The 127,131-nt window shown below is 41.4% G+C and overlaps 1 protein-coding gene across 2 annotated transcripts; it reads right to left on the bottom strand.

Moving 5' to 3' along the window:
- Positions 1–24,092: 24,092 nt before the first annotated feature.
- Positions 24,093–100,433, bottom strand: LOC112236354 (transient receptor potential cation channel subfamily A member 1-like). 2 transcript variants are annotated; one of them, XM_042298693.1, is made up of 28 exons: positions 100,352–100,433; positions 93,205–93,353; positions 83,566–83,728; positions 82,162–82,337; positions 80,266–80,373; positions 79,731–79,839; positions 78,205–78,350; positions 71,987–72,123; positions 66,602–66,650; positions 66,134–66,233; positions 65,741–65,841; positions 53,640–53,809; positions 48,533–48,697; positions 41,266–41,380; positions 40,441–40,607; positions 39,696–39,786; positions 39,220–39,279; positions 38,836–38,934; positions 38,450–38,520; positions 34,992–35,151; positions 33,715–33,804; positions 33,107–33,276; positions 32,829–32,958; positions 30,689–30,871; positions 29,185–29,253; positions 28,776–28,877; positions 26,393–26,508; positions 24,093–24,895 (listed from the first exon to the last, which is right to left on the bottom strand). In XM_042298693.1, the coding sequence occupies exons 2-28, from the start codon at positions 93,331–93,333 to the stop codon at positions 24,694–24,696; spliced, it is 3,378 nt and encodes a 1,125-aa protein (XP_042154627.1). In that variant the 5' UTR covers positions 93,334–93,353; positions 100,352–100,433; the 3' UTR covers positions 24,093–24,693. The 2 variants fall into 2 exon arrangements, with proteins under 2 accessions (XP_042154627.1, XP_042154628.1); XM_042298694.1 differs by lacking the exon at positions 24,093–24,895 and adding an exon at positions 24,906–25,036.
- Between the last annotated feature and the right edge of the window lie 26,698 nt (positions 100,434–127,131).

Here is a 127,131-nt window from a genome sequence, read left to right as displayed (position 1 = left end):
GGAACTTAGAAACATCAAAGAGCGTTCCGTTGGGAACTTTAGGAACATCACAGAGCGTTCCGTTGGGAACTTAGAAACATCACAGAGCGTTCCGTTGGGAACTTAGAAACATCACAGAGCGTTCCGTTGGGAACTTTAGGAACATCACAGAGCGTTCCGTTGGGAACTTTAGGAACATCACAGAGCGTTCCGTTGGGAACTTTAGGAACATCACAGAGCGTTCCATTTGGGAACTTTAGGAACATCACAGAGCGTTCCATTTGGGAACTTTAGGAACATCACAGAGCGTTCCATTTGGGAACTTTAGGAACATCACAGAGCGTTCCATTTGGGAACTTTAGGAACATCACAGAGCGTTCCATTTGGGAACTTTAGGAACATCACAGAGCGTTCCATTTGGGAACTTTAGGAACATCACAGAGCGTTCCATTTGGGAACTTTAGGAACATCACAGAGCGTTCCATTTGGGAACTTTAGGAACATCACAGAGCGTTCCATTTGGGAACTTTATGAACATCACAGAGTGTTCCGTTGGGAACTTAGGGACATCACAGAGTGTTCCGTTGGGAACTTAGGAACATCACAGAGCGTTCCATTTGGGAACTTTAGGAACATCACAGAGCGTTCCGTTGGGAACTTAGGGACATCACAGAGTGTTCCGTTGGGAACTTAGGGACATCACAGAGTGTTCTGTTGGGAACTTAGGAACATCACAGAGCGTTCCATTTGGGAACTTTAGGAACATCACAGAGCGTTCCGTTGGGAACTTAGGAACATCACAGAGTGTTCCGTTGGGAACTTAGGAACATCACAGAGCGTTCCGTTGGGAACTTAGGAACATCACAGAGTGTTCCGTTGGGAACTTAGGAACATCACAGAGCGTTCCGTTGGGAACTTAGGAACATCACAGAGTGTTCCGTTGGGAACTTAGGAACATCACAGAGCGTTCCGTTGGGAACTTAGGAACATCACAGAGTGTTCCGTTGGGAACTTAGGAACATCACAGAGCGTTCCGTTGGGAACTTAGGGACATCACAGAGTGTTCCGTTGGGAACTTAGGGACATCACAGAGCGTTCCGTTGGGAACTTAGGAACATCACAGAGCGTTCCATTTGGGAACTTTAGAAACATCACAGAGCGTTCCGTTGGGAACTTTAGGAACATCACAGAGCGTTCCGTTGGGAACTTTAGGAACATCACAGAGCGTTCCAGTGTTAGTATAACTACAGTGTTAGTGTAACTACAGTGTTAGTATAACTACAGTGTTAGTATAACTACAGTGTTAGTGTAACTACAGTGTTAGTATAACTACAGTGTTAGTATAACTACAGTGTTAGTGTAACTACAGTGTTAGTATAACTACAGTGTTAGTGTAACTACAGTGTTAGTATAACTACAGTGTTAGTGTAACTACAGTGTTAGTATAACTACAGTGTTAGTGTAACTACAGTGTTAGTATAACTACAGTGTTAGTGTAACTACAGTGTTAGTATAACTACAGTGTTAGTATAACTACAGTGTTAGTATAACTACAGTGTTAGTGTAACTACAGTGTTAGTGTAACTACAGTGTTAGTATAACTACAGTGTTAGTATAACTACAGTGTTAGTATAACTACAGTGTTAGGATACAGTGTTAGTATAACTACAGTGTTAGTGTAACTACAGTGTTAGTGTAACTACAGTGTTAGTATAACTACAGTGTTAGTGTAACTACAGTGTTAGTATAACTACAGTGTTAGTATAACTACAGTGTTAGTATAACTACAGTGTTAGTGTAACTACAGTGTTAGTATAACTACAGTGTTAGTGTAACTACAGTGTTAGTATAACTACAGTGTTAGTGTAACTACAGTGTTAGTATAACTACAGTGTTAGTATAACTACAGTGTTAGTATAACTACAGTGTTAGTGTAACTACAGTGTTAGTGTAACTACAGTGTTAGTATAACTACAGTGTTAGTATAACTACAGTGTTAGTATAATTACAGTGTTAGTATACAGTGTTAGTATAACTACAGTGTTAGTGTAACTACAGTGTTAGTGTAACTACAGTGTTAGTATAACTACAGTGTTAGTGTAACTACAGTGTTAGTATAACTACAGTGTTAGTATAACTACAGTGTTAGTATAACTACAGTGTTAGTGTAACTACAGTGTTAGTGTAACTACAGTGTTAGTATAACTACAGTGTTAGTATAACTACAGTGTTAGTATAACTACAGTGTTAGTATACAGTGTTAGTATAACTACAGTGTTAGTATAACTACAGTGTTAGTGTAACTACAGTGTTGGTATAACTACAGTGTTAGGATCCAGTGTTAGTATAACTACAGTGTTAGTATACAGTGTTAGTATAACTACAGTGTTAGTATATAGCGGTGTTAGTGTAACTACAGTGTAAGTATATAGTGGTGTTAGTATAACTACAGTGTTAGTATACAGTGTTAGTGTAACTACAGTGTTAGTATAACTACAGTGTTAGTATAACTACAGTGTTAGTATAACTACAGTGTTAGTGTAACTACAGTGTTAGTGTAACTATAGTGTTAGTATAACTACAGTGTTAGTATACAGTGGTGTTAGTATAACTACAGTGTTAGTATAACTACAGTGTTAGTATACAGTGGTGTTAGTATAACTACAGTGTTAGAATATAGTGGTGTTAGTATAACTACAGTGTTAGTATAACTACAGTGTTAGTATAACTACAGTGTTAGTATAACTACAGTGTTAGTGTAACTACAGTGTTAGTGTAACTACAGTGTTAGTATAACTACAGTGTTAGTGTAACTACAGTGTTAGTGTAACTACAGTGTTAGTATAACTACAGTGCTAGTATAACTACAGTGTTAGGATACAGTGTTAGTATAACTACAGTGTTAGTATACAGTGTTAGTATAACTACAGTGTTAGTATATAGTGGTGTTAGTGTAACTACAGTGTTAGTGTAACTACATTGTTAGTGTAACTACAGTGTTAGTATAACTACAGTGTTAGTATATAGTGGTGTTAGTGTAACTACAGTGTTAGTGTCACTACAGTGTTAGTATAACTACAGTGTAGGTTTAACTACAGTGTTAGGATACAGTGTTAGTATAACTACAGTGTTAGTGTAACTACAGTGTTAGTATAACTACAGTGTTAGTATAACTACAGTGTTAGGATACAGTGTTAGTATAACTACAGTGTTAGTGTAACTACAGTGTTAGTGTAACTACAGTGTTAGTATAACTACAGTGTTAGTGTAACTACAGTGTTAGTATAACTACAGTGTTAGTATAACTACAGTGTTAGGATACAGTGTTAGTATAACTACAGTGTTAGTATAACTACAGTGTTAGTGTAACTACAGTGTTAGTGTAACTACAGTGTTAGTATAACTACAGTGTTAGTATATAGTGGTGTTAGTGTAACTACAGTGTTAGTATAACTACAGTGTTAGGATACAGTGTTAGTATAACTACAGTGTTAGAATATAGTGGTGTTAGTATAACTACAGTGTTAGTATACAGTGGTGTTAGTATAAATACAGTGTTAGGATACAGTGTTAGTATAACTACAGTGTTAGTATATAGTGGTGTTAGTGTAACTACAGTGTTAGTGTAACTATAGTGTTAGTATAACTACAGTGTTAGTATACAGTGGTGTTAGTATAACTACAGTGTTAGGATACAGTGTTAGTATAACTACAGTGTTAGTGTAACTACAGTGTTAGTGTAACTATAGTGTTAGTATAACTACAGTGTTAGTACACAGTGGTGTTAGTATAAATACAGTGTTAGGATACAGTGTTAGTGTAACTACAGTGTTAGTGTAACTACAGTGTTAGTATAACTACAGTGTTAGTATAACTACAGTGTTAGTGTAACTACAGTGTTAGTATAACTACAGTGTTAGTATAACTACAGTGTTAGTATAATTACAGTGTTAGTATACAGTGTTAGTATAACTACAGTGTTAGTATATAGTGGTGTTAGTGTAACTACAGTGTTAGTATATAGTGGTGTTAGTATAACTACAGTGTTAGTATAACTACAGTGTTAGGATACAGTGTTAGTATAATTACAGTGTTAGTATACAGCGTTAGTATAACTACAGTGTTAGTATATAGTGGTGTTAGTGTAACTACAGTGTTAGTATATAGTGGTGTAAGTATAACTACAGTGTTAGTGTAACTACAGTGTTAGTGTAACTACAGTGTTAGTGTAACTATAGTGTTAGTATAACTACAGTGTTAGTATACAGTGGTGTTAGTATAACTACAGTGTTAGTATAACTACAGTGTTAGTATACAGTGGTGTTAGTATAACTACAGTGTTAGAATATAGTGGTGTTAGTATAACTACAGTGTTAGAATATAGTGGTGTTAGTATAACTACAGTGTTAGTATAACTACAATGTTAGTATAACTACAGTGTTAGTGTAACTACAGTGTTAGTATAACTACAGTGTTAGTGTAACTACAGTGTTAGTGTAACTACAGTGTTAGTATAACTACAGTGTTAGTATACTGTGTTAGTATAACTACAGTGTTAGTATATAGTGGTGTTAGTGTAACTACAGTGTTAGTGTAACTACATTGTTAGTGTAACTACAGTGTTAGTGTAACTACAGTTTTAGTATAACTACAGTGTTAGTATAAATACAGTGTTAGGATACAGTGTTAGTGTAACTACAGTGTTAGTATAACTACAGTGTTAGTATAACTACAGTGTTAGTGTAACTACAGTGTTAGTGTAACTACAGTGTTAGGATACAGTGTTAGTATAACTACAGTGTTAGTGTAACTACAGTGTTAGTGTAACTATAGTGTTAGTATAACTACAGTGTTAGTACACAGTGGTGTTAGTATAAATACAGTGTTAGGATACAGTGTTAGTGTAACTACAGTGTTAGTGTAACTACAGTGTTAGTATAACTACAGTGTTAGTATAACTACAGTGTTAGGATACAGTGTTAGTATAATTACAGTGTTAGTATACAGTGTTAGTATAACTACAGTGTTAGTATATAGTGGTGTTAGTGTAACTACAGTGTTAGTATATAGTGGTGTTAGTATAACTACAGTGTTAGTATAACTACAGTGTTAGTGTAACTACAGTGTTAGTGTAACTACAATGTTAGTGTAACTACAGTGTTAGTATACAGTGGTGTTAGTATAACTACAGTGTTAGTGTAACTACAGTGTTAGTATACAGTGGTGTTAGTATAACTACAGTGTTAGTATAACTACAGTGTTAGTATAACTACAGTGTTAGTGTAACTACAATGTTAGTGTAACTACAGTGTTAGTATACAGTGGTGTTAGTATAACTACAGTGTTAGTGTAACTACAGTATTAGTATAACTACAATGTTAGTATAACTACAGTGTTAGTGTAACTACAGTGTTAGTATAACTGCAGTGTTAGTGTAACTACAGTGTTAGTGTAACTACAGTGTTAGTATAACTACAGTGTTAGTGTAACTACAGTGTTAGTGTAACTACAGTGTTAGTATAACTACAGTGTTAGTATAACTACAGTGTTAGTGTAACTACAGTGTTAGTATAACTACAGTGTTAGTGTAACTACAGTGTTAGTATAACTACAGTGTTAGTGTAACTACAGTATTAGTATATAGTGGTGTTAGTGTAACTACAGTGTTAGTATATAGGGGTGTTAGTGTAACTACAGTGTTAGTGTAACTACAGTTTTAGTATAACTACAGTGTTAGTATAAATACAGTGTTAGGATACAGTGTTAGTGTAACTACAGTGTTAGTATAAATACAGTGTTAGTATAACTACAGTGTTAGTGTAACTACAGTGTTAGTATAACTACAGTGTTAGTATAACTACAGCGTTAGGATACAGTGTTAGTATAACTACAGTGTTAGTATACAGTGTTAGTATAACTACAGTGTTAGTATATAGTGGTGTTAGTATAACTACAGTGTTAGTATAACTACAGTGTTAGTATAACTACAGTGTTAGTGTAACTACAGTGTTAGTATAACTACAGTGTTAGTATAACTACAGTGTTAGTGTAACTACAGTGTTAGTATAACTACATTGTTAGTATAACTACAGTGTTAGTGTAACTACAGTGTTAGTGTAACTACAGTGTTAGTATAACTACAGTGTTAGTGTAACTACAGTGTTAGTATAACTACAGTGTTAGTATATAGTGGTGTTAGTATAACTACAGTGTTAGTATATAGTGGTGTTAGTGTAACTACAGTGTTAGTACACAGTGGTGTTAGTGTAACTACAGTTTTAGGATACAGTGTTTGTATAACTACAGTGTTAGTGTAACTACAGTGTTAGTGTAACTACAGTGTTAGTGTAACTACAGTGTTAGTGTATCTACAGTGTTAGTGTAACTACAGTGTTTGTATACAGTGATGTTAGTATAACTACAGTGTTAGTGTAACTACAGTGTTAGTATAACTACAGTGTTAGTATAACTACAGTGTTAGTATATAGTGGTGTTAGTATAACTGTAGTGTTAGTGTAACTACAGTGTTAGTATACAGTGGTGTTAGTGTAACTACAGTGTTAGTGTAACTACAGTGTTAGTGTAACTACAGTGTTAGTGTAACTACAGTGTTAGTGTAACTACAGTGTTAGTATAACTACAGTGTTAGTATAACTACAGTGTTAGTATATAGTGGTGTTAGTGTAACTATAGTGTTAGTGTAACTAGTGTTAGTATACAGTGGTGTTAGTGTAACTACAGTGTTAGTGTAACTACAGTGTTAGTGTAACTACAGTGTTAGTGTATCTACAGTGTTAGTGTAACTACAGTGTTTGTATACAGTGATGTTAGTATAACTACAGTGTTAGTGTAACTACAGTGTTAGTATAACTACAGTGTTAGTATAACTACAGTGTTAGTATATAGTGGTGTTAGTATAACTGTAGTGTTAGTGTAACTAGTGTTAGTATACAGTGGTGTTAGTGTAACTACAGTGTTAGTGTAACTACAGTGTTAGTATAACTACAGTGTTAGTATATAGTGGTGTTAGTATAACTGTAGTGTTAGTGTAACTACAGTGTTAGTATACAGTGGTGTTAGTGTAACTACAGTGTTAGTGTAACTACAGTGTTAGTGTAACTACAGTGTTACTGTAACTACAGTGTTAGTGTAACTATAGTGTTAGTGTAATTACAGTGTTAGTATACAGTGGTGTTAGTGTAACTACAGTGTTAGTATATAGTGTTAGCGTAACTACAGTGTTAGTGTAACTACAGTGTTAGTATAACTACAGTGTCAGTGTAACTACAGTGTTAGTATAACTACAGTGTTAGTATACAGTGGTGTTAGTGTAACTACAGTGTTAGTGTAATTACAGTGTTAGTATAACTACAGTGTTAGTGTAACTACAGTGTTAGTATATAGTTTGGTTAGTTTAACTACAGTGTTAGTGTAACTACAGTGTTAGTGTAACTGCAGTGTTAGTATAACTACAGTGTTAGTATAGCTACAGTGTTAGTGTAACTACAGTGTTAGTATATAGTGGTGTTAGTGTAACTACAGTGTTAGTGTAACTACAGTGTTAGTATAACTACAGTTTTAGTGTAACTACAGTGTTAGTGTAACTACAGTGTTAGTGTAACTACAGTGTTAGTGTAACTATAGTGTTAGTATAACTACAGTGTTAGTATAACTACAGTGTTAGTATAACTACAGTGTTAGTGTAACTACAGTGTTAGTATACAGTGGTGTTAGTAAAACTACAGTGTTAGAATATAGTGGTGTTAGTGTAACTACAGTGTAGTGTAACTACAGTGTTAGTATTTAGTGGTGTTAGTGTAACTACAGTGTTAGTATAACTACAGTGTTAGTGTAACTACAGTGTTAGTGTAACTACAGTGTTAGTATATAGTGTTAGTGTAACTACAGTGTTAGTGTAACTACAGTGTTAGTGTAACTACAGTGTTAGTATACAGTGTTAGTATAACTGCAGTGTTAGTGTAACTACAGTGTTAGTGTAACTACAGTGTTACTGTAACTATAGTGTTAGTGTATCTACAGTGTTAGTATAACTACAGTGTTAGTATAACTACAGTGTTAGTATAACTACAGTGTTAGTGTAACTACAGTGTTTGTATACAGTGATGTTAGTGTGACTACAGTGTTAGTATAACTACAGTGTTAGTATCACCATTTGTTTAGAGTTTGCAAAATTCTGTGTTTTTTCAGCTCTGTTCCTACACTTTAGGCCTATATACAGTCATGGTGTCCTTTTCCCTCCAAGGGCCACCGCACATATTCATCCATGACATCAATGAGAGGGTATATGTTTCCTGCTCTCTCTCTCCCACTCCGATTTCTATTTCTCACATTTCCCTCTGTCTCAGTGGTCAGGAATGTTCCCTAATCCAGGACTATTCCCATTACTTCCGTTAATCCCATTTATTCTCTGACCATTTTCCACATGAAAACTTCCGGAATATATTGTTCGTCCAGCTCACCCTTGAATTTCCATCAAGTTCTGGATTCTGGACCGTTACTCATAAAGCCTGATCTAGGATCTGTTTAGTCTTTTAGATTGTAAAGAAACAGATTAGGCTACATGGACAGGGAGGATCTGATCCTACTCTCTGACTCTTCATGAATACGGGCCGTTTATCCTATTCTGGACCTGCCCGGGCTGAGTTGAGAATGTAGAGTTGTGGGTTTCTATTCCCTTCGCGGAATAGCTGCATTCTGAATCCTGAACATAGGTGCCATTAACTGTAATTCTCCATCATACTGCTATACATCTAGCTAGACATAGTGACATGTGGATAGGGGTTGTTATAATTCTCTATCATATATACAGCATTCTCTATCATACTGCTATACATCTAGCTAGACATAGTAACAGGTGAATAAGGGTTGTTGTAATTCTCCATCATACTGATATACATCTAGCTAGACATATTGACAGGTCAATAGGGGTTGTACACTGTAAGATTTCTAAAACTGACCCTATGTCTGTATCTCATGTTGTGATTCTCTGCATCTAACTCTAGTCATACAGGAGTAATATTACCTGTTCTCCATCCCATAGCAAACACAGCTGATTTAAAGGTGCAATAAGTAGAAATCGCTCTGCCATTTCCTGCTTGTTACAATTTTTTATAGCCTAATTTCAGTTTATGTGGCAAAACAAGCAACAATCATTGCACCATCTAAACCACTGTGAAGTATATTTTCCATAACCAAACATATTGTATTTTCAGCGGTTAGAGGCTGGTGTACAAAACCGGAAAGTAAAAGACTCAAAAACAAAGCTTAAGAGAGAGAGAGGGAGGCATAGAAACTGCACACATACTGTAGAACAGATCTACTAATTATTACTCTTTCGTTCAATGAGAATGACAGATCTATAACTTACATTTCTATGTGAATTGAAGATCATGATTAGTTAGTTATTAATAATTGGAGTCAGGTGTGTTTAGCTGGGGCTGGGGGTAAATGTGGCACTAATCAGGCCCCTGAGGAAGCTGCCCATCCCTGCTATACATAGTGAAACATGAATGGGTTAATGTTTTTTTGGGGGGGGTAAAAATACCTGACCCTATGTCTGTATATCATGGTGAAATATTGACTTCCTCTGTCCTTGGTAGATCGTCTGTCCGACAGGACATCCATCCACTGGGTTAGGGATTCAACAGACTGACTCAGCCAGGGAAGTGCAAGCTAAGGGGATTTCATGTTTTATAATAGGATTTATGTATCATCTGATTCACTATCATATATATTTGTTTTTAAATAGCATGAAAAGGTATTGGCTACAAGGAGAATGTTTCAGGCCAAGTGCGACTTTGGTAACCTATACCCTTTAGGAGAAAGGGTTCCAAAAGGGTTCTTTGGCGGAACCGCTAGGATAACACTTTTTGGTTCCAGGTAGAACCCTTTCTGGTTCTCGGTAGAACCCTTTGGTTCCAGGTACAACCCTTTCTGGTTCTAGGAAGAACCCTTTCTGGTTCTAGGTAGAACCCTTTCTGGTTCTAGGAAGAACCCTTTCTGGTTCTAGGTAGAACCCTTTTGCATTCCATGTAGAACCCCCTATGGAAAGCGTTCTACCTGGACCCAACATTTTTTATTTAAAAGGTTCTCCAATGGAGGGGACAGCCAAAGAACCCTTTTAGGTTGTAGTTACACTCTAACCACTAGGCTACCTGCCTCCTCTACACTCTAACCACTAGACTACCTGCCTCCTCTACACTCTAACCACTAGGCTACCTGCCACCTCTACACTCTAACCACTAGGCTACCTGCCACCTCCACACTCTAACCACTAGGCTACCTGCCACCTCTACACTCTAACCACTAGGCTACCTGCCACCTCTACACTCTAAACACTAGGCTACCCTGCCACCTCTACACTCTAACCACTAGACTACCCTGCCACCTCTACACTCTAACCACTAGGCTACCTGCCACCTCTACATTCTAACCACTAGGCTACCTGCCACCTCTACACTGTAACCACTAGGCTACCTGCCACCTCTACACTCTAACCACCAGGCTACCCTGCCACCTCCACACTCTAACCACTAGGCTGCCTGCCACCTCTACACTCTAACCACTAGGCTACCTGCCACCTCTACACTCTAACCACTAGGCTACCTGCCACCTCTACACTCTAATCACTAGGCTACCTGCCTCCTCTACACTCTAACCACTAGGCTACCCTGCCACCTCTACACTCTAACCACTAGGCTACCTGCCACCTCCACACTCTAACCACTAGGCTACCCTGCACTCCTTTTGACCAGGCTCCATTTGGGATGCCAGCCAGAGAGTGAAGTCACAAGGCTATCTGAAACCAGGGGGATGCATTTATCATTTCTTTCTCTATTTAGTCAAGTTAAAAAAAAAAATCTAATGAATCCCTCAAATACGTTCCCAAAACCATCAGGATAATGGATGACTGCATGCGTATTGTTTTGGGAATCCCGGCTTGAAGGGGACATTTTAACATTTGTCCATCAACAATGGTCTCTCAGAGGTTGTGACCTCTCTATCGAAGCCCTTTTCGTGCATCTCAAATTACCTACAAAGTGCACCACTTTTCACCAGAACCCTATCGATCGTAGGGTAGTTGTAAAACAGAATAGGGTGACATTTGGGACACAGCCCCCAGTCCGTACATACAGTAGTGTGGCTGATAGATGGAGGAGACAGGTGCTATTCCCAGGCTATGACATCAGCTGTGGTCATTTTGTGTTTTCTTCCCCAACCGACTCTTGGGTTTCCATGGTCACCGAGGTGGTTTCACAGCTGCAGAACGAATGATGTGTGACAACAGCTAAATGCACAGCCCTAAGAGAGAATGGAGAGCTTCTTCAAATGTCATCGCCATGGAATCAGTGCGCAGGATATCTGCAACTCATTTGAACAGAGTCGTCCTGTATTAGAGACAAGATTTAAATGGTTTAAGTTGTCAATTTTAAGATGCAGGTATTACACTTTCACCAAACTATTTTTGGTGTAGTTTTAAATGGTTTAGTAGTCAAAATTCCCAGGTTTCCAAGCGATCCCAGTTTGAGGACTCACTCTGTGTTTAAGGATCAGGTTGGTTCGAGGGGGACTGACAAAGAGCCACGCAGATGTTGAGCATTTCCCACTGTAGAGGGAAATATTTTCATGATGAAAACTCATTACAATTGCCAAAGACACATCTTCATTTATTTGCCTACTTTGTGTGTGAACCACTTTTGGTTTTTGGGGGTATGTGAGTGTGAGAATCCGATATAATTCCCGAGCTTTGACACAGTTGTTGAGTGCTACTACTCTCTCACACACTTCAGAGCCAGGCTGGGTAAGAGCCAGGGGGTGTGGGCTGGTGTAGCGAAAGGCTAGCCTGTTAGCATGTTGGGTTAAGAGTGGACCTGGGTGAGCGCCAGAGGGTGTGGGCTGGTGTAGCGAAAGGCTAGTCTGATAGCACAGTGGTTATAGAGTAGGGCTTGGTAAATGGGGTGTACAGTAGGATGATGTAGCTAAAGGCTAGTCTGTTAGCACAGTGGATATAGAGTAGGGCTTGGTAAAGGGGGTGTACAGTAGGATGATGTAGCAAAAGGCTAGTCTGTTAGCAGAGTGGATATAGAGTAGGGCTTGGTAAAGGGGGTGTACAGTAGGATGATGTAGCAAAAGGCTAGTCTGTTAGCACAGTGGATATAGAGTAGGGCTTGGTAAATGGGGTGTACAGTAGGATAGTGTGGCTAAAGGCTAGTCTGATAGCACAGTGGTTATAGAGTAGGGCTTGGTAAATGGGGTGTACAGTAGGATGATGTAGCTAAAGGCTAGTCTGATAGCACAGTGGATATAGAGTAGGGCTTGGTAAAGGGGGTGTACAGTAGGATAGTGTAGCGAAAGGCTAGTCTGTTAGCACAGTGGATATAGAGTAGGGCTTGGTAAAGGGGGTGTACAGTAGGATGATGTAGCAAAAGGCTAGTCTGTTAGCAGAGTGGATATAGAGTAGGGCTTGGTAAAGGGGGTGTACAGTAGGATAGTGTAGCGAAAGGCTAGTCTGTTAGCACAGTGGATATAGAGTAGGGCTTGGTAAATGGGGTGTACAGTAGGATAGTGTGGCTAAAGGCTAGTCTGATAGCACAGTGGATATAGAGTAGGGCTTGGTAAATGGGGTGTACAGTAGGATAGTGTGGCTAAAGGCTAGTCTGATAGCACAGTGGATATAGAGTAGGTCTTGGTAAATGGGGTGTACAGTAGGATAGTGTGGCTAAAGGCTTGTCTGTTAGCACAGTGGATATAGAGTAGGGCTTGGTAAATGGGGTGTACAGTAGGATAGTGTGGCTAAAGGCTTGTCTGATAGCACAGTGGATATAGAGTAGGGCTTGGTAAATGGGGTGTACAGTAGGATAGTGTGGCTAAAGGCTATTCTGATAGCACAGTGGATATAGAGTAGGGCTTGGTAAATGGGGTGTACAGTAGGATAGTGTGGCTAAAGGCTAGTCTGATAGCACAGTGGATATAGAGTAGGGCTTGGTAAATGGGGTGTACAGTAGGATAGTGTGGCTAAAGGCTAGTCTGATAGCACAGTGGATATAGAGTAGGGCTTGGTAAATGGGGTGTACAGTAGGATAGTGTGGCTAAAGGCTAGTCTGATCTCAGACAGATTTGGGCTCTTGACTGTACAAGGTTTTTCTATTTTCCTCTCTCTTCTTTTTCATATCCCTCGCTTCAAAAGAAAGTGTTGAGAGGTTCCCTCACACACACACACAGAGAGAGAGAGGGAGAGAGAGATACTCTTCTCAGGAGTTATTGTAAATGTGTTCCTGATGTGGTTAGTGTGGATCGGTTTTAAGGCTGCTGTGGTTAGTGTAGATCGGGTTGAAGACTGCTGTGGTTAGTGTAGATCGGGTTGAAGACTGCTGTGGTTAGTATGGATCGGTTTTAAGGCTGCTGTGGTTAGTGTAGATCGGGTTGAAGACTGCTGTGGTTAGTATAGAGCGGTTTTAATGCTGCTGTGGTTAGTGTGGATCGGTTTTAATGCTGCTGTGGTTAGTGTAGATCGGGTTGAAGACTGCTGTGGTTAGTGTGGATCGGGTTGAAGACCGCTGTGGTTAGTATAGAGCGGTTTTAATGCTGCTGTGCTTAGTGTGGATCGGTTTTAAGGCTGCTGTGGTTAGTGTAGATCGGGTTGAAGACTGCTGTGGTTAGTGTGGATCGGTTTTAATGCTGCTGTGGTTAGTGTAGATCGGGTTGAAGACTGCTGTGGTTAGTGTGGATCGGGTTGAAGACTGCTGTGGTTAGTGTAGATCGGGTTGAAGACTGCTGTGGTTAGTATAGATCGGGTTGAAGACTGCTGTGGTTAGTGTAGATCGGGTTGAAGACTGCTGTGGTTAGTATGGATCGGTTTTAAGGCTGCTGTGGTTAGTGTAGATCGGGTTGAAGACTGCTGTGGTTAGTATAGATCGGGTTTAAGGCTGCTGTGGTTAGTGTAGATCGGGTTGAAGACTGCTGTGGTTAGTGTAGATCGGGTTGAAGACTGCTGTGGTTAGTATAGATCGGGTTGAAGACTGCTGTGGTTAGTGTAGATCGGGTTGAAGACTGCTGTGGTTAGTATGGATCGGTTTTAAGGCTGCTGTGGTTAGTATGGATCGGTTATAAGCCTGCTGTGGTTAGTGTGGATCGGTTTTAAGGCTGCTGTGGTTAGTATGGATCGGGTTGAAGACTGCTGTTGTAACGGTTTTCTAGTGGTGATGAAGGAGAGTCGGACCAAACTGCAGCGTGTCGATTGAGATTCATGTTTAATCAAATAAAGAAACACGAACACTACACGAAACAATAAACGTAATCGAAACCGAAACAGCCTATCTAGTGCAAACTAACCGAGAGTACACATAGGACACTAAGGACAATCACCCACGACAAACTCAAAGAATATGGCTGCCTAAATATGGTTCCCAATCAGAGACAACGATAAGCACCTGCCTCTGATTGAGAACCATTCCAGACAGCCATAGACTTTGCTAGATAACCCACTAAGCTACAATCCCAATACCACCACCAAAACCCCAAGACAAACACACCACAATTACAAAAACCCCATGCCACACCCTGGCCTGACCAAATACATAAAGATAAACACAAAATACTTTGACCAGGGCGTGACAGAACCCCCTAAGGTGCGGACTCCCGAACGCACAACCTAAACCTGTAGGGGAGGGTCTGGGTGGGCATCTGTCCGCGGTGGCGGCTCTGGTGCTGGACGTGGACCCCACTCCATAATTGTCTTAGTCCACCTCCTTAGTGTCCCTTGAGTGGCGACCCTCGCCGCTAACCTTGGCCTAGGAAACCTAACAACGGGCCCCACTGGACTGAGGTAGCTCGGGACCGAGGGGAAGCTCAGGAGTGAGAGGAAGCTCAGGAGTGAGAGGAAGCTCAGGAGTGAGAGGAAGCTCAGGAGTGAGAGGAAGCTCAGGAGTGAGAGGAAGCTCAGGCAGGTTGATGGATCTACCAGATCCTGGCTGGCTGGTGGTTCCGGCAGATCCTGGCTGACTGGCAGTTCTGGCAGATCCCGGCTGACTGGCGGATCTGGAAGAGTCTGATTGACTGGCAGATCTGGAAGAGTCTGATTGACTGGCAGATCTGGAAGAGTCTGGTTGACTGGCAGATCTGGAAGAGTCTGGTTGACTGGCAGATCTGGAAGAGTCTGGTTGACTGGCAGATCTGGAAGAGTCTGGTTGACTGGCAGATCTGGAAGAGTCTGGTTGACTGGCAGATCTGGAAGAGTCTGGTTGACTGGCAGATCTGGAAGAGTCTGGCTGACTGGCAGATCTGGAAGAGTCTGGCTGACTGGCATATCTGGAAGAGTCTGGCTGACTGGCAGATCTGGAAGAGTCTGGCTGACTGGCAGATCTGGAAGAGTCTGGCTGACTGGCAGATCTGGCGGCGCTGGGCAGCCTGGCGGCGCTGGGCAGACTGGCGACACTGGGCAGACTGGCGACGCTGGGCAGACTGGCGACGCTGGGCAGACTGGCGACGCTGGGCAGCCTGGCGACGCTGGGCAGACTGGCGACGCTGGGCAGACTGGCGATGCTGGGCAGACTGGCGATGCTGGGCAGACTGGTGGCGCTGAGCAGACTGGCGACGCTGGGCAGACTGGCGGTGCTGGGCAGACTGGCGGTGCTGGGCAGACTGGCGATGCTGGGCAGACTGACGGCGCTGGGCAGACTGGTGACGCTGGGCAGACGGGGGGCACTGGCGGCGCTGGGCAGACTGGCGGCACTAGCTGCTCCATATAGGCTGACAGCTCTGGCGGCTTCTTACAGACTGACAGCTCTGGCGGCTCCGTGCTGACTGGCTGCTCCTTGCAGCCTGGCAGCTCCTTGCAGACTGACAGCTCCGTGCAGACTGACAGCTCCTTGCAGACTGACAGCTCCTTGCAGACTGACAGCTCCTTGCAGACTGGCTGCTCCATGCAGACTGGCTGCTCTATGCAGACTGACATCTCTGGCTGCTTCATGCAGACTGACAGCTCTGGCTGCTCCATGTAGGCTGACAGCTCTGGCGGCTCCGTGCAGACTGGCAGCTCCTTACAGACTGGCAGCTCCTTGCAGACTGGTAGCTCCGTGCAGACTGACAGCTCCGTGCAGACTGGCAGCTCCGTGCAGACTGACAGCTCCTTGCAGACTGACAGCTCCTTGCAGACTGGCTGCTCCATGCAGACTGGCTGCTCTATGCAGACTGACATCTCTGGCTGCTTCATGCAGACTGACAGCTCTGGCTGCTCCATGTAGGCTGACAGCTCTGGCGGCTTCTTACAGACTGGCAGCTCTGGCGGCTCCGTGCAGACTGGCAGCTCCTTACAGACTGGCAGCTCCGTGCAGACTGGCAGCTCCGTGCAGACTGGCAGCTCCGTGCAGACTGACAGCTCCGTGCAGACCGACAGCTCCTTGCAGACCGGCAGCTCCGTGCAGACCGGCAGCTCCGTGCAGACCGGCAGCTCCGTGCAGACCGGCAGCTCCGTGCAGACCGACAGCTCCGTGCAGACCGACAGCTCCGTGCAGACTGGCAGCTCCTTACAGACTGGCAGCTCCTTACAGACTGGCTGCGCTGAACAGGCGGGAGACTCCGGCCGCGCAGGAGAGGAGAAAGGCTCTGGCTGCGCTGAACAGGCGGGAGACTCCAGCAGCGCTGTAGAGGAGAAAGGCTCCGGCAGCGCTGAACAGGTGGGACGCACTGTAGGCCTGATGCGTGGTGCTGGCACTGGTATGCCGTGCATGCTATGCCAAGCCCACACCTTTCTTTCTACTCTGTCCAATACATCCTCCACACTCTCAGACTCAGCACTCTGCTTCGCCGACAGCTCCAATTCCATCCATGGCTCTGCCCAGGGTCCTTGTCCGTCAAGGATCTCCTCCCAAGTCCATTTATCCAAAGAGTGCAGCCTCTCCCAATGCTGCTGCTGCCTCTGTTGCTTCTCCTGCTGCTGCCTTTGCTCCTGCTGCTGCCTTTGCTGCTCCTGCTGTTGCTCCTGCTGCACCTGTCGCTTCTCCTGCTGCTGCTGTTGCTGCTGCCTCTGTTTACCACGCAGCTTGGTCCTTGGTTGGTGGGTGATTCTGTAACGGTTTTCTAGTGGTGATGAAGGAGAGTCGGACCAAACTGCAGCGTGTCGATTGAGATTCATGTTTAATCAAATAAAGAAACACGAACACTACACAAAACAATAAACGTAATCGAACCCGAAACAGCCTATCTAGTGCAAACTAACCGAGAGTACACATAGGACACTAAGGACAATCACCCACGACAAACTCAAAGAATATGGCTGCCTAAATATGGTTCCCAATCAGAGACAACGATAAGCACCTGCCTCTGATTGAGAACCATTCCAGACAGCCATAGACTTTGCTAGATAACCCACTAAGCTACAATCCCAATACCACCACCAAAACCCCAAGACAAACACACCACAATTACAAAAACCCCATGCCACACCCTGGCCTGACCAAATACATAAAGATAAACACAAAATACTTTGACCAGGGCGTGACAGCTGTGGTTAGTGTAGATCGGGTTGAAGACTGCTGTGGTTAGTGTGGATCGGTTTTAAGGCTGCTGTGGTTAGTATAGAGCGGTTTTAATGCTGCTGTGGTTAGTGTAGATCGGGTTGAAGGCTGCTGTGGTTAGTGTAGATCAGTTTTAAGGCTGCTGTGGTTAGTATAGAGCGGTTTTAAGGCTGCTGTGGTTAGTGTAGAGCGGTTTTAAGGCTGCTCGGTTAGTATAGAGCGGTTTTAAGGCTGCTGTGGTTAGTATGGATCGGGTTGAAGACTGCTGTGGTTAGTGTAGATCGGGTTGAAGACTGCTGTGGTTAGTATGGATCGGGTTGAAGACTGCTGTGGTTAGTATGGATCGGGTTGAAGACTGCTGTGGTTAGTATGGATCGGGTTGAAGACTGCTGTGGTTAGTATAGATCGGGTTGAAGACTGCTGTGGTTAGTATGGATCGGGTTGAAGACTGCTGTGGTTAGTATAGATCGGGTTGAAGACTGCTGTGGTTAGTATGGATCGGGTTGAATACTGCTGTGGTTAGTGTAGATCGGGTTGAAGACTGCTGTGGTTAGTGTAGATCGGGTTGAAGACTGCTGTGGTTAGTATAGATTGGGTTGAAGACTGCTGTGGTTAGTATAGATCGGGTTGAAGACTGCTGTGGTTAGTGTAGATCGGGTTGAAGACTGCTGTGGTTAGTGTAGATAGGGTTGAAGACTGCTGTGGTTAGTGTAGATCGGGTTGAAGACTGCTGTGGTTAGTATGGATCGGGTTGAAGACTGCTGTGGTTAGTATGGATCGGGTTGAAGACTGCTGTGGTTAGTATGGATCGGGTTGAAGACTGCTGTGGTTAGTGTAGATCGGGTTGAAGACTGCTGTGGTTAGTATGGATCGGGTTGAAGACTGCTGTGGTTAGTGTAGATCGGGTTGAAGACTGCTGTGGTTAGTATGGATCGGCTTTAAGGTCCTTCCTCTTTCCATCTGCCCAGAGAAGGCTCATCAGTGCATCAGTCACACAGGACTGCAGACTTCTTCCTATATCTTCCTCATGGGTTTCCCCCTATGTCATTATTTTTATTTATTTATTTATTATTTATTTATTTAACTAGGCAAGTCAGTTTAGAACAAATTCTTATTTTCAATGACGGCCTTGGAACAGTGGGTTAACTGCCTGTTCAGGGGCAGAACGACAGATTTGTACCTTGTCAGCTCGGGGATTTGAACTTGCAACCTTTCGGTTACTAATCAAATCAAATCAAATCAAATGTATTTATATAGCCCTTCGTACATCAGCTGATATCTCAAAGTGCTGTACAGAAACCCAGCCTAAAACCCCAAACAGCAAGCAATGCAGGTGTAGAAGCACGGTGGCTAGGAAAAACTCCCTAGAAAGGCCAAAACCTAGGAAGAAACCTAGAGAGGAACCAGGCTATGTGGGGTGGCCAGTCCTCTTCTGGCTGTGCCGGGTGGAGATTATAACAGAACATGGCCAAGATGTTCAAATGTTCATAAATGACCAGCATGGTCGAATAATAATAAGGCAGAACAGTTGAAACTGGAGCAGCAGCACAGTCAGGTGGAAGTTGAAACTGGAGCAGCAGCATGGCCAGGTGTACTGGGGACAGCAAGGAGTCATCATGTCAGGTAGTCCTGGGGCATGGTCCTAGGGCTCAGGTCAGTTGAAACTGGAACAGCAGCATGGCCTAGGTGGACTGGGGACAGCAAGGAGTCATCATGTCAGGTAGTCCTGGGGCATGGTCCTAGGGCTCAGGTCCTCCGAGAGAGAGAAAGAAAGAGAGGAGGAGAGAATTAGAGAATGCACACTTAGATTCACACAGGACACCGAATAGGACAGGAGAAGTACTCCAGATATAACAAACTGACCCCAGCCCCCCGACACATAAACTACTGCAGCATACATACTGGAGGCTGAGACAGGAGGGGTCAGGAGACACTGTGGCCCCATCCGAGGACACCCCGGACAGGGCCAAACAGGAAGGATATAACCCCACCCACTTTGCCAAAGCACAGCCCCCACACCACTAGAGGGATATCTTCAACCACCAACTTACCATCCTGAGACAAGGCTGAGTATAGCCCACAAAGATCTCCGCCACGGCACAACCCAAGGGGGGGCGCCAACCCAGACAGGATGACCACAACAGTGAATCAACCCACTCAGGTGACGCACCCCCTCCAGGGACGGCATGAGAGAGCCCCAGTAAGCCAGTGACTCAGCCCCTGTAATAGGGTTAGAGGCAGAGAATCCCAGTGGAAAGAGGGGAACCGGCCAGGCAGAGACAGCAAGGGCGGTTCGTTGCTCCAGAGCCTTTCCGTTCACCTTCCCACTCCTGGGCCAGACTACACTCAATCATATGACCCACTGAAGAGATGAGTCTTCAGTAAAGACTTAAAGGTTGAGACCGAGTTTGCGTCTCTGACATGGGTAGGCAGACTGTTCCATAAAAATGGAGCTCTATAGGAGAAAGCCCTGCCTCCAGCTGTTTGCTTAGAAATTCTAGGGACAATTAGGAGGCCTGCGTCTTGTGACCGTAGCGTACGTGTAGGTATGTACGGCAGGACCAAATCAGAGAGATAGGTAGGAGCAAGCCCATGTAATGCTTTGTAGGTTAGCAGTAAAACCTTGAAATCAGCCCTTGCTTTGACAGGAAGCCAGTGTAGAGAGGCTAGCACTGGAGTAATATGATCAGATTTTTTGGTTCTAGTCAGGATTCTAGCAGCCGTATTTAGCACTAACTGAAGTTTATTTAGTGCTTTATCCGGGTAGGTTACTAGTCCATAAAGGAGAGTTTGCAGTAGTTGTCAACATACTCTAAGTCAGAACCGTCCAGAGTAGTGATGCTGGACGGGCAGGCAGGTGCGGGCAGCGATCGGTTGAAGAGCACACATTTAGGTTTACTTGCATTTAAGAGCAGATGGAGGCCACGGAAGGAGAGTTGTAAGGCATTGAAGCTCATCTGGAGGGTTGTTAACACAGTGTCCAAAGAAGAACCAGAAGTATACAGAATGGTGTCGTCTGCGTAGAGGTGGATCAGAGACTCACCAGCAGCAGGAGCGACATCATTGATGTAAACAGAGAAGAGAGTCGGCCCGAGAATTTAACCCTGTGGCACCCCTATAGAGACTGCGAGAGGTCCGGACAACAGGCCCTCCGATTTGACATACTGAACTCTATCGGAGAAGTAGTTGGTGAACCAAGCGAGGCAATCATTTGAGGCTGTTGAGTCTGCCAATAAGAATGTTGTGATTGACAGAGTTGAAAGCCTTGGCCAGGTCGATGAATACGGCTCCACAGTAATGTCTCTTATCGATGGTGGTTATGATATTGTCGTGTCTTTACTATCATTAAATTGAAGACTTTTTATCAAAGATTCTCTGTAATTAGTATTACGCGATCAAACTGATTAATCATGCAACTGTAATTAACTATGAAGTCGGGGCACCAAGGAAAATATTCAGGTTACAAAGTTATCATTTCCTAAAATAACTTTTCAGATATTTTTATATCTGATCCATAGTCTTCTGATTAATGATTTATTTACTTTACCTCACGTTAGTCTCATTCCAAACATTGTAAATTGTTGGTTATCTGCACGAACCTAGTCTTTACTATGAGTCATCCATACATCAATTGTCTTAAATCATTTGTTTATTACTAACTAAGTAATTCACATAAATGCATAAACAAAACAACAAAATATGGTTACAAGAAATTATAGGAGAATGTGCCCTAGTGGGCTAAACCGGCATGGCGGCTTGTTAGACAAAAGGGAAGTGGGGGTCAACTAAGAAGTCACTACAGAGTTGATAGTTATAACAATTGAAATGCTAATCCTTTACACATGAACGCTCACTCATTCGGGAACAATTGCAATCAATATATTTATTTAAACTCAGTGTGTCGTCTTGATCGCTGTTGAAAAGTTTGTTTCTTTTGTAGAATTGTCCGTCTCTATCTCTCTGTCGAGGTTATAGTGGATAGTTCAGAGTGACATTCATTCATGTTTTTGTAGAATGGATGTTTCGGGCAGGTGTCGTTCTTCGCGTTCAATGATAGCGAATTCCTAGCTGCAGACTAGTAATTAATATCAAAGACTTGTTCTTATTCTGTAGGTATCGATAGTCTAAGAGTTTAACCACGTGGTATGGTTAAAAGATTCAGCAATGGTTTGTAACCTTTGTTCTCCCGTGATTGAGAGAAACATGGTCCACTGAGAATTTCTCAAAGTTGGGTTTTATTCGGAATTGCAGAAAAGGGTCTGTCCCAGGATGCCTGACCCTAACTGGGCTCATGGGCGGTCCTCTGATTTAGTTCAACTCAAATGGGAATTGAGTTTCCTTCATTAAACAGTCCAAAATCACATTACACAATATTACAAACAGTATCATACTAACTCATTCATCTTATACAACAATTAGATGTAAACCTCATATCTGAGGCTATTATATAAACAGCGTTATGGTAATATGGCCGCACCGTCTCACATGAGCTTCCCCAAGTTGTAAAAAACAGACCAGTTCGTAGCTGGATTCTACGTTGTTCGGACCTCAAGTTCTGTGAGGTGGAAAAAAATCATTTGTTATCTATGAAACTTCACTCTATCTCTATACTGTGTGGCCATGAGGAGATCCTCAGGAATTTACGACCTCTCTGACCACAGCAGCCTAGTTGAAGGAGGAAAGGGGGAGGCAGGGAGAGGGGGATGGGGCTTGCTGTACCCAAAGAGGGCAACGTCATGACAATATCGTTTAGGACCTTGAGGGTGGCTGAAGTGCACCCATGACCAGCTCTGAAACCAGATTGCATAGTGCAGAAGGTACGGTGAAATTCGAAATGGTCGGTAATCTGTTTGTTAACTTGGCTTTCAAAGACCTTAGAAAGGCAGGGTAGATTAGATATAGGTCTGTAACAGTTTGAGTCTATCGTGTCTCCCCCTTTGAAGAAGGGGAAGACCGCAGCAGCATTCCAATCTATGGGAATCTTAGACAATACGAAAGAGAGGTTAAACAGGCTAGTGATAGGGATTGCAACAATTTCGGCAGATACTTTTAGAAAGAGAGGGTCCAGATTGTCTAGCCCGGCTGATTTGTAGGGGTCCAGATTTTGCAGCTCTTTCAGAACATCAGCTATCTGGATTTGGGTGAAGGAGAAGTGGTAGAGGTTTGGGCGAGTTGCTGTGGGGAGCGCAGGGCTGTTAACCGGGATAGGGGTAGCCAGGTGGAAAGCATGGCCAGCCGTAGAACAATGCTTATTAAAATTCTCAATTATTGTGGATTTATCGGTAGTGACAGTGTTTCCTAGCCTCAGAGCAGTGGGCAGCTGGGAGGAGGTGCTCTTATTCTCCATGGACTTTACAGTGTCCCAGAACTTTTCCAGGTATCCTCTACTGACGGGATGAGGTCAATGTCATTCCAGGATACCCCGGCCAGGTCGATTAGAAAGGCCTGTTTGCTGAAGTGTTTTAGGGAGCGTTTGACAGTGATGAGGGGTGGTCGTTTGACAGCAGACCCATTACGGATGCAGGCAATGAGGCAGTGATCGTTGAGATCTTGGTTGAAAACAGCAGAGGTGTATTTGGAGGGCAAGTTAGTTAGAATTTTATCTATGAGGGTGCCTGTGTTTACGGATTTGGGGTTGTACCTGGTAGGTTCATAGATCATTTGCGTGAGATTGAGGGCATCAAGTTTAGATTGTAGTATGGCTGGGGTGTTAACTGGCATGTCCCAGTTTAGGTCACCTAGCAGCTCGAGCTCAGAAGATGGGGGTCAATCAGTTCACATGTGGTGTCCAGGGCACAGCTGGGGGCAGAGTGTGGTCTATAGCAAGCGGCAACAGTGAGAGACTTGTTTCTGGAAAGTTGAATGTTTAGAAGTAGAAGCTTGAATTGTTTTGGTAGAGACCTGGATAGTAAGATAGAACTCTGCCGGCTATCTCTGCAGTAGATTGCAACACCGCCCACTTTGGAAGTTCTATCTTGGTGGAAAATGTTATAGTTAGGAATGGAAATTTCAGGGTTTTTGGCGGTTTTCCTAAGCCAGGATTCAGACATGGCTAAGACATCTGGGTTGGCAGAGTGTGCTAAAGGAGTGAATAAAACAAATTTAGGGAGTAGGCTTCTAATATTAACATGCATGAAACCAAGGCTTTTACAGTTACAGAAGTCAACAAATGAGAGGGCTTAGGGAGTGGGAGTGGAGCTAGGCACTGCAGGTCCTGGATTAAACTCTACATCACCAGAGGAACAGAAGAGAAGTAGGATAAGGGTACGGCTAAAGAACTGGCCGTCTAGCACGTTTGGGAACAGAGAGTAAAAGGAGCAGGTTTCTTGGCACGATAGCATAGATTCAAGGCATAATGTACAGACAAAGGTATGGTAGGAAGAGAGTACATTGGAGGTAAACCTAGGCATTGAGTAATGTAGAGAGAATTATAGTCTCTAGAGACATTTAAACCAGGTGATGTTATCGCATATGTGGGAGGTGGAACAACATGGCATATTAAGGTATATTGAGCAGGGCTAGAGGCTCTACAGTGAAATAAGACAGTAATCACTAACCAGGACAGTAATGGACAAGGCATATTGATATTAGGGAGAGGCATGAGCACAATGTATGGGACGATTTGACCATTTTTAATGGTTCCATCCAAAATACAACCATTCAGTTCCAGTATGTTTCAGACAGGTTATAAGATAAAATATACATACACTATTCAAATAATTTCAATCACATGCAATTATTATTACGTGCACACAATAATCTATGAACACATTGAGAAATACAAGTATAGTGGTTGCAGAGAGAGAGAGAGAGAGAGAGAGAGATCCATAATTAACCAATCAAAAGTACATCAGAAATAGTATCCCCAATGATGAAGTCATTCATGCTAATCATAGTATCCTACAGTAAATTTTGAAAACAATATCAGTTCAAGTATTGTATATATAAAAATGAGAATGTTCTATATTTTAAATATTCTTATCATATTGTTGATGGTCATAAATGAGGATTTACAATTCTGGTCTTTCCTAAAAATGTCCCTGGTTTTCACAAATCCTGGTTGGAGGTTTCTGGATCTCCTGTTAATTCCCTTCTGATCTCAGGGATCTTCCACCCAGGATTCCTGGAAAACCGACAAAATGGAATTTTGCAAACCCTAGTCACCAGTAAATTGAAGGACTCAAACGTTCTTGCGCTCGAGGACCTTCATCAGCGGGATCCAGTTGGAGCCCTTGGCTTGGCCCCAGTTTGACCTCCGCCTGTAACCTTTGACCTCTGTGGGCCCGTCATGTTCGTCTGCCTCCGATGTGATCTCCATCTTCTGGATCATCAGCTTCATCAGGTCGTGCTGCTTCTCCAGCACACTGGATATCTCCTTCAGTCTGTATGGGATTATATAGAGATATACACACTGGATATCTCCTTCAGTCTGTATGGGATTATATAGAGATATACACACTGGATATCTCCTTCAGTCTGTATGGGATTATATAGAGATATACACACTGGATATCTCCTTCAGTCTGGAAAATATAGAAACATGTTTGGTTTTATCAGTCTGACTGGCTTCTCAATGTTTCCGCTTAGTTACAGTAGGGAGGATCTCCTTGTTGCTCTGCTTAGTTACAGTAGGGAGGATTTCCTTGTTGCTCTGCTTAGTTACAGTAGGGATGCTCTCCCTGTTGCTCTGCTTAGTTACAGTAGGGAGGATCTCCTTCTTGCTCTGCTTAGTTACAGTAGGGAGGCTCTCCCTGTTGCTCTGCTTAGTTACAGTAGGGAGGCTTTCCCTGTTGCTCTGCTTAGTTACAGTAGGGAGGCTCTCCCTATTGCTCTGCTTAGTTACAGTAGGGAGGCTCTCCCTATTGCTCTGCTTAGTTACAGTAGGGAGGCTTTCCCTGTTGCTCTGCTTAGTTACAGTAGGGAGGATCTCCTTGTTGCTCTGCTTAGTTACAGTAGGGAGGATCTCCTTGTTGCTCTGCTTAGTTACAGTAGGGAGGATCTCCTTGTTGCTCTGCTTAGTTACAGTAGGGAGGATCTCCTTGTTGCTCTGCTTAGTTACAGTAGGGAGGATCTCCTTGTTGCTCTGCTTAGTTACAGTAGGGAGGCTTTCCCTGTTGCTCTGCTTAGTTACAGTAGGGAGGCTTTCCCTGTTGCTCTGCTTAGTTACAGTAGGGAGGCTCTCCTTGTTGCTCTGCTTAGTTACAGTAGGGAGGCTCTCCTTGTTGCTCTGCTTAGTTACAGTAGGGAGGCTTTCCTTGTTGCTCTGCTTAGTTACAGTAGGGAGGATCTCCTTGTTGCTCTGCTTAGTTACAGTAGGGAGGCTTTCCCTGTTGCTCTGCTTAGTTACAGTAGGGAGGCTTTCCCTGTTGCTCTGCTTAGTTACAGTAGGGAGGATCTCCTTGTTGCTCTGCTTAGTTACAGTAGGGAGGCTTTCCCTGTTGCTCTGCTTAGTTACAGTAGGGAGGCTTTCCCTGTTGCTCTGCTTAGTTACAGTAGGGAGGCTCTCCCTGTTGCTCTGCTTAGTTACAGTAGGGAGGATCTCCTTGTTGCTCTGCTTAGTTACAGTAGGGAGGCTCTCCCTGTTGCTCTGCTTACTCTTAGTGTTAAGAGCATATATGCACTTAGTATGTTACTGTTGAGCACTTTCTTACAATTTGAGTTGCTTTTAAAAACGGGCAGAATTTAAAAAGCAACATTTGGTCAAATCTCCCTGTGCTGCGTCTCTAGTCTATCTAACAGAGTGGCACTGGTTTTTACATAAGACCACTAGAGGCAGCTCACGCACCATTTAAAACACTCCAGATCCCTGATTGTGTGTGTGTGTGTGTGTGTGTGTGTGTGTGTGTGTGTGTGTGTGTGTGTGTGTGTGTGTGACACACCTGTACTTCTGTCTGCGTAGTTCAGCCTCGACAGAGGTTGAATTTGATGAGTTGGTCATTAGACGAGTCTGCACTTCGTTTGCTTCTCCCTGACTCCAGAAATGTAGTATTGAGGCCTTTTGAAAGAAAGAACAAAGAACCATTGATTTCTCCAAACCACAGTAAGTCCTATATACACACTATATACAGTATACTGTGTATATACTGTTTATATGTGTGTATAATACACTGCTCAAAAAAATAAAGGGAACACTAAAATAACACATCCTAGATCTGAATGAATGAAATATTCTTATTAAATACTTTTTTCTTTACATAGTTGAATGTGCTGACAACAAAATCACACAAAAATTATCAATGGAAATCAAATGTATCAACCCATGGAGGTCTGGATTTGGAGTCACACTCAAAATTAAAGTGGAAAACCACACTACAGGCTGATCCAACTTTGATGTAATGTCCTTAAAAGAAGTCAAAATGAGGCTCAGTAGTGTGTGTGGCCTCCACGTGCCTGTATGACCTCCCTACAACGCCTGGGCATGCTCCTGATGAGGTGGCAGATGGTTTCCTGAGGGATCTCCTCCCAGACCTGGAAAAAAGCATCCGCCAACTCCTGGACAGTCTGTGGTGCAACGTGGCGTTGGTGGATGGAGCGAGACATGATGTCCCAGATGTGCTCAATTGGATTCATGTCTGGGGAACGGGCGGGCCAGTCCATAGCATCAATGCCTTCCTCTTCCTCTTGCAGGAACTGCTGAAACACTCCAGCCACATGAGGTCTAGCATTGTCTTGCATTAGGAGGAACCCAGGGCCAACCTCACCAGCATATGGTCTCACAAGGGGTCTGAGGAGCTCATCTCGGTACCTAATGGCAGTCAGGCTACCTCTGGCGAGCACATGGAGGCTGTGCGCCCCCCCAAAGAAATGCCACCCCACACCATGACCGACCCACCGCCAAACCGGTCATGCTGGAGGATGTTGCAGGCAGCAGAACGTTCTCCACGGTGTCTCCAGACTGTCACGTCTGTCACATGTGCTCAGTGTGAACCTGCTTTCATCTGTGAAGAGCACAGGGCGCCAGTGGTGAATTTGCCAATCTTGGTGTTCTCTGGCAAATGCCAAACGCCCTGCACGGTGTTGGGCTGTAAGCACAACCCCCACCTGTGGATGTCGGGCCCTCATACCACCCTCATGGAGTCTGTTTCTTACCGTTTGAGCAGACACATGCACATTTGTGGCCTGCTGAAGGTCATTTTGCAGGGCTCCGGCAGTGCTCTTGCACAAAGGCGGAGGTAGCGTTCCTGCTGCTGGGTTGTTGCCCTCCTACGGCCTCCTCCATGACTCCTGATGTACTGGCCTGTCTCCTTGTAGCACCTCCATGCTCTGGACACTACGCTGACAGACACAGCAAACCTTCTTGCCACAGCTCGCAATGATGTGGCATCCTGGCTGAGCTGCACTACCTGAGCCACTTGTGTGGGTTGTAGACTCTGTCTCATGCTACCACTAGAGTGAAAGCACCGGCAGCATTCAAAAGTGACCAAAACATCAGCCAGGAAGCATAGGAACTGAGAAGTGGTCTGTGGTCACCACCTGCAGAACCACTCCTTTATTGGGGGGTGTCTTGCTAATTGCCTATAATTTCCACCTATTGTCTATTCCATTTGCACAACAGCATGTGAAATTGATTGTCAATCAGTGTTGCTTCCTAAGTGGACAGTTTGATTTCACAGAAGTGTGATTGACTTGGAGTTACATTGTGTTGTTTAAGTGTTCCCTTTATTTTTTGGAGCAGTTTATATATACATATTTATCAACCTCTTTCTCTATATTGACTTAGACACCAATCGAGATTAATCTACATATCATTCACCTATTGTGGGATGGTAGAAGGTGAAGACTGTTTCATTTTCCCCCCAGTAGGATGGTAGAAGGTGAAGACTGTTTCATTTTCCCCCCAGTAGGATGGTAGAAGGTGAAGACTGTTTCATTTTCCCTAGCAGGATGGTAGAAGGTGAAGACTGTTTCATTTTCCCCAGTAGGATGGTAGAAGGTGAAGACTGTTTCATTTTCCCCAGTAGGATGATAGGTGACCGATGTTTTCGCGAATGTTTTCTTTCGTACGAGTGTAAAGACGCATTGAAAACACAGGGAGCACTGATTTATTCACCTCAAATGGTGATCAGCTTGTTTTGTGTCTTTCTTACCATCACATCAGTGGAACGCACCAGGTAGAGGGTTGCAAAATTACGGTAACTTGACCAAAATTCTGGTTGAAGGATTCTGGATCTCCTGCTTATTCCTGATTCATGGAATTTCTTAATCGGTATTTTTGGAAAACCTGGGAATTAGAGATATATTACCGACAGGAGCCATACCCACCTTGGAGCACTTGCGGTTGGGGTAGATGGTGAAGAATGACTGGTCCACTCTCTTCAACAACCAGTATGGCATCTTTTCCTCCAGATTGGTGTGGAGCTCGATCTGACATGGAAATAAATCAATGCCTTCAGTCAACAAAATCAGCAAGTATGGCATTTTGTTATATTGAGGACTTTAAGAAATGTTTCGGGAATAGTTGTAGGTCTATGATTGGGTACAGTATGATGAGGAAGGGATGTTGACCCAATCAGAACAACTTTACAATACACTTCAGTGACAAATGTCTAAAGGAATTTTCTAAATTGAGGACTTTGAGGAAATATGCAACACACTAAACAAGAATCCATTAGATGTTATGTATGGTGTCTGTAATTTTATCTTAACAAAAGGATGAGTGTCAGCTACACACCTGCATGGCTATTCTCTTCAGACCTGCGGTTCTCTTTACCTCAGCGATGTCTCCGACTGCCAAACCGATCTACAACACGTAGGTCAGCATTTTTAGTCATGAATGTTGTTCTGGAGGCAACTCTGCAGAGTGGTCACTAGCTGGCACAGCCACAAAGTCATACAAACCTTAACTTTAACCACACTGCACACCCTAATGCCTAACCTTAACCTTAAATGATTACAAAAAAGCTATTTTATTAACATTTGTTTACATTTTTACATTATAGACAATTTTGACTTTGCAGCTGGCCCACCTAGTCGAAATAGCTCAGTTTTGCCTCCAAGACAAGACACATCACAATAAACCTTCCTACAGCACTATCAGGTTCGAAGGTAAGACCCAATTGCAGACTATGTCGAAGTAACAATGTATCATGACACAATGCGAGACCCAGATGCAGACACAGGAGGCAGATGGTTGGAGTCTTACAATGTTTAATAATCCAAAAGGAATAGGCAAGAGAATGATCATGGACAGGTTAAAGGTCAAAACCAGATCAGAGTCCAGGAGGTACAGAGTGGCAGACAGGCTCGTGGTCAGGGCCGGCAGAATGGTCAGGCAGGCGGGTACAAAGTCCAGAAACAGGCAAGGGTCAAAACCAGTAGGACTTGAAAAAGGAGAATAGCAAAAAGCAGGAGAACGGGGAAAAGAACGCTGGTTTACTTGGAAAACATACAAGATGAACTGGAACAGAGAGACAGGAAACACAGGGATAAATACACTGGCACAGAGAGACAGGAAACACAGGGATAAATACACTGGGGATAATAAGCGACACCTGGAGGGGGTGGAGACAATCACAAGGAGCAGGTGAAACAGATCAGTGCGTGACACAATGTTTATTACAGCAACAGGGTCAGGCAAACCACAGGTCAAGGCAGGCAGGGGTCGATAATCCAGAGTAGTGGTGAGAAGGTACAGGACAGCAGGTAGGCTCAGGAAAGGCATGAATGGTCAAAACCGGGAAAAACACGAACATTATGCAAGACAGGAGCAGGGGTGAAAACCGCTGGTAGGTTTGAAGAACAAAACGAACTGGCAACAGACAAACAGGAAACACAAGTATAAATACACTGGGGATAATGGGGAAGATGGGTGACACCTGGAGGGCGGGGGTGGAGACAATCACAAGGACAGGTGAAACAGATCAAGACGTGACATACACACTCAAATAAGAACCATCTTTCCTGCCTCATCTCCTTCCATTCATCAACACAGATCTAAGGTAAGGAGACAAGAAGAGGAAGCCATTTTGGACAGTTGAGATGGACCAGGGGTGTCAAGGTATATTCTATGGAGGGGCCGTGTGTGTGCTGTTTTTAAAATGATTTTCTTTCAATTTGTGTCTAATTAAGACCTAGATAACCAGGTGAGGGGAGTTCCAATCATGTACAAGGGAGGAGTGAAAACCCTCAGAGATTCGTCCCTCCAGTGACACGCTTTAGATCATGGACATGCTTACCATCATGTTCATCAGCAGGATCGGCATTAGGATGACAAACACCACAAACATATAGAAAGTGAGGAAGGGAAATGGAAGTTTGTTGTCTAGGTATATGTCCAGAATGTTGCTTTGGTAATTCAGTTCTCCAACCATCATCACAAAGATCTGGACCCCAGACAGGTCCAGTCGCTCAAACTCTTTCTGAAACAACAAAAGAGAGAAAGAGAAATGGGATGACATGAACATGGCAGAGGACTTAAAACATAAGCAGATCTTAGTTCCATCTCAGATATCTTTGTTGATTTTTTGAAATGACAAATTACCTATGTAGGCCTTATGAAGGGTTTATGAAGGCGTCATTAGGCCTTATAGGGCATCTGCACTTCCTGATTTGGCCTTGTTTTTCATCAATGCTCATTAAGAAATGCTAGCAGCCATGACTGAAGGCAAACAAGAGTTGTCTTGGGGGTGTGGTTTGATATGGGGGTTTCTTGGGTGTGTCTTTGCCATTCAATCACAACGAAGAGCAGTAGTAGGTACAGCGAGGTAAACTAAACTAGCTTTTCTATGGAGAGAATGAAGTTTTGAAGTTGAGGACTTCTCCCCTCCTGACTGACCTGCCACCTCAAGATGGTCAGTTCTATGTGTAAGCTAAAGCCTGTACGGACCTTGTGTTTAGCCAAGCTGACAGCAGCTAGCTAGCATAGCTTGGTGATAGCTGCAGCTGGCTATACTATGATAACGCAGCACTCCGGGCCAAGGGCACAACGGCCACTGGCCACAAAAGGCATGGATTTTTTTAGGGTGCATTACGGCCACACAAATGGGATGAATGGGATGCCGCCGTGAAATTCTGTCAAATTGTGAATGAGAGACTGATGTTGTGTGTGCAGCCCGGGCAAAAAAAACTAACCAGAGCTCATGCCTTTCAAGCAACTGTTTTCAAATTATCATCAGAGTCGCATCATGGAGCCTTACAATGTATTAAAAATCAAAACATACAGCCCAACGTTTGTAAAACAACTAAAGTTACATAAATAACTCTACATTAAGCATATAGGAGGACCTATGTTTTTGTTAACCACTCAACACATAATAGCCTTATATGCGCACTTCCTCAAATCGTTTGTAGGAAATAACCTTTCTACTTTATAACTTTGGGACCGGTGTCCCTTCCACGGGACAGCTAACGTAGGCTAATGCGATTAGCATGAGGTTATAAGTAACAAGAACATTTCCCAGGACATAGACATGTCTGATATTTGCATAAAGCTTAAATTATTGTTAATCAAATTGCATTGGCCAATTTACAGTAGCTATTACAGTGAAATAATACCATGCCATTGTTTGAGGAGAGTGCACACTTTTGAACAAGAAAAGTTATTAATAAACAAATTAGGCACATTTGAGCAGTCCTAAAACAGCATTTTGAACAGAAATGCAATGGTTCATTGGATCAGTCTGAAACTTTGCACATACTCTGCTGCCATCTAGTGGCCAAAATCTAAATTGCAACTCAACTGGGCTGGAAAAATACATTATGGCCTTTCTCTTGCATTTCAAAGATGATGGTACAAAAGAACGGTTGTTTTTTTTCTTTGTATTATCTTTTACCAGATCTAATGTGATATATTCAACTACATTCTTTTCATATGGTCATAAACTTCAAAGTGTTTCCTTTCAAATGGTACCAAGAATATGCATCTCCTTGCTTCAGGGCCTGAGCTACAGGCAGTTAGATTTGGGTTTGTCATTTTAGAAGAAAATTGAAAAAAAGGGGGGAATCCTTTTATTCAGCTTTGTTCAATTGTTTTTTTTCATACTTTAAAATAATGCCTAGGAATTATAAGCAAATCTTGTCTGCTAAATGAATTAGTGTAGCCCACAGCCATTTGGCATAAGTTTGGGATGTCTCTTCTCACCTGAATGAGCACGAGGGCATGGAAGACCAAGGACCACTGTTTGTAATGTCTCTTCTCACCTGATTGAGCATGAGGGCATGGAAGACCAAGGACCACTGTTTGTGATGCCTCTTCTCACCTGATTGAGCATGAGGGCATGGAAGACCAAGGACCACTGTTTGTGATGCCCCTTCTCACCTGATTGAGCATGAGGGCATGGAAGACCAAGGACCACTGTTTGTGATGCCCCTTCTCACCTGATTGAGCATGAGGGCATGGAAGACCAAGGCAAACGCCAGCATCAGAAAGAAGAAAAGCAGTAGGATTTTCCACAATGTCTTCGCAATCTCGTTAAACATCACCACGTAAATCCCAAAGTGCTCAAACCTGGCAAGAGGAAACACAGGAAGGATTTGAATAACATTTGATATGTGCGCTACTTACAATATTTAAAAAAACTAAGTAAAATAGTTTTTTTATTGTCAGTCTACACCAGAGGAATGTCAGCTACATTGTTAAGACAGTTGGTAAAAACCTTTGCAGATAGAAGAGGAAGCTAATCCAGGATTGAAAGACTGCCATCGCCCCAGCCTGCCAGTACCAAGACCCCTCAACGTTGAAATTCAGGGGGATGACGAAGAGAAGAGAGAAGATGGCCACGGTCCAGTCCTGATAGTTAAAGGGATCCTTGAAGTAAGTCAAACGCTATTGAGAGAAAACAAGAGAATGTCAGGTACACGTCTGAAACTCTACATTTTCAGAATGAGCCTTCAATTGACTTTATTGCAAGACAAACAAAACTTTACCTAACTTAAGTGAGAATTCAAATGATGAAGCCTATTGAAAATATATTTTTGGGGGATGCTGTATTAGCCCAATTGATCACACATGGAAGAACTGATAATATATCACTGTTTAACCAACGGGTTTCTTTATAAAAGCGTTATAACTCTCAACAATAAATAGTTACAGGCAGTAACTGGCAGCAGTCACCAGTAACCTGTATCGTTAAAGTTGTAAAGTTCCTATTTTGGCACATTTGTACTGTGATAACACGTTTAAATAAGAGACTCCCCCCCCCTCTCTGATCCATCACGAGTGACTTGTCTGTATGTCTGCCTGGAGACGTTACTGAAGGTCTACCTGGTGGTACATCTGCGTCACTTCCTTCCCCATGGAATAAATGTTCATCACCAGCACCATCACCATGCAGCTGGACAGGAAGGAACCTTGCTGTGGGTCAAAGGTCGTCAGATTTAAAGGAGAAGTTTACCCAAAATCACATAAACTTCCAAGTGATTCCATGTATTGCAACTAGTTCAGTGGTGTTTGCCCTCTCCCCCCCTCTCTCCCTGGATTGCAGGACGACGGGTCATGTGACACATTATTGGAAGAAGACCCCGCTCTGCTCTGTTGTCAGTGAATACCCGGTTCACAAATCAGCAAACTGTGGACAGATTCATTGTTTTATCGAAAGCGTACGGCCAAATCAACTGCACTTCCCCTTGCTCTGCAAGAGCCACGGCTTTTGTGTAGCGATAGGTAACGATGCTTCGTGGGTGACTGTTGTTGATGTGTGCAGAGGGTCCCTGGTTGTACTTTATACAGGAAATCAAGGGAAGAAGCCCCCAAAATGTAACCGTTTTCCGGTAAAAGATACATAGAGATGCAAAAAGATTAGTTAGTAGCAATTAGAAATAGCAAATACGATGTACAAACCACTGCAGACAACATTACATTGCTGCGTTGTGTGTAGTACGCTCTTCAGCGACGATGTGTATGAACTAACTCTCTGCTGCGGCAGTCAGCTACATTAAATAACAATATAAAATAAACATTCCAAATGCCGCCCTATTCCCTATATAGTGCACTACTTAGAGACAGTTGTAATGTACTGTATGAATCAATTCAATAACCTGCAACTTTGACTATACTTTCTATAGCAGCATTTCCCAAACGTGGTCCTGGGGTGCACATTTTTTTTTTTTCCCTAGTCTTGATGATGAGGTGGTTAGGCTATTTGAATCAGAAGTGTTGTGCTCGGGAAAACATCAAAATGTGCGACCCTTTGGGTCCCAGGGACCAAGTTTGAGAACCTTGCCTATAGCAATGTGTTGTTTATATAGCGTATACTAGCGAATGCATAAAATGCAAATCACTTCCATTCAACTGCTTGACCACTAGACCTATACTACGGCACGGTGTGAGGATCATGTCATTTTTATTCCCACTAGTAAATTGATACTAGCCAATCCATGATGGCAAGGTCTCACCCCCCATGCACTCGTTTTCTTTTGTTTGTTAATAACACAAAGCACCTGCTCCTTTCATTACAATTTCTCCTAACACACACACCATTACAGCCGAGCCCACAGCACCTGGCATTTGACAGCCATGCAGCCAGTATTAGTGTACAGTACCTCTCTGAAGGAAATGGGTGACATGGTGACAGCTGTGGTGTTGTCAGGGCCGGTGTAGTCCAGGCTGGGTCTCAGGCTCACTATGAGGTGGGTGAGAGGAAGCAGACCCAGCAGGTACACGAACAGGTTCAGAAGGTGGGCAGCGCTCCCGTAGGCCACCCTGGAGTTAGGAAATAGAAGAATCATAAAAGCCTAGGGTCGAAATCAGTGTACTGTTTAGCAGGGGTTGGAACCGGTTCAGGGAACAGAACCGAAAACTGGAACAAAATTCAAGGAACAGAAACGGAATCTGGAACGAAAGTGTACTGTTCTGGAACAGAAATGTTATTTTTAAAGGCTTTTGAACCGGTCAACAACATTATTATGATTATAAATTTTTTAATCCCCAATTTCGTGGTATCCAATTGTTGTAGTAGCTACTATCTTGTCTCATCGCTACAACTCCCGTACGGGCTCGGGAGGGGCAAAGGTTGAAAGTCATGTGTCCTTCGATACACAATCCAACCAAGACGCACTGCTTCTTAACACAGCGCGCATCCAACCAGGAAGCCAGCCGAACCAATGTGTCGGAGGAAACACTGTGCACCTGGCCACCTTGGTTAGTGCACACTGCGCCCAGCCCGCCACAGGAGTCGCTGGTGCGCGATGAGACAAGGACACCCCTACCGACCAAGCCCTCCCTAACCCGGGCGACGCTAGGCCAATTGTGCGTCGCCCCACGGACCTCCCAGTCACGGCCGGTTACGACAGAGCCTGGGTGCGAACCCAGGGACTCTGATGGCACAGCTGGCGCTGCAGTACAGCGCCCTTAACCACTGCGCCACCCGGGAGGCCCGTCAACAACATTATTTAATGCTACCGAGTTTGTGCTGCTACCTTGTTGTCTTGATAACGTGTTGTTGTCATGTTATGTTTCTACCATGCTGTGTTGTTGTCTTAGGTCTCTCTTTGTGTAGTTTTGTGGTGTCTCTTGCCGTGATGCAAGTTTTGTCCTACATTTTTATTTTTTATTTAGTCATTGTAAATAACAATTTGTTTAAATGAAGGTTAAATACAAATAAAGTCAAACGTTCCAGGCAGTTTTTTCTACTGCAACAAAGCAAAGCCAGTGTCTGCCTGCAAGTTAAACATCTTTGCCAGTGTGTGTGAGCCCCTCCCCCTCTGAAGCATAGGCTACTGTAGCCCCTCCCCCTCTGAAGCATAGGCTACTGTAGCCCATCCCCCTCTTAAGCATAGGCTACTGTAGCCCCTCCCCCTCTGAAGCATAGGCTACTGTAGCCCCTCCCCTCTGAAGCATAGGCTACTGTAGCCCCTCCCCTCTGAAGCATAGGCTACTGTAGCCCCTCCCCTCTGAAGCATAGGCTACTGTAGCCCCTCCCCTCTGAAGCATAGGCTACTGTAGCCCCTCCCCTCTGAAGCATAGGCTACTGTAGCCCCTCCTCCCTCTGAAGCATAGACTACATTAGCCCCTCCCCCTCTGAAGCATAGACTACTGTAGCCCCCCTCTGAAGCATAGACTACTGTAGCCCCTCCCTCCTCTGAAGCGTAGACTACTGTAGCCCCTCCCCCTCTGAAGCGTAGACTACTGTAGCCCCTCCCCTTCCGAAGCGTAGACTACTGTAGCCCCTCCCCCTCTGAAGCGTAGACTACTGTAGCCCCTCCCTCCTCGGAAGCGTAGACTACTGTAGCCCCTCCCCCTCTGAAGCGTAGACTACTGTAGCCCCTCCCTCCTCTGAAGCGTAGACTACTGTAGCCCCTCCCTCCTCTGAAGCGTAGACTACTGTAGCCCCTCCCCTCTGAAGCATAGGCTACTGTAGCCCCTCCCCCTCTGAAGCGTAGACTACTATAGCCCCCTCTGAAGCGTAGACTACTGTAGCCCCTCCTCCCTCTGAAGCATAGACTACTGTAGCCCCTCCCCCTCTGAAGCATAGGCTACTGTAGCCCCCCTCTGAAGCATAGACTACTGTATCCCCTTCCTCCTCTGAAGCGTAGACTACTGTAGCCCCTCCCCCTCTGAAGCGTAGACTACTGTAGCCCCTCCTCCCTCTGAAGCATAGACTACTGTAGCCCCTCCCCCTCTGAAGCGTAGACTACTGTAGCCCCTCCCCCTCTGAAGCGTAGACTACTGTAGCCCCTCCCTCCTCTGAAGCGTAGACTACTGTAGCCCCTCCCCCTCTGAAGCGTAGACTACTGTAGCCCCCCTCTGAAGCGTAGACTACTGTAGCCCCTCCCTCCTCTGAAGCGTAGACTACTGTAGCCCCTCCCTCCTCTGAAGCGTAGACTACTGTAACCCCTCCCCCTCTGAAGCGTAGGCTACTGTAGCCCCTCCCCCTCTGAAGCGTAGGCTACTGTAGCCCCTCCCTCCTCTGAAGCGTAGACTACTGTAACCCCTCCCCCTCTGAAGCGTAGGCTACTGTAGCCCCGCCCCCTCTGAAGCGTAGGCTACTGTAACCCCTCCCCCTCTGAAGCGTAGACTACTGTAGCCCCTCCCCCCTCTGAAGCGTAGGCTACTGTAACCCCTCCCCCTCTGAAGCGTAGGCTACTGTAACCCCTCCCCCCCTCTGAAGCGTAGACTACTGTAGCCCCTCCCTCCTCTGAAGCGTAGGCTACTGTAGCCCCTCCCTCCTCTGAAGCGTAGACTACTGTAACCCCTCCCCCCCTCTGAAGCGTAGGCTACTGTACTGACATTAGAATTGTGATTCAGAAGATGGGGAGAGATTTTTTATTAGCTAGAGAAGAATGGATTAGCATCTTCAATGCTAGTTAAGGATACTATATGCCTAGTTTATTAACTACAAAAAGGTGAGATGTGTTTTTAATTCTGGTGCCGCTCTGCACACACAAGCTTGTTAGCTAGCTAGCTCAAAGGACATTCAAAGTTCCTCCTTACAAGCCACTCCTCCTAGATATAATTCTGTGGACCTAATTCAGATAATGCATGTCATAACAAGGTGCCCAGCGCTTCAAGCCTCCCCGTCATTCCAATCTCGCTCTCATCTTGCACCATAGGCTACAATTGTTTGTCCATCAGACATGTTAACAACTAGCTTACCTGCTCGATCCGCACTGATTGGTGAAGTAGTTTAATGGGCTAAATTTTTAAAAAACAAACATGATTTTACAGGTTAAAAAGGACTGATATAAACTTTTTTGGTGGTTCGAACCGGTTCAGAACTTTATGTTGCTGGCCTGAACAGTGGAAAGAAACTTAACAAATTATGGTTCTGTTTAAAATGAAGCGATTGTGAAATAATTTCGGTTCAACCCTTTGCTATACAGAATAGGGTCCTAGGGTAGCCTAGTGGTTAGAGCGTTGGACTAGTAACCTGACAAGGTACAAATCTGTCGTTCTGCCCCTGAACAGGCAGTTAACCCACTGTCATTGAAAATAAGAATTTGTTCTTAACTGACATGCCTAGTTAAATAAAGGTTAAAAAAAAATTACTCTCAATACTGACCACTTCATCTCCAGGTATTTCTTGCAGACGGGGTGTGAGAGGAGCTCTATGCGGTTGTATTTCACCATGGCCTGAGAGAGAGAATAAAAGGTTGGTGAGTATTTGGATCATTGTATGTTATAATAATCTCTCTCTTAATAAAACATTTAACTCTAGCACACTGGTGATCTTGATGCTTCCAACAGCTAATGGATCTTTTGTACACCAACGTTTCTGTCCCAATAGACCTTCACCAGGCTGTTTTACAGGTGAAACCCTGTTCTCGTTAGAACTCTCGCTGCCACAGGAGCTCACTGTTCTGAACAGTACAGGTTTGCTTTTACACTAAATCTACAATAGAAGCTGAGGTTAAAAAAAATTGTCTAATGTACTTGTAGTGTTCTTACATTCAGAGTGGCCAGAGGCTGGATCTTCAGGCCTTTGTCTGCCTTTGCATGCTTCGTCAGTGCTATTGGAGCCTGAAGCCACTGGAAATTGTAGTCGATCTACACAAAAGAAAGAAAACAACATTTAAAATTGTAAGAAACGTTCAGATTTGTATTTATTTTTTAACTGAAATCGTACAGTAGGGTTGCAAAATTCCAGGATCTAACCCCAAATTGTTCAGGTTTTCCATGAAATTCTGGGAGATTTCTGGAATCTAGAGGGAATACGCAGTGAAATAGGGAATCCTCCAACCAAAATTTCTGTAAAACCAGGGATTTTTTGTGTAAAAGTGTACTGTCATTTTGCATCCCTAGCATTAAGTGCATATGGTAGAATATACTCACATGGTAGTCAGGACTTCTGGTATCGTCGTCTGATTCTCTAATGCAGCGATCCAGAAGGTACTGAACAGGTACAGGGAGATGAGGTGAAATCACCTGGTTAACCTCCTGGTTAAACTAATGGTCACTTGGGATTTTCCTCCACGTTTATGTATTTGTAACAGTCAATGCACAAGCATATTATCATTAAACCTTATTTTATCAACTAAGTTGACTGAAAACTTGAACTTCTAGTTTTCAGCAATGACATGGGTGATATAATATATTTGTTCTCAGGACACCCATTTAAATCAAATCAAATGTTATTTTGTAAAATACAGTAGGCTACATGTTACTCTCATTTCTCAATATATTTCTTCCTTCAAAATCAAATCAAATCAAATTTGATTTGATTTGATTCCTTCACCGACTTTAAAAAAAAGTTGAGGCTCAAACGTATCCTCACTAACCCCTATTTTACCAAGAAAGTTGGAGCAAACCTTGCAAGACTCTGGCAGCAAGTCAACCAGGTCCAACACTGGACAACGATGGCCAGCATCACGTTTGAACATACTCAGGATGTGAGTACATCTGTAAAACACAAACAACAAACACATACACATGAACATGTCTTTATCTGGAAGGGCCAAAGTCTGTGATCCTCTCCTTGTGATTGGACCAGGAGAAACCCATGGCAGAGAAAGGATAAGGACCACTAGACTAGGGTTGTAAAATCCCAAGTCTGTGATCCTCTCCTTGTGATTGGACCAGGAGAAACCCATGACAGAGAAAGGATAAGGACCACTAGACTAGGGTTGTAAAATCCCAAGTCTGTGATCCTCTCCTTGTGATTGGACCACTAGACTAGGGTTGTAAAATCCCAAGTCTGTGATCCTCTCCTTGTGATTGGACCAGGAGACTAGGGTTGTAAAATCCCAATAACATTCCCAAAATCTGCAGATTTTCCAAATATCCCGTTCAGAGGACTGTGGATTTCCTTCTTATTCCCTATTAATTCCAGGAAATTTCCAGCTAGGATTTTTTTTTTTTACCTGGGAATTGTGGTTAAATCACCAGAATTTCGCAACCCTAAGCCCACTAGAATAACCCATTGGTCCCCTAACACTGCTCAGTGCACCGTGGCTGCCCCCTGTTCCAACCTCTGTCTTTTTGAAAGGGGGTCAGGTACAAAGTAGAAGAATGTCCGTGGACTGGATCAATAAAGTATTAGTTTTCTGGACTGACCTGTCACTGTCGATGATGGCGTTAATCACGTCCTTCCTCCCATGTTGCAGTGCTTCGTGGAAGAAGGAGGCGTGGTTCTTGTTGAGGCTGATCTCCGCCCCTCTCTGGAGCAGCAGTCTCACCGCTGCTACGTGACCCTCCCGGGCTGCCAAGTGCAGCGCAGTGCTCTGATCACAACAACAACAACAACACGATTTGTGAATTCAAATCATCAACGAACCAACACATCACCAGGCACGTTTATCCATTCATTCATTCAGTATCTGAAGAATAAAAACATTTAAAAATGAATCATTTGGTTTCCAAAGAGGGTGCTTATTGCTGTTAGAATGTCTGGCTAGGCTACACATCATGACTGTTTTGTTTTGTGTTTAGTTTTATTTTGTATACTTATTGGCTAAAAATGGAATTATGTTTACAAAATGGATTTGTCCTGAAACATAGAGGTTGTCTGAACGAAGCATAGAGGTTGTCTGAACGAAATATAGAGGTTGTCTGAATGAAACATAGAGGTTGTCTGAACGAAACATAGAGGTTGTCTGAATGAAACATAGAGGTTGTCTGAACGAAACATAGAGGTTGTCTGAATGAAACATAGAGGTTGTCTGAATGAAACATAGAGGTTGTCTGAACGAAACAGAGGTTGTCTGAACGAAGCATAGAGGTTGTCTGAACGAAACAGAGGTTGTCTGAACGGAACATTAAGGTTGTCTGAACGGAACATAGAGGTTGTCTGAACGAAACATAGAGGTTGTCTGGACGAAGCATAGAGGTTGTCTGAATGAAACAGAGGTTGTCTGAACGGAACATTAAGGTTGTCCGAACCCCATCCTCATCCAGCTTGTCCAGTAGTTTGATGTTGGTGGCCAGGACGATCTTCATGGTCTGGGTGTACCCCTCTGACGCTGCATGGTGTAAACAGGTCCTCCCTTTGTAATCACTATGGAAGAGAGAGACAGACAGACACCACTGAGGAATAGACAGACAGACAGACAGACAACACTGAGGAATAGACAGACTGTTGATGGAATGTACTGTATATGAATGACTAGAATAATCCACCCTGAAGCCATATAATCGTATGAAATTGATTAGAATTATGTACAACCATAGTCTGTACAATATGTCTATAATAACGTCTTAAAAAACAACTGTCGGTGCCGACCTTGGATTCGGTGCTGACCTTGGCTGGGGTCACTGAGAGTACTTCCCAGGGTCTCCCTATCCTGAGGGAGGACGGGGAGTAAGTCTCACGGAATCCCCTAATCTTTGTCGGCTGGGTAGCAGGACATTGTGTGCGTATGTTAGTGTGAATGTGTGTGCGTATGTTTGTGTGAATGTGTGTGCGTATGTTTGTGTGAATGTGTGTGCGTATGTTAGTGTAAATGTGTGTGCGTATGTTAGTGTAAATGTGTGTGCGTAGTTGTGTGGAAGTGTGTGCGTAAGTTAGTGTAAATGTGTGTGCGTAAGTTAGTGTAAATGTGTGTGCGTATGTTTGTGTGGAAGTGTGTGCGTGAGAAGTCAGTATAAAATGAATTATTTTGTACAACAGACCAGAACGTTGCCGTGAATAAACATTTGAGTATTGAAGACTGGGCCTCCGTCTGTTTAATTTCAATCAGTCTCTTACAAATCCTGATTAGCAGACTGAGTAGTTTAATTGAATTGGTTTATGAACATTGAGAACATAATTCTCATGACACAGTGCACTAATGAATGGAGAGAGACAGACAGACAGACAGACAGACAGACAGACAGACAGACAGACAGACAGACAGACAGACAGACAGACAGACAGACAGACAGACAGACAGACAGACAGACAGACAGACAGACAGACAGACAGACAGACAGACAGACAGACAGACAGACAGACAGACAGGCAGGCAGGCAGGCAGACAGACAGACACCACTGAGGAATAGAGAGATACAGAGACAGACAGACAGACAGACAGACAGACAGACAGACAGACAGACAGACAGACAGACAGACAGACAGACAGACAGACAGACAGGCAGGCAGGCAGACAGACAGACAGACAGACAGACAGACAGACAGACAGACAGACAGACAGACAGACAGACAGACAGACAGACAGACAGACAGACAGACAGACAGACAGACAGACAGACAGGCAGGCAGGCAGGCAGACAGACAGACACCACTGAGGAATAGAGAGATACACAGACAGACAGACAGACAGACAGACAGACAGACAGACAGACAGACAGACAGCACTGAGGAATAGAGAGAGACAGACAGACAGACAGACAGACAGACAGAGAGACAGAGAGACAGAGAGACAGACAGCACTGAGGAATAGAGAGAGACAGACAGACAGACAGACAGACAGACAGACAGACAGACAGACAGACAGACAGACACTAGGGACAAATACAGCAGGACTTTGTCACAATATCACACTATGACATCACACTATGACATCCTGCTATGTAGAGTTGCCACTGCAGGAATATAATGAATAGAATGGGCTTGGATCCTCTAATCCTGGCAATTTGACTGGTAAACTCATGGGACCACGCCCAATGACTGCCTGGTATTGTGATGCAGTCATTTCCATTGTAATGTAGATCAAATTATGTTCAAATTATGTTAATTAACTGACGTGGTTCATGCAATGGAATGTAGTTTTTGTTATGTGAGTTGATTCAACAAGTCACAGACTGATGGGTACACTTCCTGCTTTACCTTCCTGCTTAGCTTCTCTGTGCAAGAATGGGTAACTGCCTACATCGAGTATGTCTGGAAGTGGGCGTGTCAACAGAAATTTGCGTATGGAAAGCGGATCAGCTAATTGGACCGATTTGTTGCCGTTTTGCGAGGCTGATTGGGCTGCACAACGAGTCGATTGTTGACAACTGTAGAATTTTAGCTAAGCCTATCCCTTTCTCTAACTTTAACCTCATTATCCTAACCTTCTACATTAAATATCCTAACATTCTTTGTTAATTATCCTAAATGTCACGTTCTGATCTTTATTCCTTTGTTTTGTCTTTATTTACTATGGTCAGGGCGTGAGTTGGGGTGGGCAGTCTATGTTAGTTTTTCTATATTTTCTATTTCTGTGTTTGGCCTTATATGGTTCTCAATCAGAGGCAGCTGTCAATCGTTGTCCTTGATTGAGAACCATATTTAGGTAGCCTGTTTTCCTTTGTGTTTTGTGGCTGGTTATTTTCAGTCTTTGTGTGTCTGCACCAGATAGAACTGTTTCAGTTGTGTTCTGTGGCTGGTTATTTTCAGTCTTTGTGTGTCTGCACCAGATAGAACTGTTTCTGTTGTGTTCTGTGGCTGGTTATTTTCAGTTTTTGTGTGTCTGCACCAGATAGAACTGTTTCAGTTGTGTTCTGTGGCTGGTTATTTTCAGTCTTTGTGTGTCTGCACCAGACAGAACTGTTTCTGTTGTCACTTTGTTGTTTTGTATTTTTGAAGTGTTCAGTTGTTTATTAAAAAGAGGAACACTAACCACGCTGCGCTTTGGTCCTCTCCTCCTTCCACCCAAGACAGCCGTTACACTAACCTTCTACCTTAATTACCCTAACGTTCCATGTTAATTACCCTAACGTTCTACGTTAATTACCCTAACGTTCTACGTTAATTACCCTAACGTTCTACGTTAATTACCCTAACGTTCTACGTTAATTACCCTAACCTTCTATGTTAATTACCCTAACCTTCTACGTTAATTACCTAACCTTCTACGTTAATTACCCTAACGTTCTACGTTAATTACCCTAACGTTCTACGTTAATTACCCTAACGTTCTACGTTAATTACACAAACCCTCCTGCGTTAATTATCCTACCCTCCTGCGTTAATTCTCTTAACCTGCTATTAAGCTGACCTGCTGTGTACCTGACTATGGCCGGTCTAACCAAGAATAGAGCACTGAAGTTCCACCCATCACTGTTGATCAACCCACTGATGTTCCACCCATTGATGATCCACCCACTGATGTTCCACCCATTGATGTTCCACCCACTGATGTTCCACCCACTGATGTTCCACCCATTACTGATGTTCCACCCACTGATGTTCCACCCATTGATGTTCCACCCACTGATGTTCCACCCATTGATGTTCCACCCATCACTGTTGATCCACCCACTGATGATCCACCCACTGATGTTCCACCCACTGATGTTCCACCCATTACTGATGTTCCTCCCACTGATGTTCCACCCATTGATGTTCCACCCATTACTGTTGATCCACCCACTGTTGATCCACCCACTGATGTTCCACCCACTGATGTTCCACCCATTACTGTTGATCCACCCACTGATGTTCCACCCACTGATGTTCCACCCATTGATGTTCCACCCATTGATGTTCCACCCATTACTGTTCATCCTCCCACTGATGATCCACCCATTGATGTTCCACCCACTGATGTTCCACCCATTACTGATGTTCCACCCACTGATGTTCCACCCATTACTGTTGATCCACCCATTACTGTTGATCCACCAATTGATGTTCCACCCATTGATGTTCCACCCATTACTGTTGGTCCACCCAGTGTTGATCCACCCACTGTTGTTCCACCCACTGATGTTCCACCCACTGATGTTCCACCCATTACTGATGTTCCACCCACTGATGTTCCACCCATTACTGTTGATCCACCCATTACTGTTGATCCACCAATTGATGTTCCACCCATTGATGTTCCACCCATTACTGTTGGTCCACCCAGTGTTGATCCACCCACTGTTGTTCCACCCACTGATGTTCCACCCACCAATGTTCCACCCATTACAGTTGATCCACCCACTGTTGATTCACCCATTACTGTTGATCCACCCATTACTATTGATCCACTCACAGATGTTCCACCCATTACTGTTCATCCTCCCACTGATGTTCCACCCATTGATGTTCCACCCACAGATGTTCCACCCATTACTGCTGATCCACCCACTGTTGATCCACCCACAGATGTTCCACCCATTACTGTTGATCCACCCACTGTTGATCCACCCACAGATGTTCCACCCATTACTGTTGATCCACCCACTGTTGATCCACCCACAGATGTTCCACCCATTGATGTTCCACCCACTGATGTTCCACCCACTGATCCACCCATTACTGTTGATCCACCCACTGTTTATCCACACACATATGTTCCACCCATTACTGTTGATCCACCCATTGACGTTCCACCCATTACTGATGTTCCTCCCACTGATGTTCCACCCATTGATGTTCCACCCATTACTGTTTATCCACCCATTGATGTTCCACCCATTACTGATGTTCCAGCCACTGATGTTCCACCCATTGATGTTCCACCCATTACTGTTGATACACCCAGTGCTGATCCACCCAGTGTTGTTCCACCCATTGATGTTCCAACCATTACTGATGTTCCACCCAATGATGTTCCACCGATTGATGTTCCACCCACTGATGTTCCACCCATTACTGTTGATCCACCCATTGATGTTCCACCCCTTACTGTTGATCCACCCACTGTTGATCCACCCACTGATGTTACACACATTGATGTTCCACCCATTGATGTTCCACCCAGTGTTGATCCACCCACTGATGTTCCACCCACTGTTGTTCCACCCACTGATGTTCCACCCACCAATGTTCCACCCATTACTGTTGATCCACCCAATGTTGATCCACCCACAGATGTTCCACCCATTACTGTTGATCCACCCACTGTTGATCCACCCACCAATGTTCCACCCATTACTGTTGATCCACCCACTGTTGATCCACCCACAGATGTTCCACCCATTACTGTTGATCCACCCACTGTTGATCCACCCACAGATGTTCCACCCATTACTGTTGATCCACCCACTATTGATCCACCCACAGATGTTCCACCCATTACTGTTGATCCACCCACTGTTGATCCACCCACTGATGTTCCACCCATTACTGTTGCTCTACCCACTGATGTTCCACCCATTACTGATGATCCACCCACTGTTGATCCACCCATTACTGATGTTCCACCCATTACTGTTGTTCCACCCATTACTGTTGATCCACCCACAGATGTTCCACCCATTACTGTTGATCCACCCACTGTTGATCCACCCACAGATGTTCCACCCATTACTGTTGATCCACCCACTGTTGATCCACCCACCAATGTTCCACCCATTACTGTTGATCCACCCACAGATACTCCACCCATCACTGTTGATCCACCCACTGTTGATCCACCCACTGATGTTCCACCCATTACTGTTGATCCACCCACAGATGTTCCACCCATTACTGTTGATCCACCCACTGTTGATTCACCCACATAAGCTCCACCCATTACTGTTTCTCTACCCACTGATGTTCCACCCATTACTGATGATCCACCCACTGATGATCCACCCATTACTGATGTTCCTCCCACTGATGTTCCACCCATTGTTGATCCACCCATCACTGTTGATCCACCCACTGTTGATCCACCCATTACTGTTGATCCACCCACAGATGTTCCACCCATCACTGTTGATCCACCCACTGTTGATCCACCCACAGATGTTCCACCCATTACTGTTGATCCACCCACTGTTGATCCACCCACAGATGTTCCACCCATTACTGTTGATCCACCCACTGTTGATCCACCCACAGATGTTCCACCCATTACTGTTGATCCACCCACTGTTGATCCACCCACAGATGTTCCACCCATTACTGTTGATCCACCCACTGTTGATCCACCCACCAATGTTCCACCCATTACTGTTGCTCTACCCACTGATGATCCACCCATTACTGATGATCCACCCACTGTTTATCCACCCACTGATGTTCCACCCATTACTGATGTTCCTCCCACTGATGTTCCACCCATTGATGTTCCACCCATCACTGTTGATCCACCCACTGATGTTCCACCCATTACTGTTGATCCACCTATTGATGTTCCACCCATTACTGTTGATCCACCCACTGATGTTCCACCCATTACTGTTGATCCACCCACTGATGTTCCACCCATTACTGATGTTCCTCCCACTGATGTTCCACCCATTACTGTTGATCCACCCACTGATGTTCCACCCATTACTGTTGATCCACCCACTGATGTTCCACCCATTACTGTTGATCCACCCACTGATGTTCCACCCATTACTGATGTTCCTCCCACTGCTGTTCCACCCATTGATGATCCACCCATTACTGTTGATCCACCCATTGATGTTCCACCCATTACTGTTGATCCACCCATTACTGTTGTTCCACCCATTGATGTTCCACCCATTACTGATGTTCCACCCACTGATGTTCCACCCATTACTGTTGATCCACCCAGTGTTGATCCACCCACTGTTGTTCCACCCATTGATGTTCTACCCATTACTGTTGATCCACCCACTGATGTTCCACCCACTGATGTTCCACCCATTACTGTTGATCCACCTATTGATGTTCCACGCATTACTGTTGATCCACCCATTGATGTTCCACCCATTGATGTTCTACCCATTACTGATGTTCCTCCCACTGATGTTCCACCCATTGATGTTCCACCCATTACTGTTGATCCACCCATTGATGTTCCACCCCTTACTGTTGATCCACCCACTGTTGATCCACCCACTGTTGATCCACCCACTGATGTTCCACCCATTGATGTTCCACCCAGTGTTGATCCACCCACTGATGTTCCACCCATTGATGTTCCACCCATCACTGTTGATCCACCCACTTCTTTTGCAACGCCCCCTTTCAGACACGCTCCATGTGTGCAGTCAGCCATGCTTGGAGACATTGGTAACTGCAATCTCTGCCAGTCTACCCATTATGCCATCATTGACACGAATGGGGGACGCCAGTTCTACTCCTTCTATTTCTACGGGGTGCTAACTTTCCCAAAATTCACAGGTTTCCCAAAAATCCTGGTCGAAGAATTCCCAGATTTCCTGCTTATTGGGACATTTTACAGAAATGTTGTTGACCCTAATCCTAACATTGAAGTGAGGATCTGTTGCACAAACCTTTAGAGGCATAATCAGTGCCCAAAAAAAAAACAGAGCAACTTTCTTCATAACTATGAACAGTAGACCTAGTAATGTACAGATGGTGCGTTAATACCAGTGAAAGAGGGCTCCTTTACGAAGCAGCAGCTCCACCACCTTGGTGTGTCCCCCTCCAGAGGCCAGGTGTAGGGGGGTCAGGCCTCTCTCGTCCCCCTCGTTCAGCAGACGGGAGTCTGTGATGGTCTCCAGCAGACGCTGGCAGGTGTTGACACGACCATACCTGATGAGAGTGCGGAGAGGAGAGGAGGGTTAAACGTAATACCTGGTGTTAATACTACAGATGTAGGATCTTAATTTGAACCAGTTTGCTCAAGCAAGAAAATAATCCTGCAGCATCAGGAAATGTGAATTATTATGTGGATTACACACTGAGTAGACAAAGAATTAGGAACCCCTGCTCTTTACATGACATTGACTGAGCAGGTGAATCCAGGTGAATCCAGGTGTCTATTGTTGTCTCTGATTGAGAATCATACTTAGGTAGCCTTTTCCCCCAACTGGGTTTGTGGGTTAGTTGTTTTCTGTTAGTCGAGGTTTGTTGCGTTCACTGTCTGTTTGTGCCCAGTTTTGGGTTGGACACTTGATTATCGCCTGTTGTTTAGGATGCCGCAATAAAATCCGGTTTCCCCCATTATGCTCTGCTTTCTACGCTTGACTCCGCCCCCACCACTCCGGTACGACCAACCGGGTATGGTAGTAGGTGCAACACTGCTGGGTTTTTCACACTCAACAGTTTCCTTTGTGTATCAAGAATGGTCCTCCACCCAAAGGACATCCAGCCAACTTTTTTATTTATTTATTTAAAAAAAACTTTATTTAACTAGGCAAGTCAGTTAAGAACAAATTCTTATGTTCAATGACGGCCTAGGAACAGTGGGTTAACTGCCTGTTCAGGGGCAGAACGACAGATTTGTACCTTGTCAGCTTGACACAACTTGAGAAGCATTGGAGTCAACATGGGCCATTATCCTTGTGGAATGCTTTCGACACCTTGTAAATTCTATGCCCTGATGAATTGAGGCTGTTCTGAGGGCAAAAGGCGGTGCAACTCAATATTCGGGAGGTGTAATTTATGGTCATTTTTATAGGTGTTGATATATTTTTTTGTAAGGAAAAATCAAGTCTGAAATTTTGATCTGGAAATTACAAACTTCAGATGCCTTTTTGTAACTGCAAATACACTACAAGTTTGACATTTCCTGCATTAGAGGAAAGTTCTCCTGCAACAGAGTGATCATAGTAAGATCTTACATCTGTATATGACCATACCTGTTGGAGTAGAGAGAGGAGGAAGAGGAAGGGAGTAACAGGAGGAGGAAGAGAAGAAGCTGAAGGAGGGGAAGTGTGAAATGAGGAAGAGGAATGGATGGAGCAAGATGAGGATGAGAAGGGAGAGGAGTGAAAGGCCTACTGTACCAACAGGTATGTTACTATACCTACAATACCAGGTAAAATACCTGTTAATATAGCTACTGCACCAACTTCAACAAAAGCTATGTTTGTTACTATACCTACAATACCAGGTAAATATACCTGTTATGCCTGTTAATATAGCTACTGCACCAACTTCAACAACAGGTACAGTATGTTACTATACCTACAATGCCAACTATAGGAAGCGGTTGGATTGGAGGATGAAGACCATTTGACCCTGTGGTTTATCGTTCTGTATAAGTGATGCTCTTTAGGGCTTGAGGCTATGTTGCACTTATCTAACACACAATACATCATCAAACAATGACTATTGGCTAATGTCCCCTCATTTCACCCTATCAGGAGCATACCATTACATAACAATGACAATTGGCTAATGTCCCCTCTTTTCACCCTATCAGGAACATTCCATTACATAACAATGACTATTGGCTAATGCCCCCTCATTTCACCCTATCAGGAACCACCCATTACATAACTTTGACTATTGGCTAATGTCCCCTCATTTCACCCTATCAGGAACAATCCATTACATAACAATGACTATTGGCTAATTGTCCCCTCATTTCACCCTATCAGGAACCACCCATTACATAACAATGACTAATGGCTAATTTCCCATCATTTCACTCTATCAGGAACCACCCATTACATCACAATGACTATTGGCTAATGTCCCCTCATTTCACCCTATCAGGAACCACCCAGTACATAACAATGACTATTGGCTAATTGTCCCCTCATTTCACCCTATCAGGAACATCCATTACATAACAATGACTATTGGCAAATTTCCCATCATTTCACTCTATCAGGAACCACCCATTACATCACAATGACTATTGGCTAATGTCCCCTCATTTCACCCTATCAGGAACCACCCAGTACATAACAATGACTATTGGCTAATTGTCCCCTCATTTCACCCTATCAGGAACATCCATTACATAACAATGACTATTGGCAAATGCCCCCTCATTTCACCCTATCAGGAACCACCCATTACATAACAATGACTATTGGCTAATGTCCCCTCATTTCACCCTATCAGGAACATCCATTACATAACAATGACTATTGGCAAATGCCCCCTCATTTCACCCTATCAGGAACCACCCATTACATAACAATGACTATTGGCTAATTGTCCCCTCATTTCACCCTATCAGGAACATCCATTACATAACAATGACTATTGGCTAATTGTCCCCTCATTTCACCCTATCAGGAACATCCATTACATAACAATGACTATTGGCTAATGTCCCCTCATTTCACCCTATCAGGAACATTCCATTACATGTTCATCCTAGATTCCATTGTAGTGACCACTCCGTTGCGTGTTATTAATCAATTGGTTTAATGATCAGATCAGCCTGGTTAGGTTTCATTTAGACGAAATGAATCAGAGATAAAGACTGTCTCAAAGGGCAACCTGTTCCCTCTGTAGTGTACTACGTATGACCAGAGCTCCAATCTTTTAGTGCACTTCAAAAATAATAGGGCGCCTTTGGTACACTACAAAGCTCTGTGGGTGTCCGTGATCTATAGTGGCCTGCTCCCCTTGTACCCTTCGCCTGTGCTGAGCTGGAAACGCAGAATAGATGAGAGCGATAGAGTGGAAGCCTGTAGTGGGATTTACGATCACTTCTTCCATTCTTTTAGATCAATTTGATAGGAGATTAGACAAATATTAGCCACTAAAGACAATCTGAAATAATAGTTTAATAGTTTAAAATGTTTAATAGACCTTTGTTTGTAAACTACAGTGGCTATTAAAGGCACGTTTGGCTGAAACCAGTTGCTGTGGAGAATCAGATAAGAGCATCAGCTAAATATAGATTAGCCTAGCATGTTACCCTATTAATAACACCACTGACTGGGCAGTGAAGATTAGCCTAGCATGTTACCCTATTAATAACAACACTGATTGGGCAGTGAAGATTAGCCTAGCATGTTACCCTATTAAAAACACCACTGACTTGGCAGTGAGGATTACCCTAGCATGTTAACCTATTAATAACAACACTGATTGGGCAGTGAAGATTAGCCTAGCATGTTACCCTATTAAAAACACCACTGACTGTGCAGTGAAGATTAGCCTAGCATGTTACCCTATTAATAACACCACTGACTGGGCAGTGAAGATTACCCTAGCATGTTACCCTATTAATAACACCACTGATTGGGCAGTGAAGATTACCCTAGCATGTTACCCTATTAAAAACACCACTGACTGGGCAGTGAGGATTAGCCTAGCATGTTACCCTATTAATAACAACACTGATTGGGCAGTGAAGATTACCCTAGCATGTTACCCTACCCTGAATTTGATTTGATTTTTTTGATTTATTAATAACACCACTGATTGGGCAGTGAAGATTAGCCTAGCATGTTACCCAATTAATAACACCACTGACTGGGCAGTGAAGATTAGCCTAGCATGTTACCCTATTAATAACACCACTGACTGGGCAGTGAGGATTAGCCTAGCATGTTACCCTATTAATAACACCACTGACTGGGCAGTGAGGATTAGCCTAGCATGTTACCCTATTAATAACACCACTGACTGGGCAGTGAGGATTAGCCTAGCATGTTACCCTATTAAAACACCACTGATTGGGCAGTGAAGATTAGCCTAGCATGTTACCCTATTAAAAAACCCACTAACTGGGCAGTGAAGATTAACCTAGCATGTTACCCTATTAAAAACCCACTGACTGGGCAGTGAAGATTAGCCTAGCATGTTACCCTATTAAAAACAACACTGATTGGGCAGTGAAGATTAGCCTAGCATGTTACCCTATTAAAAACACCACTGACTGGGCAGTGAAGATTAGCCTAGCATGTTACCCTATTAATAACACCACTGACTGGGCAGTGAGGATTACCCTAGCATGTTACCCTATTAAAAACACCACTGATTGGGCAGTGAAGATTAGCCTAGCATGTTACCCTATTAAAAACACCACTGACTGGGCAGTGAAGATTAGCCTAGCATGTTACCCTATTAATAACACCACTGACTGGGCAGTGAAGATTAGCCTAGCATGTTACCCTATTAATAACACCACTGACTGGGCAGTGAGGATTACCCTAGCATGTTACCCTATTAATAACACCACTGACTGGGCAGTGAGGATTAGCCTAGCATGTTACCCTATTAAAAACACCACTGATTGGGCAGTGAAGATTAGCCTAGCATGTTACCCTATTAAAAAACCCACTGACTGGGCAGTGAAGATTAGCCTAGCATGTTACCCTATTAAAAACACCACTGACTGGGCAGTGGAGATTAGCCTAGCATGTTACCCTATTAAAAACAACACTGATTGGGCAGTGAAGATTAGCCTAGCATGTTACCCTATTAAAAACACCACTGACTGGGCAGTGAAGATTAGCCTAGCATGTTACCCTATTAAAAACACCACTGACTGGGCAGTGAAGATTAGCCTAGCATGTTACCCTATTAAAAACACCACTGACTGTGCAGTGAAGATTAGCCTAGCATGTTACCCTATTAAAAACATGACTCACTGGGCAGTGAAGATTAGCCTAGCATGTTACCCTATTAAAAACACCACTGACTGGGCAGAGAAGTGCAGGGCAGACTTCTTGTATATAACCCCACTAGACCTAACACCACTAGACCTAACCCCACTAGACCTAACCCCACTAGACCTAACCCCACTAGACCTAACCCCACTAGACCTAACACCACTCACTGGGCAGCGAAGTGCAGGGCTGACTTCTTGTCCTTGGACTTGCGGTCCAGAGAGACCTGTAGAACCAGGATGTTCTTGACCGATTCGTGGATGCCCAGTCTGCAGGCGTAGTGGAGAGGAGTACAGCCCTCGTTGTCCTCGTTACTCAACAGATCCTTCACACTGCTGTGCTGTTAAAGGAGGCAGGACACACACACACACACACACATAAACACTCAATCCCTGACTTCCCAAGAGCAGGTAGACAGATGCTGCCATCCAAAGGGTCTGCTGAAGTCTATTATCTGTGCTTCACTGTTTCAGAGGTTACAGCAGATCACTGAGACGCTTGGCAAAGCTTTAAATGGCTTCAATAAACTATAATTTGGCACAGAGCGCTGGTAATAAAGTTCAACAGCCAGCCTTGGTGCTCCTCCCAAACGGCACCCTATTCCCTTTATAGTGCACTACTTTTAACCAGGGCCTATAGCCAAATGGCACCCTATTCCCTTTAAAGTGCACTACTTTTAACCAGGGCCTATAGCCAAATGGCACCCTATTCCCTTTATAGTGCACTACTTTTAACCAGGGCCAATAGCCAAATGGCACCCTATTCCCTTTATAGTGCACTTCTTTATACCAGATCGGGTCTAAAGTAGTGCACTATAAAGGGACTAGTGTGCCATTTGGGATCAACCCTACTGGACTCTAGGAACAGACTCATAAGGGTTTGTAGAGTTAGAGATTGTTAGCTGGAAGAAAATGAATGGCAGAAAGTGATACGCTATCCCACCTTTAATGTTGATGCCTTTCCCTAACTTCGAAAAACGAGTATAGTCGCTTTTACGTAACCTTCCTTCCTAACCCTTACCATGACCTCAGTGAAATTATGCAGTGTCTAAATTTAATTAAATGTTATCCGTGACTTGCTTTGTAAACAACAGGTGGTAGACTAACAGGTGTAGACTAACAGTGAAATGCTCCGTAAACAACAGGTGGTAGACTAACAGGAGTAGACTAACAGGTGTAGACTAACAGTGAAATGCTTGGTAAACAACAGGTGTAGACTAACAGGAGTAGACTAACAGGTGTAGACTAACAGGTGTAGACTAACAGGTGTAGACTAACAGTGAAATGCTCCGTAAACAACAGGTGGTAGACTAACAGTGAAATGCTCCGTAAACAACAGGTGGTAGACTAACAGGTGGTAGACTAACAGTGAAATGCTCCGTAAACAACAGGTGGTAGACTAACAGGTGGTAGACTAACAGTGAAATGCTCCGTAAACAACAGGTTGTAGACTAACAGTGAAATGCTCCGTAAACAACAGGTGGTAGACTAACAGTGAAATGCTCCGTAAACAACAGGTGGTAGACTAACAGTGAAATGCTCCGTAAACAACAGGTGGTAGACTAACAGTGAAATGCTCCGTAAACAACAGGTTGTAGACTAACAGTGAAATGCTCCGTAAACAACAGGTGGTAGACTAACAGTGAAATGCTCCGTAAACAACAGGTGGTAGACTAACAGTGAAATGCTCGGTAAACAACAGGTGGTAGACTAACAGTGAAATGCTCCGTAAACAACAGGTTGTAGACTAACAGTGAAATGCTCCGTAAACAACAGGTGGTAGACTAACAGGTGGTAGACTAACAGTGAAATGCTCCGTAAACAACAGGTGGTAGACTAACAGTGAAATGCTCCGTAAACAACAGGTGGTAGACTAACAGTGAAATGCTCCGTAAACAACAGGTGGTAGACTAACAGGTGGTAGACTAACAGTGAAATGCTCCGTAAACAACAGGTGGTAGACTAACAGGTGGTAGACTAACAGTGAAATGCTCCGTAAACAACAGGTGGTAGACTAACAGTGAAATGCTCCGTAAACAACAGGTGGTAGACTAACAGTGAAATGCTCCGTAAACAACAGGTGGTAGGCTAACAGTGAAATGCTCTGTAAACAACAGGTGTAGACTAACAGTGAAATGCTCCGTAAACAACAGGTGTAGACTAACAGTGAAATGCTCCGTAAACAACAGGTGGTAGACTAACAGTGAAATGCTCCGTAAACAACAGGTGGTAGACTAACAGTGAAATGCTCCGTAAACAACAGGTGGTAGACTAACAGTGAAATGCTCCGTAAACAACAGGTGGTAGACTAACAGTGAAATGCTCCGTAAACAACAGGTGGTAGACTAACAGGTGGTAGACTAACAGTGAAATGCTCCGTAAACAACAGGTGGTAAACTAACAGGTGGTAGACTAACAGTGAAATGCTCCGTAAACAACAGGTGGTAGATTAACAGTGAAATGCTCCGTAAACAACAGGTGGTAGACTAACAGTGAAATGCTCCGTAAACAACAGGTGGTAGACTAACAGTGAAATGCTCCGTAAACAACAGGTGGTAGACTAACAGTGAAATGCTCCGTAAACAACAGGTGGTAGACTAACAGTGAAATGCTCCGTAAACAACAGGTGGTAGACTAACAGTGAAATGCTCCGTAAACAACAGGTGTAGACTAACAGTGAAATGCTCCGTAAACAACAGGTGTAGACTAACAGTGAAATGCTCCGTAAACAACAGGTGGTAGACTAACAGTGAAATGCTCCGTAAACAACAGGTGGTAGACTAACAGTGAAATGCTCCGTAAACAACAGGTGGTAGACTAACAGTGAAATGCTCCGTAAACAACAGGTGTAGACTAACAGTGAAATGCTCCGTAAACAACAGGTGGTAGACTAACAGTGAAATGCTCCGTAAACAACAGGTGGTAGACTAACAGTGAAATGCTCCGTAAACAACAGGTGGTAGACTAACAGTGAAATGCTCCGTAAACAACAGGTGTAGACTAACAGTGAAATGCTCCGTAAACAACAGGTTGTAGACTAACAGTGAAATGCTCCGTAAACAACAGGTGGTAGACTAACAGTGAAATGCTCCGTAAACAACAGGTGGTAGACTAACAGTGAAATGCTCCGTAAACAACAGGTGGTAGACTAACAGTGAAATGCTCCGTAAACAACAGGTTGTAGACTAACAGTGAAATGCTCCGTAAACAACAGGTGGTAGACTAACAGTGAAATGCTCCGTAAACAACAGGTGGTAGACTAACAGTGAAATGCTCCGTAAACAACAGGTGGTAGACTAACAGTGAAATGCTCCGTAAACAACAGGTGGTAGACTAACAGTGAAATGCTCCGTAAACAACAGGTGGTAGACTAACAGTGAAATGCTCCGTAAACAACAGGTGGTAGACTAACAGGTTGTAGACTAACAGTGAAATGCTCCGTAAACAACAGGTGGTAGACTAACAGTGAAATGCTCCGTAAACAACAGGTGGTAGACTAACAGTGAAATGCTCCGTAAACAACAGGTGGTAGACTAACAGGTGGTAGACTAACAGTGAAATGCTCCGTAAACAACAGGTGGTAGACTAACAGGTGGTAGACTAACAGTGAAATGCTCCGTAAACAACAGGTGGTAGACTAACAGTGAAATGCTCCGTAAACAACAGGTGGTAGACTAACAGTGAAATGCTCCGTAAACAACAGGTGGTAGGCTAACAGTGAAATGCTCCGTAAACAACAGGTGTAGACTAACAGTGAAATGCTCCGTAAACAACAGGTGTAGACTAACAGTGAAATGCTCCGTAAACAACAGGTGGTAGACTAACAGTGAAATGCTCCGTAAACAACAGGTGGTAGACTAACAGTGAAATGCTCCGTAAACAACAGGTGGTAGACTAACAGTGAAATGCTCCGTAAACAACAGGTGGTAGACTAACAGTGAAATGCTCCGTAAACAACAGGTGGTAGACTAACAGGTGGTAGACTAACAGTGAAATGCTCCGTAAACAACAGGTGGTAAACTAACAGGTGGTAGACTAACAGTGAAATGCTCCGTAAACAACAGGTGGTAGATTAACAGTGAAATGCTCCGTAAACAACAGGTGGTAGACTAACAGTGAAATGCTCCGTAAACAACAGGTGGTAGACTAACAGTGAAATGCTCCGTAAACAACAGGTGGTAGACTAACAGTGAAATGCTCCGTAAACAACAGGTGGTAGACTAACAGTGAAATGCTCCGTAAACAACAGGTGGTAGACTAACAGTGAAATGCTCCGTAAACAACAGGTGTAGACTAACAGTGAAATGCTCCGTAAACAACAGGTGTAGACTAACAGTGAAATGCTCCGTAAACAACAGGTGGTAGACTAACAGTGAAATGCTCCGTAAACAACAGGTGGTAGACTAACAGTGAAATGCTCCGTAAACAACAGGTGGTAGACTAACAGTGAAATGCTCCGTAAACAACAGGTGTAGACTAACAGTGAAATGCTCCGTAAACAACAGGTGGTAGACTAACAGTGAAATGCTCCGTAAACAACAGGTGGTAGACTAACAGTGAAATGCTCCGTAAACAACAGGTGGTAGACTAACAGTGAAATGCTCCGTAAACAACAGGTGTAGACTAACAGTGAAATGCTCCGTAAACAACAGGTTGTAGACTAACAGTGAAATGCTCCGTAAACAACAGGTGGTAGACTAACAGTGAAATGCTCCGTAAACAACAGGTGGTAGACTAACAGTGAAATGCTCCGTAAACAACAGGTGGTAGACTAACAGCGAAATGCTCCGTAAACAACAGGTTGTAGACTAACAGTGAAATGCTCCGTAAACAACAGGTGGTAGACTAACAGTGAAATGCTCCGTAAACAACAGGTGGTAGACTAACAGTGAAATGCTCCGTAAACAACAGGTGGTAGACTAACAGTGAAATGCTCCGTAAACAACAGGTGGTAGACTAACAGTGAAATGCTCCGTAAACAACAGGTGGTAGACTAACAGTGAAATGCTCCGTAAACAACAGGTGGTAGACTAACAGTGAAATGCTCCGTAAACAACAGCTGGTAGACTAACAGTGAAATGCTCCGTAAACAACAGGTTGTAGACTAACAGTGAAATGCTCCGTAAACAACAGGTGGTAGACTAACAGTGAAATGCTCCGTAAACAACAGGTGGTAGACTAACAGTGAAATGCTCCGTAAACAACAGGTGGTAGACTAACAGTGAAATGCTCCGTAAACAACAGGAGGTAGACTAACAGTGAAATGCTCCGTAAACAACAGGTGGTAGACTAACAGGTGGTAGACTAACAGTGAAATGCTCCGTAAACAACAGGTGTAGACTAACAGTGAAATGCTCCGTAAACAACAGGTGGTAGACTAACAGTGAAATGCTCCGTAAACAACAGGTGTAGACTAACAGTGAAATGCTCCGTAAACAACAGGTGTAGACTAACAGTGAAATGCTCCGTAAACAACAGGTGGTAGACTAACAGTGAAATGCTCCGTAAACAACAGGTGTAGACTAACAGTGAAATGCTCCGTAAACAACAGGTGGTAGACTAACAGTGAAATGCTCCGTAAACAACAGGTGGTAGACTAACAGTGAAATGCTCCGTAAACAACAGGTGGTAGACTAACAGGTGGTAGACTAACAGTGAAATGCTCCGTAAACAACAGGTTGTAGACTAACAGTGAAATGCTCCGTAAACAACAGGTGGTAGACTAACAGTGAAATGCTCCGTAAACAACAGGTGGTAGACTAACAGTGAAATGCTCCGTAAACAACAGGTGGTAGACTAACAGTGAAATGCTCCGTAAACAACAGGTGGTAGACTAACAGTGAAATGCTCCGTAAACAACAGGTGGTAGACTAACAGTGAAATGCTCCGTAAACAACAGGTGGTAGACTAACAGGTGGTAGACTAACAGTGAAATGCTCCGTAAACAACAGGTGGTAGACTAACAGGTGGTAGACTAACAGTGAAATGCTCCGTAAACAACAGGTGGTAGATTAACAGTGAAATGCTCCGTAAACAACAGGTGGTAGACTAACAGTGAAATGCTCCGTAAACAACAGGTGGTAGACTAACAGTGAAATGCTCCGTAAACAACAGGTGGTAGACTAACAGTGAAATGCTCCGTAAACAACAGGTGGTAGACTAACAGTGAAATGCTCCGTAAACAACAGGTGGTAGACTAACAGTGAAATGCTCCGTAAACAACAGGTGTAGACTAACAGTGAAATGCTCCGTAAACAACAGGTGTAGACTAACAGTGAAATGCTCCGTAAACAACAGGTGGTAGACTAACAGTGAAATGCTCCGTAAACAACAGGTGGTAGACTAACAGTGAAATGCTCCGTAAACAACAGGTGTAGACTAACAGTGAAATGCTCCGTAAACAACAGGTGGTAGACTAACAGTGAAATGCTCCGTAAACAACAGGTGGTAGACTAACAGTGAAATGCTCCGTAAACAACAGGTGGTAGACTAACAGTGAAATGCTCCGTAAACAACAGGTGTAGACTAACAGTGAAATGCTCCGTAAACAACAGGTTGTAGACTAACAGTGAAATGCTCCGTAAACAACAGGTGGTAGACTAACAGTGAAATGCTCCGTAAACAACAGGTGGTAGACTAACAGTGAAATGCTCCGTAAACAACAGGTGGTAGACTAACAGTGAAATGCTCCGTAAACAACAGGTGGTAGACTAACAGTGAAATGCTCCGTAAACAACAGGTGGTAGACTAACAGTGTAATGCTCCGTAAACAACAGGTGGTAGACTAACAGTGAAATGCTCCGTAAACAACAGGTGGTAGACTAACAGGGAAATGCTCCGTAAACAACAGGTGGTAGACTAACAGGGAAATGCTCCGTAAACAACAGGTGGTAGACTAACAGGGAAATGCTCCGTAAACAACAGGTGTAGACTAACAGTGAAATGCTCCGTAAACAACAGGTGGTAGACTAACAGTGAAATGCTTGGTAAACAACAGGTGGTAGACTAACAGTGAAATGCTCCGTAAACAACAGGTGGTAGACTAACAGTGAAATGCTTGGTAAACAACAGGTGGTAGACTAACAGTGAAATGCTCCGTAAACAACAGGTGGTAGACTAACAGTGAAATGCTTGGTAAACAACAGGTGGTAGACTAACAGTGAAATGCTCCGTAAACAACAGGTGGTAGACTAACAGTGAAATGCTCCGTAAACAACAGGTGGTAGACTAACAGTGAAATGCTTTAATTACGGACCTTCCCCAACAATACAGAGAGAAGTAAAAAGAGAAAACTAATAGAAAGATATTAACAAAAGGAATAAATAAACAATGACTAGCGATAACTTGGCTATGTAGACGGGGTACCAGTACCGAGTACCAGTATGTCAATGAGCAGTGTACGAGGTAATTAAGGTAACTGTGTACAATATAGGTAGACATAAAGTGACTAGGCAACAGGATAAATAATAAACAGGTAACAGCAGTGTATGTGATGAGTCAAAGGAGTTAGTGCAAAAAAGGGTCAATGCAGATAGTCTGGGTAGCTATTGTTGAACTATTTGACTAACTATTTAGCAGTCTTGTTCAACATTCATGTCTTTGGGATAGAAGCTGTTCAGGGTTCTGGCCCATGCCAAATCTTTTAAGACTCCTGGAAGGAAGAGGTGTTATCATGCCTTCTTTATGACAGTGTTGGTGTGTGTGAGATCCATGATAAATCGTTAGTGATGTGGACACCAAGGAATTTGAAAGTCTCGACCCGCTCTACTGCATCCCAGTCAATGTGTATGGATGCGTGCTCGGCCCTCAGTTTATGTTGGCATTCTTTGACACAGGGACTATTATGGTCTGCTTGAAACATGTAGATATTACAGACTGGGTCAGGGAGAGTTTGAAAATGTCAGTGAAGACACTTGCCAGTTGGTTAGAGCATGCTCTGAGTATAATAGTATAATATTACAGACTGGCTCAGGGAGAGGCCAGCTGGTCAGTGCATTCTCTGAGTATGCGTCCTGATAAACCGTCTAGCCCTGAGGCCTTGTGAATGTTAACCTGCTTAAAGGTCTTACTCAGATTGGCTACGGAGTGTGAGATCACACAGTCGTTCGGAACAGCTGGTGCTCTCATGCATGGTTCAGTGCTGCTTGCCGGGGCAGCTCGCAGCTGGATTTCCCTTTGTAATTCGTGATAGTTTGCAAGCCCTGCCACATCCGACGAGTGTCATAGCAGGATTTGATCTTAGTCCTGTATTGACGTTTTGACAGTTTGATGTCTCGTCGGAGGTCGTAGCGGGATTTCTTATAAGAGTCTGGATTAGTGTCCTGCTCCTTGAAAGAGGCAGCTCTAGCCCTTTAGCTCAGTGTGGATGTTGCCTGTAATCCATGGCTTCTGGTTGTGATATGTACGTACAGTAAAGCCAGTAACTGATGTGGTAAACGATGTTATCGGATGAATTCTGGTGCTATTGAAACAATCCTGTAGTTGAAAATCCACTTCATCGGACCACTTGTACTTCCTGTTTGAGTTTTTGCTTGTAAACAGGAATCAGGAGGATAGATTTATGGTTAGATTGGCCAAATGGAGGGCGAGGGAGAGCTTTGTATGCATTTCTGTGTGTGGAGTAAAGGTGTTTAAGAGTTTATTCCCCTCTGGTTACACAGGTGACCTGCTGGTAAAATTGCTGATGCTGATTCCAGTTTCCCTGCATTAAAATCAGTCACTAGGAGCACATTTTCTTGTTTGCTTATGGCCTGATACAGCTCGTTGAGTGTTTTTTTAGAGCCAGCATCTTGAGATAATCTACCTCAAGCTAGCAAAACCTTGAGACTTCCTTAACATTAGAGATCGCTCACCAGCTGTTGTTACCAATCCCCGAGCTGACAAGGTAAAAAGCTGTGGTTCTGCCCCTGAACAAAGCAACAGAGGCAGTTGTTCGTAGGCCGTCATAGAAAATAAGAATTTGTTCTTAACTGACTTGCCTACTTTAAAATTGTGGTATAATTTGGAAAAAGATGTACTGTGTGATATTTGGTTAATTTAAAAAACATTTACTCTTTACTGTGTTGATAATGGTAACATACAAGTCATTTAATAATCGTACTGTTTACCTAATGGTAAAGTCGTCTGAATGAGCTGAATGAGATGGTTAAAGGGGGTTCATTCAGTGAAATAATGTAAAAAAAGTATAAATGTAGGAAATTAAGGATTTTCGGCTTTTGAAATGTATTCATAACCCTTGACTTTTTCCACATTTTGTTACATTACAACCTTATTCTAAAATGGATTAAATAGTTTGTTTTCCTCATCAATCTACACACAATACCCAATATAGTGACAAAGCAAAAACAGGTTTTTGAAATTTCTGCAAATGTATAAATAAAGAGATGGAAATGTCACATTTACATAAGTGGTCAGACCCTTTACTCAGTACTCTGTTGAAGTACCTTTGGCAGCGATTACAGCCTAGAGTCTTCTTGGGTATGACGCTACAAGATTGGCACACCTGTATTTGGGGAGTTTCTTCCATTCTTTTCTTAAGATCCTCTTAAGCTCTATCAGGCTGGACGTGGAACTTCGCTGCACAGCTATTTTCAGTTCTCTCCATAGATGTTTGATCGGGTTCAAGTCCGAATTCTGGCTGGGCCATTCAAGAACATAGAAGAAGTTTAGAACAACCAAGACTCTTTCATGCGCTGGCCACCTGGTGAAACTGAGCAGTCATGAGAGATGGGCCTTGGTCAGGGAGGTGTCATACCCAAGAAGACCAGAGGCTGTAATCATTGCCAAAGGTGCTTCAACAAAGTACTGAGTAAAGAGTCTGAATACTTATGTAAATGTGATATTTTAAAACATTTGTTAATAAAAAAATTAAAAAACGATTTTGCTTTGTCATTGTGGGCTATTGTGATGTCATTGTGGGCTATTGTGATGCCATTATGGGGTATTGTGATGTCACTGTGGGGTATTGTGATGCCATTATGGAGTATTGTGATGCTATTATGGAGTATTGTGATGTCACTATGGAGTATTGTGTGTAGATTTATGAGGAAAAACAAACTATTTAATCCATTTTAAAATAAGGCTGTAACGTAAACAAAATGTGGAAAAAGTCAAGTAGTATGAACACTTTCTGAAGACACTGTATGTAGATGAAACTGTATGTAGATGTAGATGACACTGTATGTAGATGTAGATGACACTGTATGTAGATGTAGATGACACTGTATGCGGAGTTCGTTGTAGATGATGTAGCAGTTGATCACAGCAATGTCAATAAAACGGAGATTAAAACCGCTCTGTGATGCACAGAGTAGCATTGTGGTCTGAATACTTTCCGAATGCATTGTATTTCCCTGAGGTGCAATACATATGAAGGCCGGTAGATGGGGACCTTGTTCCACTAATGACCGTGGGATCACTAGGGTGACCCTCTGAGACATTAGGAATTGCTTTCACCTGTGGCATAACACGAGAGCCAGACATGGCAATTCTGTGTGATTGGGTTTTTTGTCCTGTTGAAAAACAGATGTGGGCAGTAGTCCCAAATATGTATATAGTTTGTTTCATTGATGTCTGTGCCCCCAAAACACTGGCACAGTAATTCTCAAGACCTGGAGGAACAACAATCTGGTGTAATGTCTTCTTCATTATGCAGTGCTTTTCACAACAAGAGACAAAGAATTTCAACGTGTGTTTAAAAAAAATTTTTTTTTGCCTTTATGGCGGTAGGTAGACTTGGAGCGTTGGGCCAGAATCCACAAGGTCTCTAGCCGAATAGGTGAAAAATCTGTCTGTGCCATGGCACTTAACCCTAATAGCTCTAGGGTCGCCGTCAATAATGGCAGATCGCTGGCCTTGAGCCCGAGTGAGTCTCAGTGAGATATGTAAAGAAAAAACATCACATTCACACTTGTACAGCTGTGAAATAGGACAAACCTAATTATTATCACTCATATAAGTGTCTCAAAAGTTTGTTTTGACATTATATTTGACATTATATTTCTGAATCAATAAATCTAAAACACTTGACGGGGCCTATTTGCCAAAATGTCAAGGTAGTGAAAAACAAGGCAAAAATAAATAAATACCATAGAACACACAAAACAGCAGAGTTGGTCAAATGTCCGTAAGGTGGCAGCTATTCTCTGCAGCGCCAACCTTAACCCTCGTTCCTAACCCTAACCTTAATGAATTTCATCACCTATTCTCTGCAGCGCCAACCTTAACCCTCGTTCCTAACCTTAATGAATTTCATCACCTATTCTCTGCAGCGCCAACCTTAACCGTCCTTCCTAACCTTAATGAATTTCATCACCTATTCTCTGCAGCGCCAACCTTAACCTTCGTTCCTAACCCTAACCTTAATGAATTTCATCACCTATTCTCTGCAGCGCCAACCTTAACCCTCGTTCCTAACCTTAATGAATTTCATCACCTATTCTCTGCAGCGCCAACCTTAACCTTCGTTCCTAACCCTAACCTTAATGAATTTCATCACCTATTCTCTGCAGCGCCAACCTTAACCGTCCTTCCTAACCCTAACCTTAATGAATTTCATCACCTATTCTCTGCAGCGCCAACCTTAACCCTCGTTCCTAACCTTAATGAATTTCATCACCTATTCTCTGCAGCGCCAACCTTAACCTTCGTTCCTAACCCTAACCTTAATGAATTTCATCACCTATTCTCTGCAGCGCCAACCTTAACCCTCGTTCCTAACCTTAATGAATTTCATCACCTATTCTCTGCAGCGCCAACCTTAACCTTCGTTCCTAACCCTAACCTTAATGAATTTCATCACCTATTCTCTGCAGCGCCAACCTTAACCGTCGTTCCTAACCTTAATGAATTTCAACACCTATTCTCTGCAGCGCCAACCTTAACCGTCGTTCCTAACCTTAATGAATTTCAACACCTATTCTCTGCAGCGCCAACCTTAACCCTCGTTCCTAACCCTAACCTTAATGAATTTCATCACCTATTCTCTGCAGCGCCAACCTTAACCGTCGTTCCTAACCTTAATGAATTTCATCACCTATTCTCTGCAGCGCCAACCTTAACCTTCGTTCCTAACCCTAACCGTAATGAATTTCATCACCTATTCTCTGCAGCGCCAACCTTAACCCTCGTTCCTAACCGTAATGAATTTCAACACCTATTCTCTGCAGCGCCAACCTTAACCCTCGTTCCTAACCGTAATGAATTTCAACACCTATTCCTACACATCAGTTTCCATAACAACATGTATTTCCCATTTCTAGCACATCATGTACCTGCAAGACGTCCCCGGAGAGGTTTTTGAGGCCTTTGGGTTGCAGGATGGCCAGGTGGAGGAAGTTACATCCTGATTGGTCCTTTATTTTCACGTTGGCACCTGAAAAACACAGAGACACACACACACACACACACAAAAACACACACACACACACACAAAAACACACACACACACACAAAAACACACACACACACACACACACACAAACACACAAAAACACACAGACACACACAGACACACAAAAACACACACACACACACAAACACACACACATACACACACTTAAAAACCTGAGTTTGATCCACGGACATGTTGAATTTTAATACAATGATTGTACCATGCAATCCCACCTGCAACGAGTATTAAACACTCTGATTCTGTAACAGCTGACCTTTGGACAGCAGAAGAGCCACAGTTCTCCAGGCTCCACAGTTAGTAGCCAGCAGCAAGGGGGAAAGACCCTTACTGTCTATGTAGTCAATGTCTGCACCCTGTCAACACAGAATTCAATACAGATGAGTCCCAAATGGCAACCTATTCCCTATATAGTGCACTACTTTTGACCAGTGTCCCTGGCCAAACAGGTCTCATAGGCCCTGGTCAAAAGTAGTGCACTACACAGGAAAGAGGGTGCCATACAGTTGCAGAAGCTCAAACCGGCACCTTATAGGGGATAGTTTATGGGCCATATTCTTGTAGTGTGTTTACCTTGGAAATTAGGTGTCCGCCAACTCGTGTGTGTGTGTGTGAGTGTGAGTGTGTGTGTGTGTGTGTGTGTGTGTGTGTGTGTGTGTGAGTGTGAGTGAGTGAGTGTGTGTGTGTGTGTGTGTGTGTTTGAGTGCCTGTGTACTGTATTTACCTTCGAAATTAGGTACTCCGCCAATTCTGTGTGATCAAATATAGTTGCCCTGTAAAAATAACATGCATCATATCACAGCTATAAACAGGCTCTTGTTCGCTGCCCTTTGCCCAATATACATATATAATATAATATACAGCGCCTTCGGAAAATATTCTAATAATAGTTCTTTCACATTTTGTTACATTACATTTAAAATGGATAAAGATATATATATTTTTTTTAACTCTGATATCTACACATACAGTTGAGGTTAGAAGTTGACCTAAATCTTAGCCAAATACATTTCAACTCAGTTTTTCCTGACATTTAATCTGAGTATAATATTCCCTGTCGGTCAGTTAGGATCACCATTTTATTTTAAGAATGTGAAATGTCAGAATAATAGTAGAGAGAATGATTTTATTTCAGCTTTTATTTCTTTCATCACAATCCCAGTGGGTCAGAAGTTTACATTCACTCAATTAGTATTTGGTAGCATTGCCTTTAAAATGTTTACCTTGGGTCAAACCTTTCGGGTTATATTCCACAAGCTGAATTTTGGCCAATTCCTCATCAGACAAGAGGACATTTATCCAAAAAGTACGATCTTTGTCCCCATGTGCAGTTGCAAACCGTACTCTGTCTTTTTTATGGCGGTTTTGGAGCAGTGGCTTCTTGATTGCTGAGCGGCCTTTCAGGTTTATGTCGATATAAGACTCGTTTTACTGTGGATAAAGATACTTTTGTACCTGTTTCCTCCAGCATCTTCACAAGGTCCTTTGCTGTTGTTCTGGGATTGATTTGCACTTTTCGCACCAAAGTAGGTTCATCTCTAGGAGACAGAACAGATCTTCTTCCTGAGCGGTATGACGGCTTCGTGGTCCCATGGTGTTTATACTTGCGTACTATTGTTTGTACAGATGAACGTGGTATCTTCAGGTGTTTGGAAATTGCTCCCAAGGATGAACCAGACTTGTGGAGGTCTACAATATTGACTGATTTCTTTTGATTTCCCCATGATGTCAAGCAAAGAGGCACTGAGTTTGAAGGTAGGCCTTGTTGTACATCCACAGGTACACCTCCAATTGACTCAAATTATGTCAATTAGCCTACCAGAGGCTTCTAAAGCCATGACATCATTTTCTGGAATATTCCAAGCTGTTTAAGGCACAGTCAACTTAGTGTATGTAAACTTCTGACCCACTGGAATTGTGATACAGTGAATTATAAGTGAAATAATCTGTCTGTAAACAATTGTTGAACATATTACTTGTGTCATGCACAAAGTAGATGTCCTAACCGACTTGCCAAAACTATAGTTTGTTAACAAGAAATTTGTGTAGTGGTTGAAAAATGAGTTTTAATGACTCCAACCTAAGTGTATGTTAACTTCTGACTTTAACTGTAAACCCCATAATAACAAAGTGACAATAGTTTTTTAGAAATGTTTGCAAATGTATTAAAAATAAAAAACAGAAATACCATACTTACATAAGTATTCAGACCCTTTGCTCTGAGCCTCGAAATTGAGCTCATGTTTCCATTTATCATCCTTGAGATGTTTCTACAACATGATTGGAGTCCATCTGCGGTGAATATAATTGATTGGACATGATTTGGAAAGGCACACACCTGAGCAATCGGGGGAGAAGGGCCTTGGTCAGGGAGGTGACCAAGAACCCGATGGTCACTCTTAGGGCTCTAGAGTTCCTCTGTGGAGATGGGAGAACCTTCCAGAAGGACAACCATCGCTGCAGAACTCCACCAATCAGGCCTTTATGGTAGAATGGCCAGATGGAAGACACTCCTCAGTAAAAGGCACATGACAGCCCACTATGAGTTTGAAAAAGGCACTTAAAGGTCTCTCAGACCATGAGAAACAAAATGTTCTGGTCTGATGAAACCAAGATTAAACTCTTTGGCCTGAATATCAAGTTTCACGTCTGGAGGAAACCTGGCACCATCCCTACGGTGAAGCATGGTGGTGGCAGCATCATGCTGTGGGAATGTTTTTCAGCAGCAGGGACTGTGAGACTTGTCAGGATTGAGGCAAAGATGAACCGAGCAAAGTAGAGAGAGATCCTTGATGAAAACCTGCTTCAGAGCACTCAGGACCTCAGACTCAGGCGAAGGTTCACCTTCCAAAAGGACAACGACCCTAAGTACAAAGCCAAGACAACGCAGGAGTGGCTTTGGAAACAAGTCTCTGAATGTCCTTGAGTGAGCCAGCTTGAACTCGATCAAATATCTCTGGAGAGACCAGAAAATAGCTGTGCAGCAACGCTCCCCTTCCAACCTGACAGAGCTTGAGAGGATCTGCAGAGAAGAATGGGAGAATCTCTCCAAATACAGGTGTGCCAATCTTGTAGCGTCATACCCAAGGAAACTCAAGGCTGTAATCGCCGAGTAAAGTGTCTGACCACTAAATGTAAATGTAATATTTCCATCTCTTTTATTTATACATTTGCAGAAATGTCAAAAACCTGTTTTTGCTTTGTCACTATTGGATATTGTGTGTAGATTGATGAGGAAAACAAATGATTTAATCCATTCTAGAATAAGGCTGTAGCATAACAAAAAGTGGAAAAAGTCAAGGGGTCTGAATACTTTCCAATAAATAAATAAAAAAATGTAAACGCAACATCCTACAATTTCAAAGATTTTTAATTTGAAATCAATTCATTAGACCCCAATCTATGGATTTCACTTGACTGGGCAGGCGTGCAGCCACGGTTGGGCCTGGAAGGGCATATGCCCACCCACTTGGCAGCCAGTCTCCCCCCTAGACCATCCCACAGGTCAAGAAGCCAGATGTGGATGTCGGCGTGGTGACACGTGGGCTGTGGTTTCGAAACCGGTTGGACGTACCTTCTCCACTACCGCCAATGTGTATAGGGGTGTGCTCCACAATCAGCTCCTTTGTTTTTTTTACTTTGAGGAAGAGGTTATTTTCCTCCACCAGGGCCCTCTCCTCCTCACTGTAGGCTGTCTCGTCATTGTTGGTAATCAGGCCAAATATGGTTGCGTCCTTTGCAAACTTGATGACTGAGTTGGAGTGTGTGGCCACACAGTCATGGGTGAACAGGGAGTACAGGAGGGGGCTGAGCACGCACGCTTGAAGGGCCCCTGTGTTGAGGATCAGTGAAGTGGAGGGGGTTGTTTCCTACCTTCACCACCTGGGGGCGGCCCATCAGGAAGTCCAGGACCCGGTTGCACAGTGCGGGGTTCAGACCCAGAGCCACAAGCTTAATGATGAGCTTGGAGGGTACTATGGTGTTGAAGGTTGTGCTTTAGTCAATGAACTACATTCTTACATAGGTATTCCTCTTGTCCAGGTGGGATGGGGCAGTGTGCAGTGCGATGTTACCTTTTGCTTTCTTGGGTACAGGAACAATGGTGGACATCTTGAAGCAAGCAGGGACTGCAGACTGGGATAGAAAGAGATTAAATATATCCGTAAACACTCCAGCCAGCTGGTCTGCGCATGCTCTGAGGACGTGGCTAAAGATGCCGTCTGGGCCGGCAGCCTTGCGATGGTTAACACACTAAATGTCTTACATCGGCCACAGAGAATGAGAACCCACGGTCCTTGGGAGCGGGCCATGTCAATGGCACTGTGTTATCTTCAAAGCAGGCGAGCCAGATATCGATATCCGCGACGTGGCTGGTTTTCCCTTTGTAATCTGTGATTGTCTGTAGAGCCTGCCACATGCGTCTCGTGTCTGAGCCGTTGAATTGCAACTCCACTTTGTCTCTGTACTGATGTTTTGCTTGTTTGATTGTCTTACGAAGGGAATACCTACCTACATTGTTTGTATTCAACCGTATTCCCAGTCACCTTGCCATGGAAAAATGCAGTGGTTTGCGCTTTTCAGTTTTGTGCGAATGCTGCCATCTATCCACGTTTTCTGGTTTGGGTAGGTTTTACTAGTCACAGTGGGAACAACATCCCCTATGATAAACTCAGTAACCGTGTTCCTACCTTCATACAGTCATACAGTGTGTATACATCAATGTTATTATCCGAGGCTACACGGAACATCCCAGTCCGCGTGATCAAAACAACCCAGGGTCGTCCAGAAGATGGACAGTAAGCGAGGGCAAGGCTTTAAAGGTCAAAGTTCAGAAGCCCAGGGGTCAGAGTATCCAATGATTCGGTAAATCCTATATAGTCTAAAGTGGCTTTCTCCACTCATCTCCTTTCCTTGAAGTGGCTTCCTCCACTCACCTCCTTCCCTTGAAGTGGACAGGTGACATCCCAGGACACTAGCCTAGTTGAATATTGAGATGTCCATTCTAACTCATTATCTTTCTACACTACATAATGACCAGTTTATTAGATTGATCAAATGTAGATATGAAGTTAATAGTATAATGAGGGTTTGATTTTCCATTGACTTTCAGACTGGATTTGTTAACGGGTTCATAATTGGTAGTTTACAGTCTAAAACAGCTAAATATTTAAAAAGCTGTTCCCTTTCCAGTGTACTTACTGTGGCTTCCTGTGCCAACACACATAGCTGTTAGATACAGAGGAGATGTGAGACTGAGGCATTTCTTTTATGATCAGTAATATTAAAAACCCAGCCATACTTTCTTCACATTGCCCTTTTTCTACGTATCATTCACTTTTTTTTATGACGGTAGTTATGATGTGGGTATTAACCAGGTGTTACGGAGTCATTTTCCCTCTTTACACACACACACACACACACACACACACACACACACACACACACACACACACACACACACACACACACACACACACACACACACACACACACACACACACACACACGCGCACACACACACACACCCACACACAACAGGTTACCGTGGTTACGGGTCATAAAGACTAAGGACAAGAGGTACAACTAGGGTTATGCATCCTAAATGGCACACTCAAAAGTAGTGCACTAAATTAGGGAATAGGGTGCCATTTTGGGGCACAAACATAGGTATTAGGCTAGTTGTGAGGTCACAGTCCATTAACTCCGTGATTCATGGTTCATTTTTAATGAGCAATGCTTGGTTCTGTTGACAATGGAATAGAATGTCTGGATGTCTGGTTATCATGGATCATTTTTAATGAGCAATGCTTGGTTCTGTTGACAATGGAATAGAATGTCTGGATGTCTGGTTATCATGGATCATTTTTAATGAGCAATGCTTGGTTCTGTTGACAATGGAATAGAATGTCTGGATGTCTGGTTATCATGGTTCATTTTTAATGAGCAATGCTTGGTTCTGTTGACAATGGAATAGAATGTCTGGATGTCTGGTTATCATGGATCATTTAATGAGTCTAATAAATATATGAACAAAATAACATTAAAATGGATGAATGAATGAAGGAATAAATGAACGAAGGAATAAATGAATGAAAGAAAAGTCTCCCACCTGTGTAGAGGTGTCTGGCAGGCTCCATCAGGCAGGTTAATGATGCTGTCCAGTCTGCTGTAGGAGGACAGCATCAGTTTAACTGCGTCTGTAGCTCCCTGGGAACAGGCAAAATGTAGAGCTGTGGACCGGTCCACCTGGAGAACAGTACACACACACACACACACACACACACACACACACACACACACTGGTTTTGTGTATCATGGAATTTCAGACACAGAAATGTGACAAACATTTCAGAAAACACAGACCTATTTTCCATGTTTCTACTTGTGTATGTGAAACCATGCATGCTACAGTACATCTCATAGACAGAGAGTGAAGAGAGAGTCAAATAGAGATAGGCATCTCCGGTGGGATGTACAGTGTATGTCATAGAGAGACGGGGAAAATACTTAATGAGAAATGCATGAATAGCAGGAGCAAATCAAATCAAATCATCAAATCAAATTTTATTTGTCACATACACATGGTTAGCAGATGTTAATGCGAGTGTAGCGAAATGCTTGTGCTTCTAGTTCCGACAATGCAGTAATAACCAACAAGTAACCTAACTAACAATTCCAAAACTACTGTCTTATACACAGTGTAAGGGGATAAATAATATGTACATAAGGATATATGAATGAGTGATGGTACAGAGCAGCATAGGCAAGATACAGTAGATGATATCGAGTACAGTATATACATATGAGATGAGTATGTAAACAAAGTGGCATAGATAAAGTGGCTAGTGATACATGTATTACATAAGGATGCAGTAGATGATATAGAGTACAGTATATACGTATGCATATGAGATGAATAATGAGTAAGTAACATTATATAAGGTAGCATTGTTTAAAGTGGCTAGTGATATATTTACATCATTTCCCATCAATTCCCATTTTTAAAGTGGCTGGAGTAGAGTCAGTGTCATTGTCAGTGTGTTGGCAGCAGCCACTCAATGTTAGTGGTGGCTGTTTAACAGTCTGATGGCCTTGAGATAGAAGCTGTTTTTCAGTCTCTCGGTCCCAGCTTTGATGCACCTGTACTGACCTCGCCTTCTGGATGATAGCGGGGTGAACAGGCAGTGGCTCGGGTGGTTGATGTCCTTGATGATCTTTATGGCCTTCCTGTAGCATCGGGTGGTGTAGGTGTCCTGGAGGGCAGATAGTTTGCCCCGGTGATGCGTTGTGCAGACCTCACTACCCTCTGGAGAGCCTTACGGTTGAGGGCGGAGCAGTTGCCGTACCAGGCGGTGATACAGCCCGCCAGGATGCTCTCGATTGTGCATCTGTAGAAGTTTGTGAGTGCTTTTGGTGACAAGCCGAATTTCTTCAGCCTCCTGAGGTTGAAGAGGCGCTGCTGCGCCTTCTTCACGATGCTGTCTGTGTGAGTGGACCAATTCAGTTTGTCTGTGATGTGTATGCCGAGGAACTTAAAACTTGCTACCCTCTCCACTACTGTTCCATCGATGTGGATAGGGGGTGTTCCCTCTGCTGTTTCCTGAAGTCCACAATCATCTCCTTAGTTTTGTTGACGTTGAATGTGAGGTTATTTTCCTGACACCACACTCCGAGGGCCCTCACCTCCTCCCTGTAGGCCGTCTCGTCGTTGTTGGTAATCAAGCTTACCACTGTTGTGTCGTCCGCAAATGATGATGATTGAGTTGGTGATTGAGTTGGAGGTGTGCGTGGCCACGCAGTCGTGGGTGAACAGGGAGTACAGGAGAGGGCTCAGAACGCACCCTTGTGGGGCCCCAGTGTTGAGGATCAGCGGGGAGGAGATGTTGTTGCCTACCCTCACTACCTGGGGGCGGCCCGTCAGGAAGTCCAGTACCCAGTTGCACAGGGCGGGGTCGAGACCCAGGGTCTCGAGCTTGATGACGAGCTTGGAGGGTACTATGGTGTTGAATGCCGAGCTGTAGTCGATGAACAGCATTCTCACATAGGTATTCCTCTTGTCCAGATGGGTTAGGGCAGTGTGCAGTGTGGTTGAGATTGCATCGTCTGTGGACCTATTTGGGCGGTAAGCAAATTGGAGTGGGTCTAGGGTGTCAGGTGGGGTGGAGGTGATAAGGTCCTTGACTAGTCTCTCAAAGCACTTCATGATGACGGATGTGAGTGCTACGGGCGGTAGTCGTTTAGCTCAGTTACCTTAGCTTTCTTGGGAACAGGAACAATGGTGGTCCTCTTGAAGCATGTGGGAACAGCAGACTGGTATAGGGATTGATTGAATATGTCCGTAAACACACCAGCCAGCTGGTCTGCGCATGCTCTGAGGGGGCGGCTGGGGATGCCGTCTGGGCCTGCAGCCTTGCGAGGGTTAACACGTTTAAATGTCTTACTCACCTCGGCTGCAGTGAAGGAGAGACCGAATGTTTTCGTTGCAGGCCGTGTCAGGGGCACTGTATTGTCCTCAAAGCGGGCAAAAAAGTTATTTAGTCTGCCTGGGATCAAGACATCCTGGTCCGTGACTGGGCTGGATTTCTTCCTGTAGTCCGTGATTGACTGTAGACCCTGCCACATGCCTCTTGTGTCTGAGCCGTTGAATTGAGATTCTACTTTGTCTCTGTACTGACGCTTAGCTTGTTTGATAGCCTTGCGGAGGGAATAGCTGCACTGTTTTTATTCGGTCATGTTACCAGACACCTTGCCCTGATTAAAAGCAGTGGTTCGCGCTTTCAGTTTCACACGAATGCTGCCATCAATCCACGGTTTCTGGTTAGGGAATGTTTTAATCGTTGCTATGGGAACGACATCTTCAACGCACGTTCTAATGAACTCGCACACCGAATCAGCGTATTCGTCAATGTTGTTGTCTGACGCAATACGAAACATCTCCCAGTCCACGTGATGGAAGCAGAGCAGAGCAGAGGTCACCGTCCTCACCTCCACACCACATACAGTACAGTTCAGGAAGTGGAGGTCAGTTCAGTACAGGAAGTGGAGGTCAGTTCAGTACATTAATAAGTGGAGGTCAGTACAGTACATTAATAAGTGGAGGTCAGTACAGTACATTAATAAGTGGAGGTCAGTTCAGTACATTAATAAGTGGAGTTCAGTACAGTACAGGAAGTGGAGTTCAGTACAGGAAGTGGAGGTCAGTTCAGTACAGGAAGTGGAGGTTAGTTCAGTACAGGAAGTGGAGTCAAGTACAGTACAGGAAGTCGAGCTCAGTACAGTACAGGAAGTGGAGGTCAGTACATTAATAAGTGGAGGTCAATTCAGTACATTAATAAGTGGAGGTCACATCAGCACATTAATAAGTGGAGGTCAGTTCAGTACATTAATAAGTGGAGGTCAATTCAGTACATTAATAAGTGGAGGTCAGTTCAGTACATTAATAAGTGGAGGTCACATCAGCACATTAATAAGTGGAGGTCAGTACAGTACATTAATAAGTGGAGGTCAGTACAGTACATTAATAAGTGAAGGTCAGTACAGTACAGGAAGTGGAGTTCAGTACAGGAAGTGGAGGTCAGTTCAGTACAGGAAGTGGAGGTTAGTTCAGTAGAGGAAGTGGAGGTCAGTACAGTACAGGAAGTGGAGGTCAGTACAGTACAGGAAGTGGAGCTCAGTACAGTACATTAATAAGTTGAGGTCAATTCAGTACATTAATAAGTGGAGGTCAGTACAATACATTAATAAGTGGAGGTCAGTACAGTACAGGAAGTGGAGGTCAGCACAGTACAGGAAGTGGAGGTCAGTACAGGAAGTGGAGGTCACTACAGGAAGTGGAGGTCAGTTCAGTGCAGGACGTGGAGGTCAGTTCAGTGCAGGACGTGGAGGTCAGTTCAGTGCAGGACGTGGAGGTCAGTTCAGTACAGGAAGTGGAGGTCAGTTCAGTACAGGAAGTGGAGGTCAGTACAGGAAGTGGAGGTCAGTTCAGTACAGGAAGTGGAGGACAGTACATTAATAAGTGGAGGTCAGTTCAGTACATAAATATTGGAGGTCAGTTCAGTACAGGAAGTGGAGGTCAGTACAGTACAGGAAGTGGAGGTCAGTACAGTACAGGAAGTGGAGATCAGTACATGAATAAGTGGAGGTCAATTCAGTACATTAATAAGTGGAGGTCAGTTCAGTACATTAATAAGTGGAGGTCAGTACAGTACATTAATAAGTGGAGGTCAGTACAGTACATTAATAAGTGGAGGTCAGTACAGTACATTAATAAGTGGAGGTCAGTTCAGTACACTAATAAGTGGAGGTCAGTTCAGTACAGGAAGTGGAGGTCAGTACAGTACAGGAAGTGGAGGCTAGTACAGTACATTAATAAGTGGTGGTCAGTACAGTACAGGAAGTGGAGATCAGTACAGTACAGGAAGTGGAGGTCAGTACAGTACAGGAAGTGGAGGTCAGTACAGTACAGGAAGTGGAGATCAGTACAGGAGGTGGAGGTCAGTACAGTACAGGAAGTGGAGGTCAGTTCAGTACAGGACGTGGAGATCAGTACAGTACAGGAAGTGGAGTTCAGTAGAGTACAGGAAGTGGAGGTCAGCACAGGATGTGGAAGTTATTATTATCAGGGGCTATTTCTGTCTGTCTGGACTCTATAGACTTCTGGTCCTGCATCTGATCTGGAGTTGAGTCCTTAATGACACCCTATTCCCTTAAAAGTGCACTTATTCACCAGGGTTAATAAGTCCCTCTTCAAAAGTAGTGCACTATATAGGGAAAAGGGTGCCATTTGAAGATCCTAAGATCCTAAGGAGATCCGTTTCCTGTAAAGAGGTCTACATGTGCAAAGCAAAAATCCCCTTTTGTAAATACGATTCTATTTAAATTAAATGTCCAAAGTGGGAGAAATTATTATCAAAAACCCAAGAAACTTCATGATTTGAGTTGTCCGTTTGGTAGCTACTAGATTCGGGAAACTTTTTGATAATTTATTGTATTTCGGTTGACTGAAATATGGCTGTAATAGGCTGATATTTATTCAAATAATGGTGACTGAAACAACCACTGTCTTTGTTTTTTATTTATTTGACCTTTATTTAACTAGGCAAGTCAGTTAAGAACAAATTCTTGTTTTCAATGATGGCCTAGGAACAGTGGGTTAACTGCCTGTTCAGGGGCAGAACAACAGACTTTTACCTTGTCAGCTCAGGGATTCGATCTTGCAAACTTTCACTGCTGCTTACTAGTCCAACACTCTAACCACTAGGCTACCTGCTGGTAACTAGTCCAACACTCTAACCACTAGGCTACCTGCTGGTTACTAGTCCAACACTCTAACCACTAGGCTACCTGCTGCTTACTAGTCCAACGCTCTAACCACTAGGCTACCTGCTGGTTACTAGTCCAATGCTTTAACCACTAGGCTACCTGCTGGTTACTAGTCCAACACTCTAACCACTAGGCTACCTGCTGCTTACTAGTCCAATGCTTTAACCACTAGGCTACCTGCTGGTTACTAGTCCAACGCTCTAACCACTAGGCTACCTGCTGCTTACTAGTCCAACGCTCTAACCACTAGGCTACCTGCTGGTTACTAGTCCAATGCTTTAACCACTAGGCTACCTGCTGGTTACTAGTCCAACACTCTAACCACTAGGCTACCTGCTGCTTACTAGTCCAATGCTTTAACCACTAGGCTACCTGCTGGTTACTAGTCCAATGCTTTAACCACTAGGCTACCTGCTGGTTACTAGTCCAACACTCTAACCACTAGGCTACCTGCTGGTTACTAGTCCAATGCTTTAACCACTAGGCTACCTGCTGGTTACTAGTCCAACGCTCTAACCACTAGGCTACCTGCTGCTTACTAGTCCAACGCTCTAACCACTAGGCTACCTGCTGGTTACTAGTCCAATGCTTTAACCACTAGGTTACCTGCTGGTTACTAGTCCAACACTGTAACCACTAGGCTACCTGCTGGTAACTAGTCCAATGCTCTAACCACTAGGCTACCTGCTGGTAACTAGTCCAATGCTCTAACCACTAGGCTACCTGCTGGTAACTAGTCCAATGCTTTAACCACTAGGCTACCTGCTGGTTACTAGTCCAATGCTTTAACCACTAGGTTACCTGCTGGTTACTAGTCCAACACTGTAACCACTAGGCTACCTGCTGGTAACTAGTCCAATGCTCTAACCACTAGGCTACCTGCTGGTAACTAGTCCAATGCTTTAACCACTAGGCTACCTGCTGGTTACTAGTCCAACGCTCTAACCACTAGGCTACCTGCTGCTTACTAACCCCTAGGCTACCTGCCACCCCATCCTAATGTACCTGTTGTTGGTCGATCTTGGCTCCTTTGTGAATGCAGAACTCGATGATGTCCACGTTGCCTCCCCTGACCGCCAGGTGAAGTGGACTATTGTATGACTTATCCAGGAAATTAATGTGTTCCTCTATGGAATGACCCATCTCCTCTCCTGGAAAAAAAAACAAAACACACAGGCAGAGTTATGTACAAGTACACCCCCCTGGACAGGATGCTACATGCAGAGAGCTCATCATCTAAAGTGGTTTCCTTTCCTCATCTCCTTTCCTTGAATAAGGACTATTGAGACCTAAGTGGACAGATGTATTGAGTTGAATCTCTGACGCATTATGGTATATTCTGTTCAAATTAATAACTCAAAAGGTTGTTCCCCTTAGTCCTGCCATCTGTCTGTCTGTCTGTCTGTCTGTCTGTCTGTCTGTCTGTCTGTCTGTCTGTCTGTCTGTCTGTCTGTCTGTCTGTCTGTCTGTCTGTCTGTCTGTCTGTCTGTCTGTCTGTCTGTCTGTCTGTCTGTCTGTCTGTCTGTCTGTCTGTCTGTCTGCCTGCCTGCCTGCCTGCCTGCCTGCCTGCCTGCCTGCCTGTCTGTCTGTCTGTCTGTCTGTCTGTCTGTCTGCCTGGTCTAAAGAATATCAATTCCCGTTTGGTCCAAAACTGACAACGACAGGAGCTTCACAAATATTTTGCTGTTGTACTAAACACACCAGCGTCCTGTTATGTATGACTCAGCTGCAGACCTCCCAGGTTAGGTAAACAGTGTGTCTGTGCTGAGGTCTCTGGTTTGTGTGGCTCCCTAGATGAACATTTAGGCACCAAATGGTTCCCGTATATCAGTAACAAAGATCCTGTATATTGACACAAAATGGCACCTGTGTGTCAGTAACAAAGATCCTGTATATTGACACAAAATGGCTCCTGTGTGTCAGTAACAAAGATCCTGTATGTTGACACCAAATGGCTCCTGTGTGTCAGTAACAAAGATCCTGTATGTTGACACCAAATGGCTCCTGTGTGTCAGTAACAAAGATCCTGTATGTTGACACCAAATGGCTCCTGTGTGTCAGTAACAAAGATCCTGTATGTTGACACAAAATGGCCACTATGTAGAGAACTTAGAAGTTCTTCCAAGAGAACTTCGAAACTCAAATGTCCGACTTGGAAACTTGTAGAAAAATTTGGTCAGATTTTCCAATAAGAAAGTATCAGAATCAACCAATAATAAGCTGTACACCAATACAATTGGATTTGATTGGATTTTGACAAAGATAGTAACATTGGTAAGGGATTACCCTGAGTATTAGCCTGTTTGTGCTATCATGCTAACATGCTATTATGCTAACATGCTATCATGCTAACATGTTTGGCTTGACAAGGACAGCATTGAAATTGATAAAAGCACAAACAGATCTCTGACCTGGCTAGTAATGGATGAGGGGGAAACTTACAATAGTAAAGTGCTTTTTACACCAATGGATAAGTGTAGCATCCTATACAAATGCAATCCTTTATTATCTCCTCATCAATAATGCCATACCAGCCTTGAGGATGACATCCATGGCTTTCTTTGAGCCTGCGAAGGCAGCTGCATGGATAGCATAGTGGCCCAGTTTGTTCTGACTGGAGAGCCGCGCCCCATGGCTCAGCTACAGTGCAGGGAATAGGACACAGGCGGACAGAGTCATCAGGAGTTTTTCATAAAGCAGAATTGTGACAGTTAATAACAGTGGGTCATTCTAAATTCCAGGGGAGACTGGAAGCTGTGTGCGTTATTTCTAACTCTTGGTTATAAACATTATACACATTTTGTATAAATTCTCTCATAAAAACAGGATAATTGAGTATTATTTGACATTAATTGTACAACTGGCTATGTACGTGTACTGTATACACTTACAGACATAATGTAAACAGTACAAGCCTATGTTACTCGATTCGATAGCACTTTCAGTGAAGTATGTACAATGCTTTGTAATGCACATAGAGGGAGAGGGAGGGAGAAGGAGGGAGGGAGAGGGAGATGGAGAGGGAGAGAAGGAGGGAGAGAGAGAGATAGAGAGAGATCCTCTCACCAGTATAGAGAGCGCCTCAGTATTATTGATGGAGCAGGCTAACATGACAGGAGTGTTGCCAAGACCTCCTTCTAGGTTAGACTCTGTCTTATAGTGAGACAACAGGAGCTGGGAGAAACCACACACACATTAACATTAATAATGAAACCTTATGTGATATGAATGAATTCATGAAATTGTATTTGTTCACTAACAGCAGCTGGGGAAACAACAACATTCTGTGATACATACCCATCTATGTCTCTTTCTACTCCCTGACACAGGGACACAGGGACCGCTAGTATTCTCACCCCCAGAACAGACAGTAGAAATGCTGACAAGGTCCTAGAGTCAGGGGAGGCTCAGCCTCATTAACCTTCATCACCAAGCTTGGCTTTGGGTGACCAGATTCTGTTTTGTAAGCCATATCTATCATCCCTTACTCTGGCACAACCTTGGGTTACCAGATGCCTCTTACCCACTAGAGTGACCCACGAACTCGCCAGATGCTCTTTCTTACCCCACGTGTCTCTATCCAGGGTGACCTAATCGATTACGTCCATCCACCCATATCTATTCACATGTCTTGGATCCATTGTCCGTTAGCTCTGGGTTACCAGATGCCTCGTACCCTCAAAAATGGTCCACATACTCAGCTTCAGCTTTTGTTTAAGACAGGGGTGTGAAAGCATAGGATCCAGCCCCCGAAGGGGGACCAATCTGGCCCATGGGTGATTTGATATGGGAATGATAGAAGGTGATAGTTGCGCCTGGTGAGTTGCTGACGCCAGCCCCGTGATGACTGAATCACCATTTGTGACATTGTCTGGATGGCTGACAATATGAGAGCTGACAATATGATGGCTGTCAATATGATGGCTGACCATATGATGGCTGACCATATGATGGCTGTCAATATGATGGCTGACCATATGATGGCTGACCATATGATGGCTGACCATATGATGGCTGACCATATGATGGCTGTCCATATGATGGCTGTCAATATGATGGCTGACCATATGATGGCTGACCATATGATGGCTGACCATATGATGGCTGTCAATATGATGGCTGACCATATGATGGCTGTCAATATGATGGCTGACCATATGATGGCTGACCATATGATGGCTGTCAATATGATGGCTGACAATATGATGGCTGACAATATGATGGCTGACCATATGATGGCCGACCATATGAGTCAAACACACCTTATCCGTGGCTTTCCCCTGGGCGGGACATTAAGAGCACGTACACCACTGGGCGATGTGAAGACAGATGAAAACGCTTAATATTGACTTAAAAACATTTTACTGTGTGAATTGAATCGTCTTGTTTGGTTAGATCTTAATTAAGATATATTACATTCAGTTTGTTGACTGTGTCCAGTGTGCTAATAATCACAATCTTCCATTTGGCTCATACACCCCCCTCTTTTCCCCTGTAACTCTTTACCAGGTTGTTCATGTAAATGAGAATGTGTTCTCAGTCAACTCCCCTGGTAAAATAAAATTAAAATAATCACAGATAAGAAAACGGCACTATTTTGTATATTTTTCTGATGTCGAGAAAATATATCTTTTTAAATCTGTGTAGCCCTCCGGTCAATGTTGAATACCGAATGTGACCCCGCGGCTAAATGAGTTTGACACTGCTGATTTAGGACAAGGAGGGAAATGAAAAGCCATGGTAAGGCAGTAGGGGGTGTTGGTGGGGGAGGTATGGGCAGGTAGTTTGGTGGGGCTGGTAAGGGCAGGTAGTTTAGTGAGGGAGGTAAGGGCAGGTAGTTTGGTGAGGGAGGTAAGGGCAGGTAGTTTAGTGGGGGAGGTATGGGCAGGTAGTTTGGTGAGGGAGGTAAGGGCAGGTACTTTGGTGGGGGAGGTAAGGGAGCTAAGGATCATGGTGTCTCACCTGGACCAGATGGTTGTGTGTGTGGCTAACAGCCAGGTGTAGAGGTGACATCAGGGCCTTGTTGAGGACGTTGGGTTCAGCCCCCAGCTCTAACAGAGCCCTGCAGCTGTCTGGCTGGTTCCTCTCCACAGCCCAGTGCAGCGGCATAGACCCCTCGTCATCATACACCTTCCACCCTGGGGAGAGAGGACAGAGGTAGGACACACACACATACACACACACATGCACACACACACACACACACGGATAAACAGACATACACACACACACGAACACACACACACACGCACACACACAAACACACACACGCATGCATAAACACACACACACACGCGCACACACACACACACACGGATAAACAGACATACACACACACACACGAACACACACATGCACATTCACACATACTGTATAATTAAGACGAGGAAACTTGAGAAAAAATTAAGAGGAAATATTTCACTCAAGTTAATCTACATCATACTGGCAGCCATTTTGTTTTTTTAGGATGGGAGCCTCACCATCTCTGACCGTGATGCTGGGTGTGTGTGTGGAGCCTCACCATCTCTGACTGTGATGCTGGGTGTGTGTGGAGCCTCACCATCTCTGACCGTGATGCTGGGTGTGTGTGGAGCCTCACCATCTCTGACCGTGATGCTGGGTGTGTGTGGAGCCTCACCATCTCTGACCGTGATGCTGGGTGTGTGTGGAGCCTCACCATCTCTGACCGTGATGCTGGGTGTGTGTGTGGAGCCTCACCATCTCTGACCGTGATGCTGGGTGTGTGTGTGGAGCCTCACCATCTCTGACTGTGATGCTGGGTGTGTGTGTGGAGCCTCACCATCTCTGACTGTGATGCTGGGTGTGTGTGTGGAGCCTCACCATCTCTGACTGTGATGCTGGGTGTGTGTGTGGAGCCTCACCATCTCTGACTGTGATGCTGGGTGTGTGTGTGGAGCCTCACCATCTCTGACTGTGATGCTGGGTGTGTGTGTGGAGCCTCACCATCTCTGACTGTGATGCTGGGTGTGTGGAGCCTCACCATCTCTGACCGTGATGCTGGGTGTGTGTGTGGAGCCTCACCATCTCTGACCGTGATGCTGGGTGTGTGTGTGGAGCCTCACCATCTCTGACTGTGATGCTGGGTGTGTGTGTGGAGCCTCACCATCTCTGACCGTGATGCTGGGTGTGTGGAGCCTCACCATCTCTGACTGTGATGCTGGGTGTGTGTGTGTGGAGCCTCACCATCTCTGACTGTGATGCTGGGTGTGTGTGTGGAGCCTCACCATCTCTGACCGTGATGCTGGGTGTGTGTGTGGAGCCTCACCATCTCTGACTTTGATGCTGGGTTTGTGTGTGGAGCCTCACCATCTCTGACCGTGATGCTGGGTGTGTGTGGAACCTCACCATCTCTGACTGTGATGCTGCAGATGAACCTGATAACAGGGGTGTTTCCTGCACCAGCAGCGTGGTGGACCAGAGAGGCACCAGAGTCATCCTGTTCCCTCAGTAACACTGGGTTCCTCCTCACCAAGCCCTCCAGCTGGGACACATCACCTCCCCGAGCCCACTGGACAGAAGTAAGGGACGGTTGGGGACAGAGATAAGGAAGGTTGGGGACAGAGATAAGGGACGGATGGGGACAGAGGTAAGGGACGGATGGGGACAGAGATAAGGGACGGATGGGGACAGAGGTAAGGAAGGTTGGGGACAGATGTTAGGGACGGATGGGGACAGATGTAAGGGACAGATGGGGACAGAGGTAAGGGATGGACGGGGACAGAGGTAAGGGACGGATGGGGACAGATGTAAGACACAGATGGGGACAGAGATAAGGGACGGATGGGGACAGAGGTAAGGAACGGATGGGGACAGATGTGAGGGACAGATGGGGACAGAGATAAGGGACGGATGGGGACAGAGGTAAGGGACGGATGGGGACAGAGGTAAGGGACGGATGGGGACAGAGGTAAGGGACAGATGGGGACAGAGGTAAGGGACGGATGGGGACAGAGGTAAGGGACGGATGGGGACAGAGGTAAGGGACGGATGGGGACAGATGTAAGGGAAAGATGGGGACAGAGGTAAGGGACGGATGGGGTTAATTCCATTTCAGTTCAATCAATTCAGCTACATTAACACATGTTGTATATATTGTATGACATCACATTTTAGGTGTGTTTCTGCATGTGTACCTCATTTTCCTATTTGATTTCTGCCTCTCTCTCTCTCTCTCTCTCTCTCTCTCTCTGTCTCTGTCTCTCTCTCTCTCTCTCTCTCTCTCTCTGTCTCTCTCTCTCTCTCTCTCTCTCTCTCTCTCTGTCTCTCTCTCTCTCTCTCTCTCTCTCTCTCTCTCTCTCCCCTCCCCACCCCTTCAACTTCCCCCTCCTTCCCCTCCCGTCCCCTCTCCCCTGTCTCGTATAAACACAACATCTAACCAATAAGGCCAAACACTCCTCCAAACTGTTTAAACTACACTGTGTTTACAAAACATTAGGAACATCTGCTCTTTCCATGACATAGACTGACCCGGTGAAAGCTACATCCACATCAATCAGTGTCGACGAAAGGGAGGAGACGTAGTAGTAGGTCTGTCAAGAACTGCAATGCTACTGGGTTTTTTACGCAGTTTCTAGTGTATCAAGAATGGTCCACCACCCAAAGGACCTCCAGCCAACTAGACACAACTGTGGACGTATTGGAGACAACATGGGCCAGCATTTTTTTTTAAATATTTGACCTTTTTTTAACTTGGCAAGTCAGTTAAAAGAAGAAATTCTTATTTACAATGACGGCCTACCAGAGAACTTCCTTGTTCAGGGGCAGAATGACCTTGTCAGTTCTGGGATTCTATCCAGCAACCTTTCGGTTACCCAAAACTAACCCTAACCCCTAGGCTACCTGCCGCCCCACCCCAGCATCCCTGTAGAAGCCATGCCCTTACAAATTGAGGCTCTTCTTAGTGCAAATGGGGTGCAATTCAATATTAGGAAGGTTTTCGTGGACTGTTTGATTCAAGCTTCAAGTTTCAAGTTTTAATGTCACACATATACACACATATATACAGTGGGGCAAAAAAGTATTTAGTCAGCCACCAATTGTGCAAGTTCTCCCACTTAAGAAGATGAGAGAGGCCTGTAATTTTCATCATAGGTACACTTCAACTATAACAGACAAAATGATTAAAAAAAAACAGAAAATCACATTGTAGGATTTTATATTAATTTATTTGCAAATTATGGTGGAAAATAAGTATTTGGTCAATGACAAAAGTTTATCTCAATACTTTGTTATATACCCTTTGTTGGCAATGACAGAGGTCAAACGTTTTCTGTAATTCTTCACAAGGTTTTCACACACTGTTGCTGGTATTTTGGCCCATTCCTCCATGCAGATCTCCTCTAGAGCAGTGATGATTTGGGGCTGTTGCTGGGCAACACGGACTTTCAACTCCCTCCAAAGAATTTCTATGGGGTTGAGATCTGGACACTGGCTAGGCCACTCCAGGACCTTGAAATGCTTCTTACGAAGCCACTCCTTCGTTGCCTGGGCGGTGTGTTTGGGGTCATTGTCATGCTGAAAGACCCAGGCACGATTCATCTTCAATGCCCTTGCTGATGGAAGGAGGTTTTCACTCAAAATCTCACGATACATGGCCCCATTCATTCTTTCCTTTACACGGATCAGTCTTCTTGGTTCATTTGCAGAAAAACAGCCCCAAAGCATGATGTTTCCACCCCCATGCTTCACAGTAGGTATGGTGTTCTTTGGATGCAACTCAGCATTCAAAAAGTTATATTTTGGTTTCATCTGACCATATGACATTCTTCTAATCTTCTTCTGGATCATCCAAATGCTCTCTAGCAAACTTCAGACGGGCCTGGACATGTACTGGCTTAAGCAGGGGGACACGACTGGCACTGCAGGATTTGATTCCCTGGCGGCGTAGTGTGTTACTGATGGTAGGCTTTGTTACTTTGGTCCCAGCTCTCTGCAGGTCATTCACCAGGTCCCCCGTGTGGTTCTGGGATTTTTGCTCACAGTTCTTGTGATAATTTTGACCCCATGGGGTAAGATCTTGCGTTGAGCCCCAGATCGAGGGAGATTATCAGTGGTCTTGTATGTCTTCCATTTCCGAATAATTGCTCCCACAGTTGATTTCTTCAAACAAAGCTGCTTACCTATTGCAGATTCAGTCTTCCCAGCCTGGTGCAGGTCTACACATTTTGTTTCTGGTGTCCTTTGACAGCTCTTTGGTCTTGGCCATAGTGGAGTTTGGAGTGTGACTGTTTGAGGTTGTGGATAGGTGTCTTTTATACTGATAACAAGTTCAAACAGGTGCCATTAATACAGGTAACGAGTGGAGGACAGAGGAGCCTTCTTAAAGAAGAAGTTACAGGTCTGTGAGAGCCAGAAATCTTGCTTGTTTGTAGGTGACCAAATACTTATTTTCCACCATAATTTGCAAATAAATTAATTAAAAATCCTACAATGTGATTTTCTGGATTTTTTTTCCTCATTTTGTCTGTCATAGTTGAAGTGTACCTATGATGAAAATTACAGGCCTCTCTCATCTTTTTAAGTGGGAGAACTTGCACAATTGGTGGCTGACTAAATACTTTTTTGCCCCACTATATATATATATATATATATATATACATACATACATATATATATATAAATTGTAAATGTATTTGGCTAAGGTGTATGTGAACTTCAGACTTCAACTATATAAACTCCAGTCGTGCTTTTTAGTCAGCTATGAATACCAGGCCCATATGTTTCATCTATTGTTTCATCTATTGTTTCCAGTACTTGTCTTATTCTCCGATGTAAAAAAAAATGGATATATTATCCAACAATCCCTTTTCAATTCTTTGCTCTAAGCATTTAAAAAAACTGATTTTGGATGAATAATACCAGACAATACCTTTTGATTTCTATGCGCCAAGTATTTAGCTAAAATGTTTGCATTTTTGCTAGAATTTTGCCTCACAACACTGAAGTGTAGTAGGACTCCAATTTTTAAATGGTCTGTACCTTTATATATACCACTTGGATCCTGTTTCAGTAACAATGATATCAGACCTGCTTGTTGTGTGTCTGACAATCTACCATTTATATAGGAGTGGTTAACAACATGCTAATGATGGTCCTCTGAGTATATCAAAAGTTTGGTATACCTCAACTCGCCCTGGAGTTTTCCCAGACTTAAATGCTTTAATTCCATCAAGAAGTTCCTACTCTGTAATTTGACCGTCACACGAGTCTTTCTTTAGAGATGTTAACTTTACATTATTGACAGGAAAAGAATCCCATACAATTAGCTCCGGTTAGCGGAGATGGAGGAGACTGAAACGAAAACATTTGCTTTACTTCCTCTTTCAAAATATAGTTCAGGGAATCATGACTCCATCATTTATAACAAGTTTCAGTAAAAAAAAGAAAACGTTGGTAGCATTTCTATGTTGAAGTTTGAAAATTAATTTGCGGCATTTTTCTCCATATTCCGTCCAGTTAACTTTATTTTTTATAATAAATAAACATATATAATATAATTGTATTTTTTGTAATATATTACACTGAGTCTTTCTTGAATAAGTTCCTCTTTTAGTTTTTCCTCTAACGTATTATGTCTAAGTTTTTATTGCTATCTAACTGTACTGTTAGTTCTTCAATTTCCTTTGTTAATATGGACTCTTGATCTAATTTGCTTTTGTTTTAGAGCTGAGTATTGAATTGCATGGCCTCAAGGCACATTTAAAGGTATCCCATACAGTAAGGGGATCTGCTGTACCTAATGCTATGTCTGAAAAAGTCAGTTATAAATTCTTCTCTCCTAGTTCTAAACAATTTATCATCTAGTAGGCTTTGATTAAATTTCCAATATCCTCACCCATGTGGAAATTCTGTAAGAGTAATATATATGCCAATTATTGGATCCGTCCAACCGCATTCTGTCCCCTATCAACACTTTTTAAACTTTTGGTGCCAGAGAGAATGACGTAAGAAAGTAGTCAAGACAACCAGATTGATTAAGCCTCCTCAATGTACCTCTCACTAGGTCAGGGTATGAAACCTCCTCCATGTATATCTCACTAGGTCAGGATATTAAACCTCCTCCATGTATATCTCACTAGGTCAGGATATTAAACCTCCTCCATGTATATCTCACTAGGTCAGGATATTAAACCTCCATGTATATCTCACTAGGTCAGGATATTAAACCTCCATGTATATCTCACTAGGTCAGGATATTAAACCTCCGTGTATATCTCACTAGGTCAGGGTATTAAACCTCCATATGTCCACTAATTCCATTATATCCATGATTGAAATGAATGTTGCAACCTACAAACCCCACAACGCAGTATAGTCCCCTTCCCCCTTTACATATCTACCTCCATCACTCCAGTATCCCTGTACATTGTTAATATGGTACTGACCCTGTATATAGTCACCTTCCCCCTTTACATATCTACCTCCATCACTCCCCACAACGTAGTAATCAATAACAATGGAGTACTAGAAGAAACACAACACACAAATAACAAGAATAAGAAATATGAAATACACAATAAAGTAAGCAGACTATATACAGGAACTATTTAAAAAGAGTCAGTTCCTGTGTCATATTAACAATGTACAGGGATACTGGAGTGATGGAGGTAGATATGTATAGGGGGAAGGAGACAGGGATACTGGAGTGATGGAGGTAGATATGTATAGGGGGAAAGAGACAGGGATACTGGAGTGATGGAGGTAGATATGTATAGGGGGAAGGAGACAGGGATACTGGAGTGATGGAGGTAGATATGTATAGTGGTAAGGAGACTATATACAGGGTCAGTACCATATTAACAATGTACAGGGATGCTGGAGTGATGGAGGTAGACATGTATAGGTGTAAGGGGACAGGGATACTGGAGTGATGGAGAAAGATATGTATAGGGGGAAGGTAACTAGGCAACAGAATATAAGACAAACACAGTAGCAGCAGTGTGTGTGTGTGTGTGTGTGTGTGTGTGTGTGTGTGTGTGTGTGTGTGTGTGTGTGTGTGTGTGTGTGTGTGTGTGTGTGTGTGTGTGTGTTGGAGTTACTGTGTGTGTGTGTGTTGGAGTTGCTGTGTGTGTGTGTGTGTGTGTGTTGGAGTTACAGTGTGTGTGTGTGTGTGTTGGAGTTACTGTGTGTGTGTGTTGGAGTTACTGTGTGTGTGTGTTGGAGTTACTGTGTGTGTGTGTTGGAGTTACTGTGTGTGTGTGTGTTGGAGTTATTGTGTGTGTGTGTGTGTGTGTTGGAGTTACAGTGTGTGTGTGTGTTGGAGTTATAGTGTGTGCGTGTGTTGGAGTTACTGTGTGTGTGTGTGTGTTGGAGTTACAGTGTGTGTGAGTGTTGGAGTTACAGTGTGTGTGTGTGTGTGTGTGTGTGTGTGTGTGTGTGTTGGAGTTACTGTGTGTGTGTGTGTTGGAGTTACAGTGTGTATGTGTGTTGGAGTTACAGTGTGTGTGTGTGTTGGAGTTACAGTGTGTGTGTGTGTGTGTGTGTGTGTGTGTGTGTGTGTGTGTTGGAGTTACAGTGTGTGTGAGTGTTGGAGTTACAGTGTGTGTGTGTGTGTGTGTGTGTGTGTGTGTGTGTGTGTGTTGGAGTTACTGTGTGTGTGTGTGTTGGAGTTACAGTGTGTGTGTGTGTGTGTTGGAGTTACAGTGTGTGTGTGTGTGTGTTGGAGTTACAGTGTGTGTGTGTGTGTGTGTGTGTGTGTGTGTGTTGGAGTTACTGTGTGTGTGTGTTGGAGTTACAGTGTGTGTGTGTGTTGGAGTTACAGTGTGTGTGTGTGTTGGAGTTACAGTGTGTGTGTGTGTGTGTGTTGGAGTGACAGTGTGTGTGTGTGTGTTGGAGTTATAGTGTGTTTGTGTGTTGGAGTTACAGTGTGTGTGTGTGTTGGAGTTACTGTGTGTGTGTGTGTTGGAGTTACTGTGTGTGTGTGTGTTGGAGTTACAGTGTGTGTGTGTTGGAGTTACAGTGTGTGTGTGTGTTGGAGTTACTGTGTGTGTGTGTGTGTGTGTGTGTGTGTGTGTGTGTGTGTGTGTGTGTTGGAGTTACAGTGTGTGTGTGTGTGTTGGAGTTACAGTGTGTGTGTGTGTGTGTGTGTGTGTGTGTGTGTGTGTGTGTGTGTGTGTGTGTTGGAGTTACTGTGTGTGTGTGTGTTGGAGTTACAGTGTGTGTGTGTGTGTGTGTGTGTGTGTGTGTTGGAGTTACAGTGTGTGTGTGTGTTGGAGTTATAGTGTGTGTGTGTGTGTTGGAGTTACAGTGTGTGTGTGTGTTGGAGTTACAGTGTGTGTGTGTGTGTGTGTGTGTGTGTGTGTGTGTGTGTGTGTGTGTGTGTGTGTGTTGGAGTTACTGTGTGTGTGTGTGTTGGAGTTACAGTGTGTGTGAGTGTTGGAGTTACAGTGTGTGTGTGTGTGTGTGTGTGTGTGTGTGTTGGAGTTACTGTGTGTGTGTGTGTGTTGGAGTTACAGTGTGTATGTGTGTTGGAGTTACAGTGTGTGTGTGTGTTGGAGTTACAGTGTGTGTGTGTGTGTGTGTGTGTGTGTGTGTTGGAGTTACTGTGTGTGTGTGTGTTGGAGTTACAGTGTGTGTGTGTGTTGGAGTTACAGTGTGTGTGTGTGTTGGAGTTACAGTGTGTGTGTGTGTGTGTGTGTTGGAGTTACAGTGTGTGTGTGTGTTGGAGTTACAGTGTGTGTGTGTGTGTTGGAGTTACAGTGTGTGTGTGTGTGTGTGTGTTGGAGTTACAGTGTGTGTGTGTGTGTTGGAGTTATAGTGTGTTTGTGTTTTGGAGTTACAGTGTGTGTGTGTGTTGGAGTTACTGTGTGTGTGTGTGTGTTGGAGTTACTGTGTGTGTGTGTGTTGGAGTTACAGTGTGTGTGTGTTGGAGTTACAGTGTGTGTGTGTGTGTGTGTGTGTGTGTGTGTGTGTGTGTGTGTGTGTGTGTGTGTGTGTGTGTTGGAGTTACAGTGTGTGTGTGTGTGTTGGAGTTACTGTGTGTGTGTGTGTTGGAGTTACAATGTGTGTGTGTGTTGGAGTTACAGTGTGTGTGTGTGTTGGAGTTACTGTGTGTGTGAGTGTGTTGGAGTTACAGTGTGTGTGTGTGTTGGAGTTACAGTGTGTGTGTGTGTGTTGGAGTTACTGTGTGTGTGTGTGTTGGAGTTACAGTGTGTGTGTGTGTGTGTTGGAGTTACAGTGTGTGTGTGTGTGTGTTGGAGTTACAGTGTGTGTGTGTGTTGGAGTTACAGTGTGTGTGTGTGTGTGTTGGAGTTACAGTGTGTGTGTGTGTTGGAGTTACAGTGTGTGTGTGTGTGTTGGAGTTACTGTGTGTGTGTGTGTTGGAGTTACAGTGTGTGTGTGTGTGTGTGTGTGTGTGTGTGTGTGTGTGTGTGTGTGTGTGTGTGTGTGTGTGTGTTGGAGTTACAGTGTGTGTGAGTGTTGGAGTTACAGTGTGTGTGTGTGTGTTGGAGTTGCTGTGTGTGTGTGTGTGTGTGTGTTGGAGTTACTGTGTGTGTGTGTGTTTACAGAGACAGTGCAAAATACTGAGATAAAAAAGACGCTTGGTAAACTGGTCTGTGTAGCTATTTTGTTCGTTATTTTTCAGTCGTATTTCTTGGGGATAGAAGCTGTTCAAGAGCCTGATGCACCAATACCTCTTACCGTGCGACAGCAGAGAAAACAGTATATGGCTCGGGCGGTTGGGGTCTTTTTGGCAATTTTCCGGGCTTTCTTTTCACACCGCCTGATATAGAGGTCCTGGATGGCAGGGAGCTGGGCCCCAGTGATGTACTGGACTGTCCTCACCACCACCTGATATAGAGGTACTGAATGGCAGGGAGCTGGGCCCCAGTGATGTACTGAGCTGTCCGCACTACCTTTTCTGAAGACCATGCGATCGAGGGCGGTGCTATTGCCATACCAAGCAGTGAAACAGCCAGTCAATATTCTCTCAGTGGAATAGCTGTAGAACCTTTTCAGGATATTTGTATTTGTATTTATTACAGATGCCCCTCTCACCTCCCCTCTTCCTAGGGTCGAGCAAAATTTAAGGCAGTTTATGCTATTTTAAAACATTACAATAGATTCACAGATTTCACGAGACACTGTGTGCCCTCAGGCCCCTACTCCACCACTCTCACATATCTACAGTACTAAATACATGTGTATGTATAGTGCCAATGTTTGTGTTGCTTCACAGTCCCGCTGTTCCATAAGGTGTTTTTTTTAATCTAATTTTACTGCTGCATCAGTTACTTGATGTGGAATAGAGTTCCATGTAGTCATAGCTCTATGTAGTACTGTGGAATAGAGTTCCCTGTAGTAATGGCTCTATGTAGTACTGTGGAATAGAGTTCCATGTAGTCCTGGCTCTATGTAGTACTGTGCGCCTCCCATAGTCTGTTCTGTGATCAGGCCGACCACCGTCATGTCATAAGCGAACTTGATAATGGTGGTGGAGTCGTGTACGGCCACACAGTCGTGGGTGAACAGGGAGTACAGGAGGGGACTAAGCACACACCCCTGTGGGACGCCTGTGTTAAGGGTCAGAGCGGTGGAGGGGATGTTGCCTACCCTCACCACCTGGGTTCGGCCGGTCAGGAAGTCCAGGATCCAGTTGCAGAGGGAGGTGTTCAGACCCAGATTCCCTTTAGGGGGTAATGTTGTTGAACGCAGAGCTGTAGTCAGCATTCTGACGTAGGTTTTCCAAATAAAAAGGTATTATTATGATATGTACACAGTGCTTGTACCTACTGTGTCCATATCAAGCATTGGGTTGCACAATTATGGTGACATTCCAAAAATTCCCAGGTTTCCAGAAATCCCGGTTGGTTGATTTCTGGATTTCATACTTTTTCAAGGAATCGAACCGGAAATTCTACAAAACCTTTCTGGAAAGTAATTTTATGTATATAAACATTTTTTTAAACTTGTCAAGCCAGAGATGCGTTTCATATTTTAAATTAACATTTACAAGCACAATCAAGAATTGGAACTTGGACTTACCTCAAACAGGTTTACGGACTCTAGAGTGATGTCTGTTTTTACAGAGAGTTGGTGGGATCTTCTTTCGTCATCGTCGATCACGCACTTATAGGAACCGTTCTGAGGTGCCACTTCCTTGGTGAGCTGCATGACGTCTCACAGTCCAATCACTGAATGGAAGAAGGATAGAGTGACGTCATTAAGACACGCGTTTGCACGCAGGATAAGACACATACACACACTCTTCCAGTAAGATTACCTAGCAGCAGACTCCACAGTACACCTTAAAAGACCACAAATGCATACCTAGTCAAAATACACATTTCCCTCACAAACAAAACATGCCATTTTTGGTGTAAGAAACAGTTTTGTTGCCAGTTCCTCATTCTCCCATTTAGTCTCACTATAGAAGGTTAATAGAAGGGCCTATTGGTCTCACTATAGAAGGTTAATAGAAGGGCCTATTGGTCTCACTATAGAAGGTTAATGGACAGGACTATTGGTCTCACTATAGAAGGTTAATGGACGGGACTGTTAGTCTCACTATAGAAGGTTAATGGACGGGACTATTGGTCTCACTATAGAAGGTTAATAGAAGGGACTATTGGTCTCACTATAGAAGGTTAATGGACGGGACTGTTAGTCTCACTATAGAAGGTTAATGGACGGGACTGTTGGTCTCACTATAGAAGGTTAATAGAAGAGACTGTTAGTCTCACTATAGAAGGTTAATGGACGGGACTATTGGTCTCACTATAGAAGGTGAATAGAAGAGACTGTTAGTCTCACTATAGAAGGTGAATAGAATTATGTTATCCTCAGCTGGGGGGCAGCTTGCTGAGGGGGAGAGAGGGGGAGGTGAGGAGGAGAGAGGGGGAGAGAGGGGGAGATAGGGGGAGGTGTGGTGATGTAAGGAGAGAGGGGGAGAGAGGGGGAGCTGAGGAGGAGAGATGGGGAGAGAGGGAGGAAGTGACGTGATGTGAGGAGAGAGGGGGAGATAGGGGGAGGTGAGGGGGGAGAGGGGGAGAGAGGGAGGAGGTGAGGTGATGTGATGTGAGGAGAGAGGGAGGAGGTGAGGTGAGGTGATGTGAGGAGAGAGGTCTTGAGTGTAGTCCAATGACCAAGTAACCGTCTGACATTGGTGAAGACTGGGGGGGGAGGGAGGGAGGGAGGGAGGGAGGGAGGGAGGGAGGGAGGGAGGGAGGGAGGGAGGGAGGGAGGGAGGGAGGGAGGCTGTTGCCTCAGTCCTGGCTGGTGGACAGTATATGCAAACATAAAAGACTTTGAAAAGGAAAAAGGGAGCAGCATTATCTAGTTAATTTTCCATCTTCGTCTTTTTTTAACTCTTGCAGGACATTCTCCTTGATGTCTGGTATAGTTCATGTTACCAGTAGAAAACAGAAAGAGACAAACAGAAAGGTTAGTTTATCATTGGACAGTGACGTGTTCACAAGGAACCAAATGGAAGCAAACGTGCCGAATCGGAAGAGAACCCAGCTGAATCTGTCTCGAAAGAAACTCTTGTTTTTCATTGAAAAAACACTTTTCGTTGCATAACGTTGTGTGACAGTTTTGCTACGCTGTGCACTAATGCACATGACCCTGGTGGTTCCGCTTTGGTCTCAAAGTGTTTCCTCCTGACATGTTATAAAAAAACACTCCTTTTTCATTTTCTGTTTGGTGCCTGCAGGAGATGACCTTGGTCTGGGGAAACTCCATCTCTTGACAGCTACTCATGAAGGCTGCTGTTTTTTTTTAAATCTAAGACTATTGTGTGTTTTATCACAGTAAAATAAAAAAAAAGCACCTCAAACAACTATTCAACATTACACGACAATCTCAAATTACATGACACACACACACATTACATGACACACCCACATTACATGACACACCCACATTACATGACACACCCACATTACATGACACACCCACATTACATGACACACCCACATTACATGACAATCCTACATTACATGACAATCCTACATTACATGACAAACCCACATTACACGACACACCCACATTACACGACACACCCACATTAACGTGACACACCCACATGAACCTTTCTGTGATTATAACCACCGTATGTACATACAGGGCCTTCGGAAAGTATTCAGACCCCTTGACTTTTTACACATTTTGTTACGTTACAGCCTCATTCTAAATTGGATTTAGTAGATTTTTCCCTCATCAATAATGGACGGGACTGCTATTATATACATAATTATATTATATACATAATTATATTATATACATAATTCCCCATGATGACAAAGCGAAAAAAAACATTTTTTAGACATTTTTGCAAATTTATTACAAATAAAAACAGATTTACCTTATTTACATAAGTATTCAGATCCTTTGCTATGAGACTCGAAATTGAGTTTAGGTGCATCCTGTTTCTATATATCATCCTTGAGATGTTTCTGCAACTTGATTGGAGTCCACCTGTGGTCAATTTAATTGATTGGACATGATTTGGAAAGGCACACACCTGTCTATATAAGGTCCCACAGTTGACAGTGCATGTCAGAGCAAAAACCAAATCATGAGGTTGAAGGAATTGTCTGTAGAGCTCCGAGACATGATTGCACACTCCATCCTTCTAAAATGGAAGAAGTTTGGAACCACCAAGACTCTTCCTAGAGCCAAACTGAGCAATTGGAGGAGAAGGGCCTTGGTCAGGGAGGTGACCAAGAACCCAATGGTCACTCTTACAGAGCTATAGAGTTCCTCTGTGGAGATGGGAGAACCTTCCAGAAGGTCTCTGCAGTACTCCACCAATCAGGACTTTATGGTAGAGTGGCCAGACGGAAGCCACTCCTCAGTAAAAGGCACATGACAGCCCGCTTGGAGTTTGCCAAAAGGTTTCTGGCCTGATGAAACCAAGATTGAACTCTTTGGCCTGAATGCCAAGCATCACGTCTGGAGGAAACCTGGCACCATCCCTACGGTGATGCATGGTGGTGGCAGCATCATGCTGTGGGGATGTTTTTCAGTAGCAGGGACTGGGAAACTAACCAGGATCGAGGAAAAGTTGAATGGAGAAAAGTACAGGGAGATCCTTTATGAAAATATGCTCCAGAGTGTTCAGGAACTCACACTGTCGCAGAGATTCACCTTCCAACAATACAACGACCCTAAGCACACAGCAAAAAAAAATCATTAAAACGTTTTTTTCTTTTTTCGCTGTCATTATGTTTTATTATGATGTCATTATGGTGTATTGTGATGTCATTATGGGGCATTGTGATGTCATTATGGTGTATTATGATGTCATTATGGTGTATTGTGATGTCATTATGGGGCATTGTGATGTCATTATGTTGTATTGTGATGTCATTATGGGGTATTGTGATGTCATTATGGGGTATTGTCTGTAGATTGATGAGGGGAAAATTTTTTTTTAATACATTTTAGAATATGGCTGCAACGTAACAAAATGTAGAAAAAGTCAAAGGGTCTGAATACTTTCCAAATGCACTTGAGACTACATGTTCTATACTATAGATATATACAGTAAGGATGTATGAACAGCCTGGGGGGAGACTACATGTTCTATATTCTAGATATATACAGTAAGGATGTATGGACAGCCTGGGGGGAGACTACATGTTCTATATTCTAGATATATACAGTAAGCCTGTATGGACAGTGTGGGGAGACTACATGTTCTATACTATAGATATATACAGTAAGGCTGTATGGACAGCCTGGGGTGAGTCTACATGTTCTATATTCTAGATATATACAGTAAGGATGTATGGACAGCCTGGGGTGAGTCTACATGTTCTATACTATAGATATATACAGTAAACCTGTATGGACAGTGATGGGGGAGACTACATGTTCTCTAGTGAAGCCATAATGCATACATCAATGGTCTACGTCCCTACAGGCCCTGGTCCAAACTGGAGCACTATGTGAGGAGTAGGGTGCCATTTGGGTCTCCGACAATGTTTTCCACCTGGCAGCTCCATGCATCTCTCGTTGAGAGAGAATGAGGCTTTTCTAAATTGTGATCAATATTGGCCTTGGCCTGTCTCAGTGGCTGAGTTATCCATCCAGCTATGACCACATGGCAACTGGTTATTTACATTGAATACATTGAAAAATAGATGCCTATCGTGTCTGTTTTTACCCTGCCTTGCTCTGAGCTGAAATAACCTTACAGGTTACACCAAGGAATGGTGGTTGGTGTCAATGTTCTTTCAATTCCAGTCAATTCAGGAAGCACTCTTACCGTAGAAAAAAAGGTGGTTCCAGGTAGAACCCTTTAGGTTCCAGGTAGAACCATTTTAGGTGCCAGGTAGAACCCTTTTGGTACCAGGTAGAACACTTTTTGTTCCAGGTAGAACACTTTAGGTTCCAGGTAGAACCATTTTAGGTGCCAGGTAGAACCCTTTTGGTACCAGGTAGAACACTTTTTGTTCCAGGTAGAACACTTTAGGTTCCAGGTAGAACCATTTTAGGTGCCAGGTAGAACCCTTGTGGTTCCAGGTAGAACCATTTAGGTTCCAGGTAGAACCCTTTAGGTTCCAGGTAGAACCCTTTCCACAGATGGTTCTACCTGTAACCCAAAATAATTCTACCTGGAACCAAAAAAGGGTTCTACCTGGAACCAAAAAAGGGTTCTACCTGGAACCAAAAAAGGGTTCTACCTGGAACCAAAAAATGGTTCTACCTGGAACCAAAAGGGTTCTACATGGAAACATTTTTTACTAAGGGTGTACAGTGCCTGCAGAAAGTATTCATACCTCCATTAGTTATTCCACATTTTGTTACAGCCTGAATTCAACATGGATTCAATAGATTTTTACCACATAATGAGAAAGGGAAAACATGTTTTTAGAAAAATAAATATTTAATTTACATAAGTATTCACACCCGTTGGTCAATTCTGTGTATAAGCACCTTTGGCCACTCAAGAACGTTCACTGCCTTCTTGGTAAGTCAGTGCAGAGTTGGCATTGTGTTTTAGGTTATTGTCCTGCTGAAAGGTGAATTCATCTCCCAGTGTCTGGTGGTAAGCAGACTGAACCAGGTTTCCCTCGAGTATTGTGCCAGTGCTTAGCTTCATTCCAATTATTTTCTATCATAAAAACTCCCCATGAATACTTTCTGAAGGCCCTTCACCATTGATCTGTATATAACATCTCCATTCTTATGTATTTGAATTTGTTTACTATTTAATTGTTATTATCATTTTAAACTCTATATCGTTGGGAAAGGCTCGTAATCAAAGCATTTCATGGAAAGGTCTACACCAGTTGTATTCGGCGCGTGTGACAAAATAACATTTGATTTGATTCTATTTATTTGGCTTGTTTTCAATTTTCGTTCCCAAATGGCACCCTATTATTTGTTTTTTTTATAGTGCACTACTTTTGCCAAGCGCCCTATGGCCCCAGGTCAAAAGTAGTGTACTATAAACGGAATAGGGGGCCATTTGGGATGGACACAGAGACTTGGGAAGCTTGTATCTGTGGATATCGGTTTCATTAATTAGCCGGGTGATCATTCTCCTGTTTGCTGGGAACAAAGAAATCCAGGAAATGACATTAAACCACATAGAACACAGTCAACATGGTAAACGGCTGCCAAGCGACGGAAGAGTAGTTGCTTGATATACAGTATATATGTATATTGTATATAGTTACTGTTTATATAATCACTGCAAAGGACACGACAGTCCTCCCCCCCAATGCAATCTGTTGCTTTAATAGTGTACTGTGTGTGTGTGTGTGTGTGAAAGAGGATATTTAGCTGTCTAGCTTGTTATACTATCCTGATAACATATGTATTGCTATAGTAACTATCAATTAGCCAATGGTGTCAGCATGCTAAAGTCTCAGAGGAATAATTGTGCTTCATGACTTCAAAATATTATATATAATATATTAATAAGTGGTCTTGAGAAGGTCTCCATTACACAGTGATATAAAACATGTCATGCAATCGCACCTCACTCACTCTGCCTTTCCTGACCACAGATCTTAAATCTAGATGAGATGTTAAACAGACACACAGCGTAGAAAGGTACAGCGTAGTGATAAGTAAAGCATGTAGAATGGGTCAGGATTCTTGAAAGGCGGGAAAACTGTATTTTTACAGTTGAAAGGATAGAAAAAATAGATTTTAACGGGACTTTCATAATTAGAAAGATTTGCTTTTGGAATTTTCCAGATATTCGGCTCTGTGCCAGGAAATGCCCTTGTCCGGAGGAAAGGATCCCAATTACAAACTCTCTCAAAAAATGTTTTGATTCAAATTCCACAAACTCTGTATGATCCTAACTTAACCAGGAATGATTTAAAGCAACGGAGGAGAAACTAAATTGGTCATTTGTGTACCACTTCAATAAAGAAGAATATTTATTATTTTTGTCAACTGAGTAAAACATTAATTCCATCAGAATACTGAAAAATCTGATCGAATGTTTTTTTTCTATTTTTGATTATTAATTTTCTATGTTTTACAAATGTTTGTATTGAACGGTCTGTTTTATTTCTAGAAACTCTTTATTTTATATTTTATTATTTCTGTAGATTCTCTCTTCACAGTAACATTTCAATTGACAATCTACTAACCCTAACATGAACTATAACCCTAACCCTCTTTCTAAACCCAACCTTAGCAAGCAGATAGTTTGCTGATAGTACGACCATCTGGAGAGAATCTACAGATACGGACTGTACAAATAAAGTGTGATCGTATTTGTTGTCAACTCTGTCAAGGCTCAGGTCAAATGTTTTATATCACTGTTCTACAACATGCAGAATGCATAAACTATTGACACATTTTCTGTGCTAGACCAAAGCGCTAATGTTTGCTTTGGAAATGTTGTTTTATGTTCAGAATCTAGAAAAACATGCCAAAAAATGCCAATAAAATTAACCCTGCACTATATAGTACTATAAAATTAAACAAAAATACGTTTGGAGATTTGTATTAAATAAATAAATTAGAATGTTAGAATTAAACAATCAGAGCCTTCAATAAACAATTGTTGGACAATAAACATGAAAAATGAAATGCCTTTTATGGTCGTTCTAGATTCATGAAATCAAGACCCTATTTCCCACAACCCTGTTTCTGTCATTACGGCATAGGAAAGTAAGAGAAAGCTGAAAAAGCCATAGAAAGAGAGGGACTTACATACCTCTTTAGTGGTTAGGCTGGTTGGTTGGTTGGCTGGTTGGATGCTGACTGCCTCTGAGTAGAGCAGACTGCTGTGGTCTCCCAGTACGGGGCAAGTAATGGTTTATGTACTGTAGTTGTCACAGTTCAGTGACATCCCATTCAGACCTGGGTTCAAATAGCATGTGAAACCTTTCAAACACTTTTAGCGTTTGTACTAGTCTGTCTGGAGTGCCAGACGGACGGGGTTGGCACCCCTTGTGACTATTCTACTGGTTACATTGTGTCAGGCAAGCTCAATTAAACCCAGATACAATCATTTAAAATAAATTTGAATAGTATTTGAACCCAGGACTGATCCCATTACAATAGCTCCTAGATGCTCAGAGATGCACAGTAGAATGAGTAGAGTAAGACCAGGCTCCCAGAGAGTAGGGTTGTGTAGCTAATAACCCCTTATTCCCTAGTGCACTACTTTTGAAAGGTCTCTGGTTTTGTTATGTCTTTGTTTTAAGTATGGTCAGGGCGTGAGTTGGGGTGGGTTGTCTATGTTATTTTTTCTATGATTTGGGATTTCTGTGTTTGGCCTGGTATGGCTCTCAATCAGAGGCAGCTGTCAATCGTTGTCCCTGATTGAGAATCATATTTAGGTATCCTGGTTTCACTTTTGAGTTGTGGGTGTTTATTTTCTGTTCTGTGTTTGTATTTCACCGACTGTTTTCGTTTCGTTCTCGTGTTTTGTTGGTTTTGTTCGAGTATTCATTTTCATTAAAAGAGAATATGAATACTTACCACACTGCACCTTGGTCCTCCTCTCTCTCTCCCAACGACGAACGTTACACTTACATTATTTACAATAAGTTAGTGTGAAAGTGTCAGGTTTTCACCACTAGACTGTGGTGCTGTTCCTGCTACTGCCCCCACACTCTTTTATCCATTTTATCCATTTTGCTGTGCTAGTAAATATTTTGAACAAAAATATGATATTCAACGATATTACTGAGTTACAGTTCATATAAGGAAATCATTCAATTGAAATAAATTCAGTAGACCCTAATCTAAGGATTTCACATGTCTGGACATATGTGCAGCAATGGGTGGGCCTGAGAGGGTATAGGACCCCCCACTGGGGAGCCAGGCCCAGCCAATCAGAATTTGTTTTTCCACACCACACAAAAGGGCTTCATTACAGACAGGAATACTTCGATCCCGCAGGTGAAGAAGCCGGATGTGGAGGTCCTGGACTGGCGTGGTTACACGTGGTCTGCAGTTGTGAGGCCAGTTGGGCGTAAAGACAAATTCTCTAAAACAACGTTGGAGGTGGCTTATGGTAGAGAAATGAGCGTAAAAGCCTCTGGCAACAACTCTCGTGGACATTTCTATAGTCAGCATGCCAATTGCATGCTCCTTCAAAACTTGAGACATCTGTGGCATTGTGTTGTGTGACAAAACTGTAAAAAAAAAAAAAAAAAACATTTTATTGAACCCAGCACAAGGTGCACCTGTGTAATGATCATGCTGTTTAATCAGGTTCCTGATATGCTACACTTGTCAGGTGGATGGATTATCTTGGCAATGGATAAATGCTCACTAACAATGATGTTAACATATTTAATAATAATAATACCCTTTGAGAGAAATAAGCTTTTTGTGCGTATGGAACATTTCTGAGATCTTTAATTTCAGCTCATGAAACATGAGACCAACACTTTACATGTTGCATTTATATTTTTGTTCAGAACAGATCAAAACATATCCTTTGCAATGTTGGGTAGAAACCCAACAGATTTGGAGAATAATGACTATAAATGACAGGGTCGTCCTCCGTATGCAGACACAAATCCAAGTAAAACCCAACAGGCCAGGGCAGGATTATTAATTAACGAGAAAACGGGCTAGTGCAGGTTTATTACTGAGGGAGAAAACAAGCTAGGGCAGGTTTATTACTGAGGGAGAAAACAAGCTAGGGCAGGTTTATTACTGAGGGAGAAAACAGGCTAGGGCAGGTTTATTACTGAGGGAGAAAACAGGCTAGGGCAGGTTTATTAATGAATGAGAAAACAGGCTAGGGCAGGTTTATTAATGAAGGAGAAAAAACATTATTATTCCTTTTCTGCATCCCAAATGACACCACCTATGAAGTGCAATACTATTGACTGCTATTCACCATGGCCCATGGGTAAACTTGGGGAAGGAAAAAGGATGATATTTGTGATTCAGTCCTTGAAGATTGTCACTGGTAATGATGATTAAATGTATGATGATTAACATGTAAACCTCTTTACAGGGACAAGATCGCTTTCTGTCCAGATGATCAAAAACATAAAGAACACAGTTCAGCTTCCTGTAGCAACTAAAAGGTCTACACTCTGCTGCATAGAACTGTCCATCATCATGTTATATAGAACTGTCCATCATCACGATATATAGAACGAACTGTCCATCATCATGATACATAGAACTAACTGTCCATCATCATGATATATAGAACTAACTGTCCATCATCATGTTATATAGAACTAACTGTCCATCATCATGATACATAGAACTAACTGTCCATCATCATGTTATATAGAACTAATGATATATAGAACTAACTGTCCATCATCATGTTATATAGAACTAACTGTCCATCATCATGATACATAGAACTAACTGTCCATCATCATGTTATATGATGTTATATAGAACTAACTGTCCATCATCATGTTATATAGAACTAACTGTCCATCATCATGTTATATAGAACTAACTGTCCATCATCATGTTATATAGAACTGTCCATCATCATGTTATATAGAACTAACTGTCATCATCATGTTATATAGAACTAACTGTCCATCATCATGTTATATAGAACTAATGTTATATAGAACTAACTGTCCATCATCATGTTATATAGAACTAACTGTCCATCATCTGTCCATCATCATGATATATAGAACTAACTGTCCATCATCATGTTATATAGAACTAACTGTCCATCATCATGTTATATAGAACTAACTGTCCATCATCATGTTATATAGAACTAACTGTCCATCATCATGTTATATAGAACTAACTGTCCATCATCATGTTATATAGAACTAACTGTCCATCATCATGTTATATAGAACTAACTGTCCATCATCATGTTATATAGAACTAACTGTCCATCATCATGTTATATAGAACTAACTGTCCATCATCATGATATATAGAACCACTCATGTTATCCATCATCATGATATATAGAACTAACTGTCCATCATCATGATATATAGAACTGTCCATCATCATGTCCATCATCATGTTATATAGATAGATCACTAACTGTCATCATCATGATATATAGAACTAACTGTCCATCATCATGATATATAGAACTAACTGTCCATCATCATGATATATAGAACTAACTGAATCATGTTATATAACTGTCCATCATCATGTTATATAGAACTAACTGTCCATCATCATGTTATATAGAACTAACTAGTCCATCATCATGTTATATAGAACTAACTGTCCATCATCACTAACTGTCCATCATCATGTTATATAGAACTAACTGTCCATCATCATGATATATAGAACTGTCATCATCATGTTATATCATGTCCATCATCATATATAGAACTGTCCATCATCATGTTATATAGAACTAACTGTCCATCATCATGATATATAGAACTAACTGTCCATCATCATGATATATAGAACTAACTGTCCATCATCATGATATATAGAACTAACTGTCCATCATCATGATATATAGAACTAACTGTCCATCATCATGTTATATAGAACTAACTGTCCATCATCATGATATATAGAACTGTCCATCATCATGATATATAGAACTGTCCATCATCATGATATATAGAACTAACTGTCCATCATCATGATATATAGAACTAACTGTCCATCATCATGATATATAGAACTAACTGTCCATCATCATGATATATAGAACTAACTGTCCATCATCATGTTATATAGAACTAACTGTCCATCATCATGTTATATAGAACTAACTGTCCATCATCATGATATATAGAACTGTCCATCATCATGTTATATAGAACTAACTGTCCATCATCATGTTATATAGAACTAACTGTCCATCATCATGATATATAGAACTAACTGTCCATCATCATGTTATATAGAACTAATGTCCATCATCATGTTATATAGAACTAACTGTCCATCATCATGATATATAGAATATAGAACTGTCCATCATCATGTTATATAGAACTAACTGTCCATCATCATGATATATAGAACTCCATCATCATCATGATATATAGAACTAATGTCCATCATCATGATATATAGAACTAACTGTCCATCATCATGATATATAGAACTGTCCATCATCATGTTATATCTGTCCATCATCATGATATATAGAACTAACTGTCCATCATCATGATATATAGAACTAACTGTCCATCATCATGATATATAGAACTAACTGTCCATCATCATGTCCATCATATGATATATAGAACTAACTGTCCATCATCATGTTATATAGAACTAACTGTCCATCATCATGTTATATAGAACTAACTGTCCATCATCATGATATATAGAACTGTCCATCATCATGATATATAGAACTGTCCATCATCATCATCATGTTATATAGAACTAACTGTCCATCATCATGATATATAGAACTAACTGTTATATCCATCATCATGTTATATAGAACTAACTGTCCATCATCATGATATATAGAATAACTGTCCATCATCATGTTATATAGAACTAACTGTCCATCATCTGTCCATCATCATGATATATAGAACTAACTGTCCATCATCATGATATATGTCCATCATCATGATATATAGAACTAACTGTCATCATCATCATGTTATATAGAACTAACTGTCCATCATCATGATATATAGAACTGTCCATCATCATGTTATAGAACTAACTGTCCATCATCATGATATATAGAACTAACTGTCCATCATCATGATATATAGAACTAACTGTCCATCATCATGATATATAGAACTAACTGTCCATCATCATGATATATAGAATATCATATGAACTAACTGTCCATCATCATGATATATAGAACTAACTGTCCATCATCATGTTATATAGAACTGTCCATCATCATGTTATATCATGATATATAGAACTGTCCAACTGTCCATCATCATGATATATAGAACTAACTGTCCATCATCATGTTATATAGAACTAACTGTCCATCATCATGTCATATATAGAACATGTTATATAACTGTCCATCATCATGTTATATAGAACTAACTGTCCATCATCATGATATATAGAACTAACTGTCCATCATCATGTTATATAGAACTAACTGTCCATCATCATGTTATATAGAACTAACTGTCCATCATCATGATATATAGAACTAACTGTCCATCATCATGATATATAGAACTAACTGTCCATCATCATGATATATAGAACTAACTGTCCATCATCATGATATATAGAACTAACTGTCCATCATCATGTTATATAGAACTAACTGTCCATCATCATGATATATAGAACTGTCCAACTGTCCATCATCATGTTATATAGAACTGTCCATCATCATATATAGTTATATGTAGAACTAACTGTCCATCATCATGTTATATAGAACTAACTGTCCATCATCATGTTATATAGAACTAACTGTCCATCATCATGATATATAGAACTAACTGTCCATCATCATGATATATAGAACATCATGATATATAGAACTGTCCATCATCATGATATATAGAACTAATCTGTCCATCATCATGTTATATAGAACTGTCCATCATCATGATATATAGAACTAACTGTCCATCATCATGATATATAGAACTAACTGTCCATCATCATGATATATAGAACTAACTGTCCATCATCATGATATATAGAACTAATCATGTTATATAGAACTAACTGTCCATCATCATGTTATATAGAACTAACTGTCCATCATCATGATATATAGAACTAACTGTCCATCATCATGTTATATAGAACTAACTGTCCATCATCATGTTATATAGAACTGTCCATCATCATGATATATAGAACTAACTGTCCATCATCATGATATATAGAACTAACTGTCCATCATCATGATATATAGAACTAACTGTCCATCATCATGTTATATAGAACTAACTGTCCATCATCATGTTATATAGAACTAACTGTCCATCATCATGATATATAGAACTAACTGTCCATCATCATGATATATAGAACTAACTGTCCATCATCATGTTATATAGAACTAATGTCCATATCATGATATATAGAACTGTCCATCATCATGATATATAGAACTAACTGTCCATCATCATGATATATAGAACTAACTGTCCATCATCATGATATATAGAACTAACTGTCCATCATCATGATATATAGAACTAACTGTCCATCATCATGTTATATAGAACTAACTGTCCATCATCATGTTATATAGAACTAACTGTCCATCATCATGTTATATAGAACTAACTGTCCATCATCATGATATATAGAACTAACTGTCCATCATCATGTTATATAGAACTAACTGTCCATCATCATGATATATAGAACTAACTGTCCATCATCATGATATATAGAACTAACTGTCCATCATCATGTTATATAGAACTGTCCATCATCATGATATATAGAACTAACTGTCCATCATCATGATATATAGAACTAACTGTCCATCATCATGATATATAGAACTAACTGTCCATCATCATGATATATAGAATAGAACTAACTGATCATATAGAACTAACTGTCCATCATCATGTTATATAGAACTAACTGTCCATCATCATGATATATAGAACTAACTGTCCATCATCATGATATATAGAACTAACTGTCCATCATCATGATATATAGAACTAACTGTCCATCATCATGTTATATAGAACTAACTGTCCATCATCACTGTCCATCATCATATATAGAACTAACTGTCCATCATCATGTTATATAGAATTCCATCATCATGATATATAGAACTGTCCATCATCATGATATATAGAACTGTCCATCATCATGTTATCTATCATCATGTTATATAGAATAGAACTGTATCATCATGATATATAGAACTGTCCATCATCATGATATATAGAACTAACTGTCCATCATCATGATATATAGAACTAACTGTCCATCATCATGATATATAGAACTAACTGTCCATCATCATGATATATAGAACTAACTGTCCATCATCATGATATATAGAACTAACTGTCCATCATCATGATATATAGAACATGTTATATAACTGTCCATCATCATGATATATAGAACTAACTGTCCATCATCATGATATATAGAACTAACTGTCCATCATCATGATATATAGAACTAATCATGATATATCCATCATCATGATATATAGAACTAACTGTCCATCATCATGATATATAGAACTAACTGTCCATCATCATGTTATATAGAACTAACTGTCCATCATCATGTTATATAGAACTGTCCAATCATGTAGAACTGTCCATCATCATGTCCATCATATGTTATATAGAACTAACTGTCCATCATCATGTTATATAGAACTAACTGTCCATCATCATATAGAACTAATGATATATAGAACTAACTGTCCATCATCATGATATATAGAACTAACTGTCCATCATCATGTTATATAGAACTAACTGTCCATCATCATGTTATATAGAACTAACTGTCCATCATCATGTTATATAGAACTAACTGTCCATCATCATGATATATAGAACTAACTGTCCATCATCATGTTATATAGAACTAACTGTCCATCATCATGTTATATAGAACTGTCCATCATCATGATATATAGAACTAACTGTCCATCATCATGATATATAGAATAAGAATATATAGAATGATATATAGAACTGTCCATCATCATGTTATATAGAAACTGTCCATCATCATGATATATAGAACTAACTGTCCATCATCATGATATATAGAACTAACTGTCCATCATCATGATATATAGAACTGTCCATCATCATGATATATAGAACTAACTGTCCATCATCATGATATATAGAACTAACTGTCCATCATCATGTTATATAGAACTAACTGTCCATCATCATGTTATAACTGTCCATCATCATGATATATAGAACTGTCATCATCATGTTATATAGAACTAACTGTCCATCATCATGATATATAGATATATAGAACTAACTGTCCATCATCATGATATATAGAACTAACTGTCCATCATCATGTTATATAGAACTAACTGTCCATCATCATGATATATAGAACTAACTGTCATCATCATCATGTTATATAGAATCTAACTGTCCATCATCATGTTATATAGAACTAACTGTCCATCATCATGATATATAGAACTAACTGTCCATCATCATGATATATAGAACTAACTGTCCATCATCATGATATATAGAACTAACTGTCCATCATCATGATATATATAGAACTGTCCATCATCATGTTATATAGAACTGTATATCATGATATATATAGAACTGTCCATCATCATGATATATAGAACTAACTGTCCATCATCATGATATATAGAACTAACTGTCCATCATCATGATATATAGAACTAACTGTCCATCATCATGTTATATAGAACTAACTGTTATATCCATCATCATGTTATATAGAACTAACTGTCCATCATCATGATATATAGAACTAACTGTCCATCATCATGATATATAGAACTAACTGTCCATCATCATGATATATAGAACTAACTGTCCATCATCATGATATATAGAACTAACTATATCCATCATCATGATATAGAACTAACTGTCCATCATCATGATATATAGAACTAACTGTCCATCATCATGATATATCACTGTCCATCATCATGTTATATAGAACTAACTGTCCATCATCATGTTATATAGAACTAACATCATCATGATATATCCATCATCATGTTATATAGAACTAACTGTCCATCATCATGTTATATAGAACTAACTGTCCATCATCATGTTAATGAATATAACTGTCCATCATCATGATATATAGAACTAACTGTCCATCATCATGTTATATAGAACTAACTGTCCATCATCATGTTATATAGAACTGTCCATCATCATGATATATAGAACTAACTGTCCATCATCATGATATATAGAACTAACTGTCCATCATCATGATATATAGAACTAACCATCATCATGTTATCATGTCCATCATCATGATATATAGAACTAACTGTCCATCATCATGTTATATAGAATAAGTCCATCATCATGATATATAGAACTGTCCATCATCATGATATATAGAACTAACTGTCCATCATCATGATATATAGAACTAACTGTCCATCATCATGTTATATAGAATAACTGTCCATCATCATGTTATATAGAACTAACTGTCCATCATCATGATATATAGAACTGTCCATCATCTAACTGTCCATCATCATGATATATAGAACTAACTGTCCATCATCATGATATAGAACTGTCCATCATCATGTTATATAGAACTAACTGTCCATCATCATGTTATATAGAACTAACTGTCCATCATCATGTTATATAGAACTAACTGTCCATCATCATGATATATAGAACTAACTGTCCATCATCATGTTATATAGAACTAACTGTCCATCATCATGTTATATAGAACTAACTGTCCATCATCATGATATATAGAACTAACTGTCCATCATCATGTTATATAGAACTAACTGTCCATCATCATGATATATAGAACTAACTGTCCATCATCATGTTATATAGAACTAACTGTCCATCATCATGTTATATAGAACTGTCCATCATCATGATATATAGAACTGTCCATCATCATGATATATAGAACTAACTGTCCATCATCATGATATATAGAACTAACTGTCCATCATCATGATATATAGAACTAACTGTCCATCATCATGATATATAGAACTAACTGTCCTAACTGTGTATCATCATGATATATAGAACTAACTGTCCATCATCATGATATATAGAACTAACTGTCCATCATCATGTTATATAGAACTGTCCATCATCATGATATATAGAACTAACTGTCCATCATCATGATATATAGAACTAACTGTCCATCATCATGTTATATAGAACTGTCCATCATCATGATATATAACTGTCCATCATCATGTTATATAGAACTAACTGTCCATCATCATGATATATAGAACTAACTGTCCATCACATGTTATATAGAACTGTCCATCATCATGTTATATGAATATATATGTTATATAGACTAACTGTCCATCATCATGTTATATAGAAGAACTGTCCATCATCATGATATATAGAACTAACTGTCCATCATCATGATATATAGAACTAACTGTCCATCATCATGTTATATAGAACTAACTGTCCATCATCATGTTATATAGAACTGTCCATCATCATGATATATAGAACTGTCCATCATCATGATATATAGAACTAACTGTCCATATCATGATATATAGAACTAACTGTCCATCATCATGATATATAGAACTAACTGTCCATCATCATGATATATAGAACTAACTGTCATCATCATGTTATATCACTAGTCCATCATCATGTCCATATATGATATATAGAACTAACTGTCCATCATCATGATATATAGAATAGAACTGTCCATCATCATGTTATATAGAACTAACTGTCCATCATCATGTTATATAGAACTAACTGTCCATCATCATGATATATAGAACTAACTGTCCATCATCATGTTATATAGAACTAACTGTCCATCATCATGTTATATAGAACTAACTGTCCATCATCATGATATATAGAACTAACTGTCCATCATCATGTTATATAGAATATAGAACTCCATCCATCATCATGATATATCCATCATCATGTTATATAGAACTAACTGTCCATCATCATGTTATATAGAACTAACTGTCCATCATCATGTTATATAGAACTAATCATGATATGTCCATCATCATGATATATAGAACTAACTGTCCATCATCATGTTATATAGAACTAACTGTCCATCATCATGTTATATAGAAACTGTCCATCATCATGATATATCCATCATCATCATGATATATAGAACTAACTGTCCATCATCATGATATATAGAACTGTCCAATCATGTTATATAGAACTGTCCATCCATGATATATAGAACTAACTGTCCATCATCATGATATATAGAACTGTCCATCATCATGTTATATAGAACTGTCCATCATCATGATATATAGAACTAACTGTCCATATCATGATATATAGAACTAACTGTCCATCATCATGTTATATACAACTAACTGTCCATCATCATGTTATATACAACTAACTGTCCATCATCATGATATATAGAACTGTCCATCATCATGTTATATAGAACTAACTGTCCATCATCATGATATATAGAACTAACTGTCCATCATCATGATATATAGAACTGTCCATCATCATGTTATATAGAACTAACTGTCCATCATCATGTTATATAGAACTGACTGTCCATCATCATGATATATAGAACTAACTGTCCATCATCATGTTATGTCGAACTAACTGTCCATCATCATGTTATATAGAACTAACTGTCCATCATCATGTTATGTCGAACTAACTGTCCATCATCATGATATATAGAACTAACTGTCCATCATCATGATATATAGAACTAACTGTCCATCATCATGTTATATAGAACTAACTGTCCATCATCATGTTATATATAGATATATAACTGTCCATCATCATGATATATAGAACTAACTGTCCATCATCATGATATATAGAACTAACTGTCCATCATCATGATATATAGAACTAACTGTCCATCATCATGATATATAGAACTGTCCATCATCATGTTATATAGAATCATCACATGATATATAGAACTAACTGTCCATCATCATGATATATAGAACTAACTGTCCATCATCATGTCCATCATCATGTTATATAGAACTAACTGTCCATCATCATGATATATAGAAATCATGATATATAGAACTAACTGTCCATCATCATGATATATAGAACTAACTGTCCATCATCATGTTATATAGACTGTCCATCATCATGATATATAGAACTGTCCATCATCATCATGTTATATAGAACTAACTGTCCATCATCATGTTATATAGAACTAACTGTCCATCATCATGATATATAGAACTAACTGTCCATCATCATGATATATAGAACTAACTGTCCATCATCATGTTATATAGAACTAACTGTCCATCATCATGATATATAGAACTAACTGTCCATCATCATGATATATATATAGAACTAACTGTCCATCATCATGTTATATAGAACTAACTGTCCATCATCATGATATATAGAACTAACTGTCCATCATCATGTTATATAGAATAACTGTCCATCACTAACTGTCCATCATCATGTTATATAGAACTAACTGTCCATCATCATGTTATATAGAACTAACTGTCCATCATCATGATATATAGAACTAACTGTCCATCATCATGATATATAGAACTAACTGTCCATCATCATGATATATAGAAGAACTAACTGTCCATCATCATGTTATATAGAACTGTCCAATCATGATATATAGAACTGTCCATCATCATCATCATGATATATAGAACTAACTGTCCATCATCATGATATATAGAACTAACTGTCCATCATCATGTTATATAGAACTAACTGTCCATCATCATGTTATATAGAACTAACTGTCCATCATCATGATATATAGAACTAACTGTCCATCATCATGATATATAGAGAACTAACTGTCCATCATCATGTTATATAGAACTAACTGTCCATCATCATGATATATCACTGTCCATCATCATGATATATAGAACTAACTGTCCATCATCATGATATATAGAACTAACTGTCCATCACATGTTATATAAACTGTCCATCATCATGTTATATATATATCATGATATATAGAACTGTCCATCATCATGATATATAGAACTAACTGTCCATCATCATGTTATATAGAACTAACTGTCCATCATCATGTTATATAGAACTAACTGTCCATCATCATGTTATATAGAACTAACTGTCCATCATCATGATATATAGAACTAACTGTCCATCATCATGATATATAGAACTAACTGTCCATCATCATGATATATAGAACTAACTGTCCATCATCATGTTATATAGAACTAACTGTCCATCATCATGATATATAGAACTGTCCATCATCATGTTATATAGAACTGTCCATCATCATGATATATAGAACTAACTGTCCATCATCATGATATATAGAACTAACTGTCCATCATCATGTTATATAGAACTAACTGTCCATCATCATGTTATATAGAACTAACTGTCCATCATCATGATATATAGAACTAACTGTCCATCATCATGATATATAGAACTAACTGTCCATCATCATGTTATATAGAACTAACTGTCCATCATCATGATATATAGAACTAACTGTCCATCATCATGTTATATAGAACTAACTGTCCATCATCATGATATATAGAACTAACTGTCCATCATCATGTTATATAGAACTAACTGTCCATCATCATGATATATAGAACTAACTGTCCATCATCATGATATATAGAACTGTCCATCATCATGTTATATCCATCATCATGATATATAGAACTAACTGTCCATCATCATGATATATAGAATAACTGTCCATCATCATGTTATATAGAACTGTCCATCATCATGATATATAGAACTAACTGTCCATCATCATGATATATAGAACTAACTGTCCATCATCATGTTATATAGAACTAACTGTCCATCATCATGTTATATATCATCCATCATATGTTATATAGAACTGTCCATCATCATGATATATAGAACTAACTGTCCATCATCATGATATATAGAACTAACTGTCCATCATCATGATATATAGAACTAACTGTCCATCATCATGTTATATAGAACTAACTGTCCATCATCATGTTATATAGAACTAACTGTCCATCATCATGATATATAGAACTAACTGTCCATCATCATGTTATATAGAACTAACTGTCCATCATCATGTTATATAGAACTGTCCATCATCATGATATATAGAACTGTCCATCATCATGATATATAGAACTAACTGTCCATCATCATGATATATAGAACTAACTGTCCATCATCATGATATATAGAATCATGATATATAGAACTGTCCATCATCATGATATATAGAACTACATCATCATCATGTTATATAGAACTGTCCATCATCATGTTATATAGAACTAACTGTCCATCATCATGATATATAGAATATAGAACTAACTGTCCATCATCATGATATATAGAACTAACTGTCCATCATCATCATGTCCATCATCATATAGAACTAACTGTCCATCATCATGATATATAGAACTAACTGTCCATCATCATGTTATATAGAACTAACTGTCCATCATCATGTTATATAGAACTGTCCATCATCATGTTATATAGAACATATCATGTTATAGAACTGTCCATCATCATGATATATAGAACTAACTGTCATCATCATGATCATCATCATGATATATAGAACTAACTGTCCATCATCATGTTATATAGAACTAACTGTCCATCATCATGTTATATAGAACTAACTGTCCATCATCATGAACTCCAACTGTCCATCATCATGTTATATAGAACTAACTGTCCATCATCATGATATATAGAACTAACTGTCCATCATCATGTTATATAGAACTAACTGTCATCATCATCCATCATCATGATATATAGAACTAACTGTCCATCATCATGATATATAGAACTAACTGTCCATCATCATGTTATGTAGAACGAACTGTCCATCATCATGATATATAGAACTAACTGTCCATCATCATGATATATAGAACTAACTGTCCATCATCATGTTATATACAACTAACTGTCCATCATCATGTTATATACAACTAACTGTCCATCATCATGATATATAGAACTGTCCATCATCATGTTATATAGAGCTAACTGTCCATCATCATGTTATATAGAACTAACTGTCCATCATCATGTTATATAGAACTAACTGTCCATCATCATGATATATAGAACTAACTGTCCATCATCATGTTATATAGAACTAACTGTCCATCATCATGTTATATAGAACTAACTGTCCATCATCATGTTATATAGAACTGTCCATCATCATGATATATAGAACTGTCCATCATCATGATATATAGAACTAACTGTCCATCATCATGTTATATAGAACTAACTGTCCATCATCATGATATATAGAACTAACTGTCCATCATCATGATATATAGAACTAACTGTCCATCATCATGTTATATAGAACTAACTGTCCATCATCATGTTATATAGAACTAACTGTCCATCATCATGATATATAGAACTAACTGTCCATCATCATGTTATATAGAACTAACTGTCCATCATCATGTTATATAGAACTAACTGTCCATCATCATGTTATATAGAACTAACTGTCCATCATCATGTTATATAGAACTAACCATGTCCATCATCATGATATATAGAACTAACTGTCCATCATCATGTTATATAGAACTAACTGTCCATCATCATGATATATAGAATGTCCATCATCATGATATATAGAACTGTCCACATCATGTTATATATCATCATGATATATAGAACTGTCCATCATCATGATATATAGAACTAACTGTCCATCATCATGATATATAGAACTAACTGTCCATCATCATGATATATAGAACTAACTGTCCATCATCATGATATATAGAACTAACTGTCCATCATCATGATATATAGAACTAACTGTCCATCATCATGTTATATAGAACTAACTGTCATCATCATGATATATAGAACTAACTGTCCATCATCATATATCTAACTGTCCATCATCATATATAGAACTAACTGTCCATCATCATGATATATAGAACTAACTGTCCATCATCATGATATATAGAACTAACTGTCCATCATCATGATATATAGAACTAACTGTCCATCATCATGTTATATAGAACTAACTGTCCATCATCATGTTATATAGAACTGTCCATCATCATGATATATAGAACTGTCCATCATCATGATATATAGAACTAACTGTCCATCATCATGTTATATAGAACTAAATGTCCATCATCATGATATATAGAACTAACTGTCCATCATCATGTTATATAGAACTAACTGTCCATCATCATGATATATAGAACTAACTGTCCATCATCATGATATATAGAACTAACTGTCCATCATCATGTTATATAGAACTAACTTATATAGAACTAACTGTCCATCATCATGTTATATAGAACTAACTGTCCATCATCATGTTATATAGAACTAACTGTCCATCATCTGTCCATCATCATGATATATAGAACTGTCCATCATCATGTTATGATATAGAACTAATGTCCATCATCATGTTATATAGAACTAACTGTCCATCATCATGATATATAGAACTAACTGTCCATCATCATGTTATATAGAACTAACTGTCCATCATCATGTTATATAGAACTAACTGTCCATCATCATGATATATAGAACTAACTGTCCATCATCATGTTATATAGAACTAACTGTCCATCATCATGTTATATAGAACTAACTGTCCATCATCATGTTATATAGAACTAACTGTCCATCATCATGATATATAGAACTAACTGTCCATCATCATGTTATATAGAACTAACTGTCCATCATCATGTTATATAGAACTGTCCATCATCATGATATATAGAACTAACTGTCCATCATCATGATATATAGAACTGTCCATCATCATGTTATATCCATCATCATGATATATAGAACTAACTGTCCATCATCATGATATATAGAACTAACTGTCCATCATCATGTTATATAGAACTAACTGTCCATCATCATATACAATATATAGATAACTAACTGTCCATCATCATGTTATATAGAACTAACTGTCCATCATCATGATATATAGAACTAACTGTCCATCATCATGATATATAGAATCCATCATCATGTTATATAGAACTAACTGTCCATCATCATGTTATATAGAACTAGAACTGTCCATCATCATGATATAGAAGAACTGTCCATCATCATCATGTATATATAGAACTAACTGTCCATCATCATGTTATATAGAACTAACATGATATATAGAACTGTCCATCATCATGATATATAGAACTAACTGTCCATCATCATGATATATAGAACTAACTGTCCATCATCATGATATATAGAACTAACTGTCCATCATCATGATATATAGAACTAACTGTCCATCATCATGTTATATAGAACATCATGTTATATAGAACTGTCCATCATCATGATATATAGAACTGTCCATCATCATGTTATATAGAACTAACTGTCCATCATCATGTTATATGTCCATCATCATGATATATAGAACTAACTGTCCATCATCATGATATATAGAACTAACTGTCCATCATCATGATATATAGAACTAACTGTCCATCATCATGTTATATAGAACTAACTGTCCATCATCATGATATATAGAACTAACTGTCCATCATCATGATATATAGAACTAACTGTCCATCATCATGATATATAGAACTAACTGTCCATCATCATGTCCATCATCATGTTATATAGAACTGTCCATCATCATGATATATAGAACTGTCCATCATCATGATATATAGAACTAACTGTCCATCATCATGTTATATAGAACTAAATGTCCATCATCATGATATATAGAACTAACTGTCCATCATCATGTTATATAGAACTAACTGTCCATCATCATGATATATAGAACTAACTGTCCATCATCATGATATATAGAACTAACTGTCCATCATCATGATATATAGAACTAACTGTCCTTCATCCTGTTATATACAACTAACTGTCCATCATCATGTTATATAGAACTGTCCATCATCATGATATATAGAACTGTCCATCATCATGATATATAGAACTAACTGTCCATCATCATGTTATATAGAACTAAATGTCCATCATCATGATATATAGAACTAACTGTCCATCATCATGTTATATAGAACTAACTGTCCATCATCATGATATATAGAACTAACATCATCATATATCATGTCCATCATCATGTTATATACTAACTGTCCATCATCATGTTATATAGAACTAACTGTCCATCATCATGTTATATAGAATCTGTCATCATCATGTTATATAGAACTCCATCATCATGATATATAGAACTAACTGTCCATCATCATGTTATATAGAACTAACTGTCCATCATCATGATATATAGAACTAACTGTCCATCATCATGTTATATCACTGTCCATCATCATGTTATATAGAACTAACTGTCCATCATCATGTTATATAGAACTAACTGTCCATCATCATGATATATAGAACTAACTGTCCATCATCATGTTATATAGAACTAACTGTCCATCATCATGTTATATAGAACTGTCCATCATCATGATATATAGAACTAACTGTCCATCATCATGATATATAGAACTAACTGTCCATCATCATGTTATATAGAACTGTCCATCATCATGATATATAGAACTAACTGTCCATCATCATGATATATAGAACTAACTGTCCATCATCATGATATATACAACTAACTGTCCATCATCATGTTATATAGAACTGTCCATCATCATGATATATAGAACTGTCCATCATCATGTTATATCACTGTCCATCATCATGATATATAGAACTAACTGTCATCATCATGATATATCTGTCCATCATCATGTTATATAGAACTAACTGTCCATCATCATGTTATATAGAACTAACTGTCCATCATCATGTTATATAGAACTAACTGTCCATCATCATGTTATATAGAACTAACTGTCCATCATCATGATATATAGAACTAACTGTCCATCATCATGATATATAGAACTAACTGTCCATCATCATGTTATATAGAACTGACTGTCCATCATCATGATATATAGAACTAACTGTCCATCATCATCATGTTATATAGAACTAACTGTCCATCATCATGTTATATAGAACTGTCCATCATCATGATATATAGAACTGTCCATCATCATGATATATAGAACTAACTGTCCATCATCATGATATATAGAACTAACTGTCCATCATCATGATATATAGAACTGTCCATCATCATGTTATATAGAACTAAGTGTCCATCATCATGTTATATAGAACATCATCATGTTATATAGAACTGTCCATCATCATGTTATATATAACTGTCCATCATCATGTTATATAGAACTAACTGTCCATCATCATGATATATAGAACTAACTGTCCATCATCATGATATATAGAACTAACTGTCCATCATCATGATATATAGAACTAACTGTCCATCATCATGTTATATAGAACTAACTGTCCATCATCATGTTATATAGAACATCCATCATCATGATATATAGAACTAACTGTCCATCATCATGTTATATAGAACTACTGTCCATCATCATGTTATATAGAACTAACTGTCCATCATCATGATATATAGAACTAACTGTCCATCATCATGTTATATAGAACTAACTGTCCATCATCATGTTATATAGAACTAACTGTCCATCATCATGATATATAGAACTAACTGTCCATCATCATGTTATATAGAACTAACTGTCCATCATCATGTTATATAGAACTAACTGTCCATCATCATGTTATATAGAACTAACTGTCCATCATCATGTTATATAGAACTAACTGTCCATCATCATGATATATAGAACTGTCCATCATCATGATATATAGAACTAACTGTCCATCATCATGATATATAGAACTGTCCATCATCATGTTATATAGAACTGTCCATCATCATGATATATAGAACTGTCCATCATCATGATATATAGAACTAACTGTCCATCATCATGATATATAGAACTAACTGTCCATCATCATGATATATAGAACTAACTGTCCATCATCATGTTATATAGAACTGTCCATCATCATGTTATATAGAACTAACTGTCCATCATCATGTTATATAGAACTAACTGTCCATCATCATGATATATAGAACTAACTGTCCATCATCATGTTATATAGAACTAACTGTCCATCATCATGATATATAGAACTAACTGTCCATCATCATGATATATAGAACTAACTGTCCTTCATCATGTTATATAGAACTAACTGTCCATCATCATGTTATATAGAACTGTCCATCATCATGATATCATGTCCATATATATAGAACTGTCCATCATCATGATATATAGAACTGTCCATCATCATGTTATATAGAGCTAACTGTCCATCATCATGTTATATAGAACTAACTGTCCATCATCATGTTATATAGAACTAACTGTCCATCATCATGATATATAGAACTAACTGTCCATCATCATGTTATATAGAACTGTCCATCATCATGATATATAGAACTAACTGTCCATCATCATGATATATAGAACTAACTGTCCATCATCATGTTATATAGAACTGTCCATCATCATGATATATAGAACTAACTGTCCATCATCATGATATATAGAACTAACTGTCCATCATCATGTTATATACAACTAACTGTCCATCATCATGTTATATACAACTAACTGTCCATCATCATGATATATAGAACTGTCCATCATCATGTTATATAGAACTAACTGTCCATCATCATGATATATAGAACTAACTGTCCATCATCATGATATATAGAACTGTCCATCATCATGTTATATAGAACTAACTGTCCATCATCATGTTATATAGAACTAACTGTCCATCATCATGTTATATAGAACTAACTGTCCATCATCATGTTATATAGAACTCCAATCATGTTATATGAACTAACTGTCCATCATCATCATCATGATATATAGAGCTAACTGTCCATCATCATGATATATAGAACTAACTGTCCATCATCATGTTATATAGAACTGACTGTCCATCATCATGATATATAGAACTAACTGTCCATCATCATCATGTTATATAGAACTAACTGTCCATCATCATGTTATATAGAACTGTCCATCATCATGATATATAGAACTGTCCATCATCATGATATATAGAACTAACTGTCCATCATCATGATATATAGAACTAACTGTCCATCATCATGATATATAGAACTAACTGTCCATCATCATGATATATAGAACTAACTGTCCATCATCATGATATATAGAACTAACTGTCCATCATCATGATATATAGAACTAACTGTCCATCATCATGATATATAGAACTAACTGTCCATCATCATGATATATAGAACTAACTGTCCTTCATCCTGTTATATACAACTAACTGTCCATCATCATGTTATATAGAACTGTCCATCATCATGATATATAGAACTGTCCATCATCATGATATATAGAACTGTCCATCATCATGTTATATAGAACTAACTGTCCATCATCATGTTATATAGAACTAACTATCCATCATCATGATATATAGAACTAACTGTCCATCATCATGTTATATAGAACTAACTGTCCATCATCATGTTATATAGAACTAACTGTCCATCATCATGATATATAGAACTAACTGTCCATCATCATGATATATAGAACTAACTGTCCATCATCATGTTATATAGAACTAACTGTCCATCATCATGATATATAGAACTAACTGTCCATCATCATGATATATAGAACTAACTGTCCATCATCATGATATATAGAACTAACTGTCCTTCATCATGTTATATACAACTAACTGTCCATCATCATGTTATATAGAACTGTCCATCATCATGATATATAGAACTAACTGTCCATCATCATGTTATATAGAACTAACTGTCCATCATCATGTTATATAGAACTAACTGTCCATCATCATGTTATATAGAACTAACTGTCCATCATCATGTTATATAGAACTAACTGTCCATCATCATGTTATATAGAACTAACTGTCCATCATCATGATATATAGAACTGTCCATCATCATGTTATATAGAGCTAACTGTCCATCATCATGTTATATAGAACTAACTGTCCATCATCATGTTATATAGAACTGACTGTCCATCATCATGATATATAGAACTAACTGTCCATCATCATCATGTTATATAGAACTAACTGTCCATCATCATGTTATATAGAACTGTCCATCATCATGATATATAGAACTAACTGTCCATCATCATGATATATAGAACTAACTGTCCATCATCATGTTATATAGAACTAACTGTCCATCATCATGATATATAGAACTAACTGTCCATCATCATGTTATATAGAACTAACTGTCCATCATCATGTTATATAGAACTAACTGTCCATCATCATGATATATAGAACTAACTGTCCATCATCATGATCATGATATATAGATACTAACTGTCCTTCATTCTGTTATATACAACTAACTGTCCATCATCATGTTATATATAGAACTGTCCATCATCATGATATATAGAACTGTCCATCATCATGATATATAGAACTGTCCATCATCATGTTATATAGAACTAACTGTCCATCATCATGTTATATAGAACTAACTATCCATCATCATGATATATAGAACTAACTGTCCATCATCATGTTATATAGTTATATAGAACTAACTGTCCATCATCATGTTATATAGAACTAACTGTCCATCATCATGCTATATAGAACTAACTGTCCATTATCATGATATATAGAACTAACTGTCCAATATCATGTTATATAGAACTAACTGTCCATCATCATGATATATAGAACTAACTGTCCATCGTCATGATATATAGAACTAACTGTCCATCATCATGATATATAGAACTAACTGTCCATCATCATGTTATATAGAACATGTTATATATCATGTTATATAGAACTAACTGTCCATCATCATGTTATATAGAACTAACTGTCCATCATCATGATATATAGAACTAACTGTCATCATCATGTTATATCATGTCCATATATAGAACTAACTGTCCATCATCATGTTATATAGAACTAACTGTCCATCATCATGTTATATAGAACTAACTGTCCATCCATCATCATCATGTTATATAGAACTAACTGTCATCATCATCATGTCCATCATCATGATATATAGAACTAACTGTCCATCATCATGATATATAGAACTAACTGTCCATCATCATGTTATATAGAACTAACTGTCCATCATCATGTTATATAGAACTGAATGTCCATCATCATGATATATAGAACTAACTGTCCATCATCATGTTATATAGAACTAACTGTCCATCATCATGTTATATAGAACTAACTGTCCATCATCATGATATATAGAACTAACTGTCCATCATCATGATATATAGAACTAACTGTGTTTGGGATAAAAATCCTTTCTGTTCTGTTGTAAGAAGGAACCTGAGTAAACCGGATACAAAACATGTTATTTTACCAAATGTGTACTTATTTGCAATATTTAAAAAAACAATGTTTTGTACATTTTCTGCTGTGATAAGTAGCATCTTATATATGTTTGCCTTTCTGTTGTGTTGTTGTTATATTACGCAGCCAGTAGTTAGCAGTCTAGCTCTTTATGTTATCTTTTAGCTAGCCAGCCTTAGCTAAAAGATGGTGTCAATTTGACCTCCTCCCCGCCATGTTGATGGTAGGATAAGATCATTTTCCTCTTGCGAAGAAGAGAAGGATGGAATTGAAACTGCTGGTCATATAATGTTTATCAGATGGGATTATCAATGGAGGTATATCATTCATTTGGAATTTCCTTTTGTTACAAAGGGCATATCGAGGCAAAAGGAAGTGGATTTGTTTGGCTGTTAGACTACGGCTTTATTGTTAGTTGTTTAATAGCTACTTGTTGAAAAATACTTTCATTAAGTTTACGTATGACGTAAACAGGTACCATATCTGTAAAAACAGTTGGATTAAAAACTACAATAGCTGTTTGGTTTCCTTGAGTGCAAAGGCTTGCCCTCCATTTACCCCACGAATACCCCTCCATGAAAACGCCAACAATTACAGTACATTCATTTCAACCATCAATCGTCTCATATTCTGTCAAATTCACACCGCAAGCATATAGTACTTTAGACTATAGGATCAATCCGGCTCCCAAATGACACCCTATTCCCTATGTGGCCTGGTCAAAAGAAGTGCACTATATAGGGAATAGGGTGTCATTTGAGTCTCACTCTGAATACCATCTCAGGGTACTGCAGCTCCACCTGTTCATCTGAGGTTTATTTATTTATTTTTTTAAATAAATAATTACCTTTATTTTAACTAGGCAAGTCAGTTAAAGAACAAATTCTTATTCTCAATGACGGCCTAGGAACAGTGAGTTAATTGCCTGTTCAGGGGTAGAACGACAGATTTGTACCTTGTCAGTTCAGGGATTTGAACGTGCAACCTATCGGTTACTAGTCCAATGCTCTAACCACTAGGCTAGTTTTAATACCAATATCTAATATCTAATATTGGTACTAATATTTGCTTGTTTTTTTGAGTCAGGATTCATCAGCCCCATACAGGCCAAATCCCAAATGGCAAAAAAACATGTGTCCTAAGTGAGCCGTATGGGCAATGGTCAACATTAGTGTACTAACCTAAACATTAGTGAACTAAATGTTGAATAGGGTTCCGTTTGGGGCACAACTGCCATTTGGGACATATACGGCGGGAAGTTTTATGTTAACTTCCTGTTAAACGGCGCCTAAATGGTTGGATAAATATTAGTGTCATTACAGACAGCTAATATTTCTAGTGTTGTTTGTTCTGCTCATCGTGACCAGATGGATCCTGTTTCTGTTTCTGTGTGTGTGTGTGTGTGTGTGTGTGTGTGTGTGTGTGTGTGTGTGTGTGTGTGTGTGTGTGTGTGTGTGTGTGTGTGTGTGTGTGTGTGTGTGTGTGTGTGTGTGTGTGTGTGTGTGTGTGTGTGTGTGTGTGTGTGTGTGTGTGGATGTGTGTGTGTGTGTGTGTGTGTGTGTGTGTGACAGGCAGGTCAGTGCTATGGAAGTTACTGCATTGGTGTAAATTGAACATTCATGTACATTACCCATGCTGTGCCCAGCAGAAATCAGTACTACAGAAAATGTCACTTCAACACACTTTCCATATCCTCTCTGCCATAAATCTGATATTACTAATATAAAAACACATTTTATATTTGACATGTGTTGCTTTGCATATTGAGTACTTTGTTGACAACAGAGTCCCCTCTGGCAATGAGGAAGAGAAACTCAACATCATAATTTCTATACAACCAACATCATCATTTCTCTCTCTCTCTGCCTCTCTCTCTCTCTCTCTCTCTCTCTCTCTCTCTCTCTCTCTCTCCCTCCCTCCCTCTCTCCCTCTCCTAGTATCAGTCTGACTTCGTTCCTTCCTTCACAATATGTAAACCCTTAGCATTGGGCTAAAGGACCAGCCTCTTCGGTTACCCACAGACACACTGCTTTGGGAATAAACATGTTTCCATTGGTCATGCAGTGCACTTCCATAATGAGTGTACTGTACTGTACAAAGAGTATTTCCTGAGCTGTCAAACACTCAATGAGTGTACTGTACTGTACAAAGAGTATTTCCTGAGCTGTCAAACACTCAATGAGTGTACTGTACTGTACAAAGAGTATTTCCTGAGCTGTCAAACACTCAATGAGTGTACTGTACTGTACGAAGAGTATTTCCTGAGCTGTCAAACACTCAATGAGTGTACTGTACTGTACAAAGAGTATTTCCTGAGCTGTCAAACACTCAATGAGTGTACTGTACTGTACGAAGAGTATTTCCTGAGCTGTCAAACACTCAATGAGTGTACTGTACTGTACAAGGAATATTTCCTGAGCTGTCAAACACTCAATGAGTGTACTGTACTGTACAAGGAATATTTCCTGAGCTGTCAAACACTCAATGAGTGTACTGTACTGTACAAAGAGTATTTCCTGAGCTGTCATACACTCAATGCCACAGGCAGCGCTGTTCTAAGTTCTACTGAGTGAGGGGGATCGGAGTCCCACATTCCCTATACACTTCCTGACGGGCCGCCCCAGGTGGTAAGGGTAGGTAACAACACATCCACCACGCTGATCCTCAACACAGGGTCCCCTCGGGGGTCCTTTGTCCCCTCCTGTACTCCCTGTTCACCCATGACTACATGGCCAAGCACGATTTCAACACAACGGCGCTAGGTCTGATCACCGACAAAAATGAGACAGCCTATAGGGAGGAGGTCAGAGACAACAACAACCTCTTCCTCAACGTGATCAAGATTAAGGAGATCGTGGACTACAGGAAAAGGAGGGCCGAGCACACCCCGATTCTCATCAACGGGGCTGTAGTGGAGCAGGTTAAGAGCTTCAAGTTCCTTGGTTTCTGCATCACCAACAAACTATCATGGTCCAAACACACCAAGACAGTCGTGAATAGGGCACGTCAACACCTTTTCATCCCTCAAGGCAACTGCTCGGCCTCCGACTGCAAGGCGCTACAGAGGATAGTTTGTACGGCCCGGTACATCACTGGGGCCAAGCTTCCTGCCATCCAGGACCTCCATACCAGGCGGTGTCAGAGGAAGACCCTAAATATTGCCAAAGACTTAGCCACCCTAGTCATAGACTGTTCTGTCAGCTACTGCATGGCAAGTGGTACAGGAGCACCAAGTCGAGGTCCAAAAGTCTTCTCAACAGCTCCTACCCCCAAGCCATAAGACCAAATGGCTACCCAAACTATTTGCACCCCCCCACCCCCTTTTTTTTACACTGCCGCTACTCTGTTTATTATCTATGCATAGTCACTTTACCCCTACCTACATGTA

This window comes from Oncorhynchus tshawytscha, linkage group LG16 (genome assembly GCF_018296145.1).
Source record: "Oncorhynchus tshawytscha isolate Ot180627B linkage group LG16, Otsh_v2.0, whole genome shotgun sequence".
NCBI classification, from domain to species: Eukaryota; Metazoa; Chordata; class Actinopteri; order Salmoniformes; family Salmonidae; genus Oncorhynchus; species Oncorhynchus tshawytscha.
Note: the sequence above shows the minus strand (reverse complement) of the source record. Positions and strands in the feature narration are given on the sequence as shown.

Bases quoted from the DNA above. Each gene is read 5' to 3' on its own strand.
- LOC112236354 (XM_042298693.1), bottom strand. From the start codon at position 93,333: ATGCAGCTCACCAAGGAAGTGGCACCTCAGAACGGTTCCTATAAGTGC. The intron at 82,338-83,565 runs GTGAGGTTCCAC...CTCTCTCCCCAG, and splicing joins CAGCATCACAGTCAGAGATG to GGTGGAAGGTGTATGATGAC. The intron at 53,810-65,740 runs GTACATGATGTG...CTCCTTTAACAG, and splicing joins TCTCCGGGGACGTCTTGCAG to CACAGCAGTGTGAAGGATCT.